This window comes from Vombatus ursinus, unplaced genomic scaffold (assembly GCF_900497805.2).
Source record: "Vombatus ursinus unplaced genomic scaffold, bare-nosed wombat genome assembly UNPS02014786.1, whole genome shotgun sequence".
NCBI lineage: Eukaryota > Metazoa > Chordata > Mammalia > Diprotodontia > Vombatidae > Vombatus > Vombatus ursinus.
The window spans coordinates 39,617-142,076 of NW_020954564.1; the positions used below are offsets into that span (position 1 = coordinate 39,617).

The 102,460-nt window shown below is 40.6% G+C and overlaps 1 protein-coding gene across 11 annotated transcripts; it reads right to left on the reverse strand.

The window, feature by feature from the left end:
- Positions 1-32,857: 32,857 nt before the first annotated feature.
- LOC114047173 (targeting protein for Xklp2-like) lies at positions 32,858-97,095 on the reverse strand. Of its 11 annotated transcripts, none has more exons than XM_027867956.1 (19): positions 96,976-97,095; positions 96,428-96,586; positions 90,886-91,047; positions 80,765-80,923; positions 74,690-74,812; positions 70,952-71,090; positions 65,244-65,372; positions 63,806-63,925; positions 63,442-63,557; positions 62,707-62,858; positions 61,185-61,356; positions 54,411-54,549; positions 53,176-53,392; positions 47,096-47,191; positions 45,578-45,754; positions 43,042-43,194; positions 42,167-42,278; positions 36,140-36,327; positions 33,129-33,328 (listed from the first exon to the last, which is right to left on the reverse strand). In XM_027867956.1, the coding sequence occupies exons 4-19, from the start codon at positions 80,865-80,867 to the stop codon at positions 33,218-33,220; spliced, it is 2,247 nt and encodes a 748-aa protein (XP_027723757.1). In that variant the 5' UTR covers positions 80,868-80,923; positions 90,886-91,047; positions 96,428-96,586; positions 96,976-97,095; the 3' UTR covers positions 33,129-33,217. The 11 variants fall into 11 exon arrangements, with proteins under 11 accessions (XP_027723764.1, XP_027723757.1, XP_027723755.1 ...); XM_027867954.1 differs by having other exon boundaries at positions 96,927-97,095; XM_027867955.1 differs by lacking the exon at positions 96,428-96,586.
- Between the last annotated feature and the right edge of the window lie 5,365 nt (positions 97,096-102,460).

Genomic DNA, 102,460 nt, shown 5'->3' on the forward strand with positions numbered 1-102,460 from the left:
TTTGATTCATACCAGTTGTGCCACCCTGGGCAAGTCACTTTGCTTCCTGAGCCTCAATTTCCTTATAAATGGATAGTTTCCTACAAAGCAGGGGCAACAATCCTTGCACAATCTACCTTGAAGGATTGTGGTGAGGAGAATGCTTGTAAGTTTTAAACTCCTATAAAAACAGGAGGTTTTGCTGTTACTGTTAAGGTCCCTTCTAGCTCTGCCATGTCCTAAGATTCTTCCCAGCTCTGACATTCTATGTTCTGTGTCCTGAATTCCTTCCTAGCTCCATCATTCTGTTAGTCTGTGACTTTGGGCAGTGACCCTAGATGGATTGCCCTGAGGACACGGGGAACTCAGGGCCTTCCCAGTGGAGGCACAGGTCTTCCCATGTCTGCTTGGTGTACTTAAGTCACATCCACACCAAGGACATGAACAATGTTGCCCCAGGTTGGCCTCACGGTTCACTCCCCCACCTCAGTCCAGAGTCCTGAGGGGCTATTTAGGGGACAAACCTATCTCAGTGTCGTATGGAGGAGAGAGGGAGAGATCAATTTAAAGTCTGAACAACTAGGTGATAGCCCAGCCCCTGCCCCTCCCCCATTAGATTGTGAGATCTGTGAAAGGAGGTACCATCTTTTGACTTTCTTTGTATTCCTAGCCCTTAACACAGTGCCTTGCATATGGCAGATGTTTAAATGTTTATTGAATGACTAACTGCTTACTAACCTGTCCTTCAAATACAAGGCGACCCCAAAATCCAAGTCTTAGACTTTTGGGACACCCTAAACTGCCTTGTTTGTGGTTTTTTTAGGCAATTGGGGTTAAGTGACTTGCACAGGGTCACACAGCTAGTAAGTGTCAAGTGTTTGGTCTGAGGCCAAATTTGAACTCAGGTCCTTCTGACTTCAGGGCCGGTGCTCTATCCACTTGGTCACCTAGCTGCCCCCTTAAACTGCCTTGTTTAAGAAGCCTTTCCCTAGCCACCCCAGTCTACAGAGCTCTTTCTCCCGTCTGTACTGCTTCCTAAATCCCTTCCTCTCTGTACTGCTCATGGGGTACAGCCTGCAGGCCATTAGAGATTGTGAGTTTATTTTTTTTTATGTATACACATGTCCTATCTTAGCAGATAGATAGTATGTCTTGTCTCATTTTTACTCTCCAGAGTACTTTGCAGGGAGTAACGTGGCATTGTAAGTGGACCACTAGCCTTGGAGTCAGAAAGACCTGAGCTCAAATCTTCTGATATGATGGCAGTGTGACCCTAGATAAGTCACTTAACCTCTCAATAACTAACCTAGCCAGCTCTTTAGATCATGAGTTATCAGTATCAGTGAAGAAAGTATCTGCCTGAGGAGTTCCTTACCATGATGTTGAACGTCTGGACAAAGAAAAAAAAAACAAAGCAAAACCAAAACAAAAAAAAAAAAAAAAAAAAAGAGAGTGTCTTACAAAACAGTAGGTGCCCAAAACTACTCTCTTGAGAGTAGGTATCCTCACAGAATTGCCTGGTCACTTGGGGAAATAAGATTTTTTAAAAAAAATTATTATTGTCTTAAAACTGTATCCGCATTGCTACCAAAATAATCTTACTAATTCTCTGGTGTGCCCATGTCACTCTCCTGCTCAAAAGCCTTCACAGGCTCCCTGTTGTCCATAGGATAAACTACAGCCTCCTTGACTGGCATCCACAGCCTGATTCCAACCCATGTTTCTGCTCTCATTTCACCCGATTCTCTAGCAGCTAAACCACTTAGCTCTGAGCTCCTGCCCTGGGGCCATGCTTCCCCTCTCCAAACATCTGCTCCCCGCCTACTTACCCCTCATACCTCTTGCTATGGAGCTGGAATCCAAGTGGTTTTCTTCTTTGTAGCTTCTACTTGGTAGATGCTTCATAAATGTTCATTGGCTAGAACTGGACTGAACTGAATGTTGAGAGGGAGTAAGGACTGGGAGGATTCTAGGATTCCAGGATTTCTTCCATCTCCAGGGAAAATAGGACAAGAGGAAATAGACTTGTCTTTCTACAAGAGAACTGGAAAGACAACCTGTTAAGGAGAATTAGCAACCCTGGAGAGCTGAAGAATAAATAATTCACTTCCAAACCCTCTTTGTATGTCTTCTGACCATCTGGGATAATAAGAACTGACATTTATACAGGGCTTTAAGGCTTTAAAAATGCATTACATAGAGGACCAGGGGGGCGGAGTCAAGATGGCGGAGTAAAAGCAGTGACTTGCTTAAGCTCTCCCCCAAACCCCTCCAAATACTTATAAAAAATGGCTCTAAACAAATTCTAAAGCAGCAGAACCCACAAAAAGACAGAGTGAAACAAATTTCCAGCCAAAGACAGCCTGAATGGTTGATTGGAAAGGTATGTCACTCTGCCTGGGAGAGGAGCACAGCTGGGTGTGGGCATGCAGGTCGCAGCGACCCTGGAGCAGGCCTCAGAGGACTGAATCGGGGGCAGCTGTGGTGGTTTCCAGACTTCTCAACCCACAAACGCCAAAGACAACTTAGAAGGTCAGTGGGAAAAGTCTGTGACTGCGGTGAGAGAAGGAGCTAGATCTCAGCCGCAAGTCCGGAGCGTGCCCTCAAGGTAATGGCTGCCTCCTGAGCTTCCAGCCCACGGACAGAGGGGGAATTGAGTGACTGATAAGAGGAGGATTGCAGGGATCTCTCTGCTGGTGCAGGATTCTCTTGCTTTGCCAGTGCTTGGATCTAGGTCACAGTTCTGGGTGGCGGTCCTGGGGCTAGGAGGAACGCTGGTGTGGTGCCGTTTGTAATGGCTGTGGAGAGGAAACCCTCCTCACAGTTCCAAGACAGAAAAGAGTGCTCATAGACCAGAGCACAGGCCAGGAAAGGAGTAAACACCTCGCCCTTGATCATACCACCTTGGAAGAACTAAAAATTTACAAGTCCCTAGAAGGATTTCTGAACACAGCTGCACAAAACCCCTGAAGCTTGGGACAGTACATTCTCCACATTGGGAACAGATTCCTACCTTAACAAGAGTCTATAACTCAAGTAATTGGCCAGGATCATGAGCAAGCAGTGCAAAAAGAGTCAGACTATGTTATTTTACTTTGATGACAAAGAAGATCAAAACATACTACCAGAAGAAGACAATGAAGCCAAAGCTCCTACATCCAAAGCCTCCAAGAAAAACATGAATTGGTCCCAGGTCATGGAAGAGCTCAAAAAGGATTTTGAGAAGCAAGTAAGAGAAGTAGAGGAAAAACTGAGAGTGATGCTAAAGGAGACCCAAAAAAATACTGAAGAAAATAACACCTTAAAAAATAGCCTAACCCAAATGGCAAAAGAGGTCCAAAAAGCCAATGAGGAGAAGAATGCCCTTAAAAGCAAACAGCCAAATGGAAAAGAAAGTCAAAACCTTACTGAAGAAAATACTTCCTTAAAAATTAGAATGGAGAAATTGGAAGAGAGGCACAACTTGAGAAATCAAGGCACTGTAACACTAATCAAAACGAATGAAAAAATAGAAGAGAATGTGAAATATCTCATTCAAAAAACAACTGACCTGGAAAATAGATCCAGGAGAGAGAACTTAAAAATTATTGGACTATCTGGAAGCCATGATCAAAAAAAGAGCCTAGACATCTTCTTTCAAGAAATTATCAAGGAAAACTGCCCTGATATTTTAGAACCAGAGGGCAAAATAGAAATTGAAAGAATCCACCAATCTCCTCCTGAAAGACATCCCCAAAGGAAAACTCCTAGGAATATTGTAGCCAAATCCCAGAGCTCCCAAGTCCAAGAGAAAATACTACAAGCAGCCAGAAAGAAACAATTCAGGTATTGTGGAAACACAATCAGGATAACACAAGATTTAGCAGCTTCTACATTAAGGGTCCGGAGGGCATGGAGTATGATATTCCAGAGGGCAAAAGGAATTAGGATCACAACCTAGAATCACCTACCCAGCAAAACTGAGTATAATCCTTTAGGGTAAAAAAATGGTCATTCAATGAAATAGAGGACTTTCAAGCATTCCTGTGGAAAAGTCCAGAGCTGAATAGAAAATTTGACCTTCAAATACAAGACTCAAGTGAAACATGGAAGAGATAAACAGGAAAGAGAAATCATAAGAGACTTATTAAGGTTGAACTGTTTACATTCCTGCAGGGAAAGATGATATTTGTAACTCATGAGTCCTTTGTCAGTATTAGGGTAGTGGGAGGGAAAAAAATCATATGTTTGTATAGATAGATAGATAGATAGATAGATAGATAGATAGATAGATAGATAGATAGATAGATAGATAGAGGGCATAGGGTGAGTTGAAGATGAAGGGATATCTGGAAAATAAAATTAAGGGGTGGGAGAAGATTATCTTGGGAGAAGGAGAAAAGGAGAAGTGGAATGAGGTAAAATATCTCACATGAAACAGACAAGAAAAGGCTTTTACAGTGGAGAGGCAATGGGGGAAGGTGAGAGGGAATGAGTGAATCTTATTCTCATAGGATTTGGCTTAAGGAGGGAATAATATACACAATGGGGTATGGAAATCTATCTTACTCTACAGGAAAATAAGGGGAGGAAGGGGACAAGAGAGCAGGGGGTTGATAGAGGGGAGGGCAGATTGAGAGAGGGGATAATCAAAAGCAAACACTTCTGAGGAGGGACAGGGTCAAAAAAGAAAATAGAATAAATGGGGGGTAGGATAGGATGAAGGGAAATATACTTAATTTTTCACAATAGGACTACTATGGAAGTGTTTTGCATGACTACACGTCTATAACCTGTATTGAGATGCTTGCCTTTTCAATGAGGGTGGGTGGAGAGGGAGGAAAGGAGAAAAGTTGTAACCCAAAGTTTTAAAAACACTTGTTAAAAATAAAAAAAAAATTTTTAAATAATTTTTAAAAAAAGGATGGTTAGGAATTCAACAAGCAAAGAGAAGGAAGAAGGAGATGCCAGACATAGGGAACAATGGAAGAGAGGCAAGAAGAATGTAGCATATGTTCAGAGGGTACATAGTGGTCCAGTTCACAGAAGCATAGAAGGAAGAGACTAGAGGAATATGAGATAAGGCTAGGAGGTAGTTTGGTGCTACCTTGTGAGTGCAAAGAAGTTTGTACTTGTATTAATCCAGCACAACTGTGTAAATATGAGGTGAAGTCCTCTCCCCAGAGTGAGAAAGTGGTGGTATAGGAGCATTAAGTGAAGAGAGTATGAAGAAAAAGTTAGGGGATAAGGGTAGAAGAAAAAAGAGTTTGAAACAGCTGTTGTTGAGGATAAAGTACAGAATCAATATGGGATTATCCAGCAGCATCAAGGACTATGTAATTTGTAATTAGTAAAATGAACTTGATGATTTAAAAAAATGCATTACATACAATAACTCATTGATATCTAAAATCTATCAATTATATATACATATATGTATATATCATACATATGTGTATATGTGCATATCTTACATATATGTGTGTATATCATATATAAAATGAGAATATATGTAATTGCATATGTAGCATGTCCCAAAAGTCATAGTTCCAGTTTAATGTCAAAACTGAACTAAGACTTTGAGGATCCCCTGTGTATAGATATATCAGCAGAGAATAGAAAATGTTCTCTTTGCTGAGGCTCTAGTGCCTCCAAAGTAGTATGTAGTCAGGTCCCAATTGGCATGGAGAATGAATTCCCTTAAGTAGTTGCATGTATTTGAATTCACACTTGTTCATCGTTTTCTGTTTTTTTGTTTTTTCCCTGAAGAGGACCAATGACATCATGGGGTGATGTCTCCACTTTCAAGTGAATTGGGTTTAAGTGAGGCAGAGTTGCACAAAGCGTCAGCCTCACTCTATCTTCCTGAGTCATCGAAGTCCAGTGGCAGGATGAAAGTCAGGAGATCTGGTGATGGCCCAGGATGCAGCGGATGACCTTGGCATCTTCGATGTCTGACCAAGCCCTAAGTACTCCACAGCACCTGCTTCAGCCGCCTTTGTGGCCGTTGGAACAAATTGTTCTCATCTGCGCATTCTGCCTGGGAAGTCTTCTCATGCTTGGGGTAGATACCCCACTAACTCACTGACAGCCTTGAGGCCTGAATTTACACTGTTCAAAGTTATAATTATGTAAAATGTGGCCACTGGTTCCAGCCCAATGGAAACGTATGGTGTGGATTCGAATAACATGATGACTTCTGAGATTCACTGCTCATACTAATTAGGACCCAGTTATAGTGGGTAGAGCACTGGCCTTGGAGTCAGGAGATATGAGTTCAAATCCTACTACAGATGTTTATTAGGTGCATAGGACCTAAGTCAGGTTATAGGGAAGAAAGGAAACAAGGACTTATTAAGTGCTTACTGTATGCCAGACGCTGTGCCTTTAAACACTTTATAAATATTATCTCATTTGATCCTCACAACAATCCTGGAAGGTGGATGTTATTATTATCTTCATATTACAGTTGAGGAAACTGAGGCAGAGAGAAGTTAAGTGACTTGCTCAGGGTCACGCGGCCTTGTAAATGTCTGAGGCCAGATCTGACATCAGGCCTTCCTGACCCCAGGCCCGGCTTGCTATCCATTGTACCATACGTAGATGCCCACATATCCAGCGGTGGCAATAACTGTTGTTAACATTATGATAATTAGAGAATGGTATGGGGGAAAGGGCACTGACTCCAGAGTCAGAGGAGGCGGGTTCAAACTCCTCCTCCAGTGATTACTACTAGGGTGAGCTTGGCAAGTTGCCTCAGTTTCCTCCATTATAAAATGAGAGAGTTGCACCGATTGGTCCCCGAAGTCCCCTCCAGCTCTGTATCTATAATCCTAAGAAAGAACTATTGTGGGGGGAGGTAGCAGTGAGGATTCTGTTAGGGACCAAGGCAGTAACTGAGACCAGTCTGGGAGAGAAAATTCAATTTGGAGTCTGAAGAGATGGATGTCTTAGCTCTGATAACGACTACCTATGACCTTGAGGAAACTACTTGGCCTCTCTGGGCCTCAGTTTCCTCATCTGCAACACTGGGGGCAAAGGGGATGGACTAGCTTGTCTCTAAGGTCCCTTCCAGTTCTAAGTCCTATGAACTTCTTACATGTTAAAGCCATCCTATTAGAGACTCCGGGAGTCCTGGGCCCCCAGAAAGTGCTGGTCCTCAGAGCTAGGGGGTGGCTTCTCCGGTGCTCCCGCCCAGTCAGCACATTCCCTTGGCAGGCTCATCTCTACTGGCTGGGGGGCTGGCCTGGTTCCTGAGGGAGACTGGTGACAGATCCACGGGATTACCTCTGTCTTTCCCTGGCTGCCTCTGGTCAGCTGCCTCCCTGGACCTGCCCTTCTCCTTCCTTGGCTAGTCTCTGAATCTAGGGGGGAAGTTTACCCTCTGCCACCCACCCACCCACCCGCCCACATCACAACACCCCATCAGGGAACCCCATCCCAGGCCTAGCACCACTCAGACCCTTCTGCAGGGCCCAGGCCGCTTCTCCGCTTCTGAGTTGGGTGCCTCTGCATTGGAACAGCTGCTCAGGCCCCTCTCCTACTGGGGTAGGACAGGAAGTGGGGGAATCCCAGGGCCAATTAAAACTTCCCAGGGAATTAAGGTCAGTGGGATGTAATTACTCTAGTTATATGTAATGGCCTAACTGGAGGGACATGGAAGAGAGGGCTTTGGGTGAGAGTACACCCTGGGCATCTTGGACCTCTGGCTCCAGCTCCTAGGAGCTCTTACCCTAGAAAATCAGTCTCCTGTCGCTAGAATAGCCCTCTCACTCCCTGGGAGATGAGGGGTTAACCCTTCCCTAGCCCCAAAGCCTCGTCTGCCTGATCATCAGCGATGTCCTCTCCCAGCTCCTGGCATAGAACATGGAAATTCTCCCTGCCTCCAAGAGGGGTGGCCGTCAAAGCTTTAAAAGGATTTGCTTGGAGGGACATATTTCCTAGCCTGACCCTCTCCCCCACAACCAACTCCCTCCTCCCCCCCGCCCCCTTGTCTCACTCCACTGTGATGGAACATGCGAGGTATTGGGCAATAACCTTTCAGACGCTGAAGAGAACAGCCAACTTCCTCTCTTCCCCTCCCCCTGTCCCCCATCCCGGTCCTAATATGGGAGCCAAGGGCAAAGTCCACACCCCCCAGCAGCCCTGGGGCCCAGAGCTCAGGGTGAAGGCAGCAGCTGCCTCTGGGGAGACGCAGGGAAAGAGCTTGTGCCAATGTGGCCTCAGGCGAGGTCTCCTCCCTGTTTGTCAATCTGTTGTGGTAGAGACAGACTGGTTTAGAAGGTGAAAGACCTAGGTTTGAATGCTAGCTCTGCTACTTCAAGAATCCTAGACCTGGAAAGAACATTAGAGACCAAAATACTCAGTTTACAGATGAAGAAACAGAAAAAATTAAGTGACTTGTCCAAGGTCACATGGGGAGTTCACTGAAGAACCAGGATTCAAACCTAGGGGTTCTGGCTCCAAACCCACTTTTTCCTTGACGATGTACGGTCTTTTTCACCTCGGGCAAGTCACTTCTCTGAATCCATTTCCCCAGCTATAAAATGGAGATACCTACTTCACAAAGCTATTATTGCAGAAAATGTTTAATGACCTGGACACAAGAGCACAGGGCCAAGGGAAGGAAAGGGAAGATAAGCTAGAAATGTGTTAGATTAAACCTAAGCAGGGTTGGATAGGTTAGGACTTTTTGATAAAGCCCTATGATTCAGTACTTTTTTTCTCAATTATATATGGAAAAAAATTTTAACAATTGTTTCAAAATTTTTTGAGTTCTAGGGCTGTATCCCAAAGAGATCATACAAGTGGGAAAAGGACCCACATGTACAAAAATATTTATAGCAGTTCTTTTTGTGGTGGCAAAGAATTGGAAATTGAGGGGATGCCCATCAATTGGGGAATGGCTGAACAAGTTGTAGTATATGAATGCAATGGAATACTATTGTGCTGTAAGAAATGATGAGCAGGCAGATTTCAGAAAAACCCAGAAAGACTTGTATGGACTGATGCTGAGTGAAGTGAGCAGAACCAAGAGAATATTGTACACAGTAACAGCCACGTTGTGCGATGACTAACTTTGATAGACTTAGCCGTTCTAAGCAATGCAAGGATCTAAGACATCTCCAACAGTCTCATGATGGAAAATGATATCCACATCCAAAGAAAGAACTTTGGAGTTCGAATGCAGATCGAAGCATACTATTGGCCATTTTTTCTTCTGTGTTGTTTTGTTTGTTCTTTCTAGTGGTTCCTCCTATTGGTTCTAATCGGATTCTTCCTTACAACATGACTAACATGAAAATATGTTTAATAGGAATCTATATGTAAAGCCTATATCTGATTGCGTGCCCTCATGGGGAGGGAGATGGGGAGAGAGGAGGAGAAAAATTTAAAACTCAAAAGCTTATGGAAGTGATTGTTGATAAATCAAAATAAATTAATAAAAATTAAAAATTTTTTTTGAGTTCCAAATTCTCTCCTTCCCTCCCTTCCCTTCCTTCCCTCCCCTCAACCTGAGAAAGCAAGCAATTTGATATAGGCTATACATGTGCAGTCATGCAAAACATTTCAATATTTCCAACAACAAAAAGAAAACAGAGACCAAAACAAAAACCCAAGAAAAATAAAGTTTAAAAAAAGTATGCTTCAATCTACATCCAGACTCCATCAGATCTTTCATTGGAGGTGGACAACACTTTTCATCATTGTCCTTCAGAATTGTCTTGGATCACTGTGTTGCTGAGAATAGCTAAGTCATTCACAGTTGATCATCATACAGTCTCTTACTTTTCTTCTAATCTTGGTTTCATTGGTTTTGTTTGTGCAAAATTTTTTTAATTTAATGTAATCAAAATTATCCATTTTTCATCCCATAATGCTTTCTATCTGTTGTTTGGTCACAAATTGTTCCCTTATCTGACAGATAAAAATTTCCATGTTCTCCTAATTTGCTTAAGATATCACCCTATATGTCTAAATCATGAACCCATTTTGACCTTATCTCAGTATAAAGTGTGAATATTGGTCTAGACCCAGTTTCTGCCAAACTGTTTCCCAGTTTTCCCAACAGGTTTTGTCAAATAGTGAGTTCTTTTCCCAAAGCTTGGATCTTTAGGTCTGTCAAATACTAAATTACTATGGTTATTTACTAATGTATATTGTATACCTAATCTATTTCAATGATCCACCACTCTGTTTCTTAGCCAATAGCAGATTGTTTTGATGATTCTGCTTTTTAATACAGTTGATATCTGGTACTGCTTGGCTACTTTCCTTCACATTTTTTTTTCGATTCCCTTGATATTCTTGCACTTTTGTTCTTCCAGATGAACTTTGCTATTATTTTTTCTAACTCTCTAGAATTTTTTTTTAAAATTTGATTGGTATGGCACTGAATAAGCAAATTAATTTAGGTAGAATTGTCATTATTATATTGGTTCATCCTACCCATGAGCAATTAACATTTTTCCAATTGTTTAGATTTGACTTTATTTGTATGAAAAGTGTTTTGTAATTGTTTTCCTATAGTTCCTGGATGTGTCTTGGTGGGTAGACTCCCAAATATTTTCTATTGCTTATAATTATTTTAAATGGGATTTCTCTTTTTATCTCTTGCTGCTGACTTTTGTTGGTAATATATAGAAATGTTGATGATTTGTGTAGGTTTATTTTATATCCTGCAACTTTGCTGAAGACATTAATTATTTTCACTAATTTTTTAGTTGATTCTCTAGGATTCTCTAAGTGTACCATCATATTGTCTGTAAAGAGTGATAGTTTTGGTTCCACATTGCCTATTCTAATTCCTTCAATTTACTTTCCTTCTCTTATTGCCAGAACTTCTGGTATAGTATTGAATAATAATGATTGGCACCCCTGCTTCACCCTTATCTTATTGGGAAGGTTTCTGGCTTATCTTCATTACAGATAAAGCTTGCTGATGCTTTTAGATACTACTTATCATTTTAAGGGAAGCTCCATTTATTCCTATGCTCTCTAGTGTTTTTAACAGGAATGCATAGGTGGTGCAGCGGATAGAGAGAGCACTGGCCCTGGAGTTAGGAGGATGTAAGTTCAAATCTGGCCTCAGACACTTACTAGCTGTGTGACCCTGGGCGAGTCACTTAACTCTGATTGCCTCCCCCAAAAAGGAATGGATGTTGTATTTTTTTCAAAAGCGTTTTCTGCATGTACTGAGATAATCACGATTTCTGTTAGTTTTTGTTATTGATATGGTTAATTATGCTGATGGTTTTCCTGATATTGAACCAGTCCTGCATTCCTGCTATATATCCCACCTGGTCATATTTTATGATTTTCGTGATATATAATCTCTTGTGAGATTGAGATTTTTGTGACATGTAATCTTTTTTTCTTCTTTTTTTGGGGGGGCGGGGGGAAAGGCAATTGGGATTAAGTGACTTGCCCAGGGTTACACAGCTAGTAAGTGTCTGAGGAATGAACTCAAGTCCTCCTGACTTTAGGGTGGATGTCCTGTCCACTGCACCACCTAACTGTCCATTTTCTGTAATCTCCTTGCTGGTATTTATTTGAAATTTCTGCATCAGTATTCATTAGGGAAATTGGTCTATAGTTATCTTTTTCTGTTTTCACTCTTCCTGGTTTAGGTATCTGCATCATATTTGTGTTGTAAAAGGAATTTGATAGGATCCTTTTTTGCCTATTTTTCCAAATAGTTTTTATATAGTATTGGAATTAATTGTTTTTTAAATGTTTGGTGGGATTTACTTGTGAATCCATCAGGTCCTGGGGACTTTTTCTTAGGGTGTTCATTAATGGCTTGCTCAATTTCTTTTTCTAAGACAGGGTTAATCTGAGCAATTTATATTTTTGTAAATATTCATCCATTTCACTTAAATTGTCAGATTTTTTGGTATATAATAAAAGATCTCCTAATAATTGCTTTATTTGGTTTTCTTTCCTTTTAAAAATTAAATTAACCAATGTTTAATCTATTTTATTGATATTTTTTCATAAAACCAGTTCCTACTTTTATTTGTTCAGTGGTTTTCTTACTTTCACTCTTACTAATCTCTCCTTTGATTTTCAGGCTTTCCAATTTCATGTTTCATTGAGGATTTTATTTTATTTTGGTTTTTAGTTTTTTAGCTGCATACCCAATTCACTGATCCACTCTTTCTCTGTTTTATTGATGTAAGTATTTAGAGATATAAATTTTCACCTAAATACTGCTTTGGCTGCATCCTGCAAATTTTGATATATTGTCTCATTGTCATTCTCCTTAATAAAATTATTGATTATTTCTATGATTTGTTCTTTGACCCACTCATTCTTAGGATTAGATTATTTAGTTTCCAATTAATTTTTAATCTATGTTTCCAAGGGCCCTTTATTGAATGTACTTTTTTTTTTGCTTTTTGGTGAGGCAGAGTTAAGTGACTTGCCCAGGGTCACACCGCTAGTTAAGTGTCAAGTGTCTGCGGCCAGATTTGAACTCAGGTCCTCCTGACTCCAAGGCTGGAGTTCTATGCACTGTGCCACCTAGCTGCCCCTTGAATATAATTTTTATTGCACTGTGATCTATCGTATCTAACTTTTCTAAAATTCTATTCATCTCCTTAATTTCTTGTTTATTTTATGGTTAGATTTATCTAGTTCTGAGATGGGAAAGTTGAGGTCCTCCACTATTATAGTTTTACTATTTCCTCCTGTAACTCATTTAAATTTCCTCTTAGAATTTGGATGCTATGCCATTTGGTACATACATGTTTAGTATTGATATTACTTCATTGTCTATGGTATCATTTAGCAAAATGTACCTTCCCTACTTATTGCTTTTAATTAGATCTATTGTTGCTTTTGCTTTGTCTGAGATCATGATTGCTATCCTTGCTTTTTTGGGGAAGAGTTCAGGTGAGTTCCTGCTCCTATTCTGCCATCTATACAGTAATTTAAAAAAATGTTTTATCATCTTTTTTTAAAAACACCATGGTGAAAGTACAATTCTTGTCTTGGAGAATAAAATCTATTTAAAATTGGCACCAAAATTTAAAAAAAAAACAAAGCCACCATGGTCACATCCTAATAAACCTCTCTTCTCCCTACCCTAGTAGAAACCTCCTTTGTGACAAAGCTAGCTAAAAAAAGAAAAAAAAAACCTCTGACATCAGTACTGGTATAACACCACACAATGACACTTCCATGCTACACGAGGACCGGCCCCTCCATGTAGCATGAGGGTGTCACTGTATGGCTCACAGGGAGACAGAATAGACATCTCGAGCCTCTTCCCCATGCTTTTTCTCTAAAGGAGACTTTAATTCCTGCTGGAAGGGGAAGCAGGAAATTGGGGCCAGAAGCTTGGCCACTCTGCATGTGTACATGCTCCACTTTATTATTTTATTATTACTATTATAAGAGATGTAGTTTTCAGACTCAAGCTAAACTTCTGATTGCTGTTTCCTAATGGGGAAGAGGACCCAAGCTTTATATACAAGGCTTGACTCCCTTCCCACCAAATACCAATTCCACAATGAACACAAAGCAATTATCAAAAAGAACCCATTTATCCAGATCAGTAGCAAAATAGAAATCAAAGAAAGTGTATGTAGGAGAATATATACCAGACAATACAGAGTGAAGGAGCTCCCCCATTGAAAGTCAGGTAACTTGGCTCAACCAAGAAAGAGTCCTGGATTTCACTGAAGGGAAAATTCCCTGAAGTTTCTAGTGCAGCAAGCTGGGGATAAGGATATGATGGGGATTGCCAACTCTTCACGTCAGCTTCTCCTTTCAGCAGCCTGAAGTGGGGTTGGCATCACCCATCTACCCTCTCAAAGCTGGAAGCCATAAGCGTCCGAAGCAATGCAAAGCCTAAGGAGACTTAAGAGTTAAAGAAACACAAGAGCTTGAAGAACTTGAACCTCTCCTCTCTCTGGCTCGCACCAACTCTGCCCCACCCCATGGGCCAGCATGGGACATGGACCTCCACCAATGAGAAGAAATTTCCATACCAAAGAGTTTTGAGATTCAGTTACATTCCTCCCCTAGACTGAAACTCGTTGTAGTCCCTAGCAAGGGTCAGCTAAGGCAAGTCAAAATCTATAACTATACAGCATAAACACAAGCATCAGTGTTTTAAAACAACAAGGATGATTTTTCTGGTACGCTAAGTAACCAACCTTTGATACTACTGAAATTAAGACAGATAAATGCACATTAACAGTACATGCAGTAGACATGGTACAATTCAAAGCAATACCTGGGAGAATACTACAGTGACAAAATTCATAATTACCTACAGGATATAACACACACACATTTTGAAAGAACATACATATCCATAGTACACAGCAATCCATCAAAAGCATGACTAGCAAAGCAGAGCTAACCAGCTGCAACAGCCATACTAGCCATATGTCTATATATAAAATACAATTTAACTATAAGAAGTAGCATAAATACAAAACAATTAACAACTAGCATTGCTATAGCATAAATGTAGCACAAAACATAGTCAAAGGAACAAAACAGTAAAATAAAAAAACAGCCATACCCAAACATTCAGTTTACATGCAATTACATACAAGATACATTTCTCATGGGTAATATCTTCAGGGTTACCTGTGACATCATAACTTAGCTTAGTGACTAGTCTAATAAACCTAGTTCTCTCTCTGCTCCTGTACCAGAGCTAGTAGATGGCACAAGCTGACCATCAGGATCATTATAGACTTGTTTGTCTATACCCAGGTTGCATCCACCTGAGGTTAGCTACCAGTACATTCAAGTTCTGTGGGTTGAATCTGACCCCCAGGAGTTTCTATAGCAATTTTGGGCAGGAAAAGAGTTGTCCCTGGGTTCAGTTGTCCTGCCCTGTAATAATACACATAATTTCCTTCACTGGATCCATTATTTTCTTTTTCTTTTTCTTTTTCTTTTAGAGGATATATTATTTTCATTGCTCATATCTGAGTCAGAAAGTCTTGGCACAGCCGGTGAACCATCTTTTTTCCTCAGCTTTTGCCTAGGTGAGTGTCCATCGGTCCTCTACATCTGCTCATTTGAAAGTCCAACTAACTCTCCTCTGGGCAATAGGTAGTTGTGGTGTGTAGTCTTGATAGAGCTTCCTCCCTTCTCTGGGACTATTTTGTAAACAGGCAAGATTCCCAGGCTCTCAAACTGGTAAAATCCAGCAGGACAGATAAAAGTACCCTTTTCCTGGTCTTCCTTAGACATAGGAATCTGGTAGTATCCACCATGCAAGTCCAAGACTGGAAAACCCCTAGCTGCCTAGTAGACAATCCAGGGCATCTTGTATCCGTGGCACAGTGTACTGGACTCCTTTGGTCCTTATGTTCAAAGTTTGGTAATTAGCACACATATGCGCCTTTCCATCTTTCCTAGACACCACCAATCTAGGTGATGTATAAGGGCTGCTAGATTCTGTGATGATGCCATTAACCAGCATTTCTTTTTTTTATTAATTTATTTTGATTTATCAACAATCACTTCCATAAGCTTTTGAGTTTTAAATTTTTCTCCTCCTCCCTCCTTCCCTTCCTCCCCAAGATGGCTCACAATCTGATACAGGCTACACATATACATTACTATTAAACATATTTTCACGTTAGTCATGTTGTAAGGAAGAATTAGAACCAATAGGAGAAACCATCAGAAAGAGGAAACAAAACAAAACAGAAGAAAAAATAGCAAATAGTATTCTTCAATCTGCATTCAAACTCCATGGTTCTTTCTTTGGATGTGGATAGCATTTTCCATCCTGAGACCTTTGGAGATGTCTTAGATCCTTGCATTGCAGAGAAAGGCTAGGTCTATCAAAGTTAGTCATCATACAACGTGACTGTTACTGTGTACAATGTTCTCCTGATTCTGCTCACTTCACTCAGCATCAGTCCATACACGTCTTTCCAGGTTTTTCTGAAGTCTGCCTGCTCATCATTTCTTACAGCAGAATAGTATTCCATTACATTCATATACCACAACTTGTTCAGCCATTCCCCAATTGATAAGCATCCCCTCAATTTCCAATTCTTGGCCACCACAAAAACAGCTGCTATAAATATTTTTGTACATGTAGGTCCTTTTCCCATTTGTATGATCTCTTTGGGATATAGCCCTAGAAGTGCTATTACTAGGTCAAAGGGTATGCACATTTTTATAGCCCTTTGGGCATAGTTCCAAATTGCTCTCCAAAATAGTTGGATCATTTCACAACTCCACCAACAATGCATTAGTGTTCCAATTTTCCCACATCTTCTGCAACAGTTATCATTTTCCTGTTTTGTCATGTTGGCCAACCTGATAGGTGTGATGTGGTACCTCAGAGTTGTTTTGATTTGCATTTCTCTAATCGATAGTGATTTAGAGCATTTTTTCATATGACTATAGATGGCTTTAATTTCTTCATCTGAGAACTGCCTGTTCATATCCTTTGACCAAATTTTATCAATTGGGGAATGACTTGTATTCTTATAAATTTGACTTAATTCTCTATATATTTTAGAAATGAGGCCCTTACCAGAGACATTTAGCCAGCATTTCTTTGAGATGGTTTCTGAGGTGTGAGATTCCATCACATACAGAGGAATCCTCCTAGATCTTTCTCTGAATGGTCTAGAATTGGTAAGCTGGGTTCTGTGGGTTGTACCCCACTCATTCAATGAGAATACATTTGTCCTTGTTAAACTCCAGCCTCAATGTACCCTTCCACTCTTGTGGTACTATGGAATCCCAAAGTCAAATATCCAGGATCCAGCTCAGAGGATGGACAGTTGGGGTTCCTACAGTGTTCACTGAAACCTCTTACCTCTTATCCTCTGCATGTCTCCGCATGTCAAGTGTGCAGGAATTGGGTCAAAGTCTGTCCCATGCAAGAAAGGACACTGATTCCATACCAATGGGCTTTAGGACTCTAGTTATATCAGTTATTATACATAATCTGAATTTTGATGTCTCATAGTATTTTCATTCACATTATTGCTGGCTCTCCACATTGGTGGAGTGTAAAAGAACCTTAGGAGATAATCTACTTCAACTCCCCCTTTTTACAGAAGAGGGAACTGAAGTATAGAAAGAGCAAGCGACTTGCCCAAGGTCAAACCATAAATGACAGAGCTGGCGCCTGAACCCAAATCTGACTCCCTGACTGGTGATCTGCCTGTCACATTGTGTGGCCTCCCAGGAGTGGGATAGTAGGAACCAAGTATGAGACAGTCATCAGGCTATTTTGGGAGGGAGAGTGCATATAGGGTCTTTTGGGCCTCTTCCCAGAGCAAGATCTCATTCAACTTCATTAACACACAATCCATTTTTTTAAAAGAGGAAAGCCACAGCTACTAACTAGAATATGGGATCCACCAAAGTGTCTGAGCTCCCAGCCAGAAAACCATTACCTCAACCCAAAGCTGGAGGGGAGAGAGAAGTCAAGCCTCCCACTGCCAGCAGAGGTTTCTCATACAGCCTACACTCCCCTCTCCAACACCAACAGTAGGAAGCCACACCAGTCAAGGGGTAGGCAACAGGACAGGGCTGGCCAAGAGTCAGGCAGGTATCCTAGGTTAGCTAGGTGGACAAGAAGAAGAGTCAGATGGATATTGAAGGGGAGGTAGGCAATAGGTAGAAATCCGGAAGAGATCAGAAAGGTGTCTTGGTTTAGACAGGTACTGGGCAGAGCCCAGACGGGCAGACATGTCTGGAAGGTTCAGGCAGCCAGATGTCAAGGGTCAGGAAAGCAGTAGATGAAGTCCAATAGGGGTCAGGCAGATCTCAGCAGGTGGGGTCTGGAGTCTAAGAAGTCAGAACACTAGCAAACAAGAGACAATGACCTGAGCTCTGCTATAGAAGCCAAAGATGTTTGCTACAGGTCAGTCTGGGGCTCACTGTGTGTTCTCAGAATCCTATGAGTGTGGCTGACTCCTGGCCCCCTAGATCTCCCAAGAGGTTCAACAAGCAACCAAGATTGTTATGGCCATTCCTATGCAGAGCCCTAACGTAGAAAATATAGATGGGTACCCACGTAAAGAAATCTCAGCTGTCTTCCCCTCTTCCTCATGGCACATGAGTCACTAGGCATGTTGCTTTCTCTTTTTTTTTTCCTCTCAGTACCTCTTACATCCATCCCTTTTATAGATTCACACAATCAAAGAATGTTAATGTTGGAAGAAAACTCTTAAATAACCTCATTGTATGGATGATGAAGCTGGAGCCCAGAAAGCCATTATGAATGTCGGCTGCTCCCCTGTGCTTGGCTCCAGGAATCCAAAGATGGCTCCCAACCCTCAAAGACCTTTCAATCTACTGGAAAGAGTTGAGGGTTATGTCATGTACACAGACAAGTAAAAGGTAGAATGTGACGGGGGCAGAGGAGAGATCCAAACTGCTTCAGGAGAATATGAAGAGAAAAAGATCAGTTTGGGTCGGAAGGGAATGGGGCATCAGGAAAGAATCCATGGAAGTGGTGACACCTGAGCTGGGTCATGAAGGCAGGGAAAGATTTCAACAGGCAGAGCTGAAGAGGGTTTATATTCTATGCATGGGAGAGAAATGACATGACTATATGGAGCACACACAGTGCAAGTGTTGGGGGCAGCTAGGTGGCACAGTGCATAGAGCACCAATCCGGCAGTCAGGAAAACCCAAGTTCAAATCTAGGCTCAGACACTTGAAACTTACTAACTGTGTGACCCTGTGTGACTTAAACCCGACCACCTTGCCGAAAAAAAAAAAAAAGGCATTAAAAAAAGGAACAGTGTGAGACAAAGTGGGGACGGTAGATTTAAGGTTAGATTCTGGATAGCTTAACATACCAAGGAGTTCAAATTTTATCTTAGTAGTAGGGAGCTATTGATAGTTTTTGAATAGCTCTGTGATATCTGGTCAGACACAGGCATTAGGAAGATTGGCATCTATGGGAAGGATGGATTAGAGAAGGGAAAAGACAGGAGGAAGGAAGATCGGTTAAGAACATTACTAATCCATAGTAATGGTTCAAGTCCCTCGGGGAATGAAGAAGGGCCATAGAGAGAGTCCTGTGACTCACATAGGTACAAAAAACTAGAGTTACTCCCCTTCCTGAGAAGCTGAAACCCACCCCACCCCGTTACACTGCTGTTTCTCCTGACTTAGGATTCATATGTTTTAGAGCTGGAATAGACTTTGAGATCAACTCTAAGTCAACCTTCTCATCTTACAGAGGAGGAAACTGAGGCCAGAGAGGGGAAATAATTTATTCAAGGTGAAACACATAGTAACAGAGATATGATTTAAAACCAGGTTCTCCTATTTCAAGTTCAGCGTCCTTTCCACTTTGCCAGGCTGATTTCCCTGTTTCCATCAATGGCACCATCATCCCTCAAGCCCTTGAGACTCAAGAACTCCATCATCTTTGATTTGTACCCCCTCTACATTCCTCCAGTAACCTCTGTGGATTCATGTGTAGGTCTTGTCTCTCAACTACCAGTGTAAGCTTTCTGAGGGCAGAGACTGAACAGATAGCAGACATTCACTGCTGACTTATTGAACACATTGATCCTGAAATCTGAGCATTTGGCATTCAGGTACTAAAATTCCTACTACTTACTCTGATCTTGGGTACATCCCCAGAGCATCAGTCATTGAGTTAGAGGCGATGCAGTAAATGCTGGATATGCAATCACAGGACCTGTGTTTCAGTCCTGATTTTGCCACTTAGTTACTATGTGACCTTGGGCAAATAATTTACCTTCTCTGGTCTTGTGTTTCCTCATCTATTAAAAAAAAAAAAGTATCAGACTAGATGCCCTCTAAGGTTCCCATCAACTCTAAATCCTATGTCCTACAGAATAATTCCTCCTACACAAGGGGCACTCACTGGGAACCCCCAGACAACAGCAAACAGACTCCTACATCTCCTCTTCATATCGTACCCCGACCTCTCAGAACTCCTGCGATCCAATGACTACGTCCAAACATAGCACTCCAGTGACATCAGGGAGTCAAGGTCATGTCGACACACCCTACAACTACTGAACATCTCCCTATAGGATCAACTGGAAGGAAGATACCCTAGACCAGGCAGGTCCAGTGCAGCTATTCTAAGGACAGGAAATGTCCAAGGAATAAACTTGGAAGCATCACTATATGAAGATATGAAGTCTGGGGTAGGGGGGTAGGGAGATCATGGAATGGGAAGGCAGAGAGTAGCCAAAATGCTGCGGCGGGGAGTACAGGCCAACCAACTTGGCTTTACCTGGACTAAAAGGCATTGCCGGGACACCTGATCCCAGGAAACAGCCCAAGAAGTGAGGAATGCATGTTCTGTGCTGCTGCAGAGAGTGGCTCATTGGATTATCTGCCATTGTGCTATTTATACCATTTGCTTGGGTCTGTTACCATAAGAACCAGGGTGGACACAGCCAGGCTTGAGCTGTTGCCCACGGGCCCTGCTGAAATCAGGATCCAGGCAGAAAGCTTAAGAGGTGGTCTTCCTGCCTTTAATCTCTCCCCTCTACAATCCACTCTACACATGCTGCTCAAGTAAGTGTCCTGAGGCACCTTTATGATCACTCTTTGACTACTGACAAAAGTATGCCAGACCTGGCATTGAAGTCTCCTCCCTCCACAGCATGTCTCCAATATGCCTCATGCAACAAACATTGGTTGTGGGCAGAGCTCTGTGTTAGCATCATTTACTAATTCCTCTCACTGTATTCTTATGCTCTAGGTATCTGGACCAGTTCTCATCCCCACCTCTCCCATGCTCACCATATTCCCAGAGACAAGAATGGCATTCCCTCATCTCTATCTATCCTGTCTCAGATACCCAGATACGCCTGGGTGACCCCTAGGCAAAGTGCTTATAACCTTTTTCAACTTTAGTTTCCTTGTGTGCTTCAAACTGTGAATATGATCAATACAGAGAAGCATAGAAAGATTTGCTGGTTCTGATGCAGAGTGAAATTAGTAAGCATAGCCAAAAAACAAACAAAATGCACATAATGACAACACCCAAGAAACAATCAAAAGTGAATGTTGCAAAATTACTATTTAAAAAAAAAAAAAAGCATGGCTCCAAAGAGGATCAATGAAAGGACATGCCCACCCCCCTCCTTCACAGAGATAGGAGTTCCATGGACATTTTCAGACTTCTCTGATGTATTGATTGCTTTGCTGATTTTTTCCCTCTTGTTCCTCTGTTTCCTTTAAAAATATCATTTGGTATAATGGATGGCTCTCTGGGAAGGGAGAGGAGGCATACTGGAGAAAATTCTGATGATGTGAAAAATAAAAGATAATATATGGGTATATATGTATATGCACACACACACACACACACACACACACAGACACACAGACACACACACACACACACACACACACACACACACATATACACATAAGAAATGAAGTCCCTGAGAAGTTCTCAAGGATAAATAAAGTAGGGCTGGCAAGGAACCTGGCCATGGAAGGATGTGACCATGTCCTGTCATACCAAGACATCCCATCTAAGTAAGCTCCTTGGAAGCAGGATTCATGCCTTATCTAACCTCTGCCCTGAGCTCTGGACCATGTCAGAAATTATAGGTTCTGGCTCTGGAAACCATAGGAACCTTTCAGTCTCTGATGCAAACAAAACCCAGAAAGGTTTCTCAACTGGCATCACAGAAAATTGCTCAAGCAATCTGGTATGGTCCCTGGACGCATAAATCAATCAATCGGCATTTATTATGAACCTATTATGTGACACCCACTGAGCCAATTGCTGGGGATACAAAGACAAAAATAAAATGGACCTTCAGAAGTTTACATTCCATTGAGGGAAATAACATGTACACAAATATATGCAAAATTGATTCCACATATATACAAGATAACTTTGAGGGCGGGGGATAGAGAGTACAGACACATGCAGCTGGAGGGAATAGGCAAGCCCATGTAGGAAGTGTCCCTGAGCTGAGCTTTGAAGGAAGGCAAGGAATCTAAGAGGCAGAAGAAAGGAGGTATGCATTCCAAACCTGGCAAACAGCCTGCAGGAGCAACAGCAGAGAGATGGGAGAAGGAATGTCGTATGTGAGGAATAGCACGGCGACCAGTTGGGCTGGATCACAGAATGCAGAAAGGAGAATAACGTATGATAACCCTGGAAAGGTATTCGGGAATAGACTGTGAAGGGCTTCAAAGGTTAAACAGAAGAGTTTATATTTGAAATTGCAGATAACAGGGAGGCACTAAAGATGACTGACCAGGGAGTAACATGATCAGACCTGTGCTTTATGAAAATTACTCTGGTAACTGTGAGTGGATTGGAATGGGGAGATACTTGAGGGGGAGAGCAATTAGAAGGATATTATGATAGTCCAGGCAAGAGGTGATGAGGGCCTGAACTGGGAAGCCCTGTGAGAAAGGAACAAATGCCTGAGATGTTGTGAAAGTAAATTGGAAAAGAAAAAAACTTGGCAACTGATTGGATGTAGGGTGAAGATGAATGAGTAACGGAGGTTGACTCAGGGTACAAACATGTATGGCTGGACGGATGTGATGCCCTTGACAGAAACTGGGAAGTTAAGCAGAGGGGTAGGTTTTAAGGATAAATGCGAATTGTTTTGGACACGTTGAGTTTGAGATACCCAAAGGAAATTCTGTTCAAACTATCAGGCCATTTTGGTGAATTATGGCTGTAGCTGAGGAAAAACTGGATATAAAGATCTAGAAGTCATCTGCAAAGAGATAATTGACTCCATTGGAATCGATGAAGTCACTGAGAGTATAGAGAGAGGAGAACCCAGGACAGAGCCTTTGGTACAACCATAGTTAGAGAGTGCAACATGGATGATGATTCAGCAAAGAACCCCAAGAAACGGTCTGATCAAAGAAGAGAAACAGGAAAGTTGTCTTGAAAACCCAGAGAGGAAAGCGAATTCAAGAAGAAAGATTAATCAAATCGAGTATGCTGCAGAGAAATTAAGGATGAAGACTGAGGAAAGGCTACTGGATTTGGCAATTAAGACATCCACTGGTAACTTTGGAGAGAGCAGCTTCTGCTGAGTGATGACGTTGGAAAGTGGACTGCAGACACTAAGAGAGTGAGAGGAAAGGAAGCAGACCTGAAAGTCACACTAGTAGACAGCCTTTTCTAGGCGTTTGGCCATGAAAGCGAGGACGGACAGAAGATGATAGAATCAAAGCGGTGGTTTTTTTAAGATGGAATCCTGGACATGTCTATAGGCAACAACAAATAAGAGAGAAGGCAGAGAATAAAGGTTAGAGAGTATTCATGGCCTACATTCACTCCTCTCCCCCATCCTCCACCCTGTGGATGCAAATGCACTCTGTAGACTAAGAAAAGTCATGGGAGAATGAGCCTACATGGAAATAAGAGAGACATTCAGGGGCAGCTAGGTGGCACAGTGGATAGAGCACCGGCCCTGAAGTCAGGAGGACCTGAGTTCAAATGCGGCCTCAGACCAAACACTTGACACTAGTTGTATAATCCTGGGCAAGTCACTTAACCCCAAATGCCAAAAAAAAAGAGAAACATTCTTTTTAAGGAGAAAATGCCATGTTGATCAGATAATTGAACAGCTCAAAACTCTTTAATGACTCTTTACAACCCGAGGGATAAAATTAAAATTCAATATTCTCCAGCTTTCAAGGTCCTCTACAATCTGGTACCACTCTACTTTTCTGTCCTTATCTCCCAAAACACCTTTAGCCAAATTGAACTCCTTGCTGCATCACCCCTCCTCGCCCCAGAACACATAACCTATTCTTTCCTATTCCTGTGCCTTTGCTGATAACATTCCATAAATCTAGAAAGTTTTTCCCTTTCCTTGTCAACCTGCTAAAATTCTATTCATCCTTCAAGCTCAACAGTCATCTTTTCCAGAAAGCTTTCCTTGGTCATTCTAGTTTTGCAACTCATTTCTGCGTCTGCGTGTGTGTGTGTGTGTGTGTGTGTGTGTGTGTGTTTTATATTCCTGCAAGCCTTATTTAAATATCCTCCAAGCCCAGCACAGAGCACCCTGAAGATAGTGGGCACTGAATGTATATTTGCCCAACTTGAATTTGTCTGAATTTCACCCCCAGCCTACAAAAAAGGGCATGAGCTGTGTGCGCTCAGTTCTGACCCGGGTCAAGTTCCCTCATGTATACACGAGGTATCATTCCTCCAGAAGCCCTGTTCCCGTCTTCGCTAACTGTGTGAGCCTCCTGTGGTTGGCACTGCCCTGCGCTGTGCAGCTTTTGGTAAATCAGCAGGGGCTTCTGGCAGCCCCTGGTGACACATACCCAATGACAGTTAATATGGTCTCTATAACTCAACTATGGTCATATCCAATTCACACCAGCCAGCTGGGGGGATGCACAAGTATCCAATTTAAGTCACCTGCTCCTAGTCATCCTCATTACCCAAGGCACTTTCATTTCTCCCCCTGCATAACCGGGGGAAATGCCCTTATTCCCAGTCACCATGGATCACATGTTTGAGACAAATTGCAGAGCAAAACAGAAATAGCAAGGTAAGGTACTAATCCTATGGGTGACATACAAAATGGTAGAAACAGTGAGAAAGATCTCAACTCTTAACACACACTAGCTAAATAACCTTGAAGAAATCACTGTTTCTCTGAACCTACACTTTCTCATCTATAAAATGAAAATAACATTTGCACTACCACCCCTGGGTTGTGAGGAAAGAGCTTTGTAAATCTTAAGAGTTCTAAGGAAATGTGAACAATTCTTATGATGATGTCCTTAAATATGAATGGTTAGAAGAAAAGGTTGGTCAGTGATCTAGCCAGAAGAAAAAGATATTTCACATGCTGGACTGGCATCCATGAAATATTAAAAGAACTTAAGACTTTTTGTGTGGTGGGTCATACCTGAACAAGAATTGCACAAGCTGGGAAGGTATGAACGTGTTGCAATCTGTCCTGGTGGAGGGTCACAGCATCATCCAAGTCAATCAGGAAGCCAATTCTGTAACCAATCGTAAGATTGCTCTGAATAAGCCTTATCCAATGAGATGACATGGTGGTGCACGCTTAAAATCCCTGTTACCATGGGTGCTGAGGCTGGTGGATTGATTGCTTGAGTTCAGGAATTCTGAGTTGCAGCAGGCTAAGCCAAGTGAGTGACTATTCTAAGTGCTGCACCAAAATGGTGAACCTCCATGAGGAAGATGGCACCAAGCTAAGCCAAGCCAGGTCTGAAATGGAGCAGATCAAAGCTTCAGTGCTGTCAGCGGGGACACTGGGACAGCGACTGCTCACTGCACATCCAGCCTAGGCAACATGAGAAGTACCAGGTTCAAAAAGAAAAAAAAAATTGAACATTTTGAACACTGAGCCTTTCAAATCTCCGAAGGTCAAGGGACCTTAAGAAATATGTTTGCATGCCAGGGGGGGCAGATGACAGTCAAGAATTTATCCTTGGAGTGATGTAGATTGTAGTTTTATTTCTAGAATAGTCCTTAAAGAGTCACCCAGGGAAACATTTTGGCTTGCTACAGATTCCACACTTAAGTCTATATGGAAATAAAAAGATCAAATGAATTTGCTATCCTCCCACAGGGATGGACAGAGCTGGTGGCTGAGGCAAGAATTTAAAGTGAAGGCAACAAGAAAATATTTTATTAACAATAATACACCTGACATTCATATAGTGATGTGTTAGGCACTGTGCTAAGTGCTTTACATTTATTATCTCACAACAATCCTGGGAGGTAGATGCTATTATTATTCCCATTTTATACATCAGAAAAATGAAACAGAGGTTGAATGACTCACCCAGGATCACATAGCTAAGAAGCATCTGAGGTTATATTTGAACTCAGGTTTCCATGACTCCAAGCACTCCATACACTGCATCATCTAGCTGGTATAACTCTATCCACTGTGTTATCTAGCTGCTATTTATATGCGCACTTTAGGACTTTCAAATGCTTGACCAATATTCTCTTATTTGATCCTCACAACCACACTGTGAGGTAGGTGCCATTATCATCCCCATTTTACAGATGAGGAAACTGAAGCAGAAAAGTTGTGTCTTGCCCAGAGTCATATAATATCTCAGGTGGGTTCCCCATTTTTATGGATTAGGAACCTGAAGCACTGATAAATTAAGTGACTTGTCTTTTATCTGTGGTAAATTTTAGATCTAGGATTTGAATTCAAGTCTCTGGGATTAACAATACTTTCCATTACACCATGCTGCCTCATACAGGGCAAATACAAATTCATTTTTAAAATTAATTTTTTTTTCAATTAACAAGCATTTATTCTTTCTCTTTCATGTTTCCCCTCCCCCATCGGGAGGGGAGAAAAACACTTGTAACAAATACGCATGGTCAGGTAAAACAAATTCTCATAATGACCATGTCCAAACATTTCTTTTAGTCCATTGCTTCTGTCAGGAGGTAGGTAGGATCCTTTATCACCAGTCCTCTGGAATCATAGTTCTTAAGGCAAAATTGTTCATTTTAATTGTTTTCCTGGTTCTACTCCCTTCCTCTGCTTCAGTTCAAGTCTTCCCAGGTTTCTCTAAAATCATCTCCTCTGTCATGTCTTACAGCACAACTGTATTCCATTACATTCATATGACATAATTTGGTCAACAGTTCCAACTGATGAGCAATCCCTTAGTTTCTAGTTCTTTGCCACAACAAAAAGAGCTACTGTAAATATTTTTTAGCAATATAGGACCATTTCTTTTTCCTTTGATTCTTTGGCTTATAGGCCTAGAAGTGGCATCTCTGGGTCAGAGGGAAATGTTCAAATTCACTTTCAAGTCACCTAGTGAAAGTGCGAGTCTAAGCATGTTGGGGTTCACTTAATCACAGAACAAGTGAAAACACTACCTCAGCCTGTTTTTCACAACACTGTGGATTAAAACATCTCTGACTATGAAGTTTAACAGGTCATCCTATTGCCAGCTCAGGAAATCTTATGCTGCTCAGGGGAAAAATAAACAAAACAAAATTAAAATGAAAACCAGGAAGCAGGTGAAAGTAGTGTGGTATAGAAGAAAAAGAACTACGCTCAAAATCAGAAGACCTAAGCTCAAAATCTACCTCCAGATACTTACTATCAATGTCACAATAGGTGAATCACAATCTCTCAAAGCCTCTTTCCTTATCTGTAAAAATGGAGAGAAGCTACTATACGCCTTAAAAATTGGGGAGGGGGCAGAAGGGGAAATGTGCTTTATAAACATTAAAACATATAAACAAGTTAAGAGTAGGGACAACACTTGGCTAGAATTCTTGTTTTCTTCTTTATTGGTTTGGACGGGTAGGGGGTGACAATCAGGTTAAGTAACTCCCCCAGGGTCACACAGCTAGGACGCGTCTAAGACTAGATTTGAATTCAGGTCCTCCTGACTCTAGGGCTGGTGTTCTACTCAATGAGTTACCTAGCTGCCCCTTTGGCAAGAATTCTTACAACACATACATGGCTGTATTTTCACCCCCACATAGGGTGGGGATATCTTTGCAATGGTGTCAGGAGGCTGGATTGGCAAAACTTTAGGAAGAGGGACGGTTGTTTACTTGCTTTCCTCCTAGGAGGCTCTGAAGACTCAACCTTCCTTACAGAGCCAACCAAACCACTCCTCCGCTCCAAATCTTTCAATAATGGCCATTTTTTTGCCTTCCAAAGGGAAATAAACTCCTTGGCCTAACATTTAAGGCTCTTAATTGAACTAAGCCCTATCCTACCTTTTCTACTCTTACTTCACAATAGTTGTCACCACATATTCTGAGTTCTAGCTAAAGAGAATCCTATTACTCTCATTTTTCTGCTTTTATCACCACTGTACCTTGTGCCCAGAACGCTCTCTTCCTTACTGACAAAGCTGTGGTTCTGTGGCAAGAACACTGGGTTTGTAGTTGGAGGCCACTGGTTTGAATACTGGCCTTGCTGCTTATTACGTTGGATTTTATATAGCATTTTGCATTATCTCCTCTACTAGAGGGTAAGAACCAGAAGAGCAGAGGTCATGTAGAGCTAAAAGGGGCCTCTCAGTCAGTCTAAGCCCCTTCACCTTACAAATGAGAGGCCATAGCTGTGCTTTACCATCACACACGTAGCAAAACAAGGATTTAAACCCAGCTCCTCTGACTCCAAAACCAGTAGTTTCTTCACTACCCACTGCTTTCCTTAATCTAGCAGTGCTCTGCTTAACAAATGCCCACTGAATGGAACATTCTCTATTGCTGTCCCCTCCCCCTGCAGTGAATCGTCAGAATGAAATGGTGTTTGCCCTTGTCAGGCCCCCCGGGAAGCTAATGCCTTCAGCACATAAGAATGGTTACAACTGGGCCAAAGCCCAGTCTCTCTCCCAGGGGATATGAAGGAAGCAAGCAAGCTATGGCAATTTCAATGATGCTAACATTTCCTCTGACACATTAGAGAGATGTCATCTGAGAGAATGAAGGAAAACAAACAAAAAATACAAACGACTTTGCCCCTTGAATTTCAAACCAGCGTCGACACCAGCTTTAGCTGGATAACAAACTGTCCTGGAATACTTGGCTGCGGATCAAGCACGCCAGCTCCCTGGTTACACCCTCGTCACTGCCCGGAGCAGAACACACTTTAACCTTTCGGCTCTTTCCATAGGTTTGAGCAAGCTCACCACCAGGGCCAGGACTTGTCCCATCTCCAGGAAACTTTATATGTTGTCTAAATCGAGTGTCCCAGCAGGCTGCATGGCAGATGGCAGCTCCAGATTCAGAATATTAACAACGTTCCTACCTGAATCCCTGCCACTGGGGCTGTAACTCACCCACTCTGCCTCTCCAAAATGAGAGAACCCCAGCCACGATGTCAACCACTTCTTAACTGCCTCTCTGGTGACAAGCCATAACAGCATGGCATGTGCAGAAGGAAAGCAAAAGGTGGTCAAGCCCTCGTTATCCCAGGGGGCACACTGCTCTAACCCCCAATGCAGTTCTACCTCTGCCTCCGCTGTTGTTACACAATTGCTTCGAGGTTGGTTAGGTCTCAAGCCATTAGCTACAAGGCATAGAGGCGACCACAGAGGGAAACTGAAACCGCATAGAAGCAAATAAAGCAGTGTTTGGGTCTCAGATTCACCAGGTCAGCACTTCCCAAACTAAATCTGGCTCAAACGTTTTGGACAGACACACATTTTGGTCCTGAGGCACTGGAAGTGCCTTGGGATTAAGGGAAGCTGGGAAAAATTGGGGAGCAAAATAAGAGAAAATAAAGACCCATTTTAGATGGAAAATTGTTACATGTAAGTATGTTTGCTACAAGCCTTCTTCGATATTTCGAGTACCTGTAGCTTTATCAGTTTGGGTACTTCCAATACAAGTCAAAACCCCTCTTCTGACTTAGTTAACAGTCTTTAAAAGTTGGTGTAGCCACCAATATTTTAGATAACAGATGACAATAAGTTCCAAGTGGATACTCAAATATAAAAGGTAATGTAAAAAAAAAAACCCTAGAAGAAAATAGATGAAAATTTTTTTGCTACATATATTTTTGGGGGAGAATTAATTAAATAAGGAAGAGAGGCAATAACAAAACTGTTAACACATAATTTTGGTTACATGAAATTTAAAAACTTTTGCATGAAAATCCATTAGGATAAGGGAAAACTATAAATTGGGAAAAAACTTTTTGCATCAAATGTCTCCTAATGGTATGGTATCTAAAATATATACCCATTAACAAAAATCTATGAGCCATTCCCCCACGGATAAAGGGTAAGAACAAACAGTTCTCAAAAGAACAGCACACCATTAGCCATAAGGAAGAATAAAATCATTAATAACAGAAATACAAATCAAAACCATCCTGAGGTTTCATTTCATACCCAGCAAACTGGCAAAGATAGACAAAAGGCTGAAATAGTCCATGTGGAGAGGCTATGGAAAGACAGTCACATCAGTACTGTTTAGTTCCAACTAACAAGCATCTCTTCGTACCTGCCCTTCTCCCCCCGAAAAGAAGAAAACTAAAATCTTCCAACAAATACACACAGCCCAACAAAACAGACGACCATATTAGCCAGGTCCAAAAATGGGTGCCTCATTTAGTCCCTCATCTGTCAAGCGTGGGGAACACTCCTCTCCACCAGTACTCTGGAATCATTTAGTGTTCATCAGTGCATTAATTTCAAAGGTATTCAACATTTTAACAATGTAATTAGAGTATAAATTGTTCCCCTGGTTCTTTCTTCTCTCTGCATCAAATTCATACAAGGCTTTCCAGGCTTCTTAGCAACTTTCTTCATCTTTTCTTAGGGTAAAACAGTATTCCATTATGTTAATATATGATAATTTATTCAGCCATTCCAATTGATGGACACTCATCCTTAGTTTCTAGTTCTTTGCCAGCACAAAGAAGGGACTTTTCCACTTTCTTTGATTTCTTTAGAGATACAGGCCCAGTAATGAAATTGCTGGGTAACAGGGTATGCATAGCTCAATAATTTGACGGGCAGAGTGCCAAATTTCTTTCCAGAATGACTAAACCAATTCATAGATCCACCAATAGCACACTAATGTACCAGTTGTCTGGCAGCTCCTCCCAACTCTGCCAATCTGATGGATGTGAGTTGGAATATTAGAGTTGTTTTAATGTTCATTTCTCTAATAATTAATGACTGGAACATTTTTTCACATGGCTATAGATAGCTTGGTTGCTTCCCTTTAAGACTGCTTGTTCATCTATCAACCAAGGAATGGCTCTTCTTAAAATCTGAATCTTCTTATAAATCTTGCAAATGAGACGCTTGTCAGAAAAACTCACCGCTAAGATTTTTCTCCATATTAACTGTTTCCCCAGTACTCATAGGAGCACTTTTTGTTTTTGGTAGCCAAAAATTGAACACAAAGTAGGATACCCATCAATTGTGACATGGCTAAACAGACTGTGGTACATGAATGAAATGATTATAGATATAATCAATATGAAGAATTAACAGAAAGATTGAAAGACTTACATGAATTGATACAGAATGAAGTAAGCAGAATAAGAAAAGTCATACACACAATGACTACAATAACACAAGCAGAAATTACAATAAAGTGAAAATGAATACTGCGTGATAAAAAAAAAAAATTTTGGACCCAGAGAAAAGAGAATACATTTCTTTTTCTTTACTGCAGGATGGGAGAGATATAACTTACAGGGGTGAAAAATTACAAATTATTGCCAGAGGCAGTCTATTTATTCACTGATTTTTTGCTCAGCTAAAGTTTTCTCTCTTTTGTTTTAAAATCTTTATTATAAGAGAAGACCCAATGGGATAGCAGAAACTAAAGGCACTGATTTTTAGACATTTAAAACAAAGAAAGGGCTTGATGTGGCCAATTTGGTAGTGAGCCTCTTCAAATTTAATTAGACCAGTTCTTGGTGATGTAGTCCAACACTGGTCCCATGTTTCACAGGACCTTATAGCCTGAAGAACTCTAGGTCACACCTATATGCCACGATGAGGAAGCTAATCTATTATTTTTAGAGTGGAAAATAATGCTAGTATTGAAATTCTCTCTCTCACGGAATCTCTCTTCACAACTATAAAATACCAGGGGAGGTCCCATTGAACCCAGAGTTTGGACAACGGTATAGTCAATTTTCGCATCATCCCATCCTGTTATTCTTTCCTATTAGGCTTTTGGCAACTCAGAAAGACACACTGTGAGTTACCTACTAAAGATGGCTCTTGAATCATGTTGTGCTCAAATTAAATTTGTTCATATAAACACAAAGCTGCGAGGTCTACATCCTGCATGGCATCCAAGACAGGACTGTACAACCATAGACAAAAATTTCTTAAATCTTAACCTATTAGAAAATTTTATGGTTAGCATGGACTTAAATGATTAGTTATCAATGCCAGCTGACAGCCAACAAAGACTAGCACAAGTAACTTTTCCTCCAGTTTGAACACCCCAAACTATTTTCAGAGTTTCCCTGGGCCCAGTTTAGACTTACCAAAAAGAACAGACCTCTTGGGGCAGCTAGGTGGTGCAGTGGATAGAGCACCGGCCCTGAAATCAGGAGGACCTGAGTTCAAATCCGGTCCCAGACTAAACACTTGACACTTACTAGCTGTGTGACCCTGAACAAGTCACTTAACCCCAATTGCCTAAAAAAAAAAATTAAAAAAAAAAATTGTTAAAAAAAAAGAGAACAGACCTCTCCTGCAATCTCATAAATATTTTCTTAAATACAAACAGGCAGAGTATAAACAAATTTACTTCAGGGGTATGCAAATTCTGACTCAATATAAATGATTAGCTACTCAAGAGTGGAATGGGATCCCCATTACAGTGTTTCAATAAAGTTGGGATAAACACCTTTTGGCAGTCTTGTGGATGGGATTGCTCCATCAGGTATGGCAGCTGGATTAGATGACCTCTCAGGTTCCTTCTAACTCTTCTTAGAGATTTTATTATTCTATCCAGACTCTTTTAATCTCCGCGGCCTCCCACCCCGCCACCCCGCCCCATTCTGACTTGTTGGCAACACCACAGGAAGTGTGTGTCTGTTTGAGAGGGTAGGGGGTGGGTCTGGGGAAAGAGAAAAAAAAAAAAGATGGAAAGGAGTTCAGATCCATTGAATGTTTCTCATGACAGCTCCAGCAAAGATATGGTATGTAAGCTTTAGGTGATGGCTCCAATAAAGTTTTCTGGAACATCTTGTGAATTTAATTTATCCATCTGGCCTTATCACTCATTGGTATAAATAAAGATTTGCTTAGGCTAGTTTTCTCTCTGTTAGCAACTGAAAGCTAAGAGTTCATGATTAAAACTACCTATCTCTAGAGTCAACCCTACTCTCTTGAAGGAAAGCAAAGGATGGGAAGAGAAAAGTAAGAGAATGAAAAAAGGAAAGCAGCTGAGACAGAGATCCTCATCTCCAATTATGATTTAAGCCGTGGGTCTCTATATTTAAGTATCTTTATTTTCTTGTTTTAAAAAAGAATAGACTGACAGGATACATACACTATGCTGAAAATTATACTGGAAGAATTAAGACCCACATTAATGGCCAACCCGTGCTAAAAGGAAGCAACTATGTGGCTAGATTAGATAAAATCCATTATGGACATCAGAATGGTTTCCTTGCATTAATTACACTGGCTGGAAGTCTTTAAGAGTGAGGCACAGTTAAGAGAGTTGATAGAAATGTGTCCGACATGTCCAGTGGTAAATCACAAAAAGACTCTAGACTTGGGTAGTGAACCGTGCCTCTACCTCCCAGGAAAGGAAAGAGCACACACAAACACAGGAAGCTGTGGTTTAACACTGGAATCTCGTTGAAAACTTGGGAGATACTGGTAAGGTCAAGGGCTGCTCGCTGGGCTTCACTTCCACACCCTGGTATCTTCGGATAGGATTCGCCTTGTGTACCTACAGAGGGCACAAAAGAAAGAAATAGCAATCATCTATTATGGACCTGTCATTCAGTTTCCAACTTTCTTTTGTAACTTAAAGGACAGGCTGGGCTAAAAAAAAAAAAAAAAAAAAAAAGGATTCCACCCCAATTTCAAACTATTTCAGACTAAATCATTCTTGATGTATAAATAGATGACAAGTATGGCACGCTCCCTTTACTAAAAGGGAGTCATTAAATAAACCACAAAGCATTAGAAACTGCAGAAGTATAGCAATAAAATCATCTTGGGAGGGGGCCTAGGGGAAGAAGAATGGGCACTCTGTAGACAACATTGTGCTACATGTTGTAAGAGATAAGTGAAAAAACTTAAGTTATTGTTCCATTCCTCCTAGAGTTCAAAGAATGGTTAGATAAGCGTGACCATGAAATAATAGCAAACAAAACAACACAGTGTATGATTAAGAGATAAATTCAAAAGCAGAGACTCTATGTACTCTAGAATCAATTCCACTAAAATGGTCAAGGGATTTGGAACTACAAAGGACCTTCAAGACCATCTAGGTCAACCCCTTATTTCACGAGTGAAGAAACTGAGGCACAGAGACAGGGAAGATCTCACCCAAATTACACAGGTAATAAGGGGCAGAGCCAAAGTTTGAACTCAGGTCCCAACCCCACATGTGGTCCTCTTTCTGCTATACTACATTATCTCCCTAAATCCATTAAAGTCCTACTAGTAAGATGTAGTAAAGAGACACACAACACAGTAGATAGAGTTCTGGCCTCAGAGTCAGGAGGACCTGAGTTCAAATCCAGCCTCAGACACTTGACACTTACTAGCTGTGTGACGCTGGGCAAGTCACTTAACCTCAACTGCCTCACCAAAAAGCAAAAAAAAAAAAAAAAAAAGACACAAGCTGCTAAAATCTCTCCCAATGAAAGGACTGACAAGACTAAAGATCCATCATCAAGGTAAGAACATGAACCACAACAGGCAGTAAATGAAGGAATGGGCATTCAGAGAAGGTCATAAAGCTTAGACAGGGAAGGCTGATTGCTCAAGCATGCTCAGAAACTGTGGGGCCCACAAGAAGGCAAACTAGAGTCAGGAATAGGGATTTCAGTTCCAGCTCCCACCCTGAACTACCTGTTTGGCCATCCTTGGGCTAATCCTCTAACTTCTCTCCTCCAGACTTGGCTCATTTGTTAGCTCATTGTTATTAAGAGCTTAAAAATCTCTGAAACTACCTAAGCTGTGAGAAAAGCACTTTGTATAGTCCTATAATATGTGAGCTATTATTTCTGGTGCCAAAGCTTCATGAAGAGACAGGATATGAGCTGTGCCTGAGAGTAGCCACATCTCCACCTGCTGCACACAAAGGCAGGAAAGTAGAACTGAAGATGGAACATCCAAAGGAAAAAGAAGGGCAGCCAGGTGGTGTAGTGGAGAGAGCACAGGACCCAGAGTCAGCGAAATCTGAGTTCAAATTCGGCATCAGACACCTTCTAGCTATGTGACCCTGGGCAAACCATTTAGCCCCTATTTGCCTCAGTTCCTCATCTCTAAAACAGGGACACACTACAGAAGGAAATGGTAAACCACTTCAGCATCTTTGCCAAGAAAATCCTATGGACAAAATACACGGGATCCTGTAGAATCAGACACAACTAAACAACAACAAAGGAGAATTCTGGCCTGACGACAGTTATGGGCTCTAGCTGGGAAGTAGAGGGAAAGAGAATTGGATAGTAAGTAATCTAAATGCCAAGACATAGTATTATATTTGTCCTCAGGGATAGTTTTAGTATTTTCAAACACACTGTGCCAATTCTCAGTAAGTAGTAGTAGTAGTAGTAGTAGTGATGACAATATTTTTGTACCACTTGAAAATTTAAAACATGCTTTCCTTGCAATCTCCCTGTTGGTAAACCATATGTCATTATTCCTATTCTACAGGACCTATCTGGAAAGGTGGGGTAGCACAAAGACTCTCCAACAGAAGGGGTACTCTTTTCCCCATCCAGCGCCACCCCAAATCCAACATGGGCTGTTTGACAGTTAATGTAGCTAGAGGAGGAAGGGACTCGTGCCATCTCTCTTTCTTCCACTTAAAGAACAATCAGTTCTCACCATCCACCCTGCCATAGGCCTCTTACGGGCCTCTAGGCCATACCACCAGACTTGTTCCTATCCCTTACAGACCTCAGTACTCCCACCCACTCTCCTGACATATAACCTAAGGATCTCTGGGCCTTGCTAAACGCCTATCCTTGCCTCCTTGGAACTCCATGAAAGCAGGGACTATCTCAATTTTTATACCCAGAGCTTAGCACAATGCTTGGAGAATTGTGTTGAGTGGACTTGGAGTACAGGCTTAATGAATGCTTTTTCATTCATTTCCAGATAAAAAAACTGGAGTCCTAAGAGGTTAAGTAATTTGCTCAGGGTCACCAAGACTCAAGTCTCATAATTCTAAAAGCAATGGAGAGAGCTCACTACACCACAGATGAGGAACAGAACCAGTTAACACCAGGAGAACCAGACAAATCAGCTGATGCAAAAAAATATGATAATCTTACTCAGAAATAAAAATTTTTATCTCACTTTATTAAAAAACGCACTGTATCAACTGATGCAGGTTAGTCCTCTGAGGTATTCTTAAAATCCTGTCCTTCCAGTGCTCAAAGGCAAGTATCGTGTGACTTGTTGAAATCAAAGACTCCCTTGTTTGCTCTGAAACATGTGTCAGAGTGACCCAACAAATGAATGGCCGAGCAGAGCACTGTGACCTGAGGCTCCCCTCACAAGACATCTACTCCGTTACCAATTCTTGTCGCAGTTTTGCGAGTTCTTCCTTCTTCTGCTCCTCTTCCCGCTGCCTGGCCTCCTCGAGTTTCTGGGCTTTCTGCGCTTCAACCTCAGCCATCTGTTTCTCAAATTCCTGCCGTTCTCTGGCTCTCCTCTCTGTTGCCAGCTGAAAAGGTTCCTGAACTATGGAACCAGAAAGGTCCTCTGAGTATAGAGACAGACAAGGAGAAGCTTTATAGAACTAGACAAAATCATAAGCAAATTTGTACGGGAAAAGACATGACAAGAATATTAAGAGACACACTGAAAAGAAAACTAATAAAAGGAGCCTGGTACTCAGACTTTAAAATATATGACAGAGATTATCAAAACCGGTACTAGGCAAAAAAATAAGATACAGATCAATGGAACTGAATGGATATACAAAACATATAGCCAAATATATACACAAAAGATTAGCAATTGATAAACTTCTATAGTAACTGGGAAAAGGATTCATTATTTAACATTAACATTTTATATTAACATTTAACATTATTTAACAAATGTACTTGGGAAAATGGCTGTCAGTTTGGCGGAAAAGCAATTTAGATCCACATCTTACATCAAATAACGTCTGTGAGTTCCAGCAGAATGAGATACAAACATAAAAAAAGAATTCTAAGAAAATGGAATTTAATATTGATCTCAATTGTGGAAAGCAGACAAATTTAATTCAAGTCAACAAATAAAAGAAATTAATGGAGACAGGACAGATTGTTTGACTATGATGAAAGATTTATAAATTTTCTATATAACTAAAAACAAGTAAAAGAAAAATAACAGCTTGGGAAAAATAGTTATAGCAAATATGACACAAAAACTTGATTAGATATTTTCAACCTCTTAATAGAAACTGTTAAAAAGTCAGTAACACATAGTTTTCAAAAGAGGCAGAAACTGTTAATAACCACTTGAAAAAATGCTTAACTTTACTAATAACCAAAAAGATATAAATCAACATAACTTTTATGTATCATCTGGCACCCATCAAATTGGTAAAAACAGATAAAAGCAACTAAACTCAATATTGGAAGGACTGTGGCAAAACAGGAACGATCATTCATTGCCAGTGGAATTAAAAACTGGTATAATCTTTCCAGAGAGCAAAATAAGAGGAGGTAATTAAGGTTACAAAAAATAAGTATACCTTTCAACCTAATAATTTCTTTGTTAGGAAAGTACTTTATAAATATCATCAAAACAAACAAAAAAAGTTGTCTGTACGGGGCAGCTAGGTGGCACAGTGGATAGAGCACTGGCCCCGGAGTCAGGAGGACCTGAGTTCAAATTTGGCCTCAGACACATGACACACTAGCTGTCTGACTCTAGGCAAGTCACTTAACCCCAATAGCCTCACAACGACAACAACAACAACAACAAAAAGTTGTCTGTTGCAAAGATTTTCACAGAAGCATTATATGAAATTGCAAAAGACTAAAAACAATCTAATTGTCATCATTAGTTAAGTAAATTGTGGCATACTCATGCAATGAAATGTTATAAAGCAATGATGATGAACAAAGATGAAAAGTACAAAGAAACCTAGAAAAATTTACAAAATAATACAAAGTAAAAAGCAGAACCTGACAACTGGATTATGCACTAATTATATCATCTGTGTAAAAGTGAATGTGAATGAATAGAGAATACTGATGCAGACTGAGAGGAAAAACTGAAAGTTTTGATGCTTTTAATAACTATCTACATTTAAGTCTATACTGATATCCAACAGTCTAATAAAAGAGTAAATAACAGCACTTACCTCACAAGGTTGTTGTGAGGATCAAATGAAATAATGTATGTCAAATATAATATAAATGAGTAACTACTTTTTGGCTATGGACTTTTACTGCACCATGAGCTGGAGAACATTTATCCATTTGGACTTAGAAGGGCTCACAACTGCAGGAAAATGCCATTAAGCTGAGCTTGAATGCACAGAGATGGTGGCAAGTCCTCCTTCCCTCAGAGGACAGAATTGCTTTCTAGAAAGAAGGGGTGATTTTGTGCATACAGAGCCCTCCCTGATGGCACAAAAGGAACAGTTTCATTTTTTTCTGCATTTGAAAATACCTGGACAGAATGATTATCCATTGAAGCCTGTGAAATGGTTGGTAAGGGTTGGCCTTCCCAGTGAGGACCAGAAACATTTTTATATGTTTGATCTCTAAAATTTTATATAATTGCTTATGTCAAAATTGCTTTGTCTACCAACTAAAGAGCAAAAACCACAAAAACAATTTTTAATAATGTAAGGTTTACTTCTAGATTCTCTGCCATTTGATAAGCTTGCAATTTTACAAAGTACACAAAATTCATATCTATAGCAATAACTTGATTTGTAAGGGTATTCAAAGAATGAATATTTCAGCCCAAAATTGTCAAAAAATTTTCTTAAATAGGTTTTTGCATTTTTATGCCTTATGAAATATGGTATACTAGAGATGAGAGCAGGTAGATGGCACAATGGATAGAGTGTTGGGCCTGGAGTCAGGAGGACCTGAGTTCAAAACCAGCCATATACATTTACTAGTTGTGTGACCCTGGGCAAGTCATTCAACCCTGTTTCCCTCAGTTTCCTCTCTGTAAAATGTAAAATGAGTTGGAGAAGGAAATGGAAAACCTCTGCAGTATCTTTGCCAAGAAAGCCCCAAATGGGGTCATGAAGAGTCAGACATGACTGAAAAATGACTAAACAACTGTGAGGGACTGTCTATGTTGGCAGCTACCAGGTGGGCGTTGTGGCAAGATTGGGGTAGAATCTGGGTATTTGGAAGTGGAAGCAGGGGCTGTGGTAGGCGGAGTCGTGGTGAACTGGGATGGGCTGGGTACGGAGAAGCCCTGAGGCAGTGGGCAGTGCTATGTGAGATAAGCTGGGTGCAAGGAAGTAGCCAGAGCTTGTGCTCCTGAGGCAAGGGGCGGTGCCACGTGGGAGTGGGACAGCAGAAGACGAGTTCCCTTTGCTTAGAAGGGGAAATCCGAACCACTGGGTAGAAGTCGGAGGTACTCCCAATGCAGCCCCCAGGGCGCATTCTGAGGGGGTTGGGCCTCCATCTGGTAAGCTTGTTGAGGGGCCCTCGAGGGGCCCCTTTCCCCGTTTCTGACTTTGGCTTGCGGCACTCCTTAGCATAATGGCCGGATTTGTTACAATTGTAACAAATTACCTTAGGGCAGGCTCCACCAGGTTTCCGGCGGCACTGCGCCTTAAAATGACCGGCTTTTCCGCATTGATAACACAATCTAGTCTGTTTTGTTTTCAGCACCTCTGATAGCCCTTTTGAAAAAGCCCGCAGCGAGGGCGTCCATTTGAAAGGCACTGGACCCCACATGTTCACATCTCTTTATCATTTCCTCTAGGCCAGCATCATTATCTAATGTAAGCATAGCCTTCTGGCAATTTGCATTGGCACTGTCCCGTGCTAGCCTCTGTATAATGAGGCTTGCGGCTTCTCCCCTGCCCACGGATCTCTCAATAGCCGCCTGTAGGCGGCCACAAAATCCAGGAAGGGTTCATCAGGACCTTGTTTAATCTGGGTCATGGAGGGTCTTTGTTTCCCCGAAGCCTGAATCCTGCCAAAAGCCCGTAGGGCACATTGGGAAACAGCTGCAAACACTGTATTTAGTGTCTCTTTCAACTCCTTAAATTTCTTCCATTCTAAAGGCGCCCAGGTCCTCCCTCCATCGGATAAGTGTGGGGGAGGGGGCTGCCCCTCCGCGTGGCTTTCCTTGCTACGGCTTCCTGCTCTCTCTTTGCTCCTACTCTCCCGCTCCTGCCCTCCTGCCCGGCCTTGCTTTCTTTTCTCTTGCTTATTTTCCCATTCCCTGTTTCCAGTATCCTCTGTCTCACTCCCTGAGTCTGTCTCACTCCTTGATTCTTCCTCACTACTGATTTTCGCTTCTTTCACTCTTTTATATACTTCTTTCCCTTGCACCTCCCGATCCGGGACCTTAACAAACAATTGTCCCATCTTTCTTCTTTCACCCTATCGGCTACGGGTCTCGTCTCTCTTCCCGCGACCAGACCAGCTGATCCACGGGGCCTCTGGCCTATTTCCTCCGCCCCACGTTGGGCGCCACTTGTACCGGCCGCGCCGACCTTATGCCAGCCGCGCCGAACACTCCTCCTATAAGGAGCAGGCTGCCAGAGTCATACTCACTCATCAGTCTTTGGTCCTCAACCAGATAAACACACAGAGACGAGCCATCGGGAGGCGCCAACACCAGAGCTTTATTCAGAGGCCATCACAGCAAGGCCAAGCAGGAAGGCCAGAGCAACAGAGCAGGAGCCAAGAGAGCGCGTGATCTGACCACGCTCGTTCCTTAAGTACCTCTAAGCCCCTCCTCCCCAGCCCGCTTACTAGCCAGTGATTGTAGGGTCAGATACCGGAAGGGGCTGTCTGAGTTTAGCACACCAAGGGAGAGGGAGTGACGTAGGAGGCTAGGACCGGATACAGGAAGGAGGCGTCTGGGATTAGTGCATAGACAGAGTACGTGATCTAGGAAGTCAGAAAGGACACAGGAAGGAGGCGTCTGGGGTCAGTGCTACACAAAGGGACCCAGGAAGTCAGGAAGGTCAAAGGAAGGAGGAGTCTGGGGTTGACGTTGCATTTAGGGAGGGGACTAAGCAAAGGGAACTCGTCCTCTGCCGTCCCACTCCCACGTGGCACCGCCCCTTGCCTCAGGAGCACAAGCTCCAGCTACTTCCTTGCACCCAGCTCATCTCACATAGCACTACCCACTGCCTCAGGGCTTCTCCGTACCCAGCCCATCCCAGTTCACCACGACTCCGCCTACCACAGCCCCTGCCTCCACTTCCAAATACCCAGATTCTACCCCAATCTTGCCACAACGCCCACCTGGTAGCTGCCAACATAGACGGTCCCTCACAAACAACAACAAATACTAGAGATCATTTTATCTCTGTAAGACTGGACTGCTTCATAATGCTTCAGGTCATCTTTTCAAACAGGTATTATTGTGCAGTATCATAGATATAGAAGATTGGGTTAAATGTGAGTAGACATCAAAACATTCCCTTAAAGTTTAAAAAAAAAATCTTAAATTCATGATATCAACTGGTTTTCTCATCTGCTGCTTCTTACTAATAAAAAAACAAGCAAGGGGAAAAAGGAAGAAAAAAATAGATAGGAGAATATTAGTACAACTAAAAAGCCAAAAGCTGAACTTAGAAAACACGGTTTTTTCTAGGTCTCACTAGAATTTAGGGTTGGAAGAAGGCTTAGAGATCATCTAGTTTAACCTGCTCCATCTACAATTAAGGACACTAAGATCCAGAGAACTTAAGTGACTTGGGCAAGTCACCAGAAGAAGCAGAGGCAGGATCTGAACCTAGGTCTTTAGACTCCAAACCCCATACTCTACTACATTATGCTGTCTGACAACAGCAATTTTAAGTCACGGACAGACAAAACAATGGTTAGCTGCAGATGTGCAACTGACCTGAGAAATTCAGTGCCATACAATGCCTAATTATGTGTAAAGATGAAAGTTTAAAAATGCCACAGAACCATAATCACAGGGCCCTTGGGTAAAAGGAGGAGTTGGCCCTTAGTGCCTAGGGATCCCAAGTACCAGGCCAGTGCTCAAAGAGAGCACCACCTACACCACAATTCCATCAAAGCAATTTCTAACAATATTTTGTATGGGAAATGTCCTGAAGACCTAATCCTGGAAGAAGAGACCTGGCTTTTATTGCCCTCACCTATCCAATACTCTACAGCTGCGAACACTTGCACTTCCTGTTGAAGTGCCAGCCGCACCTACCCAAGCTCTTCTGCCTCTCTGAACAGAACCCAGCCTCCATGTTCCCTTGAGGGCAAAGGAAGAAATTTCCCCTTTCTCCAAAAAGGCCTGTTCTTTAGTGGCACAACTGACTGAGTTGAACCACAAAGTCTCAGCAGTTTCCTCTGCCCTGGGAGTCTCACTGCAACTTCTTCAATCACCAACCCAAGTACTTTGGAAGTAGACACAATAATCCCACCTGATGTTGGTTTTTTTTCTTTTTTGGGAACAAAGGGCTCCTGATGGATGACGGTGTTTGGACGAGCTTTGAAGCAAGCTGCTTCTTTCTGCTGCTTTAAATCTTCTTCAAGCTTTAGAAAACAAAGAGGAAAAAAAGTCAACCATACACTGAGATGACACATTTCTCCAGGTCACTACTCCTCTTACACTAAGGGGAGATTACAGAAGCCTGATTTAAACACATATAGACAATCAGCAACTTAAATATACTAATCACAAAACAATAATCACCCAAACTAGACATTCTGCCAGAAAACACCACCAGTGAGGGGGATTCAGCTGGTTCTTGGGAAGTAGAATTCTGGTGCAGGGGAGGGAATTTCCTACAAACAGGGATCAGGTCATAGTTTCCTTTAGACAGGGGCTCTAAATAATCAGCGAAAACAATGGGAGATTTAGAGTTTCTGAGATTTTTTTCCCCCAGATAAGCTAAGGACTCAGCTCTCAAATAAGGCAACATTTAGTTGACAACTGATTCACCATGTTCATGTTATCTACTATCTAACAAAGTTACTTAAAGTACATTCTCCTGAGAAAGCCTTCCTACCATCCATATTCTGTTTGTCAATGCACCAATATAATAGAATACAATGACCAGGTTTACAGAGTTCCAGAATGTGAAATAAATCAGTCTAACAAATTGATTAGTTAAGTTCTTAAAGATATTCCCCCCTTTAAGGAAATCTAGTAAATGGTGACATGTCCCAGGTAAATGCTGAGAGTGCTACTCTCTGAAATATAATCCTTATGTCAGACAGACAGACAGACAGACTTCCAGTGCAATGGGTCCATCTGTTCTTAGTAACTTCCCCACTGCTCTCCCTCTGTCCTCACCTGCTGCTTCCAAGTCTGAGCCTTAAGAGCTCCTCTCTCATCTGTCTGCAGGTGGAAAGGTTCAAGCTGGGTTAGAGTCTTCACCTTCTTCTCTGGTAGGCTAATAGTATCAAACTGAGGCAGAGGCTGTGCCTTGAATTTAGGAACCTGATCCTAAAATAAAAAAATAGGACGAAAATAAGTGAGTATGAAACATGATTTACTGCATGCTATAGACGGTGCCTCAGAGCTACAATCTCAGATATGCCTAGTCAAATTGATCAAGAATTGGTTGTCATCCGTGATTACTACTGACAGTAATATGACCAGCTCAAACTATAACACCCAATTTCTTCTTAACACACACAGAGACAGACCAGTGGGGCCTTCTAGGGGATTCATGTGTTGCCCCAGGACATCAGAGGAGATTCTTCTCTCTTAGGCCAAGGCTCTGACCCAGAAACAAGAACACAAACTTCCCAACACAGCCACGTCCAGGCTGAACACTGGAGGAGGGGCAGACTTTCTTGAGGTACCAAATCTTCTCTCTTTGATCTAACCCTGTATATACACAAAGTCCTCATTCTACATTGATTCCTCAGCCAAGGTGGGAAGCAGATGGTCAGATCAGCACCAGAAACCTCTGCCATTGAGTACTGAATACTAGTTTCTAAATGAAAACATAGATGTGTCCAAAGGCAGTTATTTCCAACATGCCACATCTATACCTCTGATTCCTAAGCTTCTCCTGCTACTTAACAATCCCAGTGACCAAGAGAATCTCAGGGTACAGACAGCTCTCACTTAATCTAAGTGCACCATTCCACAGACCTCCCCAGCTGTTCCCTCAAGGGGCTCTGTGTGGCAGAGCCCCCTTGGCATGGGGCTGCCCAGTCCTGGAACCCTTCAGTGAGGAGGAGCCTGTCAGGAACCAGAGCCTGTGCAGATGCAGGGTCCTGTCACCGCCCACAGGGAAGTCAAATTTGTATAGCAGGAGAACTGTGGAAGAGCCCAGAGAAGGGAAGCCAAGTCAAGATGTCACAGCGATAAGGTCCAGTACATGGATTCCTAACCTTTTCTGTGTTGTGGACTGGTCAGTCTGATAAAGCCTGTGGACCCGCTCTCAGAATGTTTTTAAATGAATAAATAAACAAACAGGATTACAAAATCTATGTTTTAATTCAACAAGCACTAATTAAGTGTCTAATATTTGTCATGCTAGGCCATCAGACAACAAAAAACAAAAACAGTCCCTTCCCTCAAGGAATGTATATTGTTAGTAATTCACAGATTCTGTGGGTTTTAAAAGGACTTGGGATGATCTGTTCTTTCTATACCCATAATTAAGTTCTGGTTAGTTCCCAGTGGCATTCACCCCCAAGAACTCGAGAATGATCACAACAGCAAGGATAATCAACAAAGTTCATCAAGCTGAGAGATGCCTTCATGACACAATAAGGGGACCAGGCTTTAAGGAGGCTTTTGGAAGTCACAGCAACCCACTTTATGTCTCTGGGCACCTGCCTGTAAAATGAGAAGTTCTCATTGTGGATGAGGTTAGATGGCTCTTCTCTAATGCACAAGTTCTAAGGTATTGACAAAAGAAAAATGCTTGGAAACTGTAGAATGCTGTCTTCAGCTTGTGATATAAAGAAAAGCTTCCTAACAATCAGAGCTGTCCAAAAGGAGAATAGACTACCTTGGTAAACAGTGATACATTCCTCCTCCCCCTTTCCCCATCCCTATCACTGATGATGTTCAAGGGGGAGTTAAACAAGTTTGGTTAGAAATATTGTAGAGTTTATTAGACATCTGTTCTCGTACCAGCGGGACTAGATAACCAACCTATCAAATCCCTTCTAATTTTGGGATTCTGTGGCTCAAAGGTAAAACAATCTAGTCCTTTACTCCCTGTAGGAATCATCTCTACATCTCATCAGGTCTTCATTGAGTCTTCCCGCCCCACCTCCTTGCCCAAGTTGACAGAGAATTCGCCAGCTGTTCCAGCAGCCCATTCCATTAATAGACAGCTCTAATTGTGAAGAAATTCTTACTTACATTTAGCGAATCTGCTCAGTATAACTTTTACCCATTAGTCCCAGTTCCCCCAAGATACTTTCTTCCAAATAATGACACTTCTTATGTTTGAAAGATGTGATTATCTCCCCTTGCTCTCAAGCCATCTCTTCTCTACACTTCCCTAGTTACCTAAACCAAACTTTGGATATATCCCCTGATATATCACCATCTTAGTGGCACTAGTTTGTAACCACCCCTCCTAAAATGTGGTGCCCAAAAGAGTATACAAAATATTCCAAATCTCATCTAACCAGCACAAAATAGAGTGGAACTCATTCTGGATACCACACATTGAGCGTAAGATCTCATTGGCTTTTCTTGGTAGTTGCATCACACCATTGGCCCACATGCTTCAGGACTGAATGCAATCAGAAAAAGGAAAACACTTAGGCTGTAACAATTAAAAGCTAATACTTCCACCTTTAACAGGCTCACTGTATTCATCATTCAGTCTCAGTGCAAAAATACAAACAGCTACCTCTCCTTTTTGTAGCTCTTTTACTTTCTTCTCTTTTTGTAACTGCCGCTCTTTGTCCCGGGAATCAAAGGAGAAGGGGCAAACCTCCACAGTTCTCTGCTCTGGTATTCGAGGCTTAAAGGGCACCCCATAGTGTGGCATGGGGTGAGACTTGATCACTGTTGGTTCTTCTTCTTCCTAAGAGGGAAAAGTCCAATCACAAATAGAGCTCCTCCACATCAAGAACTGTGAATGCTAAAGATGGGGGGTTAGGCCTAAGGATACTGTCCCTACCACTAACTAGCTACATAATATAATCACAGGCAAGGCAATCACCCTCTCCTGGCCCTTTGTCTCATGCAGCAAATGGGAACAACACCTATCCTGCTAAGAGAGAATTTATATAAAAGAACTTTGAAAAGCTCAGAGAGCTATAAAAACTCCCAGACTGTATAGTTTCTGAGTGGAATAAAAGCATTCCATTAAAGGAGCACTAAAGTTACTTACATCTGAACACAGACAGGAAACATCACAATCTTATTTTGGATCCTACTGCCTACTATTTTCCAATTCAGCTCACTGTGATAAGAAGCACACCTTCATTTCACTGTCAAACCTTATGAGAGTGGATTTTTGGGGTACACAGGAGCATACATTTAGAGCTGGAAGGAGCCTTGGAGACTATTCAATCCAACCCCCTCATTTTACCAATGAGGACAGTGAGGCCCACAGAGGTTCAGTGACTTGCCCTAGATCACTCTGCTAATAAAGGTCTGACACAAGACTTGAATCCTGGGCTTCCTGACTTCACGTCCAAGGCCCTATCCACTATGCCATGCTCCCTCTTCCAAAACAAGACTGAGAACGTATAAATGGCTTTGGTTCAGAGTTAACAAGTATTTTAGTTACAAACGTGCCTAAAAAAAAACCTTATGTTAGATACCTGCTATAAAATTACCCTATCCATACAGATATTTATAGACAATTTAGGAGAGGAAACAAGAAACTAGCCTGATCAATGACAGTTTACACATACTGACTTCATGAAACTTTGCCACACAGTGCATCTGTTGGAACTAAGACCCTTGGGGCAGAAAGAGATCAGACAGATGACACCCCTTTATGTGACTTGTAAGAGTCCACTGCAGCTTGGTAACAGTCTGTGTATACTCCAAAATAGGGGTTAGAAACCTAGAACATCATGTACCAAAGACAGCATAATGGCCAATTTCAGGGGCTAATCTCTACTGCCACATCTCTCTAAGGGCCTGAGTTGTAAACTGATCCATTGTGTACAGTGCCCTCAACTCTGCTCTCAAGAGCTGTTGAGGCTACGTACATAAAGAGCTGAGCACATACCTATACTCACAATAACACCCCTCTGCATAGCAAACCAGGGGCTAGAATCTCTGAACTCACTTCTGATAAGTCAATTCTAGACAATGGTAAATTCTGAACTCTAACAACTGTAGGAAGGGTATATATTTGAAGAGAAAAAGTCAGTGAATTGAATCCCTGCCCACCCCCTCCCCAAATCACCTCATCTTCTCTGGTGAGTACACGGACTCTGTTCTTCAGGGCAAAGGCAGGAGATCTGGGGATTGTGGTAGGGAGCTTTTTCTTCTCCGGAATACCCTGGGAAGAAGGAGAAAGGGTGCATTAGCTGAGAAGCCAAGTCTACCACAAGGTCTCCCAGGAGAACAAAGACTGTGCCCTGAAGCTTACATACCAGCTGCTTGCCTTCCTAAGTACCTACCCAGAGAACATTCATTGACATTCAGTTTCTACAGAGTTAAATGACTCTTTCAACACTTAATACACACAAGATAATCAGTCTCATTATTTTACTGACACACTTAGTTCATTCATCCATTGTATTCACCAGCCATGGCTCATAAGTACTTTGTAACCACATCCAGGAGAAAAAACAAAAATCAACCTCACCATTTAGAATTTCAAAAAAAACAAAAAAACAAAAAACAAAAAACCAAGTCATAGACTTTATTCTTTGTTTCAAGGGAAGGTTCTTGGGAGGTAAGGAGAACTAATCTAAAAACAAAAGGCACCAGGAAAACTTTAAAAAGTTTTTTTTTATAAAAAGTATCACTGGACCTGAAGACAATTCCAAGAGGGGTTCCTAAAACGATTTTGAGCAAAAGCAACATTGATGAAATAAAAGGTGCAGGAGACAGAAGGCTGTACTTGGAAGTTTACCACAATGGAAAATTGAGGGTCGAATTCCACCTTAAGGGGAGTATGGCGGGAAAGTGCCAAAAAGCGTAGGCATTCAAGATGATGACTGAATGGCAAAACATTTTTTATACTTAAAATGTCCTGATGTATTTCTTTATACCATTCCCTCCGGGGTAGCTAAGTGGCGCAGTGGATAGAGCACCAGCCTTGAAGTTAGAAGGACCTGAGTTCAAATCCATACTTACTAGCTGTGTGACCCTGGGCAAGTCACTTATCCCTGACTGCCTCAAAAAAAAAAAAAAAAAGATACTATTCCTTCCCTCCTAAATAGTAGAGTCTCTCATCAAGACTAATACAAAGTATATAAAATAACTTTGAGGGAGACTTCTGGAAAAGTGTCATTACTCTTCCCAGAGAAAGCCTACAAATACTAGATAGACCATATTGAAAATAAGAGGGGCTAACAAGGAGCTACCGTATGGAATTAGACAAAAATTGTAAAATCTTTTATTTAGAGCAGAGGTTCTTAACTTTTTTTGTGTTGTAGACTTTCCCCTCTGGCAGTCTGGTAAAGCCTAAGGACCCCTTCTTAGAATGTCTTTAAAAGCATAAAACAAAATATGTGCAATTTCAAAAGAAATAAATCGTATTAAAACAGCTTTTACTAAATTAATTTATGGAATATTATTTAATTATTAATTTAATATGTGCTAGTAATACTTTTTTTTAAAGTTCATGGACCACAAGAACCGATTTAGAACAAAACATCAATAATAATAGTAATAATGATGACAATGGTCAAGAGAAATAACGAAAAAAAGTAGTAAGGAAGGTGGAAAGTAGTATTATTAGATCTCAAACCAATTTCAAAAAGGAGTAATCAAAACTACTTGGTACTATATGAACTCATGCATACTGAAGTAAAGAGAACCAAGAAAATAATATGCATAATAACTACAAAAAAAAAGAAATGCAAAGAACTAAAAAATCTGAATGCTGAGTGATTATAATGACTAAGTTTGAGTCCAAAGAATCTAGTCAATTCTCTCCTTTTACTGAGGAGAGTTATGAGAAAGCACCATGCCTTTCTTTCAGTGGTGAGAGACTATCAATGTGGAACACTAAATATACTGTTGGACTCAGTTTTGCTGGGCTGTTTTTTTTTTCTCTTTTTCTTTTACTTTTTTTTTGGTCTATGGTACCTTTTTTAAAATTTTAATTAATTTAGTTTTAGTTTTCAACAATCACTTCCATAAGTTTTTCAGTTTTAAATTTTCTCCCCCTCCCTCCCCAAGACGGCATGCAATCTGATATAGGCTCTATATATACATTCCCATTAAACATATTTTCACATTAATCATATTGTAAAGAAGAATTAGAACCAACAGGAGGAACCACAAGAAAGAAGAAACAAAACAGAAGGAAAAAAATCTCTTTTTTATTCTTAGTTATAAGGGATGGCTTTCTGGGTGAGAGAGAGAGAAGAAATAAATAGCCTGTGAAATAAGCTATTTGGTACTGCTTAAAAAGACTACCAATCACCCAACAAACATTGTATGTACTAGGCAAAGGAGACACAGGGACAAAAGAGAAACCGTTTCCGGAACCTTACAATCTATACAAGCGACACAACATGTATATACAACTATATAAAACTAGGTAAAAGATAATGAGGAGAGGGAGAAGGCACCAGTAGCCAGAGGGACTGGAAGACTCCACACAGGAGATGAAGCTTGAGCAGAGCCTTGAAGAAAACTAGGGATTCAGAGAGACAGAGGAGAGGAGGAAGTGCATTCCAGGTACGGGGGACAGATAGCAGCAAGGAAATGGAATGTCGTGTGTGGGCAAAACTAAGACCAGTCCAGACTCAGATATCATGAATTGAAGGCATTTTCAACTTCATCATCCCAGGGCCCCAACTCTTTCAACTTCAGCTGTGTCTTCAACTACGAGTCTAAGTTTGTTTATTTTTTTTTTTGTGACCTTAAAGTGCTATTCCTCTCTACCCTTAAAGTGCTATTCCTCTCTACTTAAAATTTCATTTCCTCTGGGCTTGGGGAATGAGCTAGAGGTAAAAAGTTGTAAAGAAGGAATGGGAGAGCAAGAAATGCTGAAAAGCCTTGAAGGTAAGAAAATGAAATTTGAACTTGATTCTGAAATCTCATGGCACTATATGGGCAGACACGTAGTATCAGTGAAGGGAGGGGATAATTTTAGCAGAGGCATTTTGAAACTGAATTGAGGAGTCAGATGTAGGAAGACCAGGGCTAGCAGGCACATACTTGCATACCTTCCTGAGGTAAGGTTTGCTTCATGTCTCCCTCCACCCCTTTTAAAAAAAGTTCATTTTTTTAGTCCATGGCTCATTTTTTAGCTTAATACAGAGCTATCCAGGATCATGCTAGTGAGAATACTCCATCTTAACAGCCCATGTTAGTCATCTGTCCATTTGGACCCCCTTGCTCTCAACTCCAGAATGGACCTGGTTATATGAAACTTATCTGATCAACAAATGTGTTCACAGAGGGCAGGCCTCTGTAAAAGGCTTTGAGCTTGTACCTTAGGCTAACTGGCTACAAGAAACACAAAGAAGTATTAAGAACAGGTATTCTATCTTTAAGAAGTTTATAATCTACTGGAAAGGTATGTAAAGATATAAATAAAACATATCCTCTATCCCATATACATTTTCCTGAAAACCATATATCTGAAAGGCATCTCTTTCCATTTTCCTTTAGTTTTTTTTAGTATTTTATTTTATATTTAGGCTGCTTACCCATTTGGGGCTTGCTTATTTTGGTATATGGTATAAAATGTTCAGATCATAAGCTTATTGTAAAAGTTAGACTTAAACTGGAAAAAGTAATGAAAACCATCAGACTATGTAGGTCTGAGCTAGAGAATATCCCTTATGAATATGTGGTAGTTGGATTAGAAAAGGTCAGTTTACTGGGTCTAGTGTTTCTGGAAAATAGGACAATTCAAAAGGACAACTTCAGAGGACCCCGTAACAACAAGACAGTAGTTGCTAGAAAGCTAAGAGATTTGGTAGGGAAAACAAAAGGATACCAAAGCTGTCGAGGCCTTATGCAATCTAGTCAATTCTCTCATTTTACTGAGGAGGCAAGAGACCCCAAAAGAAGAAATGATGTACTCAAGGTCACACAGCCAGAACTAAAACCCAAGCCTCCTGATTCCCAGTCTACCTGCATTCATCAAGACTAGAATATACACACTGAAGATCATATACAGAAATTTGGACAAGTACAGAGAATCAAAGTAAGATCATTGCACAGCCTCATGTGCACATGCTTGAAAGAGGTCTGACAAGGCAAAAGCAAAACCAGACCTAATTAAAAGTGATAATCAGGGAAACCACATTTTGCTAAAAGGTACCACTAACAATGAAGTAATATCAAAAATTTTACAGTAAGTTTCTCTGACTAAGGCCTCATTTCTCAAATACATAGAGAATACAGAACTAAGGTCAAAATTTACAAAAACAGGAGCCATTCTCCACTTGATAAATGGCCAAAGGATATAAACAGGCAGTTTTCAGAAGAAGAAGTCAAAGCTATCTATAGTCATATGAAAAAATGCTATAAATAACTACCGATTAGAGAAATTCAAATTAAAATAATTCTGAGGTACTACCTCAACCAATCTGAAATAACAAATGCCGGAGTAGATGAGGGGAAAATATGTACACCAGGCCTGCACAACCTGCAGTCTGAGGGCTGACTGCAGCACACCAAAGGATCTCTACTATATGCAAAGGATGTCATCCTCTATGTTTCTACGAGCCACCAGAAATCCTTTGGTGGACCGCAAGTTGTGCAGGCCTGATGTACACTAATGAATTGTTGGTCGAGTAGCAAACTGGTTCAACTATTCTGGAAAACAATTTGGAACTATGCTCAAAGACCTATAAAACTATGCATACCCTTTGACTCAGCACTATCACTACTTGGTCTGTATCTCAAAGAAAAAGGAAAAGGACAAGGACCTAGATGTACAAAAATATATACAGTAGCTCTTTTTGTGGTGGCAAAGACTGGAAATTGACGGGATGCTCATCAGTTGGGGAATGACTGAACAAGTTATGGCAAATGATTACAATAGAATACTATCGTGCCCTAAGAAATGACAAAGTAGGGGGTGGTTTCAGAAAAACATGGCAAAACCTATATGTACTGATGCAAAGTGAAGTGAGAAGAACTAGGATACCATTGTGCACATAACAGCAATGTTGTAATGATGATTGACTGTGAAAGACCTGACTACTCTGATCAATACAATGATCGAGGACAATTCCAAATGATGAAAAATGTTATCCATCTCCAGACAGAAAAGTGATGAACTCTGAGGGCAAATTAAAATGTAATTTCCTCACTTTCTACATTTTTCTTGCTTTTTTGTAAAAACATGGCTAATATGGAAATATGTTTTGCATGATTTCACATGTATTATGGACATAATATTACTTGCCTTCTCAGTGGGTGGGGGAGGGGTAGTATGGTGGGAGAGAATTTGGAACTCAAAATTTTAAAAGAATGTTAAAAAATAAACAATAAATTTACCAAAAAAAGAAAAAAAAACAGTCTGAGATAACAAATGCCTTAGAAGCCAGTACAATCAACAAAACTATGAATCCATTAGAAAGTGTTTGTTTTTTCAGTTCCACAAGAACAGTTAGGACTTGAGGAAAGAAGGCAGCACCTTGGATAGATCCTAGAAGTTGGGAGTCAGTAAAAACTAAGTGTGAATCTCAGCTCCGATACATACAAACTACGAAACCACAGAGAAGTCATTTAACCTCATGTAGCCTCAGTTTCCCCATCTATAGAATGGAGCTAATAATAGCAACTATTTCACATGTTTGTTGCAATGATCAAATGAGGTAATATATGTAAAACATTTTTCGAGACCTTTAAGAGAAGTAAAAATGCTGGCTATAATAATTATGATTTAAGAATTATTATAATATACTAATGTGGTTTTGTTATATATTTACAACATAATTATAAATATAATACATTATATAGCATAATAACTACATTGTATTAATATATTATCATTAGGTATTCTATTATTCATTATTTGTTATATAATCATTTTCTTCATCATCATATCAACATTATTACTAACAAACAGATGACATAGTCTTTGAGAATATAGGGTCACTCACCTCCATGCCAGAATGAGGAAGAACGAATGGCCTTTATTTATCAAACTTTTAAAAAAAAAATCTACCAGAAATTGCAATTAACCTGACCCAATTAATTCCATACCCCAACCTCTTCCTACTTTGTTAAAAACTAAAACATAAATACAAATCCCACCCAGTTGGTACCCACCTATCTTATTCAATTTCTGGTTCTCAGACACTTTTACTTGCATTTGAGGAAGTAAAAAAAAATTCTTACCACAACATCTTCCAAGATCCTGGTAGGACAAGGCCTAGAATGAAACTCAAAGTGATCTTCTTCTGACTTCTTCTTTGCCTCTCGTTCCTGTATCCTTTTCTCAATTTCCAAGTCAAACCCAATAGCCTGAGTGGGTGGCTTTACAGGAGGTTTCTTTAGTAAGATAGGCCCACCTTCAAGGATTCTAGAGTCAAGTTCCCGGGCTTTGAATTTGTATCTGTGGAATAATTAATGGGATTTCAAGAAAGGAAAACAAACAAACAAAAAAGATGGTGTCAAAGTGGGGGCAGTGGATAGAGCGCTGGCCCTGGATTCAGGAGGACCTGAGTTCAAATCCAGCCTCAGACACATAACACTTACTAGCTGTGTGACACTGGACAAGTCACTTAACCCCATTGCCTAACCCCCCCCCCCAAAAAAAGATGGTGTCAAAGACAGAAACAATCATCATGGAGATTTCTCTTCATAAATAGCATATTTTAAACTTTATTAAAGTATCAATAAACACAGACATAGAGTAATACCATTCACCAATATTGCTAGAAAGGAAAAATTATTATATAATGTCCTAACACTTAATTACTCATAGAATGTGACTCTTCTTTACTCAAAGTAAATACATGCTTCTCTCTTCTCCACAAGCACTAAAATAAATAGTACCACTAGGAGGAGAACATTTTCTATATTCCATCTCAACAACATTTAACCTTAGATGACTGAGTGGCATTAGCATAACAAGACACTGGGTGTTAGAAACAGAGTTTAGTGGGAAGAATACTGGACTTAAGAGTGAGAAGACCTGTTCTGCCTCCTGGTAACTGAACAGCTACGGAAAAGGCACTTAACCTCACTAAGCCTCAGTTTTCTCATCTGTAAAACAATATTTGTCCTATCTGCTTCACAGAGTTGTGAGAATCAAATAAGGCCTCTATAAAGCACTTTGTAGCTGCCAAGCACCACACAAAAATAAGCTATTAATATAACAGCTCAAGAGTAAAATTTGCACAAATTAACCTGGAAGAATACCAAATGGTTTTCTTAAGTAACAGCTAGCTTCTTTTCCTTCATCTCTCCCAACTCAAATCTGACTCCCTAGCTGTTGCCTCAGTCATTGGGCTCCTCACCTTGAGGCTAGGTGAGAAAAGGTCACATGTAGTGTGACTCCCACAGACCACCAGGTAAGGAAGTGCATCGACTGCTAGAGCTAGATTTTCCACAGTTCTGTGGAGACTTACTGTTGGATTTTCTCAAGTTCCTCTGCTTCCAACTCGGCTGTGCTCTTGCACGTTACAGGCCTTGTGCGCTGCTTAGTTTTAAATACAGGAGTCTGTGGATTTGTTATCTTGAGCACTGATGGTTTGGAGGGTAACAGACCTACAAAGTGAAACCACAAAAGTATCATTGGATTCCCTGCCATCATCAGGTGGGCCTCCAGCTAGGTTATGTCCAGGTCACAACACAGACATCTTTCTATGGATAACTGTCGGAAGCAGACGGTGCCTTAGCATATTTTAGCAGTCTTCACTAGCATCCAATCTATCATTCCACTCAGGGGGAAAAGCTTCTGATTTATATAAAACATCAATGTTCTTTTTACTATAAAACAAACAAGAGTCACTTGTATTAAGATTATTTCTACCCCCAGTGGCTAATGCAGGTTTCCACATTTATCATCACTTTCTACTACTCTGCTTATGATCACCACAAATAATATCTTTATTCATTCAGATTCAAGAAAATGTCTTTCAATGCCCAGTGACTATTCTCAGTACTGTAAATTCCCAGGAAATAGATATTTGTATCAAAGAAAAAAAATTAACTTTCTAAAGTCAAATACGGGATTTTTTTTACTTCAGTGGTCCCTCCATTTACACAATTATTTAAAACTACCACTCTGCCTATTTATTACCTTTTACATGACCCTACAGGCCCTTGGATTAGAGAATATAAAACCATTTACAGAAATAACGAGCAGGTCGAAGGATCAGCCCAAGTTAGTAAAGGCTTGTCACTCATCACTTGGCCACTAAGTGATGAATTTTGTGGCTACAGCAACCCATGAATCAATTAAAAATACCAAACATCCCTGGGTCCCGTGCAACCCCCTTCTGTCTCTGCAGTGACAGTAGCAAAGTACTAGGAAAGGAGGTAGAAGGTGCAAAGAATTCAGTTTAACTCTTGGTACTGTGAATGTGAGACATTTTCACTATAAAATAAAACCCAAAGTCAGTTACCTTGCAGTAAGTATTCTATCAATTCATTCTATCAATTCTATCAATTCATTCAGTAAACATTTATTAAGTTTCTATTATGTGCTATGTACAGTACTAGGTACTGAGAATATAAAAACAAAAACACACTAGCCCCTGCCCTTAAGAAGCCTAACATTCCATTAGCTCACATTAGGGAACAAGTAATTGGGTGGGATAATACAAATGAAACAAATTAACACATATACTGATACACAACTCAAAGAAGATAAGTGCTTTTAAAATCAGTAGCCCTGAGGATCTTCAGGTATCACATGATTGTGCAGGGCTGGAAGGAATCTTCCACGTCATCTAGGTCAACCTCCTTAGGAAACTGAGAATCAGAGAGATGAATCAATTTGTGCAAGGTCACAGACTACCTGGCAGGATTCGAACCCGTCCTGTAAGTACAATGATCTTTCAACTACACCACATTTGTCTCTTTTATAAAGGTCTCGACATATTTAGCAACAGACAACATTCTTTTAATCATAATTTATTTTAGAAATCAAAACTAAATGCCATTCAAATTTCCAAGTTGAACTAACCTGCCAAACCCATGAACAAAATAATATATGGGGGAAAAAGAATAGCTATCAATCCTAGTTTCATTAAGAGAACTTTCTTTTATTTTCAGAGCTCATTTTGTGGTAGCAAAAAAAACTATAAACTAAGGGAAGAAAGGGGTAAATTTTACCCAGCAACTAGAGAAGAGCTAAACAAATTATGGTATACTATATTGTAAAAGGAAGGAGGAAAGGTACAGCTTCTGAGAAACCTGACAGGACTTCTATGAATGATGCAGAGACAAAGTGACCAGAACCAAAAGATCAATTTATACAATAACAACATTGTAAAAGAGAAACAACTTTGAAAGATTTAAGGATTCTAACAAATACAACTATCATCCATGATTCCTGAAGACCAGTGATAACAACTACTACCTATATTCTGACAAAGACGGGGTGGACTCAGAGTGCATTATGAGACATGAAGTTCTTGAATATGGCCAATGAGGGAATTTGTTTTTGCTCAACTATGCATACTTGTTACAAAAGTTTTGCTTTTCTTTCTTTTTATTCAAAGGGAAAGGACAAGATTGGAAAAGAAAACTGATTCATTTGTTAGAAATTTTTTTAAAATTTCATTTCTCTTGTGAAAAGTTCCACTGAAAGATTTTCAAATGAGTCTCTTCCATTTTCCAAACAAAATACCTTATGACTGACTGACAATGGGGCACATTATAGATTGCTAATTTCCAACCTGCAGCCCTGTGCAAATCAATAAACAAACATGACTCCTTAAAACTGAATAAATGGGGATGATAATAATAGCACCTATCACTCTGGGTTGTCTTGAGGATCAAAGGAGGGAATATTTATAAAGCACTTTGCAAACCTTAAAGTGCTATATAAATGCTGGATTGTTATTATTATCTCTTATAACAGTGAAGAATAGTGAAAAGAAAAACATTTCCTTGAAGTGAGACTCTAAACTATTTCGAACTTACTAGTTGCATAACCTTGAGCAGGTTACTAGCCCTTCTGGCTTCTCAGTTTCCTCAGCAACAACATGAATGGGTTGGGCAAGATGACCTTTAAGGTCCCTTCTTGTTCTAAAACTGTGATCCTAGGATCATATATAAATGAAACCAGGGAGAAAAAAAATACAGAAAGAAATATGTAACCAATTGTCATCTATTCTATAACAAATTATGCTCATCACTATTGACAGTAGAACTACCACATGGACTCCAACGATTCAAGACTAAACTATATGAGAAAGTGAAAATGGAAGTAAAGATGATAAACACAGGAAGAATAGTTAAATCAGATCAAGTATACACAGAAAAAAAAAATCCACGCTGAAAGGTAAACAGTTTTGAGGGACTGATTTTCAAGACACCTAGAAGATCCTGAATAAATGGAGGAAATCATGGATGATCTGATTTACCCAAAAAAGGCCAACTAATCAATAACTACTGAGCCACAGGCCTATTTTCTAATCTCTATAAAATTTTTATGAGAATAGTCAATATACGTACTGAGGGTATTTTAAAGAAAATATCAGAAGGGAACAATAAGGCACTGATGAGTGATTTTCTATGGCAGAGTACAGCTCCAGTCACACAAACAACTGAAAGGTATATATAGAACATAAGATACATTGTGTTTTACTAAGAGGACTTGACTCTATAGAGAAAAATGCAGCATTAAAGAGTCTCCTCCAATGGATAAGCCACTTTTATATGTTAATATGTAACAATAATCTTCTATTATCAATATCAAAGATGTTAAAAAAAAGAGAGAAATATCCTCAACAAAGATGTTTACCCTTTTTATGTTAGATCTCCAGCACAGAATAAAAATCAAAGAGCAATTTAAACACATGTCCAAAACTGAACTCATCTTCCGCTAAAAAACCTTCCCCTCTTCCTGCTGAGGGGACTACTGCCTTCCAGTCACCTGGGGTCACCTACGTAACAAGTAGGTGTCATCCTTGACTCCTTGTTATTTCTCATTCCTCAGATCCAATCTTTTGCCAAGACCCCTAAATTTCACCTTCATAACATCTCTCGCATACGTCCCCTTCTCTCCTGACACTGCCACCAGTCTGGTACAAGCCCTCATCACCTCACTCCTGGACTACCACAGCAGCCTGCTGTTGGGTCTGCCTGCGTCAACTCTCTCCCCACTCCAATCCATCTTTCATTCAACTGCCAAAGTAATTTTCCTGAAGTGTAGGTCTGATTGTCACATACACATACACACAGACAGGCGCTCTCTCTCTCTCTCAATAAACTCCAGTTACTCCCTATCACCTCTAGGATCAAACAGAAAACTTTGTGGTGTTCACATCTGAGTCCTTCACGTCCAAGCTCCCTGACTAGTCTTCCAGTCTTCTAATCCCTTACATCCCTGCACATACTCTGCTCTTCTTCTCCATCTCCCCTTCCCAACTTTCCCAGCTTCTTCAAGTTCTGGATAAAACCCCACCTTTTAAAGGAAGCTTTTCCCAATGCCCCATAATTCTAGTGCCTTCTCTCTGTTGATCATTTCCAATTTAGCCTGCATGTATCTTGCTTTTACATAACTGTTTGCATGTTTTCTCCTTCACTGAACTGTGAGCTCCTTGAGAACACGGACTGGGTTTTGCCTTTCTTTGTATCCTCAACCCTTAGTACGTTATCTGGCACAGACTAGATGCATAATAAATATTTACTGACTAGCATGACATGGTGCTCCACATACCCATTTGTAGACAGGCCCAGGACATCACACAAAGTTGTCAGTTTGATCCCAAACCACTCAAGTGTGAAGTCTAAGAATCTACACAGGAAAATTCAAATGGATGAAGAAGTCCCTGTTGTCTAGACTAGGATATGAAGTTGGACAGAGCCCACTGAATCAGTTCATCTGAACATGAATCTTGGACAGGCACTGTAGATGAATGATGAGCTAGGGCCAGAAACGAATAGAAAGAGGGTCAGCTGAATTATACTTGGGAATTTACACTGCACTTTCAACAATCTCTAGTTGCTCCCTGACACAAAACCACCTCTTTTTATCACTGATTTCTCTTCCAGCAATGTAGCATACAAACAGTTTGGATGACAGACAGATAGGGGTGAACATACAGGTGGGTGGGCAGAGTGCAGAGGTCTCAAGCCAACCTTCCCCGCCCCTAGCCATTCTTTTACTTTCACATAGGAGGAAGGGGAAGGCTGTGGAGTGTTAAGACGAGGGTCAGAAACAGCAAGAGAGCATAGTAAAGCTTTCACAGGTTTGGTTTTTTTTGGACTATGGATTTCTTTCAGAATTCTTTATGTAAAGCTGAATTTGTGTAATGTGAATTTACATAAAGTGAGAACTGTCTGTAGCTGCAAACCATGGAACATTATTCTTTGAAGAATTAAAATTAAGAGGAATACTACTGTGCTATAAGAAATGATGAGCAGACTGCAAAAAAACCTGAGAAGACTTGTATGGACTGATGCTGAGTGAAGTGAGCAGAACCAGGAGAACGTTGTACACGGTAACAGCCACGTTGTGCGATGACTAATATTGATAGACTTAACCCTTCTCAGCAATGCAAGAATCTAAGACAACTCCAAAAGGCTCAAGATGGAAAATGCTATCCACATCCGAAGAAAGAACTATGGAATTTGAATGCAGATCAAAGCATACTACTTGCTCTTTTTTCTCCCCTTCTGTTTTGTTTTGTTTCTTCTTTCTTATGATTCCTCCTATTGGTTCTAATTCTTCTTTACAACATGACTAATGTGAAAATGTGTTTAATAGGAATGTATATGTAGAGCCTATATCAGATTGCACACGCTGTCATGGGGAGGGAGGAGGAGAAAAATTTATAACTCAAAAGCCTGTGGAAGTGAATGTTGAAAACTAAAAATAAATTAAGAAGGAAAAATAAAAGAATTAAAATTAAGAGTGACTTCAGAGAACAATGACAAGGCATACCAGTGGATTGTTAGCAATGATGGTTTATGTGTAAGAAGTAGCATAAAAGAGATGGTATAGGAAATGGAGAAGCAATATGTTTGGGTGGATTAATAATATTATTCTTACACTCCAGATGAGCTGGACTTAAATCTCATCTCTGATACTTGTAGCAGTGTAACCACAGGCAGCCAATGAACTCACTAAGCCTCAGTTTCTGTAAGATGGAGATACTACTACCTGTAGCATCTATCTCATGGGGCTGTTGTGAGGCTCCAATGAGTTATGTATAAAATGTCTGTGAACTTTAAAGCACTACATGAATGTCAGTTAATTTTATTAAACATATGACTAGAAAAGGAGGTAAACTTTTAAAATAATGACAGAAAGGTAACAGTCTAAGGGCTACAATGGCATTCATGGAGTACTTTGAAGACCTCTGACACCCGTGCTAGATGATCCTCTGGGAGTTATGGGAGGACCCAACAAGAAGCTCACAGGCCAACAAAGTGCAGGTGGGCTGCAAAGTATCCCTTTCCAAAGAATACCCACATTGTTGAAGTCTTTCAGAGATGCACTGAAGTTTACAATAAAACAGTATATGAACCTCCTTGTCTGTGTTACTCAACAGTGTTACAAAGTCTATATGAGATCAATACAAAAGTACAGTGAGATTCTAGGACGTGAGATCCTGTGTTAATTTATTTGGACAAAATGTTACCTTTCCAAGTCACACATTAAGAAACTGAATTGATTTTTGCCTGGGTTTCTTCATTCTCCTTGGTCAATGCTACAAAGAGGCGGAGATAGGAGAATGACCAGGGTAAAAAGATATATAGAGTCTCGGTACATGAATGAGAGCTGGTTTTGAAGTCACAAGACCTGTAACTGAACTTATAGGAATCAGACACATTCCACTTCATCTAAATTGGGGATAAATACTTGTACTACCCACTCATAAGATGACTGTGATAAACATGATCTTTCAACCTTAAAGCATTATAGAAATTTGACTTAGTACTATGAACAAATGGATGAACTTGTCAGGGAATAAGAGGTGGAAACCATTCCCTACCACCACCCCTCCCCAAACCACAAGTTTATAGATGTGTCACAGACTCAAGAAGTCAGAGAGACATTATGCCATATGTCTGCTACCTATACAAAGTGATGTGCTTTTTTTTTTTAATTTCTGTATTATTGGTTCCTTATGAAGCCAGATGGATGCTTCAGATACAAACAACAAAGGAAAACTCTCAACTAAAAGTTTTTCACCCAATTTTAGAGACAAGGGAACACTTACCCTCATCATCTTTCTTGCTCCTCAGGTGGTACCTAGTGGGTGTTCGTTTATGGAAAGCTTCAACTTGCTGTGCCAGAGGGACATAAGTAGAGGCTGTTTCTTCAAAAGGTCTTTTCTTTCCTTGGGACAAATTGAAAGGCTTGGCAATGGTAGGTCCCTTGCCTACTCGGGCCTGCAGACAGAGATAATGTGCGCAAAATGACAAATCTCTTTTGAGAACTTTTCCACAAAAAAAAAAAAAAACAAAAACAGCAATGGCCTTTCAGCGTTTTGAAAACACTTCTTTTTAAAAGCGGTTTCTATGATTGCTGCAGCCTTAACCCCTGACCTGGTGGTACAAGTCCTAGGCTCAAAAATAAGATTAGCCCAAATCCTAAAGCCCTATCCTCATAACAATACTGTGAGGTAGTCAGAGCAAACAAAATTATCTCCATTTTATGGCAGAGGAACAAGCCCAAATAAGTTTAAGCGATTTTCATGAGGTAATATGGCTAGTGTCAAAGTTAGTTGTTCTGACCCCAATTCTAGAGCTCTTTGGGTAAGATATATTCAGAGAAAAGCAAATGAGGCCGATCACTTTACATACTCTATCAGTATCTACTAAGAAAGAGAAATCCTAACCACATTTATTACAGCATCTGCATGACTCTTTCTTTTCCTTTCCCATGAACAGTATCTGTCACTGTGCCATGACTGTTTTGTGGGAAAAAAGAATGGACTCCTCAGGCCAACTGGACTCAAGTTCCAGCTCTGACATCTACTAATGTATGACCTTGGACTCATTTTCCTCACATATAAATTAAGTATAAAGTCCATTTGTTCTATTTACATCATGAGACTGTTGTAGAGGATCTCATAAGACAAATGATGTAAATTACTATGTAAGACACTTGATTAAGATTCACCTGCTCCATGGAATATACTTCTAATTAACCATATCTGGTCTGGATGTGCTCAATGACTCCAGGTCTCCTTGGTCTTCATTCTATCCTGGACTTAAATTAGTTTACATTGATATAATATGTTCTTGGATTATCATATTATTACTAATATCCCACATTTCTATAGCACTCTACAGTTTATAAAGCACTTTCCTCACTGCAAATTTGTTCACGAGGAAAGTAATAAAAAGATAACTTCCATTTCATAGATGATGAAACTGAGGTTTAGAGAAGAAAAGTGACTTAAGATCACTTTTAAGATAGGTCATCAGAGTCCTGCCTCATGTCGGTCTCTGCCCCATTCTCACTGAAATCACTACTCTCCCACCATCTAACCAGTGCTTGGTACCGGGAATGCTCAAAAGACATCCAGTAGTAATCCTGATTGATCAGAGGGTGTGTAGTGCTTGGGACAATTTCAAATTATTTTCCAGAAGGACTGGCAATGGTGTTAACCTACATATCTCTACTTTTACTCCTAGAAATCTCCTCTGAGATTTAATTAATAATTACCTAGAATAATAATCCAACGTCCCTTTGAATACATTGGTAACTGGGGCTCACTTTGCCTATCACCTTACCGGGGATGGAGGATGCTTCCGAAGTTCAGATGTAAAATTCACCTCTTTGTATTCTTCCTGGTTCTTCGGGTGCTGTTTGATCCTATCATCTGTGTGGAAGTGGAAGTCAACTGACTTGGTTACTTGGCTGACTGTTTTCTTCAGAGGCTGCCCTGGATGGAGTAGACAAAAAAAGTAAACCCAAAACTTTGGGAATGTAACCACCATGAGCAGAGAATACTGGTCAACCAACACTCTTAACTTGTTGACCCAGAGACATATAATACTGCCAGCTTCCTAACCTGTCACTGGCACTTTGAGCTGGTTAGACTCAGCCTTCTAGACGGTGTCTTTGTGGATACTGCCAAAGGACAGAACAAGTCAGGCTTTAGTCCTCCCAGTTCTGCCTTATTCTTGAAAAGGCATCATGTTTCCACTACCAGGTAACACTATTGGTAATTGTTCCAAGAACTAGTTTTACTCCTCCTTCTCTCATCTAGATCAAACTTTCTAAGAATCCTCAAGAAGATCAACGTTTAGAGGGCAAATTGTGGTGCTACAGTTAGCAGTACAACACATTTAGTCTCAGTGCTTTAATAATCATACCCTACTTATACAGACTCAGGGGTGTGGATCCTGAGATGGATTCCTTCCCATATATCATAGGAAGCCTTTCCTATAAAAATCTCCATTCACACTAGAGGAATGCCGAACAGAAGCAATCACAAATGAGACTGAAGCAGAGCTGACCCATACCTGCTAGAGCTATTTTCAAGGACTCTTCATTCTTCTTACGCATCTCTACCACCTCCTGTTGCATCTTGAGTCTCTTCTCCAACTCTTGTTCTTCTGTACTTTTCAGAACCTTCTTCCTGAAAGGCAAATCAAGCTAGTCAGAAATAAAGATGGGACTGAGAGAGGACAAAGGATGCTAACACTCAAATGATCCTGAAAGGTCATTTCCAAAGCCCTGAAACATGAATCCAGATACATTTTCATTAAGGTCACCATAACAGGTCAAGGCTCATTTGGAAACCATCAAGTCACCACCCACTCAGACTTCTAAAGGAATCCACGAGCCTGATAGACAGCTCGATTACCAGCAAGGAAAGATACTCACCTTATGGGTGGTGTGCAAGACACAGCTATTCTGCCTGCGGGTCGTCCCAGAGAAGGCTCACTCTTCTGGGCAAAATTTTTGGAAGCACTACCTTCCATGGGCTTACTTTTGCCCTCAGTGCTAGAGTTCAAAAGGACAAAAGCAGACAATGTATTCGATCTGCCCAGAGACATGCATAAAATCAGTCAAAGCATAATCAAAATAAACAAGCATTTATTAAGTACCTCCTAGTGTAAGTCACAGTGCTAGGTACTAGGGATACAAAGACTAATGTGAAAGAGTCCCTGCTCTTGAGGAGTCTACATTCTAATAGGCAAGAGAATCTACATAAGCCACACAGAAAACAGATCACAGGCAACCTTAGGGGGAGGCAGGGGAGAACACAAGCACTTAGGGAGAGGAAGAAAGTCCTCATGTAGAAGAGGAAGCCTGAACTGAGTCCTGAAGAAACCTAGAGATTCCAAGAGGCACTGGTAAGGAGGAAGAGGACCCTAGGGAAGTCTGAGCCAGACGCTAGCATGGGGGCTGTGTGACTAGAGAGAAGAGGAGAGAAGGCAGACACTCTATGGAAGTAAACAGTCAATGAGATCTAGTAAATGACCGTACGTGTTGGGTATAGGAGACTGAAGAGTTAAGGATGACACCAAAGTTGTGAATCTGGGAGACTGGAGGGATGATGGTGCTTTCCATAGAAAGGAAGGTTCGGGAGAAGGAGAGGTGTGAGGAAGAAAGATGAACTCTGTTTAGGACATATCAAATTTGGAAAGCTTATGGGACCACCGAGTAGCTAGAAATGCCTGATAGACAGCTGATAATGTGAAATCAGAACTCAGCAGAGAGACTAGTCCTGGATATATAGATCTAGGAGTCATATGCACAGATTTGGTAAGTGAACTCCGGAAAGCTGATGAGATCACCAAGTGAGATGATAAAGAACAACCAGAGAAGAGGGCCCAGGACACAGCCTTGGGGTACACATACTATTAGTGGGCATCACATGGATAATGATCCAACAAAGAAGAATGAGGAGCAGTCGGACAGGTAGGAGGGGAAGCAAGAGATAGTAATGTCTGACAAAAAAATCCAGAGACAAAAGAATATCCAGGAGAAGAGGGCAGTCAACAGTGCATGCATAGTTAGGCATGCCTTGAATTTCCCAATTTTTAGGAAATAGGTATGTTTTCACCAATTAATTCATTTAACTCTCAGTTTAGCTACCATTTCATCAGCGTCCCCAGAACACTCAGTGACTATAGCAAGTCTACTTGAGACAAGTGGACCTTACATTGGCAGTAATACTTACTAAATGCAAAAGCAAATTCCAATTGCCCTCCCAAAAAATGCAGTCAAAGGAAAGGTTACTTCTCGCCTGAGTATAAGATTAAGGGACAAGCAATGTCACCTAAAGTAGGAAAAACCCAACCCACTGGCTACTCACACTTTCATTTTCTTGGAGGGAGGCATTTCATCACTGACCACGGAAACAGGGTGTCTTTCTGCTTTCATTCTGAGCTGATGTTTCTGCCGCTGTTCCAACTTCTTCTGGGCAGACAAGTTCCTAGTCACCCTGGAGAAGAAATCAGCAAGAGCTGATACAATGTACTAATGTTATTGTTCAGTAGTTTTTCAGTCATGTCCAACTATTTGTGACTCCATTTGGGATTTTCTTGGCAAAGATACCGGAGCAGTTTGCCATTTCCTTCTCCAGCTCATTTTACAGATGAGGAAACTGAGGCAAACAGGGTTAAGTGACTTGCCCAGAGTCACACAGCTAGGAAGTGTCTGAAGCCAGATTTGAAGATGAGGAAGATGAGGAAGATGAGTCCTCCTGACCCCAGGCCCAGCACTTTCTCCACCATGCCACCTAGCTGCCCCAAGTGTACCAGGAGTAGGGATTTATTTCTTACCTAGTGAAGACATATGTGGTTTTTATCCTAATAATTTAATCTCTTCTTGTTTAGTCTTAACAGTGGCTTCTAGAACACAATCATAACATTTTAGAGCTTGCAAAAACCTCAGAAATTATCTAATCTAATGATCTCTTTTTGACAATGAGGGAACAGAAGTCCCAAGATGCATCAGCCCATGGTCACAGTTACACAAGGTATGTGTTAACTATAGGTTATTAATGTCAAAGATATTCTTGTGAACACTGCATGAAGGGTATAAAGGGTTTGCCTTTCATATGAAACGTTTCACAATAGAAATTTAGGTTCTTAAAAGTTGTATGTACTCTATGAGATGCAGCCAAAGCAGTACTTTGGGGAAAACTTTTATCTCTAAATGCTTACATCAGTAAAATAGAGAAAGAACAGATCAACGAATCAGACATAAAACTAAAAAACTAGAAAAAGAACAAATTAAAAATCCTCAAACACCAAACCAGAAATCCTGAAAAACAAAGGAGCAATTAGCAAAATCAAAAGAAAACTATTGAACTAATAAAACTAGGAGCTGCTTTTATGGGGAGAAAAAAACTAATAGAATTAACCACTGGTTAATTTGATTTTTAAAAAAGGAAGAAGAAAACCAAATTATCAGTATCAAAAATGAAAAGGGTGAATTCATCACCAATGAAAAAGAAATTAAAGTAATTATTAGGAGCTATTCTGCCCAATTATATGCCAATAAATTTGACAATTTATAAAAATACAAATGGCCCAAATTAAGAAAAAAGAAAATAGAATACTTAAATAATCCCATCTTAGAAAAAGAAATTTAACAAACCATCAGTGAACTCCCTAAGAAAAAGTCCTCAGGGCCAGATGGATTCATAAGTGAATTCTACCAAAAACAAAATAGCAAGGGTATTAATGAGAAAAAAAAAAAAGTAAAGGAAGGTGGCCTAGCTGCACCAGATCTCAAAGTGTATCATAAAGTGGTAATCATTAATTTGGTATTGGCTAAGAAATACAGTGATGGATCAGTGGAATAGATTAGGTACATAATAATCTAGTGTTTGATAAACCCAGAGATTCAAGAGTTTGGGATAAAAATTCACTGTCTGGCAAAAACTGTTAAGAAAACTAGAAAAGAGTATGGCAGAAACTAGGTATAGACCAATACCTTATACCATATAACAGGAGGTCAAAATGGGTACATGATTTAAACTTAAAGAGTGATACCATAATCAAATTTGGGGAGCATGGAATAGTTTGCCTGTCAGATCTATGGAGAAAGGAAAAACTTATGATCAAAGGAGAGAGAGAAAGCATTATAAAATGTAAAAGAGATAATTTTGATTACATTAAATTTAAAAAAGCAAAGCAAGCAAAACCAACACAGCCAAGATTAGAAAGAAAGCAGAAAGCTGAGGGGAAAATACAGAAAATGTCTCTGATAAAGGCCTCATTTCTCAAATATATAGAGAACTGAGTCAAATTTATCAGAATATAAGTCATTCCCCAATTGATAAATGGTCAAAGGATAAGAACAGGTAGTTCTCAGATGAAGAAATCAAAGGTATCCATAGTCACATGAAAAAATGCTCTAAATCACTACTGATTAGAGAAATGCAAATTAAAACAACTGTGAGGTACCACCTCACACCTAACAAATTGGTTAATATGATAGAAAAGGAAAATGACAAATGTTGGAGGGGATATGGGAAAAAATGGGATACTAATGCACTGTTGATGGAGTTGTGGACCGATCCAACGATTCTGGAGAGCAATTTGGGAACTATGCCCAAAGGGCTATAAAACTGTACATACCCCTTGATCTAGAAATACTACTACTAGGTCTGTATCCCAAAGAGATCAAAGGACAAAAAAAATGTGAAAAGGTCCTATTTGTACAAATATGTTTATAGAAGCTCTTTTTATGGTGGCAAAAAATTGGAAATTGAGGGGATGCCCATCTATTGGGGAATGGCTGAACAAGTTGTAGTATATGATTGTGATAAAATAAGATTGTGCTATAAGAAATTACAAGCAAGGTGATTTCAGAAAAACCTGGACTTATATGAACGGATGCAAAGTAAAGGGAGCAGAATCAGGAGAACACTGTACACAGTGACAGCAATACTGTACAATGATCAACTGTGAGTGACTCAGCTCTTCTCAGCAATACAATGATCCAAGAAAATTCCAAAGGACTCATGATGAAAAATGTTATCCACCTTCAAAGAAAGAACTAATGGAGTCTGAATGCAGATCAAAGGATATTATTTTTCATTTTCTTTATTTTTGTGTGTGCTCTTCGTCCTCGGTCAGTGTTTTCTTTCACAACACGACTAACATGGAAATGTTTTTCATGATTAAACACGGATAACCTATATCAAATGGCTTGCTGTCTCAAGGAGGAGGAGGAGTGAAGGAGAAAGGGAAGTTGAGACTCAAAACTAGAAATGTAATTGAGGAAAAAATAAAATATTCAAAAATCTTAAAAAATATATTCAAAAAGAAAATAAGTTATATCCACATCAGCAAGATCACAATTCTCGGGGAATACCAAAGTGCTTTATTAAGTCTCTTCTTGATTTCAATATTTGCTACACAACTTGTACATCCACGATAAAATGTTTCTTAATGTTATACAGCAGATTAGTGGAAGAGAATAGTACCATGACACCACAGCCACAAAGGGCCTGAGGGCTATAAGGGACAAGTAAGCCCACTGAAACCTGGGTGAATGAGCACAAGGAAATCCAAGATACATTTTCAGGACTAGCCAATGTGTCAATCTGTTTTGTTTGACTATATCTCTCACAAAGGACAGTTCCACTGGGAGGTGGGAAAGGGTTTAAGAAGGAAATGACAATGATATTTACAAAATCATCAATAAAATACATTTCAAAAGAGGCCAGGTAATACAATAAAGTAAAATAATCAGCAGGAAAACATTTCTTAGGATAAGGGAGCAAAAAATCACACAGGGTAAAACTAAGAGGCTCTACTCAGCCAACACAAGGAAGGCCCTTTGCAGGGCTGGGAAAGCTGTGTGTACCCAAAGCATTCTGTGACATCTTAACTCAACAAGTCCAAAACCAAATTCATTATCTTTCCCCCTAAAATTTCCACCCTCCTAACTTCCCCCTTTCTGTGGAGGGCAATATCATCTCCCAGACCCTCAGGTTCAAAACCTAGAAGTCATTCTGACTCCTTACTATCTCTCACTGCGCCAACCCCCACAGCCCATCTGTTGCCAAGGTCTGTTGATTTCACTTTTGCAACATCTCTTGAATACACCTCCCACCCATTCATCTGACCCGTCCGTATCTCCTCTGCATTCCAACTCTGGCTCCAGGTATTTCCCCTGGCTGTCCCCAGCCACCTGGAATGTTCTCCCTGGGATTCTCTGGCTTCCTTCAGGTCCCAGCTAAAATCCCATGCTCCACAGGAAGCCTTTTCCAATCCCTCTGAATTCTAGTGGCTCTGTTATTTCCTATTTATCCTGGATGTAGCTGGTTTGTATATTTGTTTGCTTGTTGTGTCCTGTTAGGGACAGGGATGTCTTTTGCCACTTTTTGTATCCCCAGCACTTAGTACAATGCCTGGTACATAGTAGGCACTTAATAAATGCTTATTAGCTAACTAATCAAAAGTTAAAACCTATTACACATTCACAGTAAAGCATGAGTTAGGTACAAACTAACCTCTCTTATGGCGATATTAAAAGAAAAAAAAACTCTCATTCTTTACTGTGGCTAACAGGGTTTTAGTTATTCTTAGCCTATTACTTGAACACATGTGAAAATAAAGTAGAAACTTGTTTGTATGTGCCATCCTTCCTGCCTCCCTGCTCTCTCCCTGAAGGATATCCAGGATATGACTAGAAAAGGGGAATATCTTGATGGTAACCACATGACAGATCTCTGTCAAAGACAAAATGAAACATTTAAGAGGGAACTAAAGATGCCAACAGAACTGCTCCTAGCCTCTTTCTGTCAGGTTTGAGTCTTGGCCTACCCAAGACAACAAACCATGAAAACCAGTAGCTGTGGTAGAAAGGGAAATGGCTTGAGAGTCGGAGGACCTGAGTTTAAATCCAGCCTCTGATGTTTTCTACTTCTATAGACATGAGCAAACCACTTAGCCCTTGCAAGCCTCAGTTTTTTGATATGTAAAATGAGGTGGTTGGACCACAGAGTTTCTGAGGAGCCTTCCAGTTCTAGGTGCACGACCTCATAATTCTAAAAAGCCCCACGAACATCCAACAAAGAACAGTGAGACCGCTGCCATGTACTCCAGTCTGTTTGGCGTCTTCTGATTCAATCTGAAAGAAAGTAAGACTGAGACTCTTCCCAAAATGTGATTTTTCTGAGCTAGTAAATGCTGCACTTAAGCAATAGCAGTCACAGTGTCACGTGCCCTGCGGACATCGGTTCCCAGCACCATTAATCCGTCATTTCTTCCACCTAGCTATGCTATAAAAAAATAAAACGCTCTGCTTTCCTGCTTCCTTGAGTTTAGTTTAAAATACATGGGGGGCATGTTAGGATGGCACCAACTCACACAACTCAATAAACAGGCCCTTGGACCTGTAAATTGCAGGGGGATTTTATTACCAGACAGGAAACGAGACAACAAAAATTCAATTTGAATGTAGACACTCTATTACAATACTCTGTTAGAACATAAAGAATCTTCAAGTGCAGCTTAATTCTTATGGCAAAAAGTTATTGAGTGTGTCATTCAGTTAAACAAGCATTTAATTAATTGTCTCTCAGACGTTTTAAGTCCTGTGCTAGGTGCTAAGGATATACCCAAGTTCTTGGCTTCAAATTCTTGCCTTCAGGTACCAAATGGTAATGGGAAGAGGAACACCACCTACAAATAAATAGGACACAAAGTAGAGTTGGGGCATATTTGAGGATGGAAAAAGCATTTCCAAGGGTTAGGAGAAGAGAATCAAAGAAATCTTCATGGAGAAGCCAACTAAATCAAGTTTTGAAGGACAAGAAGAACTATAGAGAAAGATCGGGGCAGGGAGTGATGGGGAGAATCCATTCCAAGCATGGAGAGAAGGGACGAGCAAAGGAGGACAGGCAGGAGACAGCCCCAGGAGAAGAGGACAGAGGCACTATCTGTCCTAGGAAGTGCAATCCCCAGGTGTCCAGGGCTCAGTAGAGATGTGCTGCCTCTGTCAGCTTAAGCCCAGCCTTTACATCTGAACCCATCCTTGGCTCCCAAGCACTAGTGTTACCTTTGGGACTGGCCTGGAACAAGGGATCCCAAAACAGGGGCATTTTTGGATGTAGTTTCCTGGAAGCCTAGTGAGTCGCAAGCAGTTGATGGAGCACATTCTTCTGACGGATTCTCTGTTTCCACATAAGTGTTGGCAACTACAGTGAGAAATGGAAGAACAAAGAGTCATGCATATGTATCTACGTATGTATTAGACACAGAGTCAGCAGAGGAAACCAAAGACGTAAGACAAAAGAAGAGTAAAAAAGTGCTGTAGATCAGGGACTCTTCTTTTTTTGTGTATGGGCCCCTGGACTCCTTTGGTGGTCTGGTGAGGTCTATGGATCTCCTTCATAGAAAAAGTCTTTTAAATGCAAAATTTTAAATATATAAGATTGCATATAATAGACCCTTAGAGAGAGCAAAGGACTACTCACTGGTAAAAATGCTCATGTTAGCATTCGATACTTGCGATAAAAACAATAACTATTTATATAGCATTTGTGTTTTACAAAATGCTTTATGTATTAGCTCATTGATCCCTCAAAATAAGCCTTTCTGGTAGGTAATGTAAGTATTATTAACCTCATTTCATATATGAAGAAAGTGCAGCACAGAAAAGTTCAATAACTTGACATGGTCACATGCCTTTCTGACTCCAAATCCAAAAGACTTTCCAGTACACCAGTTTCCTTTCTTTATAAATTACAGTAAAGCACCAAGGGGAGTTTGGGGATTTGTTTGTTTTTAAATAATGATTTGTTTCATAATTAAGTTTTTAAAAACCTGAACTAGCTTCTCTGTAGTCAGGAAATGGGGACTTCCACCAAAAGGTCATGTCTAAATACTGCCAAAGCTTATTATCCTGCCTTCTTAAATTATGCATAGTTAACATAATATTAACTTCTCTTGGTGCCTCAAGGGTCGTCATTACAAACACTGTACTATAATACAACATTGCCCCAGGGGACCTTTGAGGTATGCAGGCCTCTTTGTCTCTACACTGAATTATCCCATTTTGCTATGTTTCTGAAGCTGTGTAAGCTTTTCACCATTTTCCCCTTCTTCCTTCCTAACCATTAAATTGTCAGTCCTCATTTCTTTCAGCTAATTTCCTACAACATGCCCCTCCCACCTCTAATTTACTATAGGATGAGAAAGCAGACAATGAGTCTTGCTAGAATTGTTAAAAAATAAGAAGTGAAAGGCTGGGAGTAAGGGTCTGGATTTGGGGGTAGAGTTTCTACAAATTATTGCTACTCATTTTGGACTTTTTTTATCGTTCTGTTCTGTGCAAGTCCCTGGATGTTTTTTAAAGGGAGAGAGGGAGAGGGAGAGAGGGAGAGGGAGGGGGAGAGAGAGAGAGAGAGAGAGAGAGAGAGAGAGAGAAAGAAACTAGGCAAACATTGTATCTCTTTCTAATCAAAGGAAACACAAAGACCAAATAAACACACAGTCCTTAAGTCATTCAACAAAAATCTGCTCAGGGCCAACTACAGGCAAAATACTGCACTAGGAGTTATGAGAAATTTTTTTAAAACAATAGAAAATAGCCCATCCTGGAGCATACAGTCTCATAGAGTAGATAAGACATATACAAATAGTCATAAGAATGTAGAATATTCACTTCTTATAAATGTTAAAATGATGTAAATTAAACTCTTCTCTGTATATATGCCTTACCTTCTACTAGAGTAAATTATAAACCCCTTGAAGGTAAGGATCAAGTCTTATTTAATCTTTGTTGCTCTTCCAGTTCCAAGTAGAACGCGCTACCCAGAAGTCTATACTTAAGTTAACACTTGTTGGATGGATGATACTGCCTATCTCCATGAACTGACGTAATTAATAGACTGCAAGTCAGGCTAACAGCTCAGGCCATATAGGGAAGACAGGCTCGTTAGAAGGACAGTCATTTGTGTGATACCACGGATCTAGTTAATGACGTGATTGGGGTCAGTTTCAGATTTACACTTAAGGAGGCTCTTGATGTTGAAATAAACAACAGGGATTTATGATCTCTTAAAGGATGCTTAAGTTGTGACCAAATGGACAAGATTCTGAGTATGTATTTGGTAACCAGCAATTTAGACACTGGTCATCTTTTGAAACTAGATACATGACTCAGACAAAGTATGCATGCACAGTGGGTGTTTTACAGTATTATAATAAGGTTTAACCTGAGTTAAACTTAGGACTGAACAGATAACCAAACAGGAAAAGAATTAAACCACACAATACAGAGGCATACCTTATGTAATATTATGCCAACAATGATATTTTGCTAGTATGTTGTTAACACTTTAGAACCAAATTCCACCGTGATGTCATCCAACCTGAGATGCAATTCCCACTTTGCATGAAAAGAGTATGCTTTCACCATGTAATTCTTTCCCTCATTTCAATTAACCACTTCAACAGTAAGAACAGAACAGAGACTGTGACTATAGAAGTATACCATCTTGAGATTCCTTCTATCTGGGGGATAAAGTTGGCCTTACAGTGGTAATAAATTATCCAGTCCACAATGATCAACTCTAGCACTCAAAGTCCATCAGAGTTAATTTCCCTGAATAGCAATTAATTATAGTCATCCTCTTTACTCTGTATGTGCAAAAATGCCATTCCACGGGCATTTACTGTGCCTTTTAACACTGTACGTAAAGTCCTGCTCTTGTCAAACCAAATAATGACCAGAGCAGGGTGACATCACTTGTTCAAAACCTGAATATGAGTAAATTTTCTGTTAGCAGTACTATAGGAGATACTTAAGATTAGGTGATGGTCAAATATTCTGCAGCAGTCTAATTTCCCCCCAATGATGCTATATTCACATAGCTGGGTATGGTGGCAGATGCCAACACATGGGAATGCTAAGGCTGACAGATCTTTTTAGCTTGGGACTTCTGAGCTGTAGGAGTCTATGCTGATTTGGGTGTCTGCACTAAGTCCAACATTAATACAGACAGACCCTGGGAGTGGGAGGTTCCCAGGTTGCCTAAAGAGAGTAAAGCAGCCCAGGTTGGAAACAGCAGGCTAAAAATTCCTGCGCCAATTCATAGTAGGATTGGGCCCCAGAACTTCCGGCTTGGCCAAGATAGATAGGTCAAGCCTTAAAAAATTAAATTAAGGTTTCTGAAAAACGTAAGAAAACTTGTATGAAGTGAAGTAAGCAGAACCAGGAGGACAATTTATATAGTAACAACAATATTATAAAGCTAATCAACTTTGAAAGACATAGTAACTGTGATCAACATAATGACCGACCACAATTACAAAGAACTGATGATGAAACATGCTATGCACCTCCAGAATGAGAGCTGACTGATTCAAGGTTGAAGTGTATTTTTTTCTCTCTTTCTTGCCTTTTTTTCCCTTTTGGAATGTGACTAATGTTGAAATTTGTTTTGCATGACTATACTTATTTGTAATCGGTTTTTTCTTACTTTCTCATGAGTGAGGGAAGGAGAGAGGAAAGAGAGAGAATTTGGAACTGAAAATAAAACAAAACTGAACTAAATATAAAATGAAATAAAATTTTAAAATAAAATTTATATAGTATTTTCATGGGTTTCATATCTATTATATTGTAAATAGGTAAGTATTTTACCATTTAAGAGAAGAAACCAAGACACAGAGCCTTAGTTTATTCTCCAGATCACTTAAGTTGGCAAGAGAGCTAAGATCTAAACTCACATTTCATCTGTGCTGCCATTTCATCTTTCTCTATGATATCTTTTCTTTCCAGTACACTCACCTGATCTCAGAGGCATGACAACTGCTTGGGGTACATGGGCCTTTCTCAAAGGTGTCTTCCTATAGGAGGGCCCTGGTGCTTCTTCATCTTCAGGAGGCTTATTCTCCAAATTGGCCCTCTCCTCTGTAGAAAAGCAAGAACACCTTCATCACTTTGATAAATACTCACAATTACACTGCACTTTAAAGTTTACAAAACCCTTTATTCACAACAAACTTATGGGACAGCCCTATTAGCACCACGTATTCCCAGTTTATAGATAAATTAAGTTCTGACAGCTTAGGAGATTTGCCTAGGGTGGGTATGTGGCATATCTTAAGCCACCATTGGAACAAATAACAGGTAAGAAAATACAAGTCAATGACATGCCACATGTGCACATTCACCTGGAAGGATACCTAAAACCCTTACCAGTTTATATTCAAAGAAAACATTCACAAAATTAAACAAGAATCTTGTGGACTGTAGGGACAAGTCCAAATGTGATCCCACAGAATGAGGGTGAAGGACTGCTTAGGATCAAATTTCCACCAAAGATATTGAAGACACTTCATAAAACGCTAGAGAACAGTGAAAGTAAGGATTCAGCACTGTAACCAATGGACGTTTTATAGGCCTGACCTGGTGTTATCTACAATTTAAACTAGATCGTGATTTTCTTTTTTTTTTCCCCTAGGCAATTAGAGTAAAGTGACTTGCCTAGGGTCACACAGCTAATAAGTGTCAAGTGTTTGGTCTGAGGCTGGATTTGAACTCAGGTACTCCTGACTTCAGGGCCGGTGCTCTATGCACTGCGCCACCTAGCTACCCCTAGATCGTGATTTTCTTAAGAAAATGTAGTGGCAAGGCTTTAATATCTAAGAGATTTGTAAGCTTTCCAAGGGTCATGTTATTTCATCTACAAGGAGGTTCCAAAACTCGGCTGCATAGCTGGTCTTCTGCGAAAGTGCTCCTCTCTTCGGTCTTGGGTCCACTGGCTGTTGCTGAAAGTTTCATGGCATTAAGAAGTGTTGCCATAGGGGCAGCTAGGTGTCGCAGTAGATAGAGCACCAGCCCTGAAGTCAGGAGTACCTGAGTTCAAATCCAGCCTCAGACCAAACACTTGACACTTACTAGCTGTGACCCTGGGCAAGTCACTTAACCCCAATTGCCTCAAAGAAGTGTTGCCAGGGGCAGCTGAGAATATAACCCAACAAGGGCAGGCAGTCAGGACTCTGCTGGAAAGAAAAAACCCAGGTCAAACAAGTGCTCAAAAAGCAACAAAGACCTTATGACAGCCCGACCAGGCTCTCTCAGTATGTTATGCCAGTATATTCTGAGAGGTCAAGAACATGGAATGGAGCGATGGGGAGCACAGGAGGAGATAGCCCTGCTGGAGGTTATTATCTTCATCCACTCTCTGCACTACTAATGGGCTCTTCCTTATTGCTCCCAAAAGAGGTGACATGCCTAAAATGAGATCTCTTTAGGAGTAAAGTAGATGGACACAAAAAGAAAAATAACAACAGTCATAGGTTACACTCAGGTTGTAGACAAACTATATTTGGGTAGAACAAGTATAGCCATGATTCAGACCAATAAAATATTAGACTCCTTTTAAGAGAAGCAGATACAAATTGGTCAGTCACCTGGACACTGATGGTAATTAATCACATTTTTTAACACCTCTTAATTACTTGGAAGTCATTCCTTAGACTGAGCTGAGATCTATTCCAGTAGAATGATACACAAAGTAAGCCTACAATGTCCATATAATTGTTCCTCAAACATTTGAAAATAACCACCATGCCTCCTTTATATTTTCCCCTCTTCAGGCCAACCAGCTGATGCTTGTACGACATCGGTCTTCAGTCTTCCCACCCTTCTGGTCGCTCTCCTATGGACACAGAGGATCATAAGTTGGAAGGAAACTAACTCAGAGGCCACCCTGTCCGAGCCAGGCTTTAATGCAATCCCCTGTAGGGCATTCCTGACAAACGGTCATCCAGTTTTGGCTTCAAGACCTCCAGTGAAGGGGAATCAGCTACCTCCTAAGGCAGCCCATTCCACTTTGGATAAGCTCCAGATTTTTAGGAATTTTTTCCTTACTTCAAACTTAAATTTAGCCCACTGCAATTCCCACCCACTGTCCCCAATTCTGCCCTCGAGGGTCAAATGGAACAAGTTTCATTTGTCTTTCACACGATAGCCTCTCAAATCCTTTCTATGTCTTTTCCCCAGGCTAAACATTCCAAGGTTCTTCAACATCATAAGGTGGCCCTTCACTGTCCTGATTAACAATCTTCAGATGATCTTCAGCTTATCAATGTCCTTCCTAAAATGAGGTACCTAGAACTCATCACACAGTCTAGCCAAGGCAGAGTACAGTAAGACTTTTCCTTCCCTTGTGCTGTACCTGTGCTTCTCAATGCACTATCATATCACAGTATTAACTATCATTAGGTTACAATCCACTAAAACCACCAGATATTTTACAAGCTGTTAGCTAGCTGGTCATGCACCTCCTGCCCCTTCCTGTTCTCATTAAGTTAATCTCTTCTGGACCCAAATATAAAGCTTTACATTTGGTCACACGAAATTTCATTTACTTAGTTTCAGTTCAGCATTCTAGCCTGTAGAAATCTTCTTGGATCCTGACTTTGTCATCCAATGTGCTTTCTCTCCAGCTGTCTTATTTGCAAATGTAATAAGCACACCATTTTTGGACCTATCCAAGTCACTGATAATATTAAATATCAAAACTAAAGGCAGACTCTATAACATCACACTAAAGATCTCCTTCCAAACTAATTTTAGCCATTAATAGCTAAATTCTTTGAGTTGTGTCACTCAACCAGCTCCAGATTCACCTATCTATATCACAGATATATATGTATATATGCTAATATTATAGTAATATATTTATATTATGTTATTTGTAATGTAACATTATTAGATTATAGACTGTATATCAACCTATCTATATTATAACTTACCTCTTCTGTCTTTTTTAATAGGATGGCATGAGACTCTCAAATGCTTTGCTAAAATATCAGTAAAACTGAATTTGCAGCATTCTCCTGATCTATACACCAAATAATCCTGCCCCAAAATGGGGGAAATAGTCTACCAAGACTTGTTTGAATGAAACTATGTTGACTTTGTAATCACTGCTTCCTCTTCTAGATGCCCACTAATCATGTCTCTAATCTAGAATTTTCCCAGAAATCTAAATTAAGCTCACTGGCCAACAATTTCCAGGCTTCCTTCTCTTCCTTTTATTTTGAAAATCAGGACATCTGCCATTACCCAGTCCTGTGGTACTACTCCCAAACTCCGCAATCTTTCAAAAGGTCACTAACAGTGCTTCAGTAATCATATCTGTCAATTCTTTCAGTGCCCTAGAACACAGTTCATCTCATCTTGGTGACATATTCCAAGGTAGTCCTAGGTGCTCTCCTATTATCTCCTTAGAGGTGTACTGGGTATCAATTCCCCTATTAGCCATTTTTCTGTCCTTCCTAGGAGAGAGATCATTCTCCCTGAGAGGAAAAAACAAGAAAAATAAGAGTCAAATAGCAACTCTGCGTTCTGTTATCTATCAGCATCCCACCCCCACAAAGCTACAGTCCTGACACCTTTTCTTTGACCCTCCTCTCCCTCTCAGCCCAATACTACTTAAAAACTTTCCCCATTATCTTCTGCTTTATTCACCACCCTCAGTTCATTTTGAACATCAGTACACTCCATCACTGTTGCAGGACCATGTAATCTTGTGTTTGTGGCATTTCCTGCCTTTGTTTCCACTCTCTGTACACAGCTTTCAATAGCCTAAGTTGTTTGACCCTCTGTATCCACGTGGGTCTTTTTAGACAACTACCCATTTACCTCTTCATTGGAAGAGTTTCTCTTTGTGTCTTCAGAATTCTATTCCTGAGAGCTTCGGCCTTCCTAATCTGGCTTCCCCTGTAGAATTTTAGTCCATGAGATCACAGGATCACCTATCTTTTCTCTAAACCCTACAAAATGTGCTCTTCCTAAAAACTGAAGATGTATGCCTTGCTTTCTTCCCTTCTATCAAATTCTAAAATTGAGTGGTTGCGTATCCTCCAAGATTTCCATCATGAAAATGGATGAAAATACCAACAATGGTTCTTTTTTCCTAATGACAATCAGGTCCAGAATAGAAATCCCCCTTATTTTCCACTACTTTTTGAAGGATAAAATCCTTCACTTTTTGAAGGATAAAATTACAATCAAGTCAAGAGATCATTAGCTGCTCTGTTTTTGAAGAGGAAGATAACTTTGGAAAAAGTCAAAATAACTGACACCACTACAACATAGTAATATCGCAGTGCCAAGCAGTTAGGTGGCACAGGGGATAAAGCACTGGGCCTAGAGTCAGGAAGATCGGAGTTCAAATCCAGACTCAGACACTTACTAGCTGTGTAACCTTGGGCAGGTCACAGTAATCTCTGTCTGCCTCAGTTTCTTCAACTATAAAATGGGGATAATAATTGCACCTACCTCCCAGGGTTGTTGTAAGGATCAGAGAAAACATCTGTAACGTGCTTAGTGCAGTGCCAGGCACATAGTAGGTGCTACATAAATGCTTATTCCCTTTCCTTCCCTGGTTTGTGAGCTATTTCACAAGTTCCTTATCTATTTGTTTTCTGTCCAAGTGGTGGTTTGTAGTGTGCTCCAACCTGATCCAGCTTGTCAATGACCTTCCTTAAGATGTAAAGCCCAGACCTGGACATAATGTTGCAGACACGATCTGACCATGGCAGACGACAGAGGGCCTATAACCTCCCCCCTTCTATTCATGTGGACTAAGATCATGCTGGTTGTTTAAGCAACTACACTGCATTCACAATGACTTTTCAACACTAGGTCTTGCTCCAAGTCACATGAATTGCTGTCTAGCCATAGCCCTTGCACTCTATGCTTCAACATTTACTCGCTATCCAAACCTCTGTTTTCTTTGAACAAAAGCATGGTGTGACCATTGCAGTTATTCTTCCAAGCACTTAGCCTGACACAAACACAAAGCAAGGTACCAATAAAAAGAGATCTTTAAATAAAGATAATGAAAAATAACTTAAGTTTAAGAATTGACTTCCCAGGCAGCTAGGTGGCGCAGTGGATAGAGCACCGGCCCTGAAGTCAAGAGGACCTGAGTTCAAATCAGGCCTCAGACCAAACACTTGACACTTACTAGCTGTGTGACCCTGGGCAAGTCACTTAACCCCAATTGCCTTTTTAAAAAAAAACAAAAGAGGAAAAAAAAAACCCAGAAACAAGAATTGACTTCCCATTTGGCACTTTCAATAGGGTCCAAAATAAATATAAAGAGAATCCTATTCTGTCCTCAAAACTCTTTCCTCTCCAATCCATCTTCCACATGGCTGCCAAAATGATGCTCTTCAAATGCACAAGTCTGACCATATCACTACCCTGATCAATAAACTCCACTGGCTCCCAATTACTGCTAGGATCAAATACAAACACTTTTGGCTGGATTTTAAAGCCCTTCATAATCTCCCTCCAACCTACCTGCAGCCTTATCATATACCACTCCTCTTCATGCCCTCTTGTTGCTCTTCACACAATGCTCCATCTCCCATTGCCATGCCTTTATAGAGGCTCTCCCCTATGCCTGGAATACACGTCCTCCTCACCTCTACCTCTCAAAATTCCTCATTTCCTTCAAACACCTCATTCTTCATGACTCTCTGGGCTACTAGTACTTTCTCACCCCCAAAAAATTATCATTTTTTTTGTGTGTATATCTGTGTGTGTATACACACACACACACTCATACTCTCTCTCTCTCTCTCTGTTCCTACTAATAGAATGTAAGCTCCTTGAGCGCAGTTGTCTTCTTATCCCCAGCAACCTAGCACAGTGCCTGGCACATGGGAGGCACTTAACAAATGTTTGCTGATTGATTGGGAATTCAGTTTCACAAGCAATAAATAAACCCTCCTTATAAACAAAGGGGGTACAACTTGGATGAATACCTAATATAAGCAGAAAAGGATGCCAACTGGCACACAGACAGTCCTCAAAGCTGCCAAAAAAGCAGATACCTACCAAACCAGGAGTCCACATTATACACATCTTCATTATTCAAAGACGTGAAATTGATGAAGGCCGTTGGAGCATCAAAGGTATAAGAGGCTTTGCTCTGGGACATCGTGGCAGCTACTTCTTTATTCAGAAGCAAGTCCCTCTAGCTGGTGCAACCACTGTCTGAGGAAGAAACAAGTTGTGAGTGGGACTATGGAGTACTCTAAGGTACGATGTTCAAAATGTACTCGATGAAATGTGGTGGAAAAGGCTGCATGAGAAAATTATTATGATGCTAGCAATATTTTTCCAATTTAAATTTTAAATAATATGTTTACATCAAAAATCCGTAATCCACTTTCTGGTATAAAATAGAATTGATTTCTTCCACATTGCTTTCAAATTTTCCAAATCCCTCTGTTTAATAGGTATATTCCACAACACATTCTGCAGTCAAATTAGTCAAATTAGGGAAACAATGACCTAAGATGATGTTTCCTTACCTTCCAAGGTATTTCAGCACCTGGTGATATGGCGCAATCTTGCTGTCAACAAATTCAATTCAGTATAATTAACATGTACTAAGTGCATATTATGTAAAAAGAATTGTGATAGAAATTTTTTAAATTAAAATTTAAATAAACCTTGAATTCAAAGAAATAATAATCTAAGATACAAAAGTAGCCTAGAGAAGTAAATTTAAGATAAGTTGAAACAGGAGACAGCACTAATCAACTGGGGGGGGGATGGGAAAGCAAAGAGAGCAGTTAGTAGAGATTTCCCTGAAACTGTAGCAAATGAGCTGAGCCCTGACGAAAGGAAGAATCTGGGGCAGAGAAAAGCAGGCACAGAGAACAGTTTGTGTGAAGGCATGGAAAAAAGTACAAGCCCAGTTTGTCCACAATGCAGAATGCACAAAAGGGAGGATATGAAGTCTAGCTAGCGAAAGAGGTTACAGCCCTCCTGTGTGTCAGGTCAGTGTAGAGAGTTTCTATTTTCCCCTAGGGGCCATGAGGACTTCACTGAAGGCTTTAGGGCAGCTTAGCGGCATGATCTGACCCAGGCCTGATGAAGATTACTTAGGCAGCTATGGAGAAAATAGTTTGGAGGGGGGAAGAAAACTGAAGCAAGGAGACTACTACCATAGTGAAAGGTAATGAAGACCTCAAGTAGGATGGTGGAGAACCGACTGATTTGAGGCAACACAAAGGTAGAATCCAGACTTGGGAAGTTTTTGGATAGGCAGATGGAGAAACACTCAAGGTAACACCAAGATTGTTAATGTGGGTGACAGAGATAGATGATGGATGTGCACTATACAGAAAGGAGGAAGTGTGGAGGAAGGGTAGTTTTGGAGACAATCACAAGTTTAGAAGTGAAAGGGATGGTAGAAGTCATATAGTCCATCCAACTCCCTTATTTTATAGACATGGAAATTCAAGCCCAAAAAGGTCAAGTGAACTGTCCAGTGCCATATAAGGAACCCTAAGTATGAGAGCAAGGATTCAAACCCATGACCTTCTGACATCAAATCTAGCCTCTTCCCACTACACCATGCTGCCTGAAAGGCAAGTTCCATCAGTGATCCTGAAGGGACACACAAGTGACATCCAGCAGGAAGCCGGAGTATCAGACTGAAGTTCAGGAGAGAGCTTGGAAGGGAAGTTTTTGGGAGTCATTGCCACGGAGGTGATAACTGAATCCAGGGGAGCTGACAAGGTAGGGAAGACAGATGACATCTAGGACACCGAAGGACACTAATGTTCAAAAGGCTGGAGATGAGTGGTGATCCAGCAAAGGAAATAGAGTAAGCAAAGAGAGAGGGGCAGGCAAGGCCAAGAGAAGGTAATATCACAGACCCTAAGGGAAATGAGAGTATTCTGGAGGATGGAAAAAACAAGCATGGATAACTCTTTTTTAGGGGTTTAGTTATGAAAAGCAAAAAAACTAGTAAGGCATCATTGATCCAGAGCCGGAAGGGACCAAAGGCCACCTTGTCCACTCCCCAAATCACACAGGGAGATAAAGTGGTTTGCCCCAAGTCACACTGAGAGTAAGTGCCATAAGTGGGATCTGAACCTATGACCTCTTCACACTGTATCCAGCAGCCTCCCAAAGATAGTTGGAGAGGATGGGCAGGTCAAGTGAAGGAAGGATAAGGGATCCTGGTTGGGTTGGAAGGCAGAAGGAAGGAGAAAAGGAAAGAGAGAGAAAAGTCGAGAGGGAATAAGACTGAGGTAGAGGGAGGGGCAGAATAGGCAAAAAGATAGAGTTAGCTAAGGGTGAGAGACAGGAGCAAAGAAAGATACTACAAGGGAAGGGAAGAAAAGGGGAACTTGAGAAAAAGAAGTGCAGGAAAAAGGCACAAGGCAGAGATTCAGAAAGGTTAAGGACTTGTTTGTGGTAACACAATACATGTCAAAGCTAGGATTTTAACCCAGATTTCCCAAATCTACATGTAATACTTTTTCTGCTCTACTTTAAAGTCTTTCTACAGACAAGTTTCAAAAGAGCTAGAAAAAGGAAAGCCCAAACAGTGTAAAAGAGAGCTCCTATCCTTTCTTTTTATCTTTCTAACTGGAGGCCAGATAAACTGGAGTCTCTATTTCTAGTTAAACTACTGGTGTTAAACTACTAGTGGCTTCTTTTGTCTCTCCATTTTCATTCAAAGCACCTCTACCAAGGAAGCCATTCAGCAGGATATGACTGGCTCTCAAACTATTCCTCAGTGATGGTGATTAAAATGCCCTTGGGACAATCTTGGAGGAGGACTGTACCCAACAATCTTACACGGTTTTCCTACTTGGGCAAACCAAACATTAGTGGGCATGGGAAAAATCTAAAATTTCCATGATTCAATGCCTACCCCAGGTCACTGGGCATGCTTCCCAGGCTGGAATGTGATGGAAGAGACCAAAGGGGGAAAACGGAAGGAGGTAAGAGGAGAGAATTCAATCCATCAACCTCTCATAGCATTTTGAAAACAGTAACTCAAGACTGTGGGACTGAAACAAGGTGGGAGGCGTGCAAAGATAAGAACACTTAACACTAATATCTGAAATTTGTACAGCACCTTATGACTTGCAAAACACCTTATACAGTATCTTTTGAAGGTTTTTTTTTTGTTGTTGTTGTTTTATTTAACCTTTTAAGAGCTACAAAACCAGATATGGATTTTTGGATCTCCCTAAATACACTTCTTCACAGGCTAGCAGAGCCTAGATTTCTGCTAAATCAACACTACCTCATCATGCAGACCTATTAGTTCTAACATAATTTAAGTTTAGTGACTGGACATTTAAAGGAAAGATGTCCATAAACCATTTTCATCCATGAAATTCCATTTTAAATATCTCATTGTTAAAAGCAACTTCCTATGGAGCAAATGCATTTCTTTCAGATTTTTATACATTTTTCCTAAAACCAAACACCAGGCTTATAGTCAAGTCATAAACTCCCAGAAAGATAATTGCTTCTGGAAAAAAAAAAAAAAAAGAGTCCACAGAGAGAAGTGCTTAACCTATATTTAGGTGAAATTTAAAAATGAATCTTAGTATTTTTGCAGAACTGTGAACTGGTCCAGTTATTCTGGATAACAATTTGGAATTATGCAATTAAAGTAACCAAATTGTTAACACCCTTTGACCTAGAAATTCTATGACAGATCATACTCCCTAAGGAAGTTGAAGACAAAAACAAAGTTCTAATATATACCAAAATATTTCTAGCAGGACTTTTATGGTAACAAATGTTGCCCTGAAGCCAACTTAACTTGTCTTCTTGAGCTGCTATATTTTCTAGCCCACTGGACCTGGGGTACGCAGGAGACCCTGAACATATCACAACTTGGTTTTCCCATGTTTCCTTGAATATGAATTCCTCATATTTCTTAAGGTTAAAAAATATTTCATTACATTCAAATACCAGTTAACTCAGCAAACCAGACCCTTTTCTTCCCTCTGCTTCCACAAAAGCCTAACTTGACCCTCTTCAATTAAAACAATTGTTTTGCTTAACTGAGAATGGGATCAGAGTGCTGGGGGGGCCTAAGAGAATCCCCTCACTTTTCAGATGACGAAACTGAGGTCAAGTGACTTAAGTACAGAAATGACACCAATATTTCAAGCTAGGTAAGTATCTTGGGCAAATTCAGGTCGTAGAAAGTTTTTTTAAAGCCCACAGGAGCTAAGTGGGAAATGGAATAAGCCAAGGCCAAAACCAACCGTTAACAGAGCTGCAGGCACGGCGGGAATTGGATGCTTTCCTTTACCCTTCCATCAGGATTGAGTTTCTGTCAACACTCCTCACTTTAAAAAAAAGGCACATGCGTCATCGCATTCCCCCAAACAAGCCAAGCTGCCAAGTAAGAGATTCAGCATCACGTTTCAAAATTAGCTGATTCCGATGCAAAACGCCAGTGCTTTAGTGTGGCAAAATTAGGAAACCAGTTCATTGGAAGGCAGCTATTTATGACAGTTACCCTATAAGAAAGCAACAGAAAACATCCTCTCTAATAACACAGTAACATTTTAACTCAAGGAACTATTACCCTCAAAAAGCTAAGTTCAGCTCTGAAAGTTATACTAAGATAAAAAATGGTCCCTGCCTCCATCAAGCTTACAATCTAGCAGAATACATGACATACGAAAGACCACAATTCAAAGCGGAGTATAAATGAGAGGTACAAATCCTAGGGAGGCCCAAGAATAGAAGGATCAGAGAAGACATCACAGAAGTGATAACATGTGAGTAGAGTTTTAAGAAATGAGTAGATTTTTCAAGAGGCTGGGGAGAGAGGGGAGGAAAACGGCAGAAGCAAACACAAGGTGCTAGGCTTTGAGGATAAAAAGATGGAACAATGACACAATCTTTGTCCTCAAGGAAATCACAATATGCAGTAATATGGGGTATCAGATAAAACATGAACACATAATTAGAATGCAAATAAGAATATAAAAACATAGAAAAGATCAACAGAGACATGAAGAGGCAGCAATCATTTCTAACTGAGTGACCAGGGTAAAACTCCAAAGATTCAAGAAAGAAGGGAGCTAGGTCCTAAAGAAAAAGGATTTCAACAAGAAGAGACAGGCTGTCATTCTAGTGGTCCAGGCACAGTGGTCAACAAAAGCAGAGCCAGAAGAAGGCTAAAGGAGGCTGAAGAATGATGAATAGCCCAGCTGGCTGTAAGGTGGAATGAGTGAAGTGGACCAGTGATGGAGATGTAAGACTGGAAAGGAATGCTTCCGATTATATAGGGTCTTGAACACCAAGCTAAATTGTTCAAATTTTATTTATCAGGCAACTGGAAGCTTTCAAATGGGGGAGTAATATGATCAGAACTGTACAATAAGATTACTTTGGCAGCAAGGTAAAGGAAGGTTTGAAGTGGGGAAACACAGAAAATGTGAGTAGTTTAATCAGTAAACAATTACTTACGATAATCCAGGTGAGAAGCAATGAGAACTTCTCTCTCCTATACCTTCACTGTCTAGATCCAAACATTAATAAATGGAAAGACAATTAAGTCCCAACAAGATCTCCAAGTAAAAATCCAATTTTGTTCATTTTATTTGTCTATTTTTTTTTATTAATGCAGAAGAGCAGACTTTGGGGTTTTAGAAAGGCTTGTTCAATAAGGATTGAAACAGAAGGGCTAAAAGTAAAAAAAAATTTTTTAAAAAGAAACAAAAGGGCTTTGGTGCTTGACCCTCAATTTATTGGTAAATTCTATTAAACCTAGACTATTGAGTAAAGAACACTAAACCCCAAGTCAGGAAACTGGGTTCTAGTTCCAGCTCTGCCACTAACTAGCTGTGTGACTTCAAGCAAGAAGTTCTCCCCTCTGGGTCTCACATAGAAGAAGGGATGGGAGGATATCTAAGGTTCCTTCTGGCTCAAATATTCCCAACTTATCCAAGCATTCCTGCTGAATCAAGATTTATCTGTAACTGCAAGAAGACGCGTGGAATTGTAGATGTTCAGAACTAGTAAGAAACTTAGATAGACACCATCTAGACCAGTTGACATACAAGGCAGCTGAGACCTGAAGAGAAGGAATTTACCCAAGTAGTAAAGCTGAGATTAGAATAGATTTCCTGACCTCCAGAATCTTTCCATTCCAGCTTCAGGCTTTCTATAGAAGTATCTGCTTGAATGCTCTAGAGGAGCACAGAAAATTATGTCTCTGGTGGCATCTCTCAAGGAATTTGCACCATTTATGGAGTGCCTCCCCCCACCATAACCTCTGTCTGTCTGTCTGTCTCCTCTCTCTCCCTCCCTCCTTCCCTCCTTTCTTTCTCTCTATCTCTCTGTCTGTCTCTCTCTGTCTCTGTCTCTATCTCTGTCTCTGTCTCTCTCTTTCTATAGAAGTATCTGTTTTTACTTAGTGCCACACATCAACCAGGTATGAAAGGAGAAATGTTTTACTGTGCTTTGAAAGCTTATGAGAGTTGACACATACTAACATGGAGGAGGACTGAAATGCTATGACACAAGTGAATGCATGTCATAAAAATGCTAAAAAAGCACAATGTAGTATAAGAAGCCCTAAACTAGTGTTCAGAAGATGTGAATCATACTCTGGCCTCTGCCACTAACTGGGCAAGGCCATTTCCCCTCCCAGGACCTCAATTTCCTCATCTGCCAAATAAGACAATTAGACTAGACAATAAGGAAATCAAACTAGATATGTCTAAAGTTGAAGCTCCAAATACATGGTTTTATATACCTCCACAATTACCTAAAAGTTTCTAGAAATAACTTAAGAGTAGCACTTCTGTCACTGAAAAGCAAGGTAAATGAATAACAGAAACAAGACAAAATGCTCCGAGACAAGTGTCAGAAAAACCAAATTGTCATTCTTGTCTATGGTACTCAAAAGATGACGTGTGTTTCTATCTTAAGACTTTCAATTGTCAGCAGTACAAGGGCATGAATGTCGGCTCCCTAAAGGAACCCCAGAATGCCTGGCATAGAAGGCACAAAGGCACTTAATAAACACCTCTTCACTTGAAAGTATTGAATATTTGTCAATCTCCTGACCAAGAACCTCTAACAGGCCCCCTATTATATCAAGTTCAGGCTTTTCAGGCCTTTCAAGGTCTCCACAACTCAGACTATACCCTCATTACTTGGCCTTAGCCCTCCCCAAGAAGCAGTCTTCTCTCCCATCAGATCCATGTTCTCAGTCCTTCCTGTAACATGGATGGGAATACATATTCCCACCTATTTATAATTTGCCTATGGCTTCACTTAAGTCATTCTGCCCAAAATGTATCCCTCCTTAAAGACCACCCATTCTTCAAAGCTCAGTTCAAGTCCCACACCTCCTCCCTCAGCCTTCTCTGAGGCCTAGAATGAACACATAGGTAGGGTGGCAGAGTTCAGAGAGACATGGGTTTAGAGTCAGATAACATGGGTTCAAATCCCAGCTCTATGACTTAGTAACTCTGTGACCTTGGGCAAATGACTAAATCTCTCTGAGCCTATTTCCTCATCTTTGAAATGAGCAGATTGGTCTAGATGACCTAGATGTACTAATGCCCTGGGCCAGCTCTAAATCCATGATCACCAGCCAATGAGATCACATTCCATTCCACGAACTTCTATTGTACTTATGACCTGGCAACACAGTTTAAAACTTAATGGTTGTCTTCTCTCTGTCAGACTTTAAGTTTCGTGACAATAGCATTTGTCTTTCTACATATGTCTTTGGATATGATACCTAGAATACCCAGCACAGTACTTTGCTTATAATGTGCTCAAATATTTGTTGAAAAATCTGGTCTCTGATTGAAGCTGTCTATATTTGCAATCCTGTTCCTACTGCTAAATCTCTACTGCAATTCCTGCAACTTTATGAGTAATGAGCACCTATAAGTGTTTAAAGCCCTTGGCAAAAAAAAGAGAGTGTTAGTGAGCTGTAAAGTTCATGGGTTTCCAACAAACTTTAAGCTTCTGCATGGGCTTCAGAGGACTGATTGAAAATAGAAGAACCAGAAAAATAAGTATTTATAAGAAAGAATTGCAGAAATTGCAAGATAATCCCTCAATTTCCACGTATTCCTGATATCAGCCGCTCATAGCCTCCTGTCTCTCTTCGCTCTCCATCCAAAAATAAACTAGATTTGACAAGTTCCATAAATCAAATGGTACAGCTTGTGGAAGGGAGTTAGTTGCAAGGCAGTCCATTCTAAGCAGTGCTGAGACAGTGGTCAAGTCACTGCAATACTCTAAGAAAAACAGACTTGGATGCCCCCTAGCCTCCATCCAGCTTGTAAAGTTTGGTCAGCCTCAATTCCACGAGGAAAGATTGCACACTAAATTCATGATGCAGGAGACAAAATGTGAAGTTAAAACTTTGAACACTTAATTGCTTTCAAAAGATTACTTTCCTCTGTGTTTTGAAACCGAAATCATAAAGTACTCCAGCAAATTTTCTTGTAAGGCACTTTAAGGTAAGATTCCCAACTAACTTTGCCATCTAAAATAACAGCAGAAAATAAATCGTGTAAATCATGAAATGGTTCGAGTTTTGGGAGTAGCAGGTACAGATCACTTCTTGGGGGTAAGACAAAGTTAGCAAAATAATATAGGAAAAGAACAAGGTAGCAAGTACCAACAGCCTGACCACCGGCCATCCAATTAGCCACTTCCCGAGGGACACCCCCTGCCTCCCATCACAGAGGAGGAAAGATCTAGTTACAGCACCACAAGTTAAATGGAGTCAAGTTATTTTCATCATGCCCAGGGAGAAAACACCTACATATTTTTTTCTTGTACATAAGGGATTAGCAGGAGCCAGTAAATGGCAACATAATCCAGCATGCAATCTTAACTGTTAATCAAAGTCACAGACTAAGTCTGAAGGAAGTTTAATGGACTTTGTGTTTCCACATTTAAGTTTGCTAACTTCTTCAATGCTGAAACCAGATCTGTTTACAGAAACAGATCTAAGAAGCTTCCAAAATTGGGTCAATTTTAAATCCAATGACAATCCCCCAGCTTCCAAACACCCAGAAGTCAGCACAGGACACAAGAACACTTGTTTTAATCCATCACTGTCAAGAAACATGAAGCAAATAAAATATTTCCAACATTTTCCTCACTTCACCCCTTCTGGGCTATTTCATATGTTATCCTTAAAAAGTAAGAAGTTTTCTCTTAAGGAGAGAACAAATGAATTCAGAGATCTTACTTTCCCTGGAGGGATAGACCATTACCTCCAGAAGTCTATGAATAACAGTCCACTTTTAGTCATGTCTTGGGCCCTAAGTGGAACCTGATGATACTGGTACTCAAAATAACAAAGTTCTGGTTTAAGGACTCACTAGAAATGTAGAAAAATACTAAGTTGAAGGTGCATCAAATATTGAATGAACAACCTGTTAGGCTGAGCTCAAAAGGTCTCTTTCAGTTCTAATAATCTATGAGAATTAACCCTTCAAGAGACCTTAAGAGACAAAACAAAAATACCTAAAGAAATCTCAAAATGACATTAAATTCAATGGCATTAACATTCTATTAATAAGCACTTATTTAGTTTGTGTGTGTTTTTAAATAACCATGCCATCCCCTAACCCCAACAAAACTAAAGATTATATATAACAGAAAGGATCAGGAAGCCAAGGACAGGTAGGTCTGCCACTATGCTTTCCTTCTCTGAAACTCAAATTGCCTCATCTACAAAATAAGGGAGTTGGACTAAACAAAATAATCAGAAAACAGAATGTTATTCATAGACTTTTATGAGGTCCCTGACAACTCTAATAGTCTGATTGTATGAGTATGTACCTACTATTTTCCTTTGAAAATCAGTTCATTTTGCTTATATTAGTAGCACTGCCTTAAAAATGGTGTTTACCAACCTTTTCTAGTTTATTATATGATCTAGATGGGACACCTGGTCAGAGTAAGCAGTACATTCTCCCTGAACCCTCCTTCCAAATCCATTGGTTCAGCCATCTGTTTAACCATATTATAGGTAGCAATATATCAACCATCTTCTTCCCTCTCTTCATATCAAAGTTAGCAACAAACTTTGAGATTATCAATAAAATTATCAAAATAGCTTAAGCTATTTTCCCTTTATCCCTTTTTTTTGTGTGTTTCACTCTAGGAACAGACCCTAATCTCCAGCTTACCTGTCAGTCTTCGGGTCCACTTGCCCTCAGGCTGGGAGTGAAAGCCCAGTGTAACCTCTCCCAAATTATCTGAAAGACTGGAATGCAACCTTTTGCCAATAGCCGTCTTAGAAGAAACAAGCAGGACTTGGCATGGGTATAAATCTTCTGGTCTTAAGGTAACTAGATGGAGTAAAAGAGGTAGGGAGAGAAAGAACAGAGAGTGAACAGGAGGCAAAAGCCCAGAGTAGATGGACAGAATACCTAGAGAGGGTTGAAGAAGGACAATCCAATGAGTAAATAGTTCATCCTGTGAAAAAAAATTTGCCAGTGTCACTATTATAGCAATAGCTGTGCACTTTTGCACCAAGCTTAGCTACTTTTGCAATCTCTGGATGGTAGGAATGGGAAGAAGCAGCCTGGTATATCGAGGGAAAAAAAAATCAATGGTCTTGGAGTTAGGACACCTGGTACTCACTAGCTATGTAATCCTAGGCAAGTCTCCTAACTTTTCTGAATCCATGATCTCCATCTATAAAGTGAACATAACATTCGCCCCACCGCTCTTTGGGAGCTGTTTTAAATACCAGCATTCTGTATACCTTAATGCACTAAAGAAATGTTAGTGGATGATTATGGATTACCATACTCTAAAAGAGATCCACCTCTTGTGAAGAGACACTTCTGAATGAGGGAAGCCAAGGGAGACACAGAAGGAAAAGCTTTAAGAAGGTCAGTACCCAAGTCCCTGGCAAGACTGCCAAGACGAATGAATGAAAACCACCGTTAAGCTCTTACAACCTGCCAAGTACAAGGATACAAATATAAGAGAGCCAGTCTCAGCCCTTAAGAAGCTTGTTCTAATAATGTGGAAAGACAATGGAACAGCAGTGGCCGAGAAAGGAGTCACAAAGCAGAGTGGAACAAAAGAGCAATCTATTAACATACCAACATGCCTTTCACCCTTACCAGGTTTTTTATTAGTAATGGTGATTTGGTTACAATTCTCAGAGAAAGAGATGAATAGGATGGTATAGGAACGGATAAGAAAAGAAGAGGGATAACCCTAGGTGAAGGAAAATGAGGTCCCGATGTATATTTCATCATCTGCTCCCTGGAACCTTCACTGGTTTTTCAATTATTCTTGAGTTCAACTTACTTTTAGAAGTCTTTTCAGGGCAGCTAAGTGGTGTAGTGAATAGAGCTCTCGCCTTGGAGTCTGGAGGACCTGAGTTCAAATCCAGCCTCTGACACTTAACATTTACTAGCTGCATGACTCTGGGTAAGTCACTTAACCCCAACTGCCTCACCAAAAAGAAAAAAAAAAAAGGAAGTCTCTTCATTTACAATGTTGAATATTATTATATTATATAGTGTATATTTTATTTCATTGTGTATATTTTTATTCTGCATCATTTCATATAGATCTTTTCATGTCTCTCTGAACTTATAATTTCTTACAGCAGAGTAATACTCTGTAGACCCCCTTTACAAAAGGATATGTATTTCCTGGTGACAAGTGACCTTCTTTAACTTGGATTATCACAGATTCTTGTTTCATTAATGGAGTTAACGCTTTCATATTAATGAATTAACACCTGAGACCCTGGGCAGAAATCAGTGGCTAGAGATGTCTCCCTGCTCTCTGGCCAAAATACAGATATTTTCAAGAACTGTGTTCATTTCAAAAAAGTAACTAATTACTTGCACCAAATAACACAACAAAGAATTTCTATTAGACATTTCCCTTTTTAGTGAGGTGAGAAGTCAATTTCATGAAGGCTGAACAGACAAATCTAAGGCCGGATAGATACTGAAGAAAAGCTATCCCTTCTTAAACCAGATAATTCAAACAGAAGTTTAAGACAACTTTCCAAAAAGGTTGAATATAATCAACTGGTTATTTAAATCATGTTGAGGACAGTCTAAACACTAGTCCATTAGATATTAGTTAAGAGATAGTACCTGCGCACAAGATATGCTCATTCCCCTCATTTCTTCTCTCTCTTCTATCTAAATCTTAACCCTTTCTGTATCATAGGCTGCTTTAGCATCTTAGCAAGGTCTATGGACCCTTATTTAGAAATGGTTTTTAATGAATAAAATTAAAATATATGAGATTACAAAAGAAACAAATTATACTGAAATACAGTTGCCAAAAAAAAAATGTTTAAGTTCGTGGACCTCTAGTTAAGGAAGCTAAATCTTTTCCATCCTCTCTATGAAAGCATTCCCCAAATTACTCTATCCCGCAGTGATCAGACTCTCAGAGGCCAGCTAGTTCAATCCATACCTGAAGCATTAAACATCTTCACAGCATTGTGAAAAAGTGTTTGTCTGACTCTGCTTGTACACCGCTATTGACAGAGAATTCACTTCTTCCCCTTAGCTTTCTCCAGGCAGCTCTCTCCTCCTGGCTACTATTAGCCTTACAGCATGTACCATACAATACAGCACTAAAGGATAAACCAGTTTATACTAAGATGCATCTATTATCTCATCCATTTAATGTTCCTTCTAACAACACAGATCCCAAACCATTTCTGCCAACCCATGTTAGATAAGATACATTAGATCAAGATTTACATAAAGTGAAAGCCTTTCTTGCTTTCTCTTGACGTAAAAAGGATACCAGTTGAACACTTGGGCTGTCCAACTGTCCCCAATATGACCAGCCCATATTCTTTTCTGTACTACATTTTCCTGATGACTTTCTTTATTTCTATTTTACTCCTGTTCTTCTTCCTCACTGATGACTTTTATTAACCTACTCACATTCACCATGCAGGTTTCCATTGCCTTCTGGGTGATATTTTCAACACACAAGAGACTGCGTTACTTGTCTCACGGCTATACAAAATCTCTGAGACCCACTGACACACACAGATCATCTTCAATGAAGGATTTTAGTAGGAAAGAGGCAGACTTTTGTTATATTGTACAATGAACCACATCTTTACCATCACGAACAGTCTGAAAAATGTAGAGAATACAAGTTCATTCAATGTGCTTATTGTCTATTGATCATGGAAAAAAAAGCTGGAACCAGAAAACAGCACCTTAAAGTTCCCTTCCAACAAGATGTCTCCCATCCATACATCAAAATCATTCAAGGTTCCTTGAAAGATATTGGAAACTAACTTGTACTAGTCTCAAAATGTTTTGTACATCCTTAAATAGAAAGGAAGCTCCTTTGGAGTGTTACATTTCATACTTCCGTATTCCCAAAGTGTCTAGCACATAGGAGGTCCTGCCTACAATGATGAATGAGAGAAATTCAACAGAAACACTCTGAGAGAATCAAAGTCCATTCCAGAATAGGTACTTGGGCATTACCACCTAAACAAAAGAAGTGTCCTAGGAAAAGCACTGGGGAATCAAGAACTTTTCTTGCCCTCACGATAACCAGGGATTGAGAAGGCAGCAAAAAGATGTCCAAGGGAGAAAGATGCAACATCAATACAAGAGAATGAAATCAGAAGTGAAGCCATGCAAAAAAGTACTAGATTTATCTCTAGGGCTTATTGGTGTCTGACACATAGTGATTAATTAATACTCGTTGACTGACTGATAACTTTTATTTCTATAGTGTTTTAAACCTTACCCAGGTCTTCCAACCACAAATCTGATGCTCCTTCCACTGTATCATGTGGAAGCGAGCACTACAAGACCTAGGTTCTGAGAGGGAGAGTTCTTCCTAGTTGGGTGATTGGTTAAGTCACTTAGGTTCAAAGACTTAGAGCTAGGAGAAACTTCAGAGAGATCCTAGTCTAAACCCCCTTCATTTTATTTATTTTAAACAAGAAGTTTATTTAAACAACAAGATGTTTGACTTCAGGGGAAAACGCCACTGAGAGACAGAGACTGTGCTACATGTAAACAGCTAGTACAAAAAAATTTGTAAAATCGTCTCTGGTTTTACAATAATAAAAGAAAAACATTGAAATTATCCAGTCAAACAAGGTATGCAAGGATTTTTTTGGTAGGTTTTTTTGTTGCTGTAGTTCAACAGTGAGAGCAAAATAACTTACTGGAATATAAAGGTAAAAGTTTAATGAGCATGCCACTAATGGAAAAAGGGGATATTTTCACAGAACCAATTTGTTTCTTCCCCTCCCCATCTCCATTTGATGTTGATCAAAACAAAACATACCATCAGTCACTTAGTTAAAAAAAAAAAATACCTTATTCCTGTGCACATACACCTGTTACTTTATGTACAATAAAGGAACGGGGGAAGGGTATCAAAGAAGAGAGAAAACTATACTGCAGTAGTCAGGAAAAGGATGAACCAAATCTCGGTTTTCTAATTGCAAATGTATTGTTTGCCTTGGGAGCACAGCTCTGGAGTAGAGTTGCAGGCTGTATTTTTAGTAGACACCTCCTGTCTGCTGCTGAAAAACATCAATTGTATCTTCATCCTCCATCTCCAGCTGTGTAGATGTGTCTGTTTCATTGGTTGCCCATCAAATTGGAATCTGATCTACCTCACTGACAAACTCTGTCATTCACAAAAGGCTTTCCTTAGTTTACTAAGTGGTGTGTGCCTCTTAATCTTAAATTGCACCACCTGAACCATCTTGCCCTGTCATCTTCAAATTAATGTGGTTGTAGTTTTCAGTGTTGACCCCTTCCTTCTCCTGGCCATGGTAAGTGTGTGTGGGGGTGGGTGGGGTGGGGGGGGTTGTCTCTTCAGCTGCTGCTTCACAAAAGAAGCACAAGGATGATTCATTCCAAGGGAAAGGGGGAGGAGGGAGCAGCAGGAGGAGGAGGAAGATGATGGGGAGGAGGAGGAGGAAGAGGAGCTGCTCATTTTAGAGATGCCATCTAAGGCCTACAAAGGTTAAATGTCCAATCCAAGGTCACACGGGTAGTAACTGACCAGACTCTACTACAATGACTGACTCCCTCTCTCAGGTTTGGTTTCCACATGTTTAAAATAAGAATGCTATCCATTCCTAGTAGAAAGAATGTCAATAGATCACAAAAGATAGGTTAGAGTCCCAGCTTGGGAACTACTAATGTTCCCAGCTCCATTTATCAGTAGTCTTTTACTACTCTCACTCATCTCTGTACATGTTCTAGTCTGCCCAATAGAAAGAAAGTTCCTTGAGGAGGTAGGGATGATCATAGATTCAAAGCTAGAAGAGGCCCTGGACATCATCCAGTCCCTCCTCCTTTAGTTTTACAAGTAAAGAAACTGAAGCCAAGAGAGGTGAAGAGACTTGCCCAGGTCACAGAAGTTTTAAATAGCAAAGTGAAGATTCACACCTAATTCCTTCGATTCCAAATCCACTTTCCACTGAAATGTAAGTTTTTTCATCGCCACTCCCTATTATATGGGCTGAGGTTATAGTAGGTCCTTAGTGTCTGTACACTTTACTAGTGACTGGGGTGGGGAGGGGGGATCACTTCATCTGGCTGAGCCTCAGTTTCTCCCATATGTAAAATTGGAATAATATTTAACAACCCAAGGAGTAGGCGGTGGAAGAAAAAGTGCTTTGTAAACCTTAAATCCTTCAAAGAAATATGAGAAAACAAAAACAAAAAACAAACTACCTACCCACATGCTTGGAAACCAGAAAACCTGAGTTCCAATTCTAGCTCTCAGTAATTGAGTGATCTTGGGTCGGTCACTTCACCGGAGCCTGACGCGGGTGCTAAAGCCCGAGAAGGATGTACAAGAGGGCCAAGGCTGCCCACCTTCTCCCTATCTCTGGGGCTGCAGAGAGGAAAGCACAATAAAACGGGAGCTGCTGTTGTTATGCCAGGGGCTTCCCCTCCCCCGCTCAGGAGGCTGGCGGCTGGACCCCTCAACGCTCCCCAACACTTTCTCCCGAGAAGAGAGGAAGAGGATAAGAAAGCAGGAGGTAGTGAACGAGGCCCACCCAGACCTCCAGCTCTACGGGCGAAACTAGGCGAGGGAGGCGGCGTCCACAGGGCGCGGCACAGCCACCACCCCACGAGTTCCCCCGAAGGCTGCGGGGCTCCGAAGAGAGGGAGCGGACTGACGCTGGAGAACAAACGGAGGGGACGCGGGGACAGGCAACCCCTGCACTCACCTCCAGTCCGTACAGCCAGTGCAATACCCCTCCAGCTGCTGCAACTCACCTCGCTACCCGTTAAAGATTTGAAAGCGGACTTTTGAGTCTGAATCTTCCAATCAGAGGACGTGGAGCGCGGTACTCTGCGCCTTCCGATTGGCCCGCTAGGCAGCGGCCACAGCCGAGAGCCCACAGGAAGGAAAAGAACACAAATACACCCTCCTCCTTCGCGACCGAGTCACGGCCCTGCGGAGCCTGCTGGGAAATGTTGTCCTTGGGCGGCCTCGACCAATGGAGAAGCAGGCTCAAAGGAAACTACATCACCCAGAAGGCCCTGCGCCAAGATCAGCTCAAGCCGTTTTTTCTAGGAAGAGAAGAATGAGCGCTCAGGACTTTCCCAACTCTACTCACTAGGGGAAGCCTAGGTCGTTTGTTTAAGTTGGGTTTTTTTTTAGCCTCTATGAAGCTCTGCGACATACTTGCAGTCGCGGATAAAAACATCCCTTTTCCTGATATTCAATGTGGACTTGCTCCTGCTTCTAGACGCATTACTGAGTTAACTCAAAATGTTCCCTATGACGCCACTGATTGGATCGTTCCACATTGGCAAGCAGAATACCCCCCGCAGCCCCGGACCAACCGAGTTCGTGGACGCTTCCAAGTCCTTCCCTTCCCCCCAGGCATCAGTGAGCCTGCAGGGTGCCGGGTCTTGGTCCTCTGGTTCCAGGAGGGAGGAGATGCAGCTGAGAGGCAGGAGCACCCGATGGAGGAATCCCCAGAGGGGAAGTAATGGCTGGCGCCTTCCCAGGGCCAGAGATCACGGCTCAGACACAGCAGGCCTATGTAACATTCCAGCTGTTGCTGTGGCTTTGTGACTTTTACAGATGTGTTTTATAAATGTGGTTCTCTTAACAGCCCCACGAAGCAGCCACTGTGGATGTTTTCATTCCCATTTTACAGATAACTAAACTCAGTCAACTCACCCTCCTAACTTTGGCCGCCTCCTATTTTTGTGGAAGACGGTACCATATTTTCTCTTCACTTTTCCTGCATGTAGCTCTCTTCAAGGTTCAGCTCAAGGGCCACCTCCTTCAAAAGGTCTTTTTTCGTTAGTTGGGTGGCCTTCTCCCCCACTTACTTATTTGTGTTGTTTCCTCCCAGTGGAACATAAATCCATCAAGAGCAGGGCTTCGTTTTCAATCAATCAACACTTATTTAAGCTCCTACTATGTGCTATTCCCAGTGCTAAGCCCTAAGGATACAAAAAAATGCACAAAATTATCCATGCCTTCTTGGAGCTTACTGTCTAGCGATCTCACAATCTTTTTCATTTTTTATTTTCACTGCAGAACACAATGTTTGATACATTTTGTTGTTTTGTTCAGCTGTGTCACGTCATGATTCCATTTGGAGTTTTCTTGGCAAAGATACTAGAATGGTTTGCCATTTCCCTCTCCAGCTCGGTTTACAAATGAGGAAACTAAGGCAAACAGGGTTAAGTGACTTGCCCAGGGTCATCCAGGTAGGAAGTGTCTGAGGGCAGATTTGAAGTCAGGAAGATGAGTCTTCCTGCTGCTTCACACATAGTAAGTGCTTAATAAATGTTTATTGATTAAAAGAGGCAATGTTCATAAGAGAAGTGATAATGGTGCTGTACTTAGACTGTAGTCAGACCATATCTGGGGGTATTATGAACAGTTCTGCATATAGGAGAGACCCCAATCAACTTGATGAGCTTGATGAGCAATGAGCCTTTGGCACTTTAAAAAATTCCTTTCCTTATAGAATGGGCAGCTGGGTGGCACAGCGGATAGAGTGCTGAGTTCAAATTTGACCTCAGACACTAGCTGTGTGACCTGGTCAAGTCACTAAGTAACTACTGAACAAGAACACTTACCTAGCCAGACACCCAACAAAAATCTGCATAATTAACTCCACCCCCTTCCCTTCCCTTTGTCTAGTACTGATTGAGATCCAGTAATCCCAGACAACTATCTGATTTAAGATTGGAAAATTCCTTTTAACTCCTGTTTAACCCATGATTGTATGCCCTCATCCTCAAAACATATTTCAGGCTTTCATAACATCACTACTGTGGAAATATGTTTAGCATGATTGTACATGTATAACCTATATCAGATTGCTTGCCATCTTGGGGATGAGGGAGGGAGAAAAATTTGGAATTCAAAATCTCATTTAAAAAATGTTGAAAACTATCTTTACATGTAATTGGAAAAAATAAAATATGATCTACCAAAAAAAAAAAACCCAAACATATTTCAGGGACTCTTCCCCCTCTCTACCCTCCCCCCCAAGAAAAATCCCTGGAATTTGGTAGAGGCTAGGAAAAAGAATCCTATCTAACTCCCAACATCCTCTTTGGCATGAAATTGAAATCAGAGCAATACACAATGCCAGGTAAAGAATTGGGACTATATTCCTTCTTCTATTAAGGTCTCCCACTGCATATGGGGCCATTTCCAGGGGTCCTGATCTATATCTTGCCCCTGGACCCAGATGGCTCCAGAGAAGAGAGTGAAGCTGGTGACGTTGCACAGCCCTGCCTCACTTTAATTCACTTACAAATCAAGACATCACATTTCTGATGTCATTGATACTCTTTGAGAAGGAAGGACAAACAACAATTTTGTTTAACCAGCAATAAAAACATTGATCCTTTTATGCTTACTTCTACCCCCCACAGAGGTATGATCTCTACATGCCAAATGCACAGGTCTACATGATAAATTACAAACTCCCAAGCCAGTATTCAGGACCTTCCACAATTTACCTTCAACACATCATTCCAAATTTATCTCACACTACTCCCACTCACATACTGTCTACATCAGTGGTGTCAAACTCAAATAGAAACAGGGGCCACTCATCCACACATGAAGATCCCTGTGGTCACAAATCAACTAAGTTTTAAAATGTAATATTTATCAAGGTTTAATTATATTTTTATTTATTTTGTTAAATATTTCCCAATTACATTTTAATCTGATTCCAACTTCAGGATAGTGTTGTGGGCTGTGTAGGCCAACACTCCAACAAGGTTCACCAGCCCTGAACATTCTCAGGTTTTCTGACTTGTGTTCATTTTGTGTGACCATGAGGAAGTAGCAGCATTACACATAGTGGGAAAGAGCCTTGGATTTGGAGTCAGAATTTCTTGGTTCTGCTATTTGGCCAAGTTATTTTTAATTCTCTGGGCTTCAGATTTCTCATCTGTAAAATTTTGGAAAGGGTTAGGTTACAGTTTCAAAGATCTCATCCAACTTTAAATCTTGTGATATAATAAATTGAGCTTAAATCAGTTAGCCTCCCTATAAGGCCAGGATAATATTACTGGCCCTAAAGTCTCACAGGTTTATAAACCTTAAAGTGCTATCTAAATGTGACTTGTTCAAAATGTGAAAGAATAAAAAATACACAAAAGAAAAAGAGATCAGAAGGGGAAGTTAGGGCTAATGGGATGTTGTTCTCTAAAGCTGAAATTTACATTAAAAAATTATAAACTCCTACATAAGCACTGTACTGTCAAGCACTATGCTGATACCAGGGCTCCTACCCCAGCACCTGTCTCCTTCCCCATCCCTACCCCAATCCGCACACTCCATCTCCTGCTTCCCAGAGTAAATGTCTACTAGGTAGCCCACCAGCCAACCTGGAAGAGCAAAATAAGGACCAACCATTCTGGGAGTCAATACCGGTGGAAAACTGTGAGTATGGTGCTTCAACTCCCCACCCCAGCTTACTTCCCTGGAATCTATTTGCTACTCCTCCTTGCTTGATATTATCCACCCACCCAAACCAGCTCTTCACTCCAGGTCCCATGGGCACCGGGTCCAGAATCAGAGCTTCTCTTCCAGGGGTGTGCTAGAGCCAACTCAAACTTGGCTATCCAGAGCTTATGGAGAAAATGTTAACAATGCAAATTAAACTTAAAAATTCCCCCCCCCCAAAACTCACCCAGTCAGTTGTTAGGCATTTTACCAGCACATCACAGCTACAGAAATAAATGATGAGACTCTTAAGATTCTCATACAGATGAGAAATCAGAAGCCCAGAGAGTTAATAGTTCAAACACACTATTGTGTTTTGAACACAATCAAATAAACATCTTAGCTGGAGATTGGAGCTGAGCTGCCAGTGCTGATGAGGGAAAACATAAAACCATGCCTTAGTTCTCTACAACCAGAAAAAAAGCCCCTTGGCACTGGGACTCTCATCATCTGATCACCCTGACTGGACCAGATGAAGAGTCCTAGCTCCCCTCCAGGATGAAAAAATCATAACAACATTGCAGCTAGGGCCCAAAGTATACATGTTGTTGTTGTTCAGTCTTGTCTGACTCTCTGTGATACCATTTGGAGTTTTCTTGCGAAAGATAGTGGAGTGGTTTGCCATTTCCTTCTCCAGCTCATTTTACAGAGGAAGAAACTAAGGCAAACAGGGTGAAGTGACTTGCCCAGGGTTACACAGCTAGTGTCTGAGGCTGGATTTGAACTCAAGAAGATGAATTTTCCTGACTTCAAGACCAGCACTCTACCCACTGTATCTACCATTGCTAATTGAGAAGGGTGTGACAGTCTACTGTCCTGTGTCTAGCATAGTGCCTGGCACATCGTAAGCATTAATAAATGCTTGTTGACTTATTGACTACATCTATCAAAAATTTCTCTCCTTCTCTCTGAATCCCCCAGATTCAGAATTGAAGGATGCCTATGTGAAAATTCCTTTCTATCCTATTCTTACTCTATTTCTATTTGATTATCACTCTCCATCCTCCCCAGACTTCTCAGCCCTTTCTGCCTGTCCCTGATCCCTATTCCATTCTTCTCTACCCTTAGGTATACTGTGCCATTTGGAATTTTCTTCACATTAAGCCTGTGTTTCTCACACTCCTGCCTTCTTGCAATCAGGGTAACTTGGCTCCCCCCAAGACACTGCATCCATGACCTTCTCCAATACCAACACACTGTCAGAAGGAGGCAAACTATCTATTGGCCACCATCAGTTAGCACCCTCTCCTAATTTGAATTTCACTCCATCCAGACATATTACTGTATTCAGATGCTGGAGGGAGTTATCTTCCAGATGCCAGGTCATTTCTCCTTTCTTAAGAAGTTCAGTTCATCCCTGGAGACAGGAGGATGTGAGTTCAGCCTCAGACACTTGACATGTATTAGCTGTGTGGTCCTGGGCAAGTCACTTAACCCCAATAGAAGAAGAAGAAGAAGAAGAAGAAGAAGAAGAAGAAGAAGAAGAAGAAGAAGAAGAAGAAGAAGAAGAAGAAGAAGAAGAAGAAGAAGAAGAAGAAGAAGAAGATAAGAAGAAGAAAGAAGAAGAAGAAAGAGGAGAAAAAGGAGAAGAAAAGAAGGAAAAGGAGAAGAAGAAAGAGAAGGAGAAGAAGAAGAAGGAGAAGAAAGAGGAGAAGAAAAGAAGGAGGAGAAGAAGAAAGAGGAGAAGGAGAAGAAGAAAGAGAAGGAGAAGAAGGAAAAGAAGGAGAAGAAAGAGGAGAAGAAAAGAAGGAGAAGGAGAAGAAG

Bases quoted from the DNA above. Each gene is read 5' to 3' on its own strand.
- LOC114047173 (XM_027867961.1), bottom strand. From the start codon at position 80,867: ATGTCCCAGAGCAAAGCCTCTTATACCTTTGATGCTCCAACGGCCTTC. The intron at 62,859-63,441 runs GTATGGGTCAGC...TACTCCATCCAG, and splicing joins CTTGAAAATAGCTCTAGCAG to GGCAGCCTCTGAAGAAAACA. The intron at 45,755-47,095 runs GTGATTTGGGGA...TTTCCCTCTTAG, and splicing joins TACTCACCAGAGAAGATGAG to GAAGAAGAAGAACCAACAGT.